At 38.2% G+C, this 144,179-nt stretch overlaps 1 protein-coding gene across 1 annotated transcript; it reads left to right on the top strand.

Annotated features, from left to right (window-relative positions):
• Positions 1-53,468: 53,468 nt before the first annotated feature.
• Positions 53,469-100,595, top strand: PLPPR4 (phospholipid phosphatase related 4). The gene is made up of 7 exons (XM_052637802.1): positions 53,469-53,674; positions 82,771-82,956; positions 88,978-89,107; positions 91,237-91,432; positions 93,204-93,261; positions 93,994-94,167; positions 99,267-100,595. The coding sequence occupies exons 1-7, from the start codon at positions 53,597-53,599 to the stop codon at positions 100,593-100,595; spliced, it is 2,151 nt and encodes a 716-aa protein (XP_052493762.1). The 5' UTR covers positions 53,469-53,596.
• Positions 100,596-144,179: the final 43,584 nt, after the last annotated feature.

Below are 144,179 nucleotides of genomic sequence, written 5' to 3'. Positions count from 1 at the left end.
ACCAGGCTCCTTCATCCATGGGATTTTCCAGGCAAGAGTACTGGATTGCCTTCTACTAGGGTTACCCCCATATAAATCACACACACACATACACACACACACACACACACACACACACTCGCACACCATTAACTTATTATTTAAAAATCTCTTTGAGCATAGCCAAACCTCAGCACTTGACACTATATAAGATTCAAACACGCCCTCTTGGAGAGGTATGAGCTGTCAAGGTGAAGGTGTGCTGACTCCTCTCACCCCAGGACCCAGCACTTCAGCGTGATTCTTCCCCATGGACACCTAGCACCCATCCCTTTCAGGCACATGGTCCTCCATAAACCTCAGGCTCAATATGTCCTCCCAACGCCACCCACCGCAGCCCCCCTGCCCCACACACACACTGAGGTTGCCTTGAGAGTTCCAAGCTATCAGCTCCAGTGAAAAAACAAATGCAAATTAAAAATAAGCGGCATCATGCTCCCCTTTGAAAATGGGGAAGAGAGTTCCATCCCTTCATTTTTCTTACAGCATTTACATTAAATTTTTTTCATTGTAAGTATCAATACTTTCTCATTCTTTTGAAATGAATAAAAATTCTTTTGAAGACTAGTTAGGTCTCCTGCCAGCTTTTTAACCCAGAATCATCTTTCTCAAGGATCTAGGAACCCTTTCTTTGAAATGTTAACATCAAGGGAGCTAGCACCCCTCTTTTCCAGTTCCTGTGAAATTGTTGGGATCTAACTTCAGGGGGTCCCTTGCTCGAAGCTGCAAAACGACCTACAGTCATAAAACCATGAGATTTGTTTTTCTTCTGGATAAAGCCAGTTAGCTAATAGCACCTGCAATTACTAGGACAATTTAGGATAAACTATACATGACAAACTGTGCTATTAAATCCTCTTACTTGAAGACTAGTTACTGTTTATCTTGAAAACATGTATGTGATGAATTGCATGTGGTTGTGTATAAAGGGGGCAAGATTTTTATCTTTGTCATCTTTTAGCAGGTGGTGCATATTACATTCTGGTTTAATGCTTATTCAATAATAAATGTGTTTTCTTTTTCAGATATCTTTGTGATGAGGATTTCTGGATTGAGAGGAGATTTGCTTTTGATTATATTTCCCTAAACACAGGTAGAGTCCAATCGACCACCTAGGGAAATGGAGTTTCAGCCGGGAGTCCTCAGCCTGGATGACAGAGCTGCTGTGCTTACTTACTCATCTGTTCTGAGTCCACCTTATCTTCCCTTCCTCAATTTTCTCCCTTCTCTTTATTTTTTAATTGTAGTTTAAAAGAGATATATATATATATATATATAATGAGATCTACTCACAACAATTTTTAAGTGTATAGTGCAATGTTGTTAACTACATGTGTATTGTTGTACGTCAGATCTCTAGAATATTTTCATTCTACATGACATGACCTCTATATCCAATAAGCAATAACCTCCCACCCTCCTCCCTCTCAACCTCTGGCCACTATTCTACTCTCTGCTTCTATAATATGACTACTTTAGTTCGATCATTTAAGTGTGAGAGTGAAAGTGTTAGTCGCTTAGTAGTATCCGACTCTTTAGCTCCTCTGCCCATGGAATTCTCTAGGCAAGAATAGTGGGGTGGGGAGACATTCCCTTCTCCAGCGGATCTTCCCTACCCAGGAATTGAACACGAGTTTCCTGCATAGTAGGTAACTGTGGATTCTTTACCATCTGAGCCACCCATATAAGCACAATCATGCAGCATTTGTCTTTTTGCTGTTGATTAGTTTCATTTAGCATAATGTCCTCAAGTTTCATCCATGTTGTAGCATAAGACAGATTTTCTACTTTGTTAACCATGAATAATGTTCCATTGTATTTATATGCCATATTTTCTTTATCCATTTATCCATAAATGGACATCTAAATTTTTTTCCACCTCTTGGCTATTGCAAATAAATGCTGCAATGACCCATGGGAGTGCAAATATCTCTTTGAGACCCTGTGTTCAAGTGAGATTGTTGGATCATTTTTTCAGTTTGTTGAGGAAACTCCATAATGCTTTCCATAGTGACTGCACATTTTACATTCCTAACAACTGTGCACAGGGGTTTCAATTTCTCTACATCTTTTCTAACACTTAATTTCTGTGATTTTGATAATGGTCATCCTAACAGGTGTGAGTTAATATCTGATTGTGCTCCTGATTTGTGTTTCCCTGATGATTGGTAAGGTTGCTTACCTTTTCATATACATGGTGGCAACTTGTATGTCTTCTTTGAGAAATGTTTATTCAAGTTTTGATCATTTTTTAAATTATTTGTGGTGGATTGATACTGAATTGTAGGAGTTCCTCACATTTTTTAAAATATTGACCCCTTACCAGATTGCCTTTTCACTCTGTTAATTTTCTTTTCCTTTATGCAGGAGACTTATAGGTTGCTGAAGTTTCACTTGCTTATTTTTGCTTTTGTTGCTTGGACTTTTTGTGTCATAACCAATAAATTATTACCAAGGCCAATGTCACAAAGGGTTTCCCTTATGTTTTCGGCTAATATTATAGTTTCAGGTCTTCCTGTTCAGTCTTTAATCCATTTTGAATTTATTTTTGTATATAGTGTAAGGGTCCAATTTAACTATTTTACACTGAATATTCCCAATATAATTTGTTGAAAAGATTATTCTGTCCCCATTTATCAAAGATCATTAGCTGTAAATGCATGGGTTTATATCTGGGGTCTCAATTCTATTTCATTGGTCTATATCTTTTTACTGATATCATACTGCCTTGGCTACTCTAGCTTTGAAATATGTTTTGCAGTTAGGAAGCATGAGATCTTCAGCTTTGTTCTGTTTTACAAGATTTCTTGGCTATTCAGGACCCTTTGTAGTTTCATGTCAATTTTACAAATGTTTTGTCTATTTCTGCAAATAATGCTGCTGGAATTCTTATAGAAACTGAATTTACTGTGTAGACTGTTTGGGGTAATATGGACATTTTAATAATCCTCAAACACTTTCTGAAAAACTGAAAAGGAGGAAACACTTTCAATCTCATTTTATGAGGACAGTATTACCCAAAGCCAGACAAAGACACTACAAGAAAAGATAACTATTGGCCAAAACTCCTGATGAAAATATATGTGAAAATCTTCAGTAAAATACTAACAAACTTAAGTTCAACAACACATTAAAAGGATCATATACCTGGTCTAATGAAATTTATCACTGGGATGCAAGGATGTTTCCACATATGCAAATCAATCCATGTCTTACATCACATTAACAGAATGAAGGGTAAAAATCACATGATCCTTTTAATAAACAGGAAAAGCATTTGATAAAATTTGACACTATTTCATGATAAAGAACACTCAGCAAACTTGGAATAGAGGAAATTACCTCAACATAGTTAAGAGTCATTTATGAAAAGCATACAGATAGTATGATACTAAACCATGAAAAACAAAGTTTTGCCTCTAAAATCAGGAACAAGTCAAGGATGCTGACTCGGACCACTTATATTCAACATAATATTGGAAGCCAAAGCTAAGGCAGCTATGCGAGAAAAAAAATAATAGCCACCTAAATCAGAAAAAAAGAATTAAAATGATCTCTGTTTGTAAATAGCATAATCTTACATGTGGAAAACTCTAAAGATTCCACCAAAAAAAAAATCATTAGAATTAAGAAATGAACTCAGCAAAATTCACATGATATAAAATCAACATACAAAAATCAGTTGTATTTATATTACACTAATAACAAGCCATCCTAAAGGCAAATTAAGAAAACAATCCATTTATAATAGCATCAAATAGAATAAAATATATAGGAATAAACTTAATCAAGGGAGAGAAAGACTTCTGCAATAAAAACTACAAAACATTGCTGAAGGAAATTAAAGAGGACACAAATAAGAGGACAGAAATGTTCTCCCTTTTGTGCGGTTCATGTTGGTACCCTATATGTTGGTTAATCCTTATATTCAAACAAGTGTTTGGCCCATCCAGCTCCCACAGTCATCTACATGTTAATGGAATCACTTTACAAAAGTCAGTGGGTGAAAATGCAACCTCGGAATTAGATGAAAGAAGTTAGGTGGGTGGCTTGATATGACACAGAGGACCTGAAGAGATACAGTGGAGAAAAATGATAAAGAAAGAACTGGAAAGGAAAGAATCTGGGGAAAGAACTGAAATTTAGGAAAAGAAAGAATTGATAAAGTTTATCTTGCTGAACCCAATGAAATACCTACAGAAAAGCAAAATTTTCAGAACATTCTAAACCAAGGATTTAAATTCAAAATAGCATTTAGAGATATCAAGTGTTGTGAGATTTATCTATTCCTCGAACCAAGTGTTACCACTGGAAGCAACTCAGTAAGGGTCCTGAGGAAGGGAAGGGGCAGTGACAGTTCTTACCTAACAGAGTAAAACCCTAGGAAAGAAAATCAGTCTTACATAGTAATATTAACTACAGTGATATTGTCAATATAAACTTTGCCTGCTTCCATATATTTTATGCACAAAGAATCTTTATTCAATTGTAAAGTAATTTCTGTACACTATACAATTAATTGAGATTGTGCTGATTCCCAAAAGTCATTGAAAAGGAAAATCCAGGCCCTGTTCTTGGGATCTGAAGAAGCAAAGTGTCCTTAGTCCCTTGAATGATGCTTTTAGAAGAGACTAGTAGAGAGTTGGAGGTTTTTTTTTTAAGTGTTTTCAGACACTTGACCCCATTATTTATTATGCCACATTTGTCTTCAGAATTTCCATCCTTTACAAAAAGGATTTTATTGTTCCCCATAAAACTGAGTATGTCAGGAAGAAAGTATGAAAGTCAACCTCTCCCTTGTGAAGTTTGATAAGGTGGGGACACTGTATGAGCAAAAGTAACATAAGGAATCTATAGCTGCAGTCAGCAACATTGTTTCTCCCCCTATCCCTTGCAGAACCTCTTAATAAGTAAACAAAACTGGTTTTGACTCTTCAAGGGCTCTTTCCAAAGACCTCAGAATGAGTTAGGGAGTGTGGGATTGATATGTACACAACGCTACATTTAAAAATGAATAACCAGAAGGACCTACTGTTAAGCACAGGGAACTTGACTCTAGATTCTGTAACACCCTAATTGTGAAAAGAATTTGAAAAAGAATAGATACATGTATGTCTGTATGTATGTATATACATATATATGTGTATATATATAAAACTGAACCATTTTGTTGTACAGCAGAAACTCACACAATATTATTAATCAACTGTACTGCAATATGAAATTAAAAGTAAAAAAAGAAAAGAAAGAACTGCTGGCATGCTTAGAGTCAGTGAGGATAATGGAGGCACTACTTACAAAAACAGTGGCAAATATTTGCTTCTCAAAATTGGAGGGTTAGTCTGACTTAGGAAAAATACCATATAATCAAACCAAATTTGTTGTTTATGTTTGTGGCAAATTGAAATCTATTCATGAAAGAACTTTCTAGCTGCTAAAAAAAAAAAAGCCCTCTGATATGGAATTGGATTTCTTGGATTTCTTATGACCTATGTTTGCTATAGATATTGTCTGGCTTCCCAATTTCTCATAAGAAAGGTCTTAGAGAAAACACAAACTGCCGTGCTCGAAACATTCCGACTGTGCTTTATGCATCCTTCTAGCTACCTTGCTATTTCCAAAGGTCCAATTACAATGATTTATGCTTTAAGGAGACAGCTTTTACAGTTAACAACTCTTTAAAAAGCATCAGTGATGCTGAGCCAACAGGTAACTTCTTTGGCTTGTGGGTTTTATGACTCTGATGGCATTTTCTATATCATCTCCATTGCTTCACAGAGAATTGACATTGAAGATTCAGCAGGTATCACTCAATCAAAGAGCATATAATGGTGATAACTGTTTCATTGATGCCCATGCCATGAATCTCTGTAGAAAGAACAACCTCATTTTTAGTCGTGAGGAAAAGATATTGATGCCCTTGAAGATGACATTTTAATAATGGTTGCATTATACAGTTGAAAAGCATCTTGTTCACCCAAATATTTTCCCACACTATCTCACTTAATTCTCAAACTAACATTTTAAGATAGAAGAGCAATTGTGACCTCAATTTTATAGATAAAAATAAGAGTGCTTTCACGGTCTTCCACAATTACATCTGAGGTAGGTAGAACTCTTGTTATTTTCTCAGGTTTGATGATGAAGACATCAGGGCTTAAAAGGTTGCTCATATAGCAAGTCCCCAAGTATTTGTCTCTGTCACTGCTCCTACAAGTGTACTATTATCTCCTCTAGGAATTCTTTGAAGGATGTGAGAATGTTTATCAACAATAGTTTGTGTGTGTGTGTGTGTGTGTCTGTGTGTGTGCTCAGTCATGTCTGACTCTTTGCAACCCCATGGTCTGTAGCCCCTCAGACTCCTCTGTCCATGGATTTTTCCAGGCAAGAATATTGGAGTAAGTTCCCATTTTCTCCTCTAGGGGATCTTCTTGGCCCAGGGATCGAACCCCGTCTCTTGCATCTCCTGCATTGGCAGGTGGACTTTTTACCACTAATGCCACCTGGAGAGCTCCATCACTGTCCCTACAGGTGTACTATTATTTCCTCTAGGAATTCTTTGAAGGATGAGAGAAATGTTTATCAACAATAGTTTAGGTAACTTCAACTGCATTTGTAATTCTTTACTTAACCACGTATCAGAAACTCCAAACAATGTTCCACTAACCCATGGTGAGATTGATTAATGGTGCCAAATGTGAATGCCAAATCTGTTAGATGTCAATCCTTAGGCAGAATTCCTCCTGGAAGCCAGCTATTGCTTCTCTAGACTCAATGCTTCATAAATACATAGACAGAACAGGAAAACTCTGCCTTTACAGCAATCTTCAGATAAAGGCTTATCAATAACAAGGTCCAAGGTTGGCTTGGGATCATAGTTTACATCTATTTAATGTAAAATATGTAATCTTAAATCTGTTCACTCTAGGTATGGAGATATTTTCTTCCTGTGGAAGTCTGTAGTAAAGTCAGCTGATGGTCAGGCCGTAGATGTATGTTCTAAATTCACAAGGCAGATGTTAACACCTGTCCCATCAATCTCTCAACCAACAAAAATTTGCTAAACTCCCGTATTTACTAGTTGCAGTACCAAGCATGTGAAAGATTTAAGCATGTATGAGACAGGGTCCTTTAATTGTTAAGAATACCAAAAGAGCATATATGTGGAAGTCATTTAGCATTCCAGGAATATTTATTCAGTTCAGTTCAGTCACTCAGTCATGTCCAACTCTTTGCGACCCCATGGGCTGCAGCACACCAAACCTCCCTGTCTATCACCAACTTCCAGAGTTTACTCAGACTCACATCCATTGAGTCAGTGATGCCATCCAACCATCTCATCCTCTGTTGTCCCCTTCTCCTCCCACCTTCAATCCTTCCCAGTATCAAGGTCTTTTCCAATGAGTCAGTTCTTCACATCAGGTGACCAAAGTATTAGAGTTTCAGCTTCAGCATCAGTACTTCAAATGATTATTCAGGACTGATTTCCTTTAGGATGGACTGGTTGGACCTCCTTGCAGTTCAAGGGACTCTCAAGAGTCTTCTCCAACACTACAGTTCAAAAGCATCAATTTTTTGGCGCTCAGCTTTCTCTATAGTCCAGCTCTCACATCCATAATGACTACTGGAAAAACCATAGCTTTGACAAGATGGACCTTTGTTGGCAAAGTAATGTCTCTGCTTGTTAATATGCTGTCTAATTTGGTCATAGGTTTTCTTCCAAGGAGCAAGCATCTTTTAATTTCATGGCTGCAGTCATCATCTGCAGTGATTTTGGAGCCCAAGAACATAATTCCTGCTCTCATAGAATTTAAAAGCCCTAAATAAGCAAAATGCTACTATTATAATTTTTAGCAATTCTTGTTATTACCATATTATCATTTACTGCTAATAGTGATATTTTGACAATAATCTGATTTATAAATTCATATTCAGATTAATATTTTTTATCAGTATTAAGCAACAGTAAGAACTAACTAGTTAATAACAATCCACAAGACTTAATTTGATCTTTTCGAAGTACTACCCTATGCCTTGAAACCACATTTAAAGGTACTAGCTTTGGGGGTTTTTTAATTCAAAAGGTGATATTTTGCTGTGAAGTCTTAGATTAAATTCAATCTTCTCATTATTATTTTCATAATGTATTGTGCTAGATATTAAAAATATATTTATTTAATCTCTTGGCTATTGTTTGGTAGCAAAAGCTTTATTTCTCTTGCTATGAACATGTATTTGCTTCATCAAACATGCAGATGAGGGCCTGAGTGAAGAATACTGGCCAGTGGAGGGGAGACTGGGTGAGATCCTAGAGTTCTACTTCAACCTTGGTTAGAAGATGTACCTGTGGACTTCCCTGGTGATCCAGTGGTTAAGACTCTGCCTGCCAATGCATAGAACATAGGTTTGATCCCTGGTCTTGGAAGATTCCACATAGTGAGAGGTAACTAAGGCCTTGTGCCCCAGCTACTGAGCCCCTATGCCCTAGAGCTTGTGCTCAGCAACAGGAGAACCTGACACACTAAGAAGATAGAAGCTGCAGCCAGAGAATAGCCCCACCTCACTGCAACTAGAGAAAGCCTTTGAGTAGCAACTGAAACACCAGTGCAGCCAAAAATAGATGTGCTTGTGCCTAAAAGTTGTTGTAAGAATTAAGTCTGAATGTAGAAGCGCAAGCCAGCAGGATACAAGTTTAAGGAGAACAGCTTGATGACAATGAGAAATATGGCAGCTGTATTTCCTCAGTACAGCAATCAGTCCCAGAAAACTAGAAACTTTCAATCCACTAATTATCGTGCTGTTTGGACTGTTTTTACCAATGAACTTTGCTCACCACTTGCCCCACAGACCTGGTATTTGAAGCAATCAGTCACATGGGTGTTGTGTCAAAGCTAAATCTGTGCACTGTCTCTGCATTTCTAGCTGAGTTGCTGGAGACAGATCAGTCTCCATGGGCAGAGGGCAGGGCAGGAGGGGACACAAAGGGGAAAAGAGGGACAGTGCTTCATTAGTCAACACTTTTAGACCAGGCCCATGTACTTTATGGTGCCCTTCTACCCACCGCCCCACTGCCCCACACCCACCAAATTATTTGCAAGCTTCTATCATTCTTGTCTTCATTTAGTGGAGGGAGAAAAAAAAAAAGAAATTGTGTTTTGATCACTCTCCACACCACATCAAAGCAGAGAAGCTAGGTCACTGTGCCTACAAGAGACTAAGAGCTGTCTAATAAGCCAGTGGTCATGTTTCCCTACAACACACACACACACACACACACACACACACACACACACACACACACACACAGAGGCACATACACACACACTTTGGCCTTAGTGGAGTAGAAGGCTCAGGATCTCCTCTCTCCCCCGGCTGCTGTGCCATGAATGACAGCTCAGACAAGCCCCTCCCCTAAGCACTTCAGCTCTCTGGGCTTTGCTGCTCCTGCCCTGCCCTGTCTCACTTCTGTCCTTCCCTTGTGGAACTGCACCCTGAACATGCATTTGACTCAATTTGATCTTGTTTGATGGGGCTTCCAAGGTGGTTCAATGGTAAAGAGTCTGCTTGCCAATGTAGGAGACATGGGTTCGATCCCTAGGTTGGAAGATCCCCTGGAGGAAGAAATGGCAACCCACTCCAGTATTCTTGTCTGGAAAATTTCATGGACAGAGGAGCCTGGTGGGCTACAGTCCATGGGGTCGCAAAACGTCAGATATGATGGAGCACACATGCGCACACGGCCTTGTTTGATATTTACGTAAATTTTGAGTTTCTGTCAGATGTCCTGAATTTCTTTAGACTTCTCTATTTTTACTACTAATAAATAACCACCTTTCTGCGAAATAGAAACACCATGAAATGGCACGCAGACACACACACATACACAGACCAAGATAAGTATCACATTGTCAAATCCCAAGCTTGTTCTTATGCCATTAATGTCCTCTGTGCCATCTTGATCTGAATGTGACCCATTTGAAGCGCTGGCCAATTTTACAGCTCCGTTGAGTCACATTTTAAGCCTCATTACTGGGCCTAAAATGATTTGCATCGCTTCCCACTCTGAAATATAAGCTTTTTAAAAATAAAGTCCCACTATAAATAGAACTGTTCTGAAATTACATGTGGCACATAATTAAGTGCTACGCATTTAAGCACTCAGCTGTTTCATAATTCTCTAGGACCTGATGATGCGGCATTGAAATCCAGAAAATACACTGCCCTTATTCTGGGCACCATCAAACCAGTGAGAAAGGCAGCCACAGATTTAGTTCATCAGGATGCGGTTGCATAAGCAACATTTAGAAGCAGGGGACCCTACACCAAATGTGTTTTCTTTCTCTACACAGAAGCATCACATCAGTACAGTACCTAGAATCTTGGCTGCCCCTCTTGATGGACAAGGCCTGACCTTTCTTGCTGCTGCCATAGTAGTCTGTGCATCTGCTGATAAGCATCAGAAAATTTTACAGCTCAGGAGAGAAGTAGAACTTCTCCCTGGGCAGCAAATCTACTGACAGGCACATGGGTTTTTTTACCCTTGGCAAACTTGCAGCACAAGGCTGGAAAAACAAGTAACAGAAGAAAAAGATGGCTAAAGTCTCTTACCTGCGATTGTACATACAGCTTCCCTTGCCTCTGCAGAGTGCCAACCACAGTTACATTAGCAGGCTGCTAGTGTGATATCATCAATATTTAAAGGGGGAAAGGGACAGGTAGAGAGAGGGAGGGAGGCTTGAGAAGTCAATTTCATTTCTGAAAGAGGCCAGAGAGTATCTTCTTTCCTTCTATCATGACTAGTTGCTTTTGAGCCTTGGGACTGAATGCCACAGCCTAAAGCAAGCCTTTCCTGGGCAAGAATAAGAATGCAAAAAGGAAAAGAATGGGACAAAGAACAAAGGAAAAAAATGAAAAAGAGAACACAGTGAGGAGAAAAAAAAAAGCAGCAGGAGAGATGGGCACATGGCAAGAAAAAGAATAAAGCAAGGGAAAGAACAAAGAAGATGATCAAATGGAAAAGCAGAACAGTAAGAAAACAGAACTGAGTTGATCTAAACATAATCAAGCACTTGTTCAGGAGTCTCAGAGGAAGACTTTCCCAAACAGGGGAAAAAACAGACATGAATGAGCATTGATCTCTGTGAACACTGCCAAGTGGTACATCATCATAGGAAGTACCTTGACCTGCTTTGACCAAGGGAAGAATTATCAGAACGTATTATTCAAGTGCTGAAAGGGAATTTTGTTGTTGTTGTTGTTTAGTTGCTAGTTCAGTTCAGTTCAGTTGCTCAGTTGTGTCCGACTCTTTGCGACCCCATGAATCGCAGCACGCCAGGCCTCCCTGTCCATCACCAACACCCAGAGTTCACTCAGATTCACATCCATTGAGTCAGTGATGCCATCCAGCCATCTCATCCTCTGTTGTCCCCTTCTTCTCCTGCCCCCAATCCCTCTCAGCATCAAAGTCTCTTCCAATGAGTCAACTCTTCGCATGACGTGGCCAAAGTACTGGAGTTTCAGCTTTAGCATCATTCCTTCCAAAGAAATCCCAGGGTTGATCTCCTTCAGAATAGACTGGTTGGATCTCCTTGCAATCCAAGGGACTCTCAACAGTCTTCTCCAACACTACAGTTCAAAAGCATCGATTGTTCAGTGCTCAGCCTTCTTCACAGTCCAACTCTCACATCCATACACGACCACAGGAAAAACCATAGCCTTGACTAGATGGACCTTAGTCGGCAAAGTAATGTCTCTGCTTTTGAATATGCTATCTAGATTGGTCATAATTTTTCTTCCAAGGAGTAAGCGTCTTTTAATTTCATGGCTGCAGTCACCATCTGCAGTGATTTTGGAGCCCAAAAATATAAATTCTGACACTGTTTCCACTGTTTCCCCATCTATTTCTCATGAAGTGATGGGACCAGATGCCATGATCTTCATTTTCTGAATGTTGAGCTTTCAGCCATCTTTTTCACTGTCCTCTTTCACTTTCATCAAGAGGCTTTTTAGCTCCTCTTCACTTTCTGCCATAAGGGTGGTGTTATCTGCATATCTGAAGTTATTGATATTTCTTCCAGCAATCTTGACTCCAGCTTGTGTTTCTTCCAGTCCAGCGTTTCTCATGATGTACTCTGCATATAAGTTAAATAAGCAGGGTGACAATATACAGCCTTGACGTACTCCTTTTCCTATTTGGAACCAGTCTGTTGCTAAAGTTGCGTCCAATTCTTCTGCGACCCCATGGACTGTATATAGCCCACCAGGCTCTTCTGTCCATGAGATTTCCCAGGCAAGAATGCTGGAGAGGGTTGCCATTTCTTCTCCAGGGGATATTCCCAACCCAGGGAACTTGTGTCTTTTGCATTGGCAGGCAGATTCTTTACCACTGAGTCACTAGAGAAGCCTGCAAGGGAATCTAGAGGGTATTTAATTCAATCTCCTATTCGATATAAGATTTCACTACAACTTTTCAGTTAGGTAGCTCTCCACCCTCTTCTGATAGATCATTTAAAGTGAGGAGTCAGTTTAACAAGTTGTTGTGTCCATTGTAGGTAATGCTCAGATTTAGAAAGATCTTCCATCATTTGAACAAAAATATTTTTCCAAAAATTTCCAAAAGTTTTTTCACTGCAAACTGTATCTCTTTGGCATGAAAATTAATTTAGGCTATTATTTTTAGGGAGCAGAAGGCTCAGGAAGTTTTTCTTGTTACCTCCTCCTTAAATGCCTAAAAGAATTTAGGTAAAGGACTTGTTGCAAGGACAGAGCTCTTACCAGAAATGCAAGTAAAGAATCTGGGCTTGGTTGCTAGGGAAATCCAGCAGAGTCTAGACATCAGAGTCCTCTCTCTGTCCCATTGTCTCTGCAGGGCCCAGCAAACATTTATTTACCAAACGTTTGTTTTTCCTTCTCAACATGAATTATCTTCTTCTCCTTTGAAATTCCAAACCACTACTGCTAACCTCCTCTGTAGCTGAAGATGATATTCAAGGTGGGGATTTCTGCTGTTTGGCAAGTTACTCAGTTTTCCTGGGTCTCTCCCATGTATATATGTTATTAAACATTTTTTCCCAAGATTTTTGTTTTTTGATGTGGCCCATTTTTAAAGTCTTTATCAGATTTGTTACAACATTGCTTCTGTTTTAGGTTTTGGCTCTTTTGGCCACGAGGCATGTGGGATCTTAGCTTACTGACCAGGGATCCACCAGCAACCCCTGCATTGGAAGGTGAAGTCTTCACTGGACCACCAGGGAACTCAACTTTTGTTTGATTTTTTTTCTGTTAATCTGCCTCATGTCAGTTTAATTCTCAGAGCAATGAGAAGAACTTAGAAGGGCAGAGGAAAAATGTCTTCCTCTTCAGTACTTCCAATGGTGTACTTATGTAGACACAAAGAAAGAAAATAGAAAAAAAAACACAAAATAAAGAAGAAAGTGAGAGAAAGTATAGTGGAAGATCACATGCTAACTAAAAAGAATGTATAAGGAAAAACGAAAAATATTTAAAAGAGGGAAATTTTGACTGAAGAAAAAGGAAAATTGAAAATAAAAGGAGGCTTTATGAAGGTATCTACCATTGAAGGAGGAGAGATAGAAACAGAGAAGAGTGTTTTGTCTTCTAATTAATTTTATTTTAATATTTCTCTGATGACTTTTATATCTTTCTCAAAATAGAACTTTATTGTTCTGGAGAATAATGGTAGCAGCTTAATTATCTTTTGTGTTATAATTCTGAAAGTGTTATTTTTCTATAACTTTCCAAACACAGCCGAAATCTCTACAATCTGGCTTTTGATTCAAGAATGAAAAAGCTAAATTTGTGATTCTTCTTTCTAACATGGTCATTACGTGGTTAGAGATACAGTAATTGCTTTTTTGTTTTTTAAGTGTTAGTGATTTTCTGTACTATAAATAACTGGATGCTCTCTAGTTGTTCGTAAACAACTTCCATCTGGGGTCCAAAATTATAATGGGCTTGGCTTGATACGTGTTTATGAATTGCCAGCATCTGAAATCTATTAAAAAGAGAGATTTCATCTACTGACCTGTTTCTAGTCACACATTCCTGAATTTCCAAATAACTTCAAAATGCCCTGTTCATTTGTATTTCTAGAGCAAATAAATGCATGTTTATAGAAACAATATTCATTTTAAATGTATTCCCTACACAATAATAAGGAAGCCATGAATACATATTGTTACTGTGGGGGGAATTTCTTTACATGCAGTACATTAGATAAAAGAATTGTGAACACAATGCTGCAATAAGGAGACTATTGTCCACTTGTGGGGTTTTAAAAAAGTTTGATTTTCCTATTTGTCAGAAATCTTTGAGTTAAAGAAACATTTGAGAGATCAGTACTGCTAATGAATGCTCTTGAGGTGTTATTCCAAATAAAATGCTTTGTTATGAAAGCCCTCCAACTTTTATATAAAATCCTCTCTAATCAGCTTGAGTAAACTCTTCAACATGGAAATTACACAGAAAAGTCCATGTGATCGCATCATCTGGACGGTAATTGAATGCAAAAATGTCACCTGTGGTCTGTTACACTCAAACATTTTTCATCTTTTGCTTTTTTAATTTTATAGCTCTTCATGAAAAATAGCAGCATATTGAGAAATCCAAAAAAGAAATATAGTCTTCTCCAGTGTTAGGAGGACAGATTTGAAATCCAGGAGAGGAAGAACATTTTTTTTTTTTTTTACCAAACTGAAATACAAAGCAATGAGATTTACTTGTTTCAAGAGATATAATTCACTCACATAAATGCTAACCGTACAGAAGTATTGTCATCAGATAAACAGCTCTTCATATGCTGTGATAACTTTTGAGACAGTGCCTAAGGTCTTATTAATGTTAGTTGCTGAAAATTTTCAGGATAAAGAGTAACTATACCACTGAAAGCTACCATCTTCAATAAAAGTCATATTCTCTGATTCCAGGATTCAATCTGTCCGCTTCTTTCTACATTTGTATTTCTGACACCCAAACTGGTGATCTTATTTATAAAGTGCATGATGGTTCGTATAGAAACTAGATTAATCCATATCAGCATGGACATTCTGGCAACTTTGCTGTTTTCCACATGTTGTTTTCTGTGAGAGCTGAGTTGTATTGAAGAAGAGACCTTCCTACCTTCATCTCTTTCAATTTTCTACCAATGACACTTTTTCCAAATTTTACAAAATACTTTCTACTGCTTTAGTTTTGTAGCCATTATCCCACTTAATCTGTGAATTTGCCCAGACATTCAGCCTTTCTGGCTTCTGTCTTCAAAAGAGACCTTGCTAGGATTACACATTAGCATAGAATCTTCACGAGCCTCTCCAGAGCTCTTGCCATGTTGTATCTTGAAGTCTGTTCTAGATCCATAATTACTCACTCATGTTTTCAAAGTCCAAAAATTACAAGTTTCAATCTGCAAAAACTTTCAGGGTGGAAGAAGACAGACATAAAGGATAACTAAATATTCTTTTAAGGAGATTAGGTTGATCTATACTCATAATGATTTCATTTTTACAAAGACTATGAAATGGTTATTTTTATTAAAGAATTCCGTGATGTTTATTTTCTTAAAACAGAATAATAGCTCTTTCTAGAAAGCAATATTGCAACATCAGGAATAATTTCTTTCTCTACTGAAAAATAATGAAAGGAAAAGCAATTTTTTTGATAGAAGTGCCCTGAAGTTGATATCTTGTTTTATGTGGAGAAAATAGATAGGCTGCAAACTTTTTAAGGAAAATAAATTATTTAACTCATTCCCAGGTGACCCAGGGCTTCCCTGGTAGTTCAGATGGTAAAGAATCTGCCTCCAGTGCAGGAGACCCAGGTTCGATCCCTGGGTTTGAAAGATCCCCTGGAGAAGGAAATGGCAACCCACTCCAGTATTCTTGCCTGGGAAATCCCATGGACAAAGGAGCCTGCTGGACTACAATCCATGGGGTCACAGAAGAGTTGGATATGACTTCGCAACTAAACAATAATAACAAATATTCTGGGTACTTTTCTAGGGTCAGATGAAATAATGCTGAATAAGACATAGTCTTAACTATGGCTTATTTGTATTAGTAGGGTCAGGAAGGAAGAAATTTTCCTTTACCCTTCTAGGTTCTTCTGGCTGGTCTAGAAATTAAACTGACATGAGACAGATTACAGAAGAAAAATTTAATGAAATATGTACATGGGAGGTGAAACCGTATAATTCAGATTGGGGCTTGAACCCACACCTGGCCTCAGCTCTTGAAGAACCTTAATTTCTTGATCAGTAAGAGACAAAGTGGTAGATAAGAACTGGATTTATTTAGAGACAGACAGAGTGTGGGCCATCTCAGGAGGAGATCGCAGCCTCAAAAATTGGCATGGTTAGTTTTTATACAAGTGGATGATTTCATAGGCTAATGAGTGGGAGGATTTATTCCACCTATTTTGGGGAAGGGGCAAAGATTTACAGGAATTGGGCCTCCGCCCACTTTTTGGTCTTTATGTTCTGCCTTGGAGCTATCATAGTGACTGTCAGTCAGTTCAGTTGCTCAGTCATGTCTGACTCTTTGCAACTCCATGGACTGCAGTACACCAGGCTTCCCTGTTCTCCACTATCTCCTGGAGTTTGCTCAAACTCATATCCATTGAGTCAGGGATGCCATCCAACCATCTCATCCTCCTCTGTCACCCCCTCTCATGCCCTCAATCTTCCCCAGCATCAGAGTCTTCTCCAGTGAGTTGGCGTTTCACATCATGTGGCCAAGGTATCACATTGCTTTGTGCAATTTGAAAGTCTGGGGATATTTCTATGCTCTTAAGCTTTGAGAATTCCTGTCTAGTAGATGAACAAGAGCTTCAAATTTTAACCTGCTTAGATGAAATGGGACAGATAATAGTGAAATGGCCTTAGATGTTAATTCCTACATTAAAAAAAAGAGTCAAAATGAAGTTGATTTTCTTAAGCCCTCAGCAGCAATAATGTACCTCCAGAAACTCTGTCTGAGGTCTTTTTCCAAATCTGTGACATTGCAAAACCTGTTTCCCACTCAGGTCTGATTTTAGGAAAAAAAACACAAACTCTGTGTTGGATTTGACAGATTTCAGAAAGAAACTTGAATCAAAAAATCTGCTGTCACAGCACTGGAAATTCAATTTTTTAAATGTCACCCTTTCATTTGTTGAAGCATAGTTCCACAAACATTTATTGATATCCTACTGTGAGCCAGGCACTTTAGTTGAAACAAGAAGTAAAAGATCTCATGGTACTAAGGAATGAAGTGGGAAGACCTGATAAAGACTGTGATTAAGCTGAGACTTAAAAAGTGTTTGGGTCAGATGATATATTTCATGTCTTACTCCTATAGGCATGAAACCATCAGACGGCCTGTGCCTAGTGGCCAGAGAGTCTGGAACAGCTAAATCACATTCAGAATTTGAGTCTGATGGAGGAAAGGAATAGTCACTAAAATTAGGATAAAAGCCTTGCAGTGAAAACTGCAGGTGCTGTCAGCTAGTTCAGAAACAGTCTTTTTTGAGAGAAAACCATTCCTAGTGGTGAACAGGAAATGAAAACAGAATACTCCACACAAACTCCTGCTGTATCAGATGGGAATGTCTTATTGCTATCTATTCCCAACTGCTGTTGGTTGATCCTTAATAGCCCTGACAAGAATAGAGCCCTAACCCACTAATTTTGTTACTGCTTCTGGGTACATTGAAATCTCCAGCAGCCCGTCTCAGGGAATAGCATTTGACAAGGGCTTTGCCCACATGCTGCCAATCAGTTAGCCAATGGACACAATGGAGAAGAAAACCCTCTTTGTGTGCATCAGGTGCCATGAGATATGATGTCATCAGACAGCTCTGAAGGAAAGCTCATGAAGTTAAATCTCTTTATTCTAATCCAAAGATGAAACAGTAGGATTGCACCCCACAAAGTAGCCCATGATTTTTTACAAACTGGATGAGTATCAGGATTATAACATCCAGTTATAAATAAAGTTAATTGTTAAACATATTTAATTTAAAACCTATACCTAAATGTTTATACTCATGGGAAAATGCTCCTGCTAGATTACTAAATGAACAGAGAACAGCCTAAAAAGGAAAATGTCAATAGCATTTTTTTTTTAATTGTGGAAGGACTCGTCAAAATGTTTAAAGTGGTAATCTTGTGACAATAGGAATAAAAGTATCTTTCCATCATGATTTTCTATTTTCAAGTGGTTTTTGTTGTTGCATTGAGGATTTTAACATCAGAATGCCATATACATAAACAATTTGATAGAATTAAATAATTCATTACTGGAATAGTGTACAGGAGAAGCATGTATCTGAATTTTGGCAATGGTATGGAAAAGTGGTCACCGGACACCTTTAGTGTCATAATTTCATTTGGAATTGGAAATTTCTTGTCATTAAAATGTAAAATGTATCTGGAAGCAATGTTTGCTTCATCAAGCGAGAGGGAAAGCATCTCTAAACTCTATTTCAGGCAAAATACAGTTATGGCCTATTCAGTCTGGTGTCCTTTGCTAACAGGTATTGTAATAAAACAGAAACATGGGCCTGCATTTTCTTCTGATATTTGCTTTTTCACATGTGCCATCAAGCGCATTTTGTAGACTTCTCTGGCTTTTCTTATTTCAGAACACCAGATGGATGTGGAAGCACACAGTGTGCTATGAAACATTTACTCCTCCTACTGAAGATTTGTTCCGACAGATTTTACTCCATAATTTCCCTTAAACTACATCATAGTCAAGACCATTATGGAATTAACCCATTGCCAGCAAATGTAATGGTTGGTAACTTTTATTACAACAGCAACAAATCTACTGACACTGAGCCAGGATTCTGAGAGCTAATTTGAATAAATCCGGACCCATCTTTTATTTTATATTTTTAAAAACCCAATGATTGATTATTATCATTTTGGGAAACTTTAGTTTGACATGAAAACAGGAAGAGCTTAATGGAATTCTTGCTACAGGTATGCTTGTTGACTCATTAGTTTATGCTCTTGGAATAAGAGCTCACACAGCACCATAGATTTTCTCCAAACTCGTACTTTTATGCAACTCTTTGGGACATTGTTAAAATGTTATTCTGCTTGTATGATACCTTCTCATATTTTTAATCTAAAGCCATCAATAAAACAGTAAGAATGTCTTTTAATCTAATTCATTTGTAAATAATGCATTGTTTTTTAAAACTAGGTTAGAAAGAAATCTAGTCTATATTATCTCTTCTTAGAGAAGGATACAATTTTAACCTCAGTATTAGTTCTCAGCTATGGTTGATGCAAAATACTTTAAGCATCTTTCCCTTCAGTATTAAAAACAGCAGCAGGAAATGCAGGAAATAATTTAAGCATGAAGCCGTTATTATATTTCTACTGTAAATTACTACCTGAGAGATTTCTGAGGCTTTTTATAAAGCATTTAAGCATATAAACACACTTTTTCATCCCAGAATTATCATTTTCATGTTTTCACACATCCTGTAATCCATAGGTCCTTTATATGCAGTGTGACTTGATCTGTGAGACATCAGGAAGATAGTTTATCACTAAGGCCAATCTCTGCAAAGCCCTTACTGACTCAGTCCTCGGGGTATTCTCTTGCAGAAGAGGAGTTTTGTAGCATCCCCCGATTGGTGTATCCTCAGATGTTTTTGCCCTGTGATAGAAAGAATAGGAAAAAAAAGTCAAGTCTAACTTTTCTGCAAAATATCTCCAGTAACCTGTAGAACAGAGTAGCATCATTACATTTTCATACAGAGCTAATGTTACTGAGAAGTCATCCAGAGAAGGACAATTAATTGCATTACAGCAGCTGTACAGACCAGTGCAAAGCACACTGCATTGCACTGGCCTCTCACTGGCACGAGAGGCCAGTAGTGGAGTCCCCTGAGTGTATACAAAATGACTTAAACTCTATTACAAGAAACTTCCTGTATGGGAGTCTTAGGACAAACCATGATATCAGTGAAATTCACTGTGGACAATCTTTTCAGAACTTCAACTTGAGGTCCTCAAAACCTAGGAGTCTAAAGTTACTCCCTAGGTTCAGATATAAGATTATTTCTTGACTGTACCACACTTCTTTTATATATATTATACCCATCTCATGGGTCTCAAATCTGTTTGCCATTTGCAACTTCCAAGTCTCTGATCAGTGATAACTAACAGAATAAACAAACTCGAGATGAGAATAAGAACCCTTCTTCTTTTAAAGATTCTATGTAACCACTTTCTGGGCATAGCTGTTTTACCACTGCAGCCAATAGAGAAAATTTTAGTAGAAAGAACTTTAGAGAAGCAAGAAGCAGAGAAGTAGGGAACAGATCTCTGGAGGGATACTATGAAAAAGGACTTTGTTTTCAGAGGATCTGCCTCAAATAATAACCCACAGATTGTGACACATTTATTTTGTTATGTGTGTGTGCATGCATGCTAAGTCACTTCAGTCATGTCCAACTCTTTGCGACCCTTTGGACTGTAGCCCACACATCTGTCCATGGGATTCTCCAGGCAAGATTACTGAAGAGGGTTGCCATGCCCTCCTCCAGGGGACTTTCCTGACCCAGAGACCCAACCCGTGTGTCTTATATCTTCTGCATTGGCAGTTGGGTTCTTCAACACTAGCACCACCTGGGAAGTGCTTATTTTGTTAGGCATGTTTTGTATTATAAAATATATTGTATTTTCCATATATAGAGAGACATCTCTCTCTATATGTATGTGTGTATATATATATATTATATATGGCTCCCTCAGTGGCTCAGCAGATAAAGTATCTGCCTGCAATGTAGGAGACACAGGAGACATGGGTTCAAACATCCCTGAGTCAGGAAGATCCCCTGGAGAAGAAAATGGCAACCCACACCTGTATTCTTGACTGAAAAATCCCATGGATAGAGGAGCCTGGCAGGCTACAGTCCATGGGGTCACAAAGAGTCAGACATGACTGAATGACTACGTGCACACATATTGTCATACATATATTGCAGTATGTTGTTTTTGTACATGTTATTATGCTGTAATATACAATGCAGTATATGTATAATGGAATAAATTGTCATAATTTGTGGATTATTATTTGAGACAAACCTTTTGAAAGGTGTTCCTTTCTTACAATCTCCCTCTGTGGATCTATTTTTACCTTCAGTTCAGTTCAGCTGCTCAGTCATGTCCGAGTCTTTGCGACCCCAAGTACTGCAGCATGCTAGGCCTCCCTGTGCATCACCAGCTCCCGGAGTTCACTCAGACTCATGTCCATCGAGTCGGTGATGCCATCCAACCATCTCATCCTCTGTTGTCCCCTTCTCCTCCTGCCTTCAATCATTCCCAGCATCAGGGTCTTTTCCAATGAGTCAGTTCTTTGCATCAGGTGGCCAAAGTATAGGAGTTTCAACTTCAGCATCAGTCCTTCCAATGAATATTTAGGACTGATCTCCTTTATGATGGACTGGTTGGATCTCCTCGCTGTCCAAGGGACTCTCAAGAGTCTTCTCCCACACCACAGTTCAAAAGCATCAATTCTTCTGCACTCAGCTTTCTTTATAGTCCAACTCTCACATCCATACATGACCACTGGAAAAACCATGGCTTTGACTAGACAGACCTTACACACACACACACACAAAGACATAGTCATGCACTGCCATGTAACCCTTTTGATCTTGCTACATAGTAAGGCTGAGTCCCTTCTTGTGAACCATTCCTTTCAGAGCAGGAAGGGATTCCTGGGGTCAATGCAATCCAACCCTCTTATTTTCAGATACAGAAACTGAGAACTTGAGAAGTTAAATATTTGCCACAGCAAACAATCAGTTAACAGCAGCATCTGGTCTAGATATCATCAAGATTGACTCCTAGACGGGGAGCTTGTAGGCAAGTTTGACCCTGCCTGAAAGTTAAACACTCTTGGATTACCGAGAAATCATTTTGTAAGTCATTAAGACTTTATTTCTGAGCATCTGAGAAGCAATTTCGTCAGTGGTGCCCTAACAGGACTTGACAGTTAGTGGAGCTTCTCAAAATGCCCCTTTTGGTCCTCAGGGAAGTTCACCAGCAAGAATAATCGAGTTCATTGTGTGCAAAGCAGCATAAAATACCATATATTTTGAAAATAAAAATATCATCATACAAATGAATGCTTCTGAAAGAAGCCCTAAAACACAAACAGGTGGTTTGTGTATCTTAGAAACACATAGAGTGATAGTTTTTTTCTTTGTGGAATTATTAAAAAACAATTCAACACTAACATCCTTTCTTCTCTAAAAATAAATTTGTTGATTAGGGAAATGTTGCAGGAATTATTAATATCTTTAGATGTCAGCAAAACATTGGACAGTCTTCTGTGATATAATAACATAGAAGAACAAAGGCAAATAATATTAGAGTTATGTTGACATATAATGGATTAATTATTATGGTAATTATTGGTAATAATAATAATTATTATCAAGGAAATAGATTTATGTCACCTAGGGAAATCATTCACATCCAGCAAGCTTCTGTTTGAAAATATAGACAAAATTTTTATCAGACACTATGATTATTATTATTCACTCATTTCAAAAAGATATCTGACATAGTTTGCAATGATAACCACACTAAAATATGAAAACATTGTTTAGAACAAGGAAAGAGAAGTAAGACAATGTAAGAAAATTGAAGCCTGAATGAGATTAATACTCCCAACATATGCTGCAAATGCCGTTCATTCTCCACAGAGCAGTGGAAATGTCACTTCATTTCTCAGGAATTCACAATTAAGAGAAAGAGGTTGTTTTTTTTTTGTTTTTTGGTTTTTTTTTTACTTTATTTTACTTTACAGTACTGTATTGGTTTTGCCATACATTGACATGAATCCGCCAAGGGTGTACATGAGTTCCCAATCCTGAGGTATTTAGGTTTAGTTGCTTCATCTATTAAAAAAGGAATATTAACAATACCTTTCTCATATGGTGAAATTGAAGATTGAATGAGATAATGCCTTTAAGCTCTTTAACACAGCTCTAGAATGTAGAGTACATAGTTCAATTAATATTTGTTGAATCAAAACCTCATGTATAACATTTATCAAATTATATTTATTTTAGCCCTAGAAACTGTGGGCTTGGACCCCTTGCTTCTTGGGGAGAACCTCGGCAGTTGTGATTTCCCTCCCATTTTTGTGTTGCCTACCCAGGTGTGGGTCTCCACCCGCTACCTGCTTTATTGTGATTTCTTCTTTATATCCTTTGATGTGGAAAATCTCTTCAACTAGTCTTCGTTTTGTTCTCATCCACAGTTGCTCTGTAAATAATTGTAATTTTGGTGTGCTCATGAGAGGAGGTAAGCTCAGGGTCTTTCTACTCTGCCATCGTGGCCACTTTCCCCTTAAAATTAGAATTTAAATCCAATCAAACTATAACTCAAATATGGGCAAAAAGCCATTGGAAGATTTTACATAGAAAGTTTACCTCTTCAACACACTTTCTGGGAAAAAAATTACTTAAGGATGGACTCTAACAAAATGGGAACTATTCTTTTTTGGAAAGCAGAATGTACACTACAAGAAACAGTAGGAATAACCTAAGAATGTGAGAAAAAGAAATCCCAGAAACAGCTCTGAGGCTAGACTAGAAGTCAGTTTAGATTATAACAGAAAGTCAGAAAATCTTCAGAAGAATGACATAGAGAAGGAAGTAGATTTGAATATGTAAACTGTATGTTCAATTAAGAATCTTAAATTTCTTAATGACAAGACAATAATATATTTTCTGTGGAATATATTAAATTCTATCTGCTAATAAAATATGAAATAAGAAATCCTGAAGGAAATGACAGTTCTAAATGTAACCATTGCTCAAAACCAAAATAAAGATTTTGGATACATTTCGAATAAATAATGGGGAATGAGAAAAAAAATAATCCATATGAAATGGCTCTGCGGAATATTTTCCTTTGGTTAGCAAATTTAAAGCAGTATAAAGTAATCTTTTCTTCTTTATAAGCACAATCACATTATTTAGTCTTCACTGAATAATTTATGTGTTTATAACATTGGACTGTCTGGTTCTTTTTTTCAATTTTTTCAATCAATATATAAACAAAAAACTGACATTTCAGTTTATATAGTGTTAAAAAAGAATGTGAATATGAATAGTGTAAACATTGACATTGCAAAAGCAATAATAATAGAACTGACAGAATGTGGAAGGGGAAGAGAGTTACAGAAGATTAAAGATGAAATCAGGATCATATGTCAATTTTATGCTGTCTATTCTTGATAGTTCAAGAAGTTGAGACTTAAGTGCATCATTTATAAATAAAACAACTAGATGATAAACCAAAAACCACCAGACCCTGATGCTGAGAAATATAGAAGGCAAAAGGAGAAGAGGACAGCAGAAGATTAGATGCTTGGATAGCATCACTGACTCGAAGGGCATGAATCTGAGCAAAGGCCGGGAGATAGTGGAGGACAGAGGGGCCTGGCAAGCTGCAGTCCATGGGGTCGCAAGGACTTGGTGACTGAAGAACAACAAAGTTGATAGTTCAAGAAATGGACGCATAAAACCGCTAGGTGAACTAGAAATGGACAGAAAACTAAAAAAATGAGAAAAGAGCAAGGGTCAGTAACGTTATTCAAAGTTGGTGAATCAAGAAGTAGATACATAGGTTATGTCAGTAACCTTCAAAAGGATTTTAAAACAACAGCTGAAATGGTTAACTCAGGAGCTGAAGTGGGGTGCAGGGTGGAGAGCTGCTGCTTTTCATCCTGAGTGCTTTTGAACTTTGAGGGCTTTGAGCATGTTGGTTAGCTTTAGCTCAGTCCCCCTCTCAGAATCAAATGAGAAATGAAATATTAGCTTTATTGCTGATGAAACTGAATCAGAAAATGCAGACATGTGGATATACTGGGTTTCCCATTTCTCCATTCTTCCTTCCCTTCCCTCATGCACAGTCATTACACAGGCAGGGAAACTGCATAACCGGGGATACAGTTTATTCTTGTGACTTTACAAGATCTGAAAGAGACAAAGAGAAAGAGAGAAAAATATGCACTCAGTATTTTCCTCTTTGTCTCATCAGAGGTATCACTTTTTCTCTCACTCAGAGTTAGAGAAATGTTTCAGAACTGAACTATTCCTCTGAAAATTAGATTTCATCAATGGAAATCAAAATGAAAGTGCTCGACATCATACATTTACTGAGGGCAGCTCAGTGTCCATCTTCATAAATCCACTCCTTAAATGCAAAAATTCTATGTCCTTCTGAGAAAACAACATATTTCAGAAATTCTTATTGGGCAAAAAATTATTAAAATTAACTCCAAATCATGCTACAATTACACTGAAAATTCATTCAACATTTTTTTCCCACATAAAATTTTTCTCAGCCGTGTTTTCCAATAAAAAGAGGCAATTCTTCAATCACTTTTATTATTGATTCTACACCCTCTAATAATTTCCTGTATTTCCAATAATTTCCTCCAATAATAATCTGGCTCTTCTTGAAGGTCATTTACTCTTTGAAATGTTGACTTTTTCTCCTTAAGTTAGGCCATACTTGGTTCTAGCCATCCTTTCCAATTTATTAATGAACACAATTTGCCATTTATTGAAGTCTCATCTTTGAGAACTATTAGATTTGAATTCATCTTCCTTTGCCTTTTGACTGTGTAGCTTTGTCAGTCCTAAGCTTCTAAACTTGTCACTAAGATTTTAACCTTTTAGGAAGGAAACTATTTTCCTTTTATTCTTCCATTTCTGTCCTTGCTCTAATTTCAAAATTTACTTTGAAATTTCCTTTAGGAAATCCAAGCAAACTGGATTCTTACTGACGCTGTCCAAACTATAGTCCGTTTATATTCCTTAACAGTTTATCAGTGATTATAATAATTGCATTGACTTAATTCTACCCGCTGGCCCAAAAGATGATATCTTTCTAGCTCTCACTCTCTCTCTCTCTTTTTTTTTTTATTGTTGGTAAACCCTTTGTGGTGAACCCAAATGCTTTAGACTGAAACATTTATATGTTGACTCCAAAATTTATATGCTGAAGCCTAAACCCCCATTGTGACTATATTTGGAATAAGGAAATAATAATTAAATGACGTCATAAGGGAAGGGCCCTGATCCTCTAGGGTTTGTATTCTTATAAGAAGAGATATCAGAGAATCCTCTTCCCCCTCCTTGTCATGTAAGAACACACAAAAAGGTGAATTGTCTGTAAGCTAGGAGGAGGACCCTCACCAGAACTGCATCCGCTAGACTTTGATCCTGGACTTTTAACCTCTCAAACCATGAGAAGACAAATTTTAGTTGTTCAAGTTGGCCAGTCTATGGTATTTCATTATGGCAGTCCAAGATGACTAATACACAAAACTCTGGGTCTCTGGAGTATAAAACACAACTAGACCTTATGAAATTAAAAATCAACATGAACCCAATGAGTGATGAGTTTAACAGATTCTGAACAAGAGCTTAAGAGGTCAGCCCTGCGATAGTCCATTCTTGACCCTGGGTAAGGTTCAAGACAGGATAATATAAAACAGAAAATCTGACCCACATCTAAGTGCCAACTCCATATGCCTGGTCCTCCACATTTAAGTTAGAATCTCACGCACCTGGGCCCTGAGGCCATATGAATCTTATCTGCCTTTGCAGTATAGTTTTGGACTGAAGTTCACAGTAAAAATCAAAATAAAGAGAGCGAAACTGATTCCATCCACCAGTGCCTAGAAGATAAATTTCAAAACCTGCATGATGATATGCTTCATTTTCTAATATTCTAACCCTGACTCAGCTGGACTTCCTTCCTGTAGAAGCTGTAGCTTGCTGTTCCCATTAAGTCATTTTTGCTATATCAACATGGATGGGATATGCTAACTAAGATCCACAGGACCTTGGCTTATTAAAAACACTGTTGACTTATGACTCCAGTCAACAGTGACTTCAGAAGGCTTGGTATCTTCATATAGTATTTGTTCACCAAATCTTGCACCACATCAAACTTTCCAAGAACCATGCACTGGGTTTTCAATGTACCAAATAATCAAACACCTCTCTTTTCCTAGCAGTTAATTCTAAGAAAGAAATAATCAGAGTTATAGAATTTTTATGAGAATACAAATTTGTTAACAACTCCAATATCCAATAAAATATAAAAAGTATACACACTAATATGTTAATCATTATCACAGTGTAGTGGATTTTGTGTTTGTTTTCCTGGATTTGCTCAACTTTATGCATCAAAATTTATTAATTTAACATTTGTTTTGTGAATAAAGAATCTAAGATGCCTAGAAAAAGAATCATTACAATTTGGGGTGAATTTTTCTTTATCACATCTCTCTTATTGCCAAAACTCAGTTAAAATACTCTGCCTCCAAAGGTCTGACAAACAGCTTGAAAAGCTCTTTATTTGGACTTAGGAAAACAATGGACTATCTGTGTCTGGCCAGATGTATGGTTATGATTACAATGCCATCTTCTTTCAAAAGAATGGCTACTTAACTCAGATGAAAGGCCATTCACAAGCATGCCCTAAATAAGTGGACAAACTGTTTTGAAGCTGTTTTGGCTATTAATGCTAAATTATATTCTCTTGCATGTTTTAGACTCAGAAATATTTGAGGAAAATAACACACAGACAAAAATGGGAATACAAGCGTAACAAGTTTCTGTATTTTTTAATTTCCTGAATCATTTATCTAGCAATTATTCATATTAGACTGATGAGGCAAAGCTGACCCATATGTTTGTATGTCCTCAAGTAATCTACCAGCTAATGAGAAGTACCAATATGCATATAAATAAAAACAATGAAATAGATGCTGGAGTAAACCATGAAATAAATACCAATGCAATGGGAAGAGTAGGGGGACAGTGACAAACCATAAACTTAAGACAAATTGTCCATGGATTCTTCTTTCTTTCTTTGTGTAGATAATGCTGCAATGGGCAGAAAGTAGTCAACTGTACACTTCTAATCAGGATATAGAATATTCTATGAAGAGTGTCCTCTGCAGCTATGCATCACGGCAGCCCTAGAAAAGAAACCATCCTGTACAAACACCTCCATGTGGTGGCTTAGAATCCACCACTTCTTAGGCCTGTCAATAGTGCTTTGGGTTGCAAAAGCTTAGTGTATGATTATGAAAGACATCATTATCTCAAAATACAAAAACTGATATTAGATGCTCTTTCTCCTTGAGAAGTCTTTTGGCAGCTCTCTGATTCTTTGTTGTTGTGGATAATCTGTTCTTTCTTTCAGAATACTGAAGAAGGTGAAGGAGAAACAATGCAAGTAACTTAAGGAAGGGCATGCCAGCTGCAGATGCTCAGACTTCCTCTCAGCACACAAGCCAACATGGGCTGCTTGGTGTCTTCCTACAGACCACCTTTTCAAACTGACTTTATCAAATAGCCTTCCCTGACCTCATGTGTGTAACAGTGAGCACGCCTCACACAGCCTTGCGTATACCGCTTAACTTTCTTTATTTTTCATTCATTAAGTTCCCTTTTGTTTGTTGTTGTTTAATTGCTAAGTCGTGCCTGATTCTCTTGCGACCCCATGGATGGGGTCCTCTGTCCATGGGGTTTCCTAGGTAAGAATACTGGAGTGGGTTGCCATTTTCTCCTTCAGGGGATCTTCCTGACCCAGGGATTGAACCTGTGTCTCTGGGTCTCCTGCATTGCAGGTGGATTCTTTCCTCCTGAGCCACAGACGTATTGAATTTCTTTGATCCCTTCTGTTAGAACGCAGTCCCTTAAGGGCAGGGACTTGGTTTTTTTTTATTTACTGCTCTCTTCTTCGCGCCTAGACTGTTCCAGTGTAAGTTGCTGAGCGAGTGAATGAAGGCAGAGGCGGTACAGGGACACGGCTACCCCGTCATTTTCAATGCATGTGTACAAGGTATGCGTTTTGTGCAGTTCTGCTGTCCTGAAGTGGGACTTCTTGAACTCCCGCTATCTGATTCTTAATACAGTAATGGAATCTAGGAAAAACTGCAGTGCTTGGCTTGCACTCTTACAAGGCTTTTTAGACATCATCTGCTTCAGCTCAAACATTTTACTTTGGGGAATTAACTTCCCAGCATGCAGTGTACCACTGCAAGTCTCTCCTTGCTGGTTTTTGGGAGTTATAGTCTCTGAATGAAGTAGGAATATGGGGAGAGTTTTAGAAAAAACAGAAATTTCAAAGAAAAGGAATATGCACTGTTTCCTGGCTTGTAGAAAACTATTGCTTGAGCCAAGGGCCGTTTGAATGAAGAGGAATTTAACTTTTTCCTATCTTCTTTCAGGTTAGAAGAATTATTTGATTTCCTGAGACAAAGCATAAGGCGTTGATTACATTTTTTCATTAATTGAAATTCATCCCTGGTTGTAATGAAAGATTCACTGTTAAAATTTTCAATGTTTAATGTTTTTATTACTCCATAATTCATTTTTCTTTTTTTCACAGGTGTGTTTTCCGGAAAATATGCTATGTTGTAATCCATTAACCTTAAGATTTCCTAACCCTGAAGTCAAAAATGATCAGATAGAGGGTAGTAAACATCTGCTAGTGATGTTAAAGAAAAAATAATCCTTAGATTGATTTAGGTAAAACTTAAATATTCTTCCAACTTTTATATTTCATTGACAGTAAACACCTCTGAAACTGATTCAAAAAAAAAGATGTTTTACAAATATAAAATATTGCCTTACATTTCTATCTACATCATCTATCTCTAAGTCTGTGTATATATCATCAGTCTTTATGTCTATGTTGATGTTTAGAGCTATATCTAATCTCTATCAGTATATTATTGGTATCCATGCTACTTTTTAAACTCACCTTTCTTAAAGCTCACTTGGTCCTCTCATAAGTTGTTCTCTTTTTCCAAGACAGTGGATTCTTACTCTAGAGTTGGTGGGGTGCCAAGGCTAGTAGAATAGACAGGGAAAATGATAAACATTTTTTTTTTCATTTTAAGTTTTTTTCTTATACCAAGAGCTACCTTTTTGGTTCACTGCAATATATTTCATCTATTCTCCAAGTAGTTAAGATGTAATATATATTGGCTATTTTGAGTAAAAGAAAATATTATAAACTGATATAAATTACTGGCAGTGCAACAAAAATGCATTAGAATATCAAATTCTATCTCATTGCAAGTGTATCTGTCAGAGTTCTCAGTTGCAAGCAACAGAAACTGTCTCTAGCTGATTTAAGCAGAAAAGGAACTTATTTTAAAAAGAATCTCAGCATCACCAGATAAGCTGAAAACCAGGCTTGGGACAGAAAAAAGCAAGGTTTTGCAGCCTGAAACTGAGGCAAAATCATTCCAATTGAAATAGCTTTTGCTTGTGATAAATCATTCCAAAATTTTAGTGGGAACCATGTGTTTAGCTTACAGCTTTGCAGTTTGACAATTAGACTGGGTTCCTTTGTGGGTCTGTTATCAGTTGCCAATGAGCTAAATGGCTCTGCTTCTGATGGTTGTCTGATGGATGGAGGACACAATAGGGCTGTGTGATTCCCATCAACCCGCAGACTAGCCTAGGTTCATCTATATACTTGCCACACATTGTTTCAAGGCAATGAGAATGTGACATTCTTTTGACTTCACAAAAGACAGATATAATTCTCACCCACCATGACTCTTATTGTAGTGTAGCAGATCCTGAAAATGCAATATTGGATTTAATATGTTGAATTTAAGCAGCTCAATTCAATTAATAAATATCAATTAATCCTCTGCAAATGCAAATGTGCTGGCCCAATTCATAATTGTAGATGTAATAATTATTAACCACAAATATGTCAATCAATTTATGTGTAATAATCCTTTTGTCTACCTCTCTGTTCATTTGTTTTGTATTTTATACTTTGAGTGATACTTGAAATAGATTTGGCACAAATATACGCTTTTACTTGAAGTTAAAGGCAAATTCCAAAAACAAACAATTTCTGATTTTATAGGGTTTTTTTTTTAACTTCCTATATCATATAAATTTCACTTGATAAACAGAGTGCTTCTAAGTGAATGATCATTTGTTATGTCTTGGAACTATATTTTCATGTCCTTGTAATAAATTGAGAAAACAAATGATTATAATGCCTAGTTAACAAATTATTTTTCAAGACAAGCAAAATCTTTCCATATGAATTTTATAATCAGATTGTCAAGTTCCTTTTAAAACTATTTTGGATTTTTTATTGGGACTGTTTGAATTTATGGGTCTTCAGAGAGAATTAACAATTTTGTATTGTGTCTCACTCCACAAACATGGTATAATTCTCCATTTATTTAAGCCTCTAATTTCTACCATTAAATTTTTTTAACTTTTACTGTAGACGTCTTAAAAAGCCTTTGATTAATTCCTGTAGCAACTTGATAACTTTTTATTACATTATAAATTAATAGAGCTACATCAGTTTCTTCTGGTTGTTTTTATATGGTGTAATATTTCCTTTCTTTATACTTTAATTTTCAAAATATTCTGTAAATATGATATAATTAATTTTTAAATTTGTGTGCTAGTTCTCATATTTTAGCTAACTTAATCAATTTGAAGTCATGTAATTACATATATAATTATGTATTTTACGTTGTTATTGTCTAATCACTTAGGTTGTGTCTGACTCTTTGCAGTCCCATGAATTGTACCCCTACAGGTTCCTCTGTCCATGGGATTTTCCAGGCAAGAATACTGGAGTGGGTTGCCATTTCCTTTTCCAGAGGATCTTCCCTATCCAGGGATCAAACCCATGTCTCCTGCATTGCAGGTGGATTCCTTACCACTGAGTCACTGGGAAGCCCATGTATTTTACGCTACACATTATGAATTATATACTTATATCTTCCATTCTCCTATGTGCTTTTCTATCTGGAAATTTTTTCTTCACCTGATATGTCTTTATTTCCTCTTTTTCTCCTCCTGTAATACAAATTAAAGGTTTAAAATACTATAGATTTGATCCTCTCTTGATCATGTTTATTTTCCATCTTTACACTTTAATAAGGATCTAATCTCCTATTAAATCTATCTATATAATTTTGAATTACATAATTTTTAGATAGTTCCTCTTCAAATCTTCAAAACTGCATTCCATTAAAATTTTGAGTTTCAATTTTATCTCCATGAAAAGAATGTATCTGTTTTGTTCCCATATATGTCTGATAAGTCCAGTATTTGAAGTTCTTTTGAGTTGGTTTCTGTCTACTGCTGCTCATTCTGATTCTTGTAAACTCATGTGCTTTGTAATTTTAAATGATTTGCTGGCCAATTTTATTTGAAAATAAATTAGTGATAAAATTGATCACTTATGCTATTATCTTCTGCAAAAAGAATTTTATTTCCTGTTCCCAGTTACCCATGGACACTTGCAGCTACAGAATCGAGGTATGAGGTTTCTCTTGAGTTATCCAGGTTGTCTCCATGAAGTATTTGCCCATAACAGGAGTGAGTTATATTAGGCTGCTGCCTTTGGCAGTCACTGAGCTTAAGGTCAGTCCCCTCACCTCCAAATATCAGCCCCAAAGCTGTCTATGGGGAATTCCCTCCTAGTTGCGCTAGTTCCTTACTTAACTAAGCATGAGTTGCCTCCTCTCCATGGACAAATGTCCCCAAGGTCAACATCTCCAGTTCACCTCTTTGTGGTGTTCACTCTCACTGGCCTAAGATTGGTTATTCTTCATTGATTTGTTGGGTATCTGATGCTGTTATGAGGATATATTCTGTATATTGTCTATTGTATTTACCAAGAGTGTTAGTCTCAACCACCTAAATCACCATTACAGGAAGCATTTCTTTTTCATTTATATCATTAGTGAATGAAAAGAAAAGAAAGAAAGTGAAGTCACTCAGTCTTGTCCGATTCTTTGCGACCCCATGGACTATAGCCTACCAGGATCCTCCATCCATGGGACTTTCCAGATAAGAGTAGTGGAGTGGGTTGCCATTTCCTTTTCCAGGGGATCTTTCCAACCTAGGGGTCAAACCCGAGTCTCCCACATTATAGGCAGATGCTTTACTGTCAGCCACCAGTGAATGAACTGCTGCTGCTGCTAAGTTGCTTCAGTCATGTCCGACTCTGTGTGACCCCATAGATGGCAGCCCACCAGGCTCCCCCATCCCTGGGAGTCTCCAGGCAAGAACACTGGAGTGGCTTGCCATTTCCTTCTCCAGTGCATGGAAGTTAAAAGTGAAAGGGAAATCGCTCAGTCATGTCCGACTCTTCGCGACCCCATGGACTGCAGCCCACCAGGCTCCTCTGTCCATGGGACTTTCCAGGCAAGAGTACTGGAGTGGGTTGCCATTGCCTTCTCCCCCAGTGAATGAAGGTAGGTATCAAATCACAATGGCATTTAGGTTCCATGGGATACATGTTCTAAAATGATATAACAGATTTATCCAATATTGTCAATGTTTACAACATACTAAAATTATACCTTTGGCAATCATTTAAACATATGTTAAAATTGATACTAACACAAATTGAACAAAGGAAAGCATTTTTTTGTATTATTTTAAGGGGTAGATGAGAAAAAATTTAGAAAACTGGTGTCTGTTTTCTGAGCATTTGATTTTGCATAACTTTCCTTAGCCTAGTATGAACTTGGTGAGAACACAAATGTGCTCATTTATCTCTGTACCTTAAATAAAGTTGTTCTTAATAAGCATTTATTGAATTATTAAATTTTGATTTGATTAATTATAGAGAGGCAGATACATGCCAGCAGTAGCTACTTCTCCTGCACATTCACTATCTATGTAGTCAATATATATACTTTAAAAAATTGTATTATGTATGATGACAATGAGTAACTGGAATATAATGGGTCAATGGAATGTAATATCATTTCCATTAAATCTAGTCATATTCCTTTCTAGTCAATACAACTATTGGTTTCAGTGTTTAAATGACAGTAAAACCAAGTCCCATCTATTTTTCCTGAAAAATTGGTGAATTTACTCTAATTTGCAAGCCATATTAAATACCTCTGAAAGAATTCAGCACAGATTGAACAAACTTGATTTGGCCTTTGCCATTTTATGACATTTAAGGCTTAACATTTTCTCTGAATAATATCTGCAAAGGCAAATGGATGTCTGAAATTTAAATATATTATTAAGACTAGTACTTGACTATATTTTGTGACATATTAGGAAATATTTTTAATTTCCCTTAAAGCTTTAAATTCAAATTTGTGTTTAAATTTTTCTGCGTGTTTGAAGTCATGTCAGAAGTTCACTGTGCTCAGTGATTTCATGTCCCTAGAATGTGACATTGAAGAATCAAACACTTTGATATTTTAGTGGAGGAGGATGTCGTTTGGGCTTCCCAGATCGCACTAGTGGTAAGAACTAGCCTGCCAATGCAGGAGACTCGAGAGATGTGGGTTGGACTCCTGAGTCGGGAAAATCCCCTGGAGGTGGGCATGACAAAGCACTCCAGCATTCTTGCCTGGAGAATCTCATGGACAGAAATGCCTGGTGGGCAAATGTCCAGAGGGTTGCAGTGAATCGGACAAAACTGAAGCACCTGCATGCACACACAGGGTGTTGTTTAAGAACTCAGCCGTGAGCGAGATGGGTGAAAATGGTATGTAAAGAAAAAGTCATGGTTCATTCTGAAGATGGTAAGAGCAAACATGTGCGCTCAGAGTAAACTCAGAGACAAAAATTGGGAATAAGAATAGGTGAGGTAAAGCAAAATTGTTAAAGTTGTTAAATATCAGGAGTAGGCAATGGTTTCTGTAAAGGACCTAGGAATAAATATTTCAGGTTTTGTGAGGGATATAATCTATGTCACAAGTCCTCAACTCTGCCACAGGAGCACCAAAGCAGTAGCAGACAATACAGAAAGGAATGGGGGCAGTTGTGTCCTAATGACGTTAGAAAAGAAGGCTAGATTTGGTCTGTGAGCTTGTCATTGACCAGCCCTGCTCTGGAGAGACCAAGGACCACAGGGGGCTGATTAGTTGCTCAAAAGCCTGAGTCCACTGCCAACTCCAGAAGAGAGAATCACAAATCTTACTCTTCCTCTGACATTTTCCTCCATTTGCTGCCATATCCTCATCATCCACAGTTCAACTCAGCTTAGTCTAAGGCTTCTCAGATTCCCTCAGTGACTCAGAATCTCACAGCTAGTTCAGTTCAGTTGCTCAGTCATGTCTGACTCTTTGTGACCCCATGGACTGCAGCACGCCAGGCCTCCCCATCCATCACTAACTCTGAGAGTTTACTCAAACTCATGTCCATTGATTCGGTGATTCCATCCAACCATCTCATCCTCTGTTGTTCCCATCTCCTCCCGCCCTCAATCTTTCCCAGCATCAGGGTCCCTTCAAATGAGTCAGTTCTTCACATCAGGTAACCAAAGTATTGGAGTTTCAACTTCAGCATCAGTCCTTCCTATGAATATTCAGGACTGATTTCCTTTAGGATTGACTGGTTGGATCTCCATGCTGTCTAAGGGACTCTCAAGAGTCTTCTCCCACATCACAGTTCAAAAGCATCAATTCTTTGGTGCTTAGCTTTCTTTATAGTCCAACTTTCACATCCATACATGACTACTGGAAAAACCATAACTTTGACAAGATGGACCTTTGTTGGCAAAGTAACAAAGTAAAAGTTGTCTGCTTTTTAATAAGCTGTCTAGGTTGGTCATAACTTTTCTCCCAAGAAGCAAATGCCTTTTAATTTCATGACTGCAGTCTCCATCTTCAGTGATTTTGGAGCCCAGAAAAATAAAGTCAGTCACTGTTTCCATTGTTTACCCATCTATTTGCCGTGAAGTGATGGGACCAAATGCCATGATCTTAGTTTTCTGAATGTTGAGCTTTAAGCCAACTTTTTCACTCTCCTTTTTCACTTTCATCAAGAGGCTTTTTAGTTCCTCTTCACTTTCTGCCATAAGGGTGGTGTCATCTCACACAGGCTGTAACAATACAGTGGTTAGAACTGTCTTGTTTTGCAAATGCTCATCATTGTTCCTCTAAATACCACACCATGTCAGAGTCAAGTCCAGAGGGACTTCCCACCTTAGTTACATATCCCTCCAAAAGGGAGCTGTTCCTTGAGGTTGCTTGGGCCCTATATTTTGGACCAGGGTCAATGAATCAGAAATTCTTTCCTTCCATCATGTTCCTCTTCTGTCTCTATGTCTCCATCTACCAGGAGACCACTTCTTTAGGGCTACCCTAGGTTACCTGTAGTCTGTACCCAGTTAAATAGATGTCAGAGTCAGGGTCTCTTTCTTCAATGAAACTTTTTATAAAATAGGTTCACCTCTTGGCATACTAAAGAAAACAGAAAAGCAGCATCCTTGGTTACAGAAGCTGTGTGATAACCTTCTCTGAGAATGTTTCCTATTCAGTTTACATTAGTTCTTGATTACCCTTTAAGAAATGGAGTAGCCATCATGGTCAACAAAAGAGTCTGAAATACAGTACTTGGATGCAATCTCAAAAACGACAGAATGATATCTGTTCGTTTCAAAGGTAGACCATTCAATATCACAGTAATCCAAGTCTATGCCACAACCAATAATGCTAAAGAAGCTGAAGTCAAATGGTTCTATGAAGACCTACAAGACCTTTTAGAACTAACACCCAGAAAAGATGTCCTTTTCATTATAGGGGACTGGAATGCAAAAGTAGGAAGTCAAGAAACACCTGGAGTAACAGGCAAATTTGGCCTTGGAATACAGAATGAAGCAGGGCAAAGACTAATAGAGTTTTGCCAAGATAATGCACTGGTCATAGCAAACACCCTCTTCCAACAACACAAGAGAAGACTCTACACGTGGACATCACCAGATGGTCAACACTGAAATAAGATCAATTATATTCTTTGCAGCCAAAGATGGAGAAGCTCTATACAGTCAGCAAAAACAAGACCAGGAGCTGACTGTGGCTCAGATCATGAACTCCTTATTACCAAATTCAGACTTAAATTGAAGAAAGTAGGGAAAGCCACTAGACCATTCAGGTATGAACTAAATCAAATCCCTTATGATTATACAGTGGAAGTGAGAAATAGATTTAAGGGCCTAGATCTGATAGACAGAGTGCCTGATGAACTATGGACTGAGGTTCGTGACATTGTACAGGAGACAGGGATCAAGACCATCCCCATTGAAAAGAAATGCAAAAAAAGCAAAATGGCTGTCTGGGGAGGCCTTACAAATAGCTGTGAAAAGAAGAGAAGCAAAAAGCAAAGAAGAAAAGGAAAGATATAAGCATCTGAATGCAGAGTTCCAAAGAATAGCAAGAAAAGATAAGAAGCCTTCCTCAGCGATCAATGCAAAGAAATAGAGGAAAACAACAGAATGGGAAAAACTAGAGATCTCTTCAAGAAAATTCAGTGCATGATACTGGATGCTTGGGGCTGGTGCACTAAGACGACCCAGAGGGATGATACTGGGAGGGAGGGGGGAGGGGGGTTCAGGATGGGGAACATATGTATACCTGTGGTGGATACATGTTGATGTATGGCAAACCAATACAATATTGTAAAGTAATTAACCTCCAATTTAAATAAATAAATTTATATTTAAAAAAAGAAATTTAGAGATACCAAGGGAACATTTCATGCAAAGATGGGCTCAATAAAAGACAGAAATGGTATGGACCTAACAGAAGCAGAAGATATTAGGAAGAGGTGGCAAGAATACACAGAAGAACTGTACAAAAAGATCTTCATGATCCAGATAATCATGATGGTGTGATCACTCACCTAGAGCCAGACATCCTTGAATGTGACATTAAGTGGGCCTTAGAAAGAATCACTACAAACAAAGCTAGTGGAGGTGATGGAATTCCAGTTGAGCTGTTTCAAATCCTGAAAGATGATGCTGTGAAAGTGCTGCACTCAATATGCCAGCAAATCTAGAAAACTCAGCAGTGGCCACAGGATTGGAAAAGGTCAGTTTTCATTCCAATCCCAAAGAAAGGCAATGCCAAAGAATGTTCAAACTACCGCACACTTGCACTCATCTCACATGATAGTAAAGTAATGCTCAAAATTCTCCAAGCCAGGCTTCAGCAATACGTGAACTGGGAACTTCCTGATGTTCAAGCTGGATTTAGAAAAGGCAGAGGAACCAGAGATCAAATTGCCAACATCCGCTGGATCATTGAAAAAGCAAGAGAGTTCCAGAAAAATATCTATTTCTGCTTTATTGACTATGCCAAAGCCTTTGACTGTGTGGATCACAATAAACTGTGGAAAATTCTGAAAGAAATGGGAATACCAGACCACCTGACCTGCCTCTTGAGAAACCTACATGCAGGTCAGGAAGCAACAGTTAGAACTGGACATGGAACAACAGACTGGTTCCAAATAGGAAAAGGAGTATGTCAAGGCTGTATATTGTCACCCTTCTTATTTAACTTATATACAAAGTACATCATGAGAAACCCTGGGCTGGAAAAAGCACAAGCTGGAATCAAGATTGCTGGGAGAAATATCAATAACCTCAGATATGCAGATGATACCATCCTTATGGCAGAAAGTGAAGAGGAACTAAAAAGCCTCTTGATGAAAGTGAAAGAGGAGAGTAAAAAAGTTTGCTTAAAGTTCAACATTCAGAAAACGAAGATCATGGCATCTGGTCCCATCACTTCATGGGAAATAGATGGGGAAACAGTGGAAACAGTGTCAGACTTTATTTTTTTGGACTCCAACATCACTGCAGATGGTGATTGCAGCCATGAAATTAAAAGATGCTTACTCCTTGGAAGGAAAGTTACGACCAACCTAGATAGCATATTTAAAAGCAGAGATATTACTTTGCCAACAAAGGTCCGTCTACTCAAGGCTATGGTTTTTCCAGTAGTCATGAATGAATGCGAGAGTTGGACTGTGAAGAAAGCTGAGTGCCGAAGAATTGATGCTTTTGAACTGTGGTGTTGGAGAAGACTCTTGAGAGTCCCTTGGACTGCAAGGAGATCCAACCAGTCCATTCTAAAGGAGATCAGCTCTGGGATTTCTTTGGAGGGAATGATGCTAAAGCTGAAACTCCAATATTTTGGCCACCTCATGTGAAGAGTTGACTCAGTGGGAAAGACTCTGATGCTGGGAGGGATTGGGGGCAGGAGAAGAAAGGGATGACAGAGGATGAGATGGCTGGATGGACGTGAGTCTGAGTGGACTCTGGGAGTTGGTGATGGACAGGAAGGCCTGGCGTGCTGCAATTCATGGGGTCACAAAGAGTTGGACAGAACTGAGCAACTGAACTGAACTGAACTACCCTTTCAAAGCAAAGATCTGCTCCAAGGAGACTTTTCTCTTTGCCTATAGAATAAACTAGCAGTTTGTCATCATAAAAAGAAAGTTTATCCCTATTTAAAAGAAGCTCTTATTTCAGTGTGAGGCCATTTTCCTAGGTCATTCTTTCTGGAAGGACTAGTTTTTCTAAATTGAATAAAAATTAATTATCCAAAATGCAAATTCAAGAACACTGCATATTTTAGTTCTTTTAAATTGCCGGTACTCTGCTTATCTTTATTCTGGCATCACCTGACACATGCTGGTCCATTGTACAACTTGCACAATTCTACAATCAAAATTTGCCAACTTAAGTTAATCCCAGTGAGTTATATACATGGGCAAGCTATGTGTGCCCACAAGTAACGAAGCACCAGAATCACTTCCTGTGATGGTTCACTGACATCCTTAACATCATCCCTTCCAACAAGTTCTACAATGATGAATAACTTGTGTTGAGGTTTACTTTGTAGTCTGTTGTGATACATTGCAGCATGACAGCACGGTAAGATTGTAGCTTGACATCATTTAGACACTGATTGCGAACACCTCATACTTTCTTACCACAGAAGAACTCTTAAAATATCATTAGTGGTAGTATTCTTGTAGACTGTGTATTACACAGAGATTTTTGGTTACAAATGACTGGAATTCGAAGGAAAGTAATTCAGGCACAGGTGGTTGGGGAATAGGCCAATTATTGACTCATGTAGTTGAATCTCTCAGATTTTTCTGCAACTGATCTTGTGGGTAATTAAATTCAAGGAATCAAAACTCCCAGGAATCTCTCTATGTCTTTGATATTTTATTCTCTCTTTATTCAGTCTTATTCTCTTCTACTACTATGAGCCTTTCTTCATTTAGCTTTATTTTAGCATATAAAAAATAAAAATTGGGTGAGAAAATATTTCATTAGATTACAAATCAATGACATACAAGTTCATGTAAAACTTGAGTCAATGAATCTGAGAATTCCAGAGTTTGAACGAGCATGAGGAAACATGACTTCAGGTAGTTTGGGATTTAACACTTGTTTAGCCTCATCACCAAAAAGGGAAGGCATTATCCTCCTGGGAGAATGTTCTGATAGGCTTCCCTTGGTTTCATGACCATCTCTGGATAAATCTCCAGGACCAGAGGGTGAGTGAGTGAGTGAGTGAAGTCGCTCAGTCGTGTCCGACTCTTTGCGACCCCATGGACTGTAGCCTACCAGGCTCCTCCGTCCATGGGATTCTCCAGGCAAGAGTACTGGAGTGGGGTGCCATTTCCTTCTCCAGGGGATCTTCCCAACCCAGGGATCGAACCCAGGTCTCCAGCACTCCAGGCAGATGCTTTAACCTCTGAGCCACCAGGGAAGCAAAGGGTAGGGTGTCACATATGGTAGGCTTCACTTCAGGTGTGTGCTCCCTCCGTGACCAATGTGGTGAATTCTGTGACAGTAAATGCCCTCATGCTTCAGAAGAATTTGTATATAGAGAAGGTGTCCTACCTCAGAAGAAGGAGTGATTTTAAACCAAGCAGCACATGTTTCCTATGCCTGGAACCTATAAAAAATAAAAATTGGGTGAGAAAATATTTCACTAGATTACAAATCAATGACATACAAGTTCATGTAAAACTTGAGTCAATGAATCTGAGAATTCCAGAGTTTGAGCGAGCAACATCTATACATCTGCAAAGACAGAAGAGATCCTCTCCCATTTGTGATCCCATACTTACGTAAAATCTAATTTGTATTAATTTAGCACATCAAAATAAAGTTCAACATGAATATGATTATTTTTCAAATATCAGTGAACAAACATTTACCAAATGTATAACTAAAGGAGTAAAGTTTGTTTTAAACATGTAATTTTCATGTAGTTTGTATATTACTAAGAAATTAAACTATAATTCTATTTTATTTTAAAGCCATGAGATATCTTAATTTTAAGAGCTGCCTTGCTTTTGATCCTTCCATAAGTGCTTTGAGCATATACTGTGACAATAAAAGTGGTGTGAGTGGTGTCAAAGGTTCAGAGCCTCTTCTCTACATCATTCTACAGTGCCCTCCATAGCTGGGAAGATGTTTCCTTTCAATAAATCCTTCTAAAATCATCTGGACTCCTGCTCTAATTTTTCTTATAGTTGGTTATGAAACATAGCATGGTGACCATAGTTAACAGTGTTGAATGGTATATTTGAAATATTGCATATTTGAAAGTTGCTAAGAGAGTAGATAATAAAACGCTCATTATAAGAAAAAACGTATAACTATGTCTGGGTACAAACATGAACTAGACTTATTGTGGTGATCATTTTACAATGTATACAAATGCCAAATCTTTATGTTATACATCTATAACCAATGTAATGTTACATGTTAATTATACCTCCATAAAAATAAAACATAATATTTATCATTATGACAGTCAAATTAGGACAGCGTAAAGAGAAATGTAGTCTAGCACGACAAACACAACAGAAGTCTTGGCCCACAGAGGAGTTCAACAGCAATGGAGACCAGAATAGGCCAGAGGATCTACACAAGAGCCACATAACTGAACAGGTGCTCAGAGAAAGAAGACAGCTAGCATATGGATGATGGAACATGCTTGGATCTGTTAGAGCCCAAAGACCAGCCTAAAGTAACTTCCTAAGGGACTTGTTTCTCTAGGAGAATTTGATCTATAATATTTAAGAGAGATCACTGTTGGTTGGCTAGACACTGGGCAGTGAAGAGGATGAAAATCTGGTGACTGGAGCATACTTTTTAGCAGCTCCAGACAGATGCTCAACATCCTCGTGTTGCATTAATCATTAGACAGACTCTGTGCAATCAGTGAATAATTATTGAAGGATTGAGAGGACAGGAGTCACTCTGGACTAATTAAAACAAGTTTTCATTTGTGTGTGTCAGAGTCCTTTTGCACTTCTTGTGAGAATTGTCAGTATTTAGAGAATGTTTATTCCTACAGAATCACAGCTCATAAAACCCTAAATTAATTAATAAGTATGTACTCAGAACCTCTGCATTGTTCTACAGCTGTGCTAGCTACTGCAAGAGAGAGTAGAAATGATGGAATTCATTCGTTCAATAAATATTTACTGAACTTTTTATGTGTACTATGCTGAAGGTTCAAAGGAAGAAGAAAAGAATGATGAGTTAGATATGACCCATACTTACAAGAAGCAAAATATCTTTGAGGAAAAATAAGACAATTGATGCAGAAAATAACATGATCTACAAACAGTGTCCAAAGAAAGTCTTAAAAGACTTTTAGACTTGGAAAAGATTGAGTAAGATTCATCAGGAAGTTGTTTTCTGTCTATAAATTTTGAGGGTGGAAAAGGAAGCAAACATAAAAAGCTTCATTGCAGAAGAGTATAGTTTCTGCAATACCATGTAGTTTGGGGTATCGAGTGTAGGCTCTGCATAGGGGAGAATAAGGGGTGAGACAGATTGGTGGAGGCCAGACCAAGGAAGCCCTTAAATAAACATCAGGATAAAGACTGGAAAACTATGGAGCATCTTGAGCAGATAAGTGGTATAATCAAAATTGTGCTTAGGAGAATTATCCTGGTACAAAATTAAAGAACTGATCAGAAAACAAAGAGATGAATCCGGGGAAACTGGCCTGGAGCCTATTCTAATGTCATAGAACCAATGAAGAGCTGAACAAAATGGGGAGAGCAGGAGTGGAAGAGAGGGAGATGGACAGAAGGAAAAAGGCAAGTGTCTCTCCCCCAATTCACTTCTACAGTTGGGAGGACAAGATTCAGTTCAAAGATTAGAATGTATCAAAGAAAACAGTTCCTAATTAAGAGCTAGAATGTACAGTGCAAAATAAGGACCCCTGGTGTTCAGAGAGAGGTCACCGAACGTTGGAGCAGCATGAATACAATTCAGAAAGGAGCGATGGTAATGCATTTCAAGGGAGGGGAACACACATGAGGAGGTACAGGGACAGAACAAAGAACACGGTCCAAGTATGGGTCAAACGAGCTCATCAGAGGAGAGGACACAGTCTGCAGAGCAGGAAACAAGGCTGTTTAGCTGAGACAAGGAAAGTGGAGTGGCATATTTATCCAGAGGGGTGTTGTGTGGCAGAAAAACTTGAGTTCTTTTTCCTGATAGTCATCACTGAAGAGAAACTGTACACGTAGCTAATAAAAATCTAAAATCATTGCTTTGTAATCATTGAAAACACAGCAACCCTTGAAATTACATTGGAAAAATCCAAGAACTCTGCCTTCATTGATAAAAGTAACCTTTACATTTCTGTGATAACTTGGATGTTTTTAAATCCAATTATATATTTTTATGTCAAATGTTTCCAAACAAAAACGATGCTCTTATTTGCAGAAAGTGTATGTATTTGGGGGCAGTTGCTACATAGTGGGCTGGACACCCCATAAAAAACATGGACAGACTTAACAGATCGAAGAGGGATATCAGTTATACCCATGAGGAGACTTCTGGATCTGTCCATCCTCTCATTACCCCCAACACGCCACACCTGAGGCTGTGACAGTAACATGTTCTGCAGCTGACTGTCCAGATGTACGTTCAGTGATTCCAGGCTCTGCTCAGTGGGTTTCCAGGTGGTGGGGTTCCTTCCTGGCTCTGTTCAGTGCACTGGGATGGAACAGCAAGTTCTGATATGATTCCTCTGTTTTTCTTGCTAGCAGCCCTCAGGGCATGCTAGCCCAGGATACTCCACCTCCCAACCAGGATGCTCACAACCAGAAGCAACCTGAAGAGACAAATATTTTGTGGGACAGATGTAATCCATTCCCAACACACTAATATGCCAATGCACACCCACAGCAAAGCTCTGTAATGCAAATTTTGTTCTGTTCTTTGAATCATTGCTATGAGATTTGGGCTTCCCTTGTGGCTCAGTCAGTAACGAATCTGCCTGCAATGCAGGAGACCTGGGTCCGATCCCTGCGTTGGGAAGATCCCCTGGAGAAGGAAAAGGCTACCCACTCTAGTATTCTGGCCTGGAAAATTTCACGGACTGTATAGTCTGTGGGGTTGCAAAGAGTTGGACCCGACTGAACCACTTTCACTTTCACTTTCTCGGGGTAGCCCCTACCCTCAGAGGAAAGGCATATTCTGGGGAATGACATTCACTAGAATTGTGCAGATCACCTTCTACCATGCCCTGATAGGGAATCATAGGAAACTATGGTGGGCCAAAGCCATTGATAGTAAATACAAAATTTGGTTTAAAATTATCTCCTATGTCTCTTGCCAGAGGATACTGTTAGGTGTTAAGGGTTTTTCTGTTTGTTTTATTTGTTTGCCTTTTTTTTTTTTTTTTTTTAAGATTTTAAGTTAATCATTTAGCAAATTAATGTCTTGTGATTCTTTGTAATAGTTAGGTGTCTGGGGTCACAGAAGTGGTCTCTGGCTAAATTAATGGAAAAATGAGAGATGAGGGGAGGAAGAGAGAGATAGAGACAGAGAGAATTTATTTGAAAGAATATGGGATGTACCAAAAGGAAAAAAGCCAGACTTCTGAAGGAAATGGATCAAGGGCCATTCTGAAAATTGAAAGGCCAACATTAATCACTGTTCTCTCTGCTTTTGCCATGAATCGATACCAAGGATTTTCTGTCTTGGAATCACACCCCTCAAGATTCAAGTTCCTGAAAGCATAACCCAGTTGTTTACCTTGGCTCACCATCCGCTTCCCAACTCCAGAGAGGACTGAGCGCCTTCATTCCAGGCCCAGTCCTGACCAGCAGGACAGTCCATCAGGAAAATTCAAGAAACAAGCTCAAGAAGAATGAACGACAGATCTTGGACAAACAGAAACAACAGATGTTCAATATAAGTCTACTCCATTTTTTAGGTGAGGAAACTTGAGTCGCTGAGGTAAAATGTTCTTCTCCACAGCCTCACTGTTAGTCAGTGATGAGGCCAGGACCAGAAAATCCCTTTACCATCTTCCAGGATGTTCCTCATTTCAGTACTTTTCCTCCTTTACAACTGAACATCTGCATGTTCAGTTCTTTTAAACCTCTGTCTCTTAGAAAAATGAAATAAAATCTTACAGTGTCTCCTCAAAATACTGTGAAGTGAGCTGATTTCTGGGAAATACATTACTAAATGAAACACACCTTTTTATGGTCTTAAAGATAATGTCAGACAAATATTCTGAGGATGAATAGTTGCCAGGAAGCTGAAGAAGGGTTTGTATTTGGCTGTGGGCAACCAAAAAGGATATATAGAAGAGCTGCTTCTTTCTTATCTCTGGAATCTGACAGTGTTAATGATGATGTCAAATGCATTTTCAGGCATATTTTTCCAAGTTATTTGTGCTGGGAAGTACACTGTCTTGTGAAATGTCAGAGTGCAGCTTTTTCAGTGGGAGCCATTTTTCATTTGAACGCACTGAAACAGGATTTTCATGGAAAATATTCAAGTTCTGTGAGGCACCTTAAATTATTTCTAATGCCACTGTAATTATGAGGACCTGCAGCTGGCATACCTGAAGCGATATTCAACATATGAGTTCTATCCTTGACCTAAAGGTGAATTTACATGGTTTGAAGGTGTGATGGAGCATATTTTTCAGTTCAGGACCATCCTGTAGTAACCTCAATACTATAAGCAGGCTTGAATGTCAGCTCCTCCTAAGGTCTTCCTTGGCCATCATACTGAAGTTTCTCATGGCAATTATGACTGCATTCTAATGTTTCTTCAGTAGTGTATAGCGCAAGATCTAATTCTATGTTTGCGAAGAGATGCAGTATGTGTAGCCCTTACGATCCCAGAACTGAAGCAACCCACTGAGTTCAAAATCTCAGCTTCACTAATTACAGTAATTATACTCATTGCACTTGCCTAACCATAACTAACCTCTCCAACTCTCAATTTCTTTTACTGAAAAAATGTGGGAGGGTGGTACCCATTCTTAAGGAAGTGGTGAGAATTAAATGAGGTAACATGTGCCAAGCACTTTTAACAGTGCCTCATCTGTGGTGAGCATCATGTAAGTGTTTTCTTATTGCTGTGATTAATATATTATCTGTGTCTCTCTCCTCTCCACCTGCGTTAGACTGTGAGCTCTGTGAGGGCAAGAACCATATCTCTTCTCTCCAGCAGATATTCAGATGGAAAAATACCTCTCACACAGTGGAGGGTCAATCAATATTTGTAGGTTGAAAGGATAACTGTATGAGTGGATGGGCCAATTTGATCATCTACCAATTGCATTCACACACATTTGAGCTGGAGAATGGTGCTGTCAGTGGTACCAAATAGTTTTCTCGCTTTACAAGTTAGTAAACTGAAGCTTCAGTTCAGTTCAGTTCAGTCGTTCAGTTGTGTCCAACTCTTTGCGACCCCATGAATCTCAGCACACCAGGCCTCCCTGTCCATCACCAACTCCCAGAGTTCACTCAGACTCACGACCATCGTGTTGGTGATGCCATCCAACCATCTCATCCTCTGTCATCCCTTTCTCCTCCTGCCCCCAATCTGTCCCAGCATCAGAGCCTTTTCCAATGAGTCAGCTCTTCACATGAGGTGGCCAAAGTACTGGAGTTTCAGCTTTAGCATCAGTCCTTCCAAAGAAATCCCAGGGCTGATCTCCTTCAGAATGGACTGGTTGGATCTCCTTGCAACCCAAGGGACTCTCAAGAGTCTTCTCCAACACCACAGTTCAAAAGCATCAATTCTTCAGCTCTCAGCTTTCTTCACAGTCCAACTCTCACATCCATACATGACCACTGGAAAAACCATAGCCTTGACTAGATGGAACTTTGTTGACAAAGTAATGTCTCTGCTTTTGAATATGCTATCTAGGTTGGTCATAACTTTCCTTCCAAGGAGTAAGTGTCTTCTAATTTCATGGCTTAGAGTTATTAAATGACTTTCTCAAGAGCAGATTTCAAATGTAACAAGTCCTGGGCTTGAACTCAGTTCTTCTGAATCCAAATCTCTTTCTCTGCTGAATCAACCTTTTATTCATTTATTTATTTATTTTTCTTCTCTGAATCTTGTCTTCAAGACTTTTCCAAAAAATAGGGGGAAAATTGCCCTGCTTATTGCTTTGTTTGAGCATCAAAAGTTTAAGTAGGTAAAATGCATTAAACTATTACCCTAATATAGGCATTATTACTCTGTTTAGTATTTAAGGGATTGCATGAGTAGCTTGATTGCTTAGTGAAATGATTTTACACAGGAAAGAGTATTTTAAAAGGAGGGGGAGAGAAAGAAAGAGAAACTGGGTAAGAGAGTGAGAAAGAATTTGAAATAGGAATGGGCTTTGAATTCTGAAATATTTCTTGATCCCTGACCAAGTGATGAGGTCAAGTTGGTCAAATAACCTAGTGAGGAAAGGAGAGTACATTTCCGATTTCTCAATATATTCCTTAAATTATTGAGGTGCGGTCAGGATGTGTCTCTAGTATTCTGACACATATTTTAGCTTCTGGCCAATGACATTAGGGAGCTATAGTTTTAGCTTTGTGTTTTATTTACCTTTATATATAAACGCTGAGTTTCCAGGATGATAAATTCAGGGAAGTTCTAACTTACTTTTCAATATCTACCAAGAATTGTAAATTCTGTCTAGATATAGAGAAAGTTGAAAAGAGAATACTCACACACACGAAGTAGCTTTGGTAGTAGTGAGAAACACATCTGGTTAATAACATGATAATTAATAATGGAATCAATTAACATTATTGAACATTTAGTAGGTGGGAGAAGCTGCTACATGATTTTATGTGCATCACTTAACAGACTCATCCATGTTTTTAAACAAATATTTACTGAAGATCTATTATTTTCCAGAAACAGTTCCACTAGCTAGACACATAATGATTTTTTTTTAAGTGCTCAATATTATAGAGCTTACATTCTAGTGGGAGAGAAGGCAATGAAAAAGCTGGGCAATCAATACTTCATAAGCTATCAGATAATTATAAGTTCTGTGAAGAAAAAGAAAATAATGTGTAAGAATAAAGAATAATGGAGGCCTGGGATGATTAATTGGAGAAGGAAATGGCAACCCACCCCAGTATTCTTGCCTGGAAAACTCCATGGACAGAAGAGCCTAACAGGCTACCATCCCTGAGGTTGCAAAGAGTTCAAGTCCCTGAGATAGTACAAATAGTCCTTGAGATAGTACAAAGCTAGATTGGGATCGCCAAACCAATAAGGCACAAAGCACTATGAATGAGGTCCATGAGTCAGGCAGGGTACCTGGGCTTTGAAAAAGAGGTTTGGATTTTCTCCTGAATGTGATGGAAAGCTCTTGCAGGGTTTGGGAAGAATGACAAAATTAGATTTACTTGTCAAAAGATCTTTCTGGTTGCTGCATAGGGACTTATTTAGGTTATAAGGGTAGCAAGGGAAGAAGCTGGTAGAACACTTGGAGGCTATGGAGCCAGTCCAGGAAGGAGACAGTGGTGCCTGTGAAGGATGGAGGTTGGAGGGAAGTAGTCAGGTTTGGAAGAAGGCAGAATTCTCTCCTGATTAATTTCATTCTCTGATTAAAATTCAACTTCAGCTTCTTTGGCATTAGTGGTTCGGGCATACACTAGGATACTGTGATATTGAATGGTTTGCCTTGAGAGCAAACAGAGACCGTTCTGCAAAAGTAGGAAGTCAAGAGATACTTGTAGTAATAGGCAAGTTTTGCCTTGGAGTACAAAATGAAGCAAAGCAAAGGCTAACAGAGCTTTGCCATGAGAATGCCCTGGTAATAGCAAACATGCTCTTCCAACAACACAAGAGATGGCTTTACACATGGACATCACCAGATGGTCAACACCCAAATCAGATTGATATATTCTTTGCACCCGAAGAAGGAGAAGCTCTATACAGTCAGCAAAAACAAGAGCAGGAGCTGATTCTGACTCAGATCATGAATTGCTTATTGCCAAATTCAGACTTAAATTGAAGAAAGTAGGGGAAATCACTAGGCCATTCAGGTATGACCTAAATCAAATTCCTTATGATTATATAGTGGAAGTGACAAATAGATTCAAGGGATTAGATCTGATAGAGTGTCTGAAGAATGATGAACTGAGGCTCAGGATATAGCACAGGAGGCAGTAATCAAAATCATACCCGAGAAAAAGAAAGGCCAAAAGGAAAAATGGCCATCTGAGGAGGGCTGACAAATAGCTGAGAAAAGAAGAGAAGCAAAACACAAGGGAGAAAAGGAAAGACATACCCATCTGAATGCAGAGTTCCAAAGAATAGCAAGGAGAGATAAGAAAGCATTCCTAAGTGAACAATGCAAAGAAATAGAGAAAAACAATAGAATGGGAAAGACTAGAAACCTCTTCAAGAAAATTAGAGATACTAAGGAAATATTTCATGCAAAGATGGGCACAGTAAAGGACAGAAATGGTATGGACCTAAGAGAAGCAGAAGATATTAAGAAGAGGTGGCAAGAATACACAGAAAAACTATACAAAAAAGATTTTCATGACCCAGATAACCATGATGGTGTGATCACTCACCTAGAGCTAGACATCCTGGAGTGTAAAGTCAAGTGGGCCTTAGGAAGCATCACTATGAACAAAGCTAGTGGAGGTGATGGAATTCCAGCTGAGATATTTCAAATCTTTAAAGATGATGCTGTTAAAGTGCTGCATTCAATATGTCAGCAAACTTGGAAAACTCAGCAGTGGCCACAGGACTGGAAAAGGTCAGTTTTCATTCTAATCTCAAAGAAGGGCAGTGCCAAAGAATGTTCAAATTGTAGCACAATTGTAGTCACTTCATATGCTAGCAAAGTAATACACAAAATTCTCCAAGAGAGACTACAACAGTATGTGAACTGAGAACTTCCAGATGTTCAAGCTGGATTTAGAAAAGGCAGAGGAATCAGAGATCAAATTGCCAACATCTGTTGGATCATAGAGAAAACAAGAGCATTCCAGGAAAACATCTACTTTTGCTTCATTGACTATGCTAAAGCCTTAGATTGTGTGGATCACAACAAACTGTGGGAAATTCTTCAAGTGCTGGAAATACTAGACCACCTTACCTGCCTCCTGAGAAATCTGGATGCAGGTCTAAAAGCAACAGTTAGAACTGGATATAGAAAAACAGACTGGTTCAAAATTGGGAAAGTAGAACATCAAAGCTGTATATTGTCAACCTGCTTATTTAACTTATATGCATAGTACATCATGCAAAATGCCTGGCTAGATGAAGCATAACCTGGAATCAAGATTGAGAGGAGAAATATCAATAACCTCAGATATGCAGATGACACCACCCTTATGGAAGAAAGCGAAGAGGAACTAAAGAACCTGTTGATGAAAGTGAAAGAGGAGAGTGAAAAAGCTGGTTTAAAACTCAACATTCAGAAAACTAAGATCATGGCATCCTGTCCCATCACTTCAAGGCAAATAGATGGGGAAACAATGGAAACAGTGAGAGACTTTATTTTCTTGGGTTCGAAAATCACTGCAGATGGTGACTGCAGCCATGAAATTAAAAGTCACTTGCTCCTTGGAAGAAAAGCCATGACAAAACTTGACCGTGTATTAAAAAGGAGAGACATTACTTTGCCAAGAAAGATCCACCTAGTCAAAGCTATGTGTTTCCAGTAGTCATGTATATATGTGAGAGATGGACCATAAAGAAGGCTAAACACTGAAGAATTGATGCTGTTGAACTGTGGATTTGAAGAAGACTCTTGTGAGTCCCTTACACTGCAAGTCCAGGGACCAAACCAGTCAATCCTAAAGGAAATCAGTCCTAAATATTCACTGGAAGGACTGATATTGAAGGTGAAGCTCCAATACTTTGGTCACCTGATGAGAAGAACTGACTCATTTGAAAAGACCCTGATGCTGAGAAAGATTGATGGTGGGAGGAGAAGGCAACGACAAAGGATGAGATGGATGGCACCACTGACTCAATGGACATGCAAGCTCCAGGAGATGGTGAGGGACAGGGAAGCCTGGTATGCTGCAGTCCATGGGGTCTCAAAGAGTCAGGCGCGACTGAGCAACTGAACAACAAAGAAGTGAATGAAAGCAAGTTAAAGCCATTAGCTGAAAATGTCAAGGTTTGAAGAGACTAGAGGAGGTATGAGTTTGTCCTCAGAGAATAAGAAAGTGAACAGACTAAGACTATGTGAGAAGTAGTAGGGACTATTTGAAGTTTGTAGTCCTGAGTCTGATCTGGCACAAAACCACATAGTTGTGAGTTCTCCATCCACCTTCTGGTAAAGGCAGAAAATTGGGTTTAACTGTGCTGGGGTTTTGCCAGGTGAGTGTGGTGAACAAGAAGTAGGAACTGAGAGGTTATACTTTTGAATTCTGGAACCTAAACCAGTAGGAGAAAGTGGCAGTGGCAGTGGTAGTTCAGAAATATGGACATTGGTAGATCAGACTGTCCTGATGCTGCCAAAGATCGCCTGGAGTATGTGATGGACTGAGTATTTGTGGCTCCTCAAAATTCATATACTGAAACCTAACCCCCAAGATGACAGCATTTGGAGGTGTGATCTTTGAGGGGCAATCAGATTTAGATGAGGTGATGAGGATGGTTTTTCTAGTAGTCATGTATGGATATGAGAGTTGGACCATAAAAAAGGCTGAGCACCGAAGAATTGATGCTTTCGAACTGTGGTGTTGGAGAAGACTCTTGAGAGTTCCTTGGGCTGCAAGGAGATCCAACCTGTCAATCCTAAAGGAAATCAACCCTTAATAGTCATTGGAAGGACTGATGTTGAAGCTGAAGCTCTGATACCTAGGCCACCTGATGCAAAGAGCTGACTCATTCGAAAAGACCCTGATGCTGGGAAAGACTGAGGCAGGAAGAGAAGGGGGTGACAGAGGATGAGATGGTTGGATGGCATCACCGACTCAATGGACATGAGTTTGAGAAAGCTCCAGGAAGATGGTGAAGGGCAGGGAAGCTTGGTGTGCCGCATCCAGGGGGTGAGAGAGAGTCTGACAGGACTGAACAACTGAAAAATAACAACAAAGGAGGGCGCTGCCCTCATGATGGATTAGTGCCCTCATAAGGAGAGACCAGAAAAGTAGCTCTCTTTTTCCTCTCGGTAAGCATACAGCCAAAAAGAGAATCCTCACCACAACCTGATCTTGCTGGCAGCCTGAACTGGCACTTCTAGCTTTCAGAATGGTGAGAAACTGTTGTTTAAACTACCCAGTCTATGTGTTTGCTTGTTTGTTTTATAGAAGCCCAAACTAAGACAGGCTAGCAATTGGAGTGAGTTGAAAAGTACGGTGGGAATTGGCTCTCAGATGCTTAATGTGGAGACTTTGAAATGACCAGGGCCATGTAATCCTGGAAGTGGGTTATCTTACTTAGCATAACACAGTATTTTATATTTTTGAGTTTTTTCTCCTCTATATCATTTGACACCTCTGGGTTGCCAAAATAATCTTAAAGATGAGACAAGCCAAGAACATCACCAATAAAGTGAAGGACTTAATTTAGATTGTCAATGGCTGAGAAGTGTCTCCTTTTACGGTGATGACTGTAACATTGACGTGGTTCCGGGGGTGCGATGATGAGGTAAGAGCATAATATCGTGGCTTTGGGGCTATATGAGGATGCCCACACATCCGCCTCCACCAGTGCCTCACCATTCCCAGACAGGCAATAGTGAAAGTTTATCAGCAGGTTAAGTCTGTGTCCTAGGGAGCCAGGGAGTCTCCTAGGCAGAGAATCCTCAGTCGGGGAAGTCATTCCTGGATGGCAGCCAGCTCCCAGTGAGTTCCCACCACGGCCTACTTTTCAGTATGGGATCTAAGTTTTAATCTCGCGCAGGTGGAGGTCGGTTTTCGTCCTGCGGGTCAGTGCGCAGAAGCTGAGCTTCCGCTCTCCAGCAATCCTGAAGTTAGAGTTCCTGGAGGGATCCAGGAGGCTTCCCGGGGGGCCGTGGGTGCCTGGTCTCCTGAGCCTCTCTGCTGCAGCATCCAGGGGTGCGTCCCCCTTTGCCGATTCTTGACGTCAAGCCCCGACCGCCACGAAGCCTCGCCAGGGCTGTGGAGAGCAGAGGGAGGGTGGCGGGGAGGGGAAGCCATTGCAGCAACAGCTTGGAGGAAGGAGCTGGACGTCTCCGCCGAGAAAAACCGGGGGTGGCAGCCAGAGTAGAGGAGGCGGAGGACCTGCTCGCTCTGGGAGCCGCTGGGTTGCTGCAAAGAGGGGCGGGGAGAGGCGGGGGCGCTGCCTGCACCGCGCTGGCTCCAGCGGTGCCCGCGGGGAATGTGACATCAGCGGCGCCGGGCTGGAGGAGGCATCTCGCCTTGGCTGCGCTGTGCACACCTCGCCCCGGGGAGGACGCATCCCGGGCAGGCGGCAGGGATGTCGGCGAAGGAGAGGCCAAAGGGCAAAGTGATCAAGGACAGCGTGACCCTCCTGCCCTGCTTTTATTTCGTGGAGGTGAGTTGGCCCAGCGCCTTGGCGTAATGCAGATCCTCCGGGGGGCTCCGGAGCCAGTTCGGGTCCCGGGAGGTGTTGGAGGCGCAGAGACCGTGCTGGGTGCGCGCTGCTGCCCCTAAATGCCCCCACGCTCCCCGTTCCCCCTAGGTTTCTCGGGATCTTCCCGGAGTGTGCCTGTGAGTGCCCGCCAGCCAGGGCTGGTTGCCAGTAGCCTTGTCACTGCTAGGTGGCCTGCAGACGGGGAGATACCTGTGTGAGTGAGTGTGGGGCTAGTTCCCTGGCCCTCCTGGACTGCCTGTGTGCACAGCGTCGTCCCTGGCCCAGAAGGGCCATGATGCTGATATTTTGGGATTTGTGTCCTCAGTCTACGAATACCTGTCTAGAACTCTGTGAGCTTTCTCAGGGAGTTCAAATACACAGTCATGCCCTGGGTGTCTGAGGGCTGGGGATGTTTATATAGGATCAGGAATATCGATTGCTTTATTACACAAAAACAAAAACAAAAAGCCCCTCCCCTATTAAAATTACTATGGTGTTCACATCTGCTTCTAAAATTGGGCCCACATCTCTAGGTATCAATCTATTGGCTTTTTTCCATGGTTAACAAAAATTATATGCATATATACATGTATATGTATATTTATACATATGTATACGTATGTATAATATTTTTAAAATAAATGACATCATCTGATTTTACATGTTTGTTCATGTGCATTTATTCTGTGCTGAGCAGTATCACAGATAAGCAGTTAGCATGCAGATATATTCATAATGAGCGTCTAAGTTACCAAAATGCGGTATTTAAGGGAGGAACAATTTATGGGAGGGTTATAAAGATTGACAGGTCCAGTGATTCCATGCACTGTGGTCCATTGCATTAGGAAGACATTTTTAAGCAAAAGGTCTATTAAATCATAGGTAGAGAAGAGATGTGTTGGATATGTTTAGTGAAATCATATGTTTTTTAAGCATAAAACTATATTCTGTGTAATTAGAGCCTGGATTGCAGAGACAAGTATAAGACCATTGCTGAATTATAAATATCCTTCTTTGGCTGTCTTTTCAGCCAAATATGGAGGTTTAGCACTTACAAGTACAGATAGTAGATTCTGTATCTGATGATTGTGAGGCTTATCTGTGTTGAGGTATAGTCACTGTTTTGAAACTTGGGAGAAGTGACATTGTCAGATTGTTTTTATAGATAACAGTATACCTGCAAGTTTCTGTTAGGTTTTGCAAATTTTTTTAAAAATGGTTTCAGGATTAAGAAAGATGTACATGATTTGCATAAGTCTCAGAGAAATGATGGGTGATTCCTTCATCCATGACCCATAGAAAAGAAGGGAAAAAATTGACCTGTTTATTTAAAATAATTAATTGATTCATTTATTTTTGTCCTTTCTCTTTTCACAAGGGATTTTGAGGCCACGGTTTAGATAATTTTGTTGAAAGCTTATGAAGAGTTTTCCCGAGGAAAAAAATGTGGGCACAGAAGATTCCATGATGAACAGGGTAAAGGGATACAGAGATGAGATCCCTGCCTTCAAGTTAAATCCTCTCAGGCCACTTGTCGCATTGCTAATCCACTGTGGTTTTGTGCAAAAGCACGTTCATTCCCTTCTGGATCTATTACATCTGTCCAGGAGAAATCAGTTAATTGCTGGCTTCTGCCTCCAGGACAGAGCACACCTGAGGTCAGCTAGAATCTGACCACATTTAGATTGCAGCTGTATGGCTTTGAGGAAAACACTTTCATGAAAGAGGATGCAAACCAGAGAAATAAGGATGTACCTTAAAAGAATCTATGTGTACACTTTTGAGGTGCCTTTAATAGGAGTACACTATCATTTAATTTAAAATTTTAGAAGTAAAAATGCCTCAAAAGACATTTGAAATATGTACTCTAGGAACAAACATCTCACAAATGTTTGTTCTTTTCCATGAATGGAAACAGCCCAAAATCATTACCTTCACTTTGACCCATTCAGATACCCTCTATGGATTCCCTAGTAGGGCAAGGTATAGAACAATTGCTTGAAAACAATTCATGGAGCCTGGATGTGCACTTATGACATTATGTCTTGAGAGTAACAGATTTCAAAGGAGGAGCCACAGAACTGGATTGCAAATGATCTCTCCGAAATTCATATTCATGATGAACCACTAAAGAGCCTCTCAAAATTGGGAGGAGACATTAGTACACTGATTATTTAAAGAGTAATGGCACTTTGCTTTCCAGCATAGTTTCCCCAGACCTTAGTAATTACAATGGAAGAACAAAATTGAGTGAGTCTTTCACCACATATCAACCCAAAGCACATATTCAAGTCTTTTCTGTTACGTCAGACAATAATGTCAGGAATAAAAAGGTAAAAAAGACCAGAAGTTGAGGAGAAAATGGGACCTAAGAATTAAGTTAGGTTCCTACCATATCCCATACAAAAATAAATTCCAGATAGACCAATAATTTAAATTTTAAGAAATGGCTAAAAACTAAACAGTAACAATAGCATAACCATATATTTTTTTAGATTTTACAGTGTGAAAGACCTTTCTTAACATATAACTAAAGTCAGAAATAATATAGGAAAAGACTAACACATTTTCCTACCATCCCAAATAAAGTTTCTCTATAACAGAAGATAAATTTTAGAGAAAAAGTCTCTGGGTCTCAAATCAGTGATACCATGGACAATTTAAACTTTGTCTTTCTTCTTGGAGTTCAGGCTGTTTTAAATTGCTATTCATGATAGGCATTAAATATGAAAAAACTAGGTCTTCCTTGGTAGCTCAGTTGGTAACGAATACACCTGCAATGCAGGAGACCCGGGTTCAATTCCTGGGTCAGGAAAGTCCCCTGGAGAAATGAAAAGCTACACACTCCAGTATTCTCAGGCTTCCCTGGTGGCTCACTTGATAAAGAATCTGCCTGAAATGCAGGAGACCTTGGTTCGATCCCTAGGCTGGAAAGATGCCCTGGAGGAGGGCATGACAACCCACTCCAGTATTTTTGCCTGGAGCATCCCCATGGACAGAGCAGCCTGGGTCCCTGGGGTCACGAAGAGTCAGACACGGCTGAGCCATTAAGCACAGCACAGCACATGAAGAAACTAACTAGGGAAGTGAAGAACAACATTCATTCCAACCAGAAGGGGCTGAAATCAGGCTAAACTGAACTATGGCCAGAAAGCCTGGTCTGATAGACAGGCTGACCTGGTTCATATACCACCTGTTCTACATACTACTTGGATAATTCTGGCCAAGGTACTTCTCTCATCCTCAATTTCTACATATGTGATAAAAATTACATGATATGACATAAATATGTTTATTCATATGTACTAGAAATTATAATATCCATGTATCTTAGAAAATATTATACAGTTAAAGCATGAAATATACCAGCTATCATACCTGAGCTAGAATATGCACTCAGGATGTATCAGGTGCTTTTGCATGGTGACAGGGTATAGAAATTATATCCTGTATACAGGCTGAGGTACTCAGTCAGTAAAATCAAGTAATCATGTCTCAGGTGATGTCCAAACTTGATGGTAAGCAAATGGTAAATTAATGGATATAATTCATTTTTTCTTACATTTTTGGTTTATGCTGCCAATTGTTTATGCTGATAAAGGGGTTTATGGTTGACAGTAATTAAATATACCAATATTACATGTTAATTTGAAAAACGGAAATGCTTTCCAACATGGTACCTCACTTTATGAACATGTTTGACAATTCAATTTTGCACTGTTTAATTTGGGAAGAGAAAAGTCAAGTTATGAAAGGAACTTTAAAACATGCATACCCTAGGCCTTATCAGGTTAAACAGAAAAGCAGGTGAAAAGGAACATTCCACTGAAGAAAAGGTTTCTCTTGCCTTTAAAGTTCCAAAGCCCTCTCCAAGTGATGGTTGTATCACTTACAGTGCAATTGCAGCCAGCAGCACACCTCAAATTAATAAAAGGTGTTGTAGCTTAGGAACCCAATATTATACATGAGAAGGCTGGTTGTGTGCCTAATTCATTCCCTTTATGCAGTGCTTAATAATGGTTCCACCTGTGCTCAGACTCACAATTTTGTTCTCGTTAGTCATCCTTTTCCAAGATATGAGTTCACATTGACTCAGTATCTACTAGAAACAAATGACAAATTAACCTTGAAACCAAAAGTTGCAAGTTCTTAATAAATAAATGGGGGAAAGATTCTCTATCCTTTGAATGTGAAATACCTACCTGAAGCCAATTCAAAATATTTTAAACATGACAGGCTTGAAATCATATAGAAAATTTTCACTAATTGAATATTGTACTTAATGGATATGTTTCAGTATTTAGTTAATGCAGGTTAGTTACTATAGTTTAAATCAATATCTAGACATTGTGTTCAGGAGTAAAAGCCATCATTTCTCTGTTACTGTCCTGCCTGAAGAAGTTCAAAAGGCCTTTGTTTAAGCAAGCAAAGATACCCTGGTTAGTTCAGTCTGAACATCATGCCTAGACATTATTGTGTCTTGACAGAACCTTCATGTTTTTATGTTTTTCCTCACTGGAAAGTGTCCACTGTATCTTAATTGTAGCAAACATTAATTCATAAGATTTCTGTTTAGCTCAAGATCTATGTGAAAATTTTATAACTCACACGATCTTCCTGGGAAATATAGCTAGCTGATTTCCTTTTACATAAACTCTAGCATCAGCAGGAAGTACAAAATGACATTTCTGCATTGCACATACCAAAATAGTAGTTGTAGGATTTTTCCCTTTTCAGCGTGGCATAGGTGGTCCACTCAAAGAAGTAGAAACCCTACCAAGAGAGACAAGCTGACAAATCTTTCTTCCTTTTTTAAAGTTACAGTGCAGAGTCCTTTGGTGAAAAACGAAAAGGAAATAGAGACAATAATAGAGTCCTGGGTTTTAGAGACACTAAATGAGGACATTTCCACAAATACTGAAACCAGGTCTGAACATAGAACCAACTGTTAGGGAATCCTATACTATTCCTAGGTTGCTCCACTTTATGGTCAAGTCACTCATAGTAATCCCTGTCCTAGTAGGGAAAAAAATGGGTACCTTCTACCAACCTTGAAGGGATGTTAATAATAATGATAATAATAATAAGGAATAGTCGATTTCAAGCCTCCTTTAGATTACAGACTCTATGTATACATTATCTTTAATCCTGAGAACTACTTTAAATGATAGTATGATTTGTAGGTAGTATCAAGAAGGGACTTCCCGGTAGCTCAGCTGGTAAAGGATCTGCCTGCAATGCAGGAAACCCCAGTTCGATTCCTGGGTCAGGAAGATTCCCTGGAGAAGGGATAGGCTGCCCACTCCAGGGTTCATGGGCTTCCCTGGTGGCTCAGACAGTAAAGAATCTGCCTGCAATGCAGGAGACCTGGGTTTGATCCCTCGGTTGGGAAGATCCCCTAGAGCAGGGCATGACAACCCACTCCAGTATTCTTGCCTGGAGAATCCCCATGGATAGAGGAGCCTGGCAGGCTACAGTCTGTGGGGTCACAGAGGGTCGGACACGACTGAGCGATGAAGCACAGCACAGCAAGAAGGCATTATTATCCGTATTTTTTAAATCAATATATTGTAACTCAAAGAGCTAAATGTCTTTCTGGGAACACAGCAATTAAGTGAAGAGCCATGATTTGGGTGCTTGTCCATCTTCCTCTTGCATTACCATCACCCCCAGTCTACCTCACAATGACTCTAATAATGCTAACCTTAATGAGGGAGTGGGTTGGGGAGACCTCTCCTGTGACTTGGCTAGCTTTGTGATCTTGGAAGTCATGTGTGTGGATGATGTCTTGTGGGGGTTCTACTCTGTGGAACAGAGTTTTCTCTTCATTTAGCTACTGAACTTGGCTTTGATAGTGTTATCTTCTGCAGAGAGCAACTGGTTTAATTCTAACACAGATGTGTAGATGGCACAGGGGCTGTCTACCCAAAAAGATGCTTCCTTTGGGAAAGCACAGGTGGTACCCTTGAGACTCCTGTGAAGGAAGAGTGAACATGGAGCTTTGGGTAGACTGAGAGGGCAGAGTCGGAATTTTTTTTAAAATTTAGAAAAATAGATTGTGTATGTCTATGAGAATAAAATCCCATGGATGGAGGAGCCTGGTAGGCTGCAGTCCATGGGGTCGCTAAGAGACTGAACGACTTCACTTTTACTTTTCACTTTCATGCATTGGAGAAGGAAATGGCAACCCACTCCAGTATTCTTGCCTGGAGAATCCCAGGGACAGAGGAGCCTAGTGGGCTGCCATCTATGGGGTCGCACAGAGTCGGACACGACTGAAGTGACTTAGCAGCTTAGCAGCATGAGAATGATAAAGCACAGTGGAAAGAATTCCTCATAGAAGAGAAATGGAGGGAGGTTAGACCAAGGAGGATTAGGAGAAAAGGCATGTGAAGGCAATGGACATTGAATCTGTGAGCAAGCCACGGGGATTCCTTTAGGGGATTGAGTTGTCTAAATTGGCTTGTTAAATAAAAAGCATTAAGGGTGCAATTTTTAGTGTTTACTTTGGGAATCTGTTACAAATATTATCACAAAGATTTCTTCCCTTCATGTGTATACATCACAGGCTATTTCTCATGCAACGTATTAACAACAAAATGTGAGGAAATGTCTCATTGCTGAATTAGGTCTAATAAAGTCATGTACTCCCAGAACACTTGGTTTGAGTCTCCTATCACAAATGAGAAAACTGTGGCTTGAAAAGGTTAACTGAGTTACCCAAAAACACTATGGTTAATATCAGACAAGAATACAGCCTGTCTCCCTGCTGCTGTTCTAGTGCTCCTCTCTGATTATACTATTTCTAGAATTCCTTACATTACAGGGTTTCCCTCTGGATTATAACACAATATAGGTCATTATAATTCTACACATGAACAAATTGTGTTCACTTTTTGAACTTTATGTCTAAATACCTTTACATATTTCATATCACATTGCATTAGCAAGTTAAAGCAATTATGAATGGATCTTCTGCTTTTCCAAATTGTTAGGCTTGTTGAAAAGCATGTTTACAGCTAAAAATCATAAAATTGTAAGTGATGCTTTTATTTCTCATTGCCTAATTGTCTACTTATCATTTCACAATGACTTCTCTGGACATGATGAGGTCTCTGACAGACAGGAAAGGAAAGTGGAAACATTGAAAGGAGTGAGGATATAATTTACAATATCAGTGACAAAATAACTGAATTTTCTTTACAGTTTGTTGTTTTTTAGTCTCTAAGATATGTCAGACTCTTTGCAACCCCATGGACTGCAGCAAGCCAGGCTTCCCTGTCTATCACCAACTCCCGAAACATACTCAAATTCATTTCCATTGAGTAGTGTTGCCATCCAACCATCTCATCCTCTGTCACCCCCTTCTCCTCCCACCTTCAATCTTTCCCAGCATCAGGGTCTTTTCAAATGAGTCAGTTCTTATCAAGTGTACAAAGTATTTGAGTTTCACCTTCAGCATGAGTCCTTCCAATGAATATTCAGGACTGATTTCTTTTAGGATTAAATGGTTTGGTCCTTGGACTTGCAATCCAAAGAACTCTCAAGAGTGTTCTCCAACACTATAGTTCAAAAGCATCAACTCTTCAGTGTTCAGCTTTCTTTATAGTCCAACTCTCACATCCAACCATAGCTTTGACTAGACAGACCTTTGTTGGCAAAGTAATGCCTGCTTTTTAATATGCTGTCTAGTTTGGTAATAGCTTTTCTTCCAAGGAGCAAGCGTCTTTTAATTCCATGGCTGCAGTCACCATCTGCAGTGATTTTGGAGCCCAAGAAAATAAAGTCTCTCATGGTTTCATTGTTTCCCCATCTGTTTGCTTTGCAGTGACGGGACCAGATGCCATGATCTTGGTTTTCAGAATGTTGAGTTTTAAGCCAACTTTTTCACTTTCCTCTTTCACTTTCATCAAGGGACTCTTTATGTCTTCTTCGCTTTCTGCCATAAGGGTGGTGTCGTCTGCATATCTGAAGTTATTGATATTTCTCCCAGCAATCTTGATTCCAACTGGTGCTTCATCTGGCGTGGCATTTCGTATGATGTACTCTGCATGTAAGTTAAATAAGCAGGGTGACAATATACAGCCTTGATGTTCTCCTTTCCATTTGGAACCAGTCTATTGTTCCATGTCCAGTTCGAACTGTTGCTTCCTGACCTGCATCCAGATTTCTCAGGAGGCAGGTAAGGTTGTCTGGTATTCCTACAGCTTTAAGTTTTCCACAGTTTGTTGTGATCCACAGTCAAAGGCTTTGACATAGTCAATAAAGCAGATGTTTTTCTGGAACTCTCTTGCTTTTTGATGATCCAGTGGATGTTGGCAATTTGATCTCTGGTTCCTCTGACTTTTCTAAATCCAACTTGAACATCTGGAAGTTCTCGATTCACATACTCTTGAAGCCTGCCTTGGAGAATTTTGAGCATTACTTTGGTAGCATGTGAGATGAGTGCAATTGTGTGGTAGTTTAAGCATTCTTTGGCATTGCCTTTCTTTGGGATTGGAATGAAAACTGACCTTTTCCACTTCTGTGGCCACTGCTGAGTTTTCCAAGTGTGCTGGCATATTGAATGCAGCACTTTCACAGCATCATGATTTAGGATTTGAAACAGCTCAACTGGAATTTCATCACCTCCACTAGTTTTGTTCATAATGATGCTTTCTAAAGCCCACTTGACTTCACATTTCAGGATAGCTGGCTCTAGGTGAGTGATCACACCATCATGGTTATCTCAGTCATGAAGATCTTCTTTGTATAGTTCATCTGTATATTCTTGCCACCTCATCTTAATATCTTCTGCTTCTGTTAGGTCCATGCCATTTCTGTCTTTTATTGTGCCCATATTTGCATGAAATAGTCCCTTGGTATCTCTAACTTTCTTCACGAGATCTCTAGTCTTTCCCATTCTATTGTTTTCCTGTTTCTTTGCATTGATCACTGAGAAAGGTTTTCTTATCTCTCCTTGCTAGTATTTGGAACTCTGCATTCAGGTGGGTATATCTTTCCTTTTCTCCTTTGCCTTTTGCTTCCCTTCTTTTCACAGCTATTTGTAAGGCCTCCTCAGACAACCACTTTGCCTTTTTGCATTTCTTTTTCTTGGGATGGTCTTGATCACTGCCTGCTGTACAGTGGTGTCATGAACCTCCATCCATAGTTCTTCAGGTGCTCTGTCTATCAGATCTAGTCCCTTAAATCTATTTGTCACTTCCACTGTATAATTGTAAGGGATATGATTAGGTCATACCTGTATGGTCTAGTGGTTTTCCCTGCTTTCTTCAATTTAAGGCTGAATTTGGCAAGGAGTTCATGATCTGAGCCACAGTCAGCTCCAAGTCTTATTTTTGCTGACAGTGTAGAGCTTCTCCATCTTTCACTGCAAAGAATATAATCAATCTGATTTCTGTGTTGGCCGTCTGGTGATGTCCATGTGTAGAGTCTTCTCTTGTGTTTTTGGAAGAGGGTGTTTACTATGACCAGTGCATTCTCTTGACAAAACTCTGTTAGCCTTTGCCCTGCTTCATTTTGTACTCCAAGGCCAAATTGGCCTGTTACTGCAGGTATCTCTTGACATCCTACTTTTGCATTCCAGTCCCCTATAATGAAAAGGACATCTTTTTTGGGTGTTAGTTCTAGAAGGTCTTGTAGGTCTTCATAGAACTGTTCAAGTTCAGCTTCTTCACCATTACTGGTTCCAGACATAGACTTGGCTTACTGAGATATTGAATGGTTTGCCTTGGAAATGAACAGAGATCATTCTGTCATTTTGGAGATTGTATCCAAGTACTGCATTTCAGACTCCTTTGTTTACTATGATGGCTACTCCATTTTTTCTAAGGGATTCTTGCCCACAGTAGTAGATATAATGGTCATCTGAGTTAAATTCACCCATTCCAGTCCATTTTAGTTCACTGATTCCTAAAATGTTCATATTCAGTCTTGCCACCTCCTGTTTGGCCACTTCCAATTTGCTTTGATTCATGGATCTAACATTCTAGGTTCCTAAGCAATACTGCTCTTTACAGCATCAGACTCTGTTTCCATCACCAGTCATGTCCATAACTGGGTTTTGTTTTTGCTTTGGCTCCATCTCTTCATTCTTTCTGGAGTTATTTCTCCACTTATCTCCTGTAGCATACTGCGCACCTACTGAACTGGGGAGTTCATCTTTCAGTATCCTATCTTTTTGCCTTCTCATGCTATTCATGAGGTTCTCAAGGCAAGAATACTGAAGTGGTTTGTCATTCCTTTCTCCAGTGGACCTCGTTCTGTCAGAACTCTACACCAAGACCTGTCCATCTTGGATGACCCTACACTTCATAGCTCATAGTTTCATTGAGTTAGACAAGGCTGTGGTCCATGTGATCAGTTTGGTTAGTTTTCTGTGATTGTGGTTCATTCTGTCTGCCCTCTGATGGAGGAGGGTAAGAGGCTTGTGGAAGCTTCCTGATGAGAGAGACTGACTGAGGGGGAAACTGGGTCTTGTTCTGATGGTCAGGGCCATGCTCAGTAAATCTTTAATCCAATTTTCTATTGATGGGTGGGGCTGTGTTTCCTCCCTGTTGTTTGACCTGAGGCCAAACTATGGTGGAGGTAATGAAAATAATAGGACCTCCTTGAAGAGGTCCCATGCAGGCATGTCACACTCAGTACCCCTGATTCTGCAGCAGACCACTGTTGACCCATGCCTCCACTGGAGACTCGTGGACAATCACGGGCAAGTCTGGGTCAATCTCTTGTGAGATCATTGCTTCTTTTTCCTGGGTCCTGGTGCACCCAAGTTTCTAGTGTGCCCTCCAAGAGTCTGTTTCCCCGTCCTGTATAAGTTCTGGCAGCTCTATGGTGTGTTTAACGGTGACCTCCTCCAAGAGGCCTTATACCATGCCCAGGTCAGCTGCAGCCAGAGCCCCTGCCCCTGTGGTGGGCCACCACTGACCTATACCTTCTCAGGAGACACTCAAACACAGTTCTGGTCAGTCTCTGTGGGGTCTCTGGGTTCTTGTGCTCACAAGGGTTGTTTGAGCCCTCTGAGCATCTCTAGTGGGTAAGGGATTTGATTCTAAATTCGATTTTACCCCTCCTATCGTCTTGCTGTAGCTACTTCTTTGCCCTTGGACATGGAGGTTTTTTTTTTTTTTTTTTTTTTTTTGATGGGATCTAACATTCTCCATTTGATGGTTGTTCAGTAGCGAGTTGTAGTTTTGGAGTTCTCGCAGAAGAGCACAATTCCTTTGTGCAATTCCGTCTACTTTGCCATCTTATGCCACAAAAAAACTGAATGCCAAGAAGGAACCCTTCCTGCTCACACCTCCCAGGGACACCTTGGGCCTGGTTTTGAAATCAAGATGGCTTCTGTACATTCTGCTAAAACTGACATTAGGCCATTTAGGTACAAATTAAAGAGAAGAGGAAATAAAGGTAATAAAAATCAATGTATTTTCAGGAAAAGGTGAACAAGTTATCAGTACATTTAATGGACAGTTGTTTGTGAGTAATAACCATGGAAATATGTGTGGATGTATGGTCTGCAATTTAATGTCCTCACCAAAGCCTGTGCTCTAGGAATGCTTTGGTGGTAAAAATCATCATTTAATTAAGTTCTATTCATGCCTCAGAAACTGGGCCTTCATGGATGGTCTAAAAGAGACCATTCTTATATTAAAGATACTCCAAAATGGGTGCCAAAGTAAAATAGCAGAGTGTATTCTGTTTGTACTTTTATGAAAATTCATTTATTCATTTAATAAATACTTATTGATTGTTTATTATATGCTTTTTGGTTAAATTAATGGAAATAATATGGAATCACTACTGGCATACCTTCTAATCTATAGTAGAATTTCAATAAAGTTCTATTGAATGGATGGAGTAAAATAAGACTGATAGTTATGAACATAATTGTTTTTCTTAACTTTCTTTTCTCAGCCAGTGGTGACATTTGTATATGAAAAAGTTGTGATGAAGGTTAAGATTGAATCAATCTCTAAGATCTCTAAGTCCTCATTCTTAATTATATTTTTGCTCATTTATGATCTGGAGCATACCTACAGATTATTTGAGATTTGCAACTTCAAAGAGAGGCATATTTAAACAAAGAACTTGTAGTTTTAATTTTCATAGAAAATTATTTGATATAAAGTGCACATGCCAGCAAAGGCATTTTTTTTATTGTTGCTTTGGGAGAATAAATTATTAGAATTGTTAGTAATAAAAATGTGTTTCTTTGTGAGATATACTTTTATCCCATATTAGATTTTATTTCTTTTATATATTTTGTTCATAATTTGACTTTTTGGTGCATCTCACAATGAAACACATAACAATCATACTTAATTTAATCATACCCTTAGGATGTTAGAAAATTAAAGTTATTAATGTCCCACATTAACAGCCCCCTTCGATATCTCTTATTCATCAACCCCTTTTATAGACATATTTAAGTAAATAAGGTCTTAAGCAGCCTTGGAAAGATTTTAATCCTGAAGGTTGGCCTATAATGTGCATTTAAATATGATCTAAGAGTCAGACATGACTTAGCAACTGAGCAACAATTATATAGGAGACAAATTTGAAAAGACAGTGGCTAATGATATATTGCTGAATTATCATCTCCCAGAGTAGATTAGATCCCTTCTTTGGATAACTTATGGATTGAATGAAATATATCAGGCACATGGTATACACTCAATAACCATTTGCTAGATAAACTAATTAGTTACTACATAATATAAAACATAAACTTTTATAGTCCTTAAATAAAATGGTTTATTTGTAACAGCGTGGATGTACCTAGACATTATCATTTTAAGTGAAGTAAGTAACAAAAGAAAGATAAATACCATATGACATCACTCATTTGTGGAGTCTAAAAAAAAATGTACAAATGAACTAATTTACAAAACAGAAATAGACTCATAGACCACAAACTTATGGTTACCAAAGGGGATAGCTGAGTGAAGGGAGATAAACTAGGAGTTCGGGATTATTAGATGCACACTGCTATATATATAATCAACAACAAAGACCCACTCTATACCACAGGGGACTGTATTCAGTACCTTGTAATAACCTACAATGGAAAATAATCTGGAAAAGAACACACACACACACATATAATTGAGTCGCTTTGCTGTACACCTGAAACTAGCACCATATTATAAACTACCTATACTTCAATTTTAAAAATGGTTAAAGAAAGTGGTGGAAACTACATTTTGAATAAACTTTGAAGTTAGTATGACATGCAATGTTTTAAGGACAAATTTGATACTTAACTTAGTAAACAACTCAAAAGAAGTAGTTTACAAATATTGATGTCTCAAAGTCAATAATTTATGTGTATATAACTTAAGATTGTCACATTAAATATCAAAATCAGAAATTTGTTTCTCTTATTCCATATCTCAAATACAGAGCTTTTAGTTAATTTTATTACTCTGACATCATTGAATATTTTTTCCACTTTTTCATTACCTCCTATTTCATTTGATATCAAGACATATGTGTTGGATCCCAAAATACTATGTGTTCTTTTATTAAACTATTCAGGTCCAAATATATATGTTTTTTCTATATGAATAAAATAATTACACTAATAGTTAAAATATTATTTGAAAGAGAAGGTGAAGTCAGTCAGTTGTGTCTGACTCTTCATGACCCCATGGACTATATAGCCTGCCAGGCTCCTCCGTCCATGAGGTTTCCCAGGCAAGAACTGGAGTGGGTTGCCATTTCTTTCTCCAGGGGATCTTCCTGACCCAGGGATTGAACACAGGTCTTCCGCATTGCAGACAGACTCTTTACCGTGTGAGCCACCAGGGAATCAAAAAATACTATTTAATCAAAAATTACTATTTAATCTGAGTTTATGAAGATCTCACTTTTTTTAGGAGTACCACTCACAGCAGAAATTGTATGATGACATTCATAGTATACAAAGAAAAAATGTGCATTATATTAATTTATTTTCTGCTATTTCTCAATTTCTGCTGGAGAGTAAGGTCAGTGGTAAAAATTTTTAGCAAGAGGGAGTTGGCATACAAACATGAACTCAAATACTAGATTTCTTCATTTTATAATCTAGTTAACAAACTGTATAATGTTGTATAAACCATGTGATACTTCTGTGTTTCAGTTACCTCATCTGTAAGATGGGGATAGTAATAGTACCTTCATCAGATGGGTGTTTTGAAGATCAGATGAATTCAGAAATGTAAAAGTATGAACTTTAAATGATACTTGTCAAATATTAGTAGCACTAAGTTGTGATTTATACTCATGTTTTTAAAAGACAGGTATATGTTCTATGGGCAAGGAAATTATAGCTGTCAAGGCTATGGTTTTTCCAGTGGTCATGTATGGATGTGAGAGTTGGACTATAAAGAAAGCTGAGTACCGAAGAATTGATGCTTTTGAACTGTGGTGTGGGAGAAGACTCTTGAGAGTCTATTGGACTGCAAGGAGATCCAACCAGTCCATCCTAAAGGAGATCAATCCTGGGTGTTGACTGGAAGGACTGATGTTGAAGCTGAACTCCAACACTTTGGCCAGCTGATGCAAAGAGCTGACTCACTGGAAAAGACCCTGATGCTGGGAAAGACTGAGGGCAGGAGGAGAAGGGGACGACAGAGGATAAGATGGTTGGATGGCATCACCAACTCTGTGGACATGGGCTGGGTAAACTCCGGGAGTTGGTGATGGACAAGGAGGCCTGGTGTGCTGCGGTTCATGGGGTCACAAGGAGTCAGACATGACTGAATGACTGAACTGAACTGAAGAAAATATTTCAAAGCAGTTACTTTTAAGAAATGAAAGACAGGTTTCCAGCCTCAGGTCTTAGTCTCAAATTAGCTTTAAAGAACAAAATGCTTTCCAAGACAGTACATATACTTGTGTAATTATGTAACAGGAGCAAATCAGAACCTGAGGTTAAAGCTGGTGACTACAAACTTAGTTCAGTTCAGTTCAGTTCAGTTCAGTCGCTCAGTCATGTCCGACTCTTTGCGACCCCATGAATCACAGCATGCCAGGCCTCCCTGTCCATCACCAACTCCCAGAGTTCACTCAGACTCACGTCCATCGAGTCCATGATGCCATCCAGCCATCTCATCCTCTGTCGTCCCCTTCTCCTCCTGCCCCCAATCCCTCCCAGCATCAGAGTCTTTTCCAATGAGTCATCACTTCGCATGAGGTGGCCAAAGTATTGGAGTTTCAGCTTTAGCATCATTCCTTCCAAAGAAATCCCTGGGCTGATCTCCTTCAGAATGGACTGGTTGGATCTCCTTGCAGTCCAAGGGACTCTCAAGAGTCTTCTCCAACACCACACTTCAAAAGCATCAATTCTTTGGTGCTCAGCCTTCCTCACAGTCCAACTCTCACATCCATACATGACTGCTAGAAAAACCATAGCCTTGACTAGACGGACCTTAGTCGGCAAAGTAATGTCTCTGCTTTTGAATATGCTATCTAGGTTGGTCATAACTTTCCTTCCAAGGAGTAAGCGTCTTTTAATTTCATGGCTGCAGTCACCATCTGCAGTGATTTTGAAGCCCAAAAAAATAAAATCTGACGCTGTTTCCACTGTTTCCCCATCTATTTCCCATGAAGTGATGGGACCGGATGCCATAATCTTCGTTTTCTGAATGTTGAGCTTTAAGCCAACTTTTTCACACTTCTCTTTGACTTTCATCAAGAGGCTTTTTAGTTCCTCTTCACTTTCTGCCATAAGGGTGGTGTCATCTGCGTATCTGAGTACTCCAATCTTCATGCTAGATCAATATTCAGGTGATAAAACAACCTGCATAATAAAAGAATCCTGCTTTGCAGGCTTGTTCTTTACCAGCTGAGCCACAAGGGAAGCCCAAGAACACTGGAGTGGGTAGCCTATCCCTTCTGCAGTGGATCTTTCTGACCCAGGAATCGAACCAGGTCTCCTGCATTGCAGGCAGATTCTTTACCAACTGAGCTATCAGGGAACCCCAATAAAACAAGCACATGCCATTTTTTAAACTTTACTGTTAGATCACAGTGATTTTAACTAGTCTTTTTAGATCTGTAAAGATATAATTTATATTTGGGCATGAAGATATAACGGGTCTTCCCTGGTGGCTGAGTGGTAAAGAATCCACCCGCCAAGCAGGAGACCCAGGTTCAATCACTGTCAGGAAGAACCCCTGGAGAAGGAAATGGCAACCCACTCCAGTACTCTTGCCTGGAGAATCCCATGGACAGAGGAGCCTGGCGGGCTACAGTCCACTGGATTGCAAACAGTCAGACACAACTTAGTGACAGACTTCACTTTTCATAAAGACATACAATACATTTTCCTCCTTAAACCTAACATATATATTGGATTTGTTCTCTCTTTCCTATCAATTACCATTATTATTTGAAGCACTCAATTTGAGTTTCTTGTGTTCTGAATTGTTGAAAAGAAATTATTAGAATTCTAGAAATTCACAGTAGGAGCATTTTCTACAGTAGAAGTAACAAGGGTCTTTTAACTCGGGGTTTTTTCTTTAGTCAAGTTAACTACACTTAAAAGAACCATGTAAACATTGACATCTCTATTTAAATCATCCACATATGCATTAATTTGGTACATCAAGTTTACCCAGTATGGCAGGTCCTCCCATAATACTAGGCCCTTTGGATAGAGAAGTGAATGGGATCATTTCCCTGCTCTCAGGATCTCTTATTGAGTAAGAGAGAAAAGTAAAGGAACAACTGCCATCCCAAATGACGATTGCTATGTCAGAGGCATTCACTGGGCCATCTCTGTGCAGTTAGAGAAAGTGATCCAAAGGAAACACGATAGGAAAGCATCTGGGGAGCTTGAAATGTGCCAATTCCTGGTATCTTGTATTTGAGTCATTTGCTATGGAAAATAGAAGTGAAGATGAAAGTCGACAATGTCCAAGATATAATTAAAGTTCTTAAGATATTAAAAAAAAAATTAGAGAAAACTGAACAGGAAAAAAAATAATCAAGACCTTAGAATACCGTATAATTAAGAGCATGATTCAAAAGTGCCTGGCACCCCTTTGCTCTGGGTGTCATTAAACCTCTTGTACACATGGCCATCTTGAACTTCTGTCCTCTGATCTGGCATTTCCACTGAAGCCTGAGGCTATTCTTTCCTGAAAAGCACCAGAATAGTGCCAGATGGCCGTGGTGACATGTACCAAAGTGGCAGCAGGGTGTAATGGGACTCATGCTTCCAGGAATTTAACAGATTGGGTTCCTACAATTGGCCTGTACTTAGAATCCAGGCATGCTGTTCACCTTATCTTGAGCAGGGTCTTCATCTTAAAGTTTATCTTAAATTCCCAGAAAACTTATGGGAAAATGTTTAAATAAAAAGTCAATATATTCTTTTTATTTTTATTTTTTTAAGAAGAAATGCTCAGTATATTTTTTTCTGAAACAAAATGAAGAGAGCTCTAGTAAAGATAGATACCAGATTTGCTCAAAAGAAGCAGTTTTCATGTTTGAGTGATAAAAAATCGGCAGAGAAACTGTTAAGAGTATTTAAGCATTAAGAGCAAGGGGGAGCGTTTTCATACTGCACATTTCCTCTGCAACACCCTCTTCCCATTTGGGAATTTCAGCCATTGTAGCAATGTCGAGAAGGAAAGCAGTTTGAAACCCAGGAACAAAGCAGTTTAGAGCGTTTTTCCTACGCTTAGGCACTTAGGCAGGAATCTGGGTGATCCCCTTTACCTGCTTTGTGACCATTGGCCAATTTAGGTGACCTCTCTCAGTTTTCTCATCTGTAAATTGGGGATACCAATAGATGGTATATAGGGTTGCAGAACTGAATCCGGCAGTCTATTATAGAACTAGCCTAGTATCTTTCACCTAGGGCCTCAACACATTCTATGTACTACTAAGAAGCTGTCCATGTTTTCTGTTTATTTAATAGTAATATCCTGATTTCTTTCAATTCAATTCGGCAAGCATTTTATTGGACACCCAAAATTTTCAAAGCACTGTGTGAATTACAAAGGTCTTACTTTGTAGTACCAGATCTTAAGACGAAGGCTGATAATAAATAACTGTAATCCAAGACAGACTAACAGGTCCCACAATAAAGATATACATAAGCGCATGAGGCAAAATCTTCAGTTCTGAATGGAGACCATGAGGGAGGTTTCAGGGAGAAAAAAGTTATGTGATCTCAGTTTCTACGAGGATAGTTTTTATGTGAAGCAAATGTGAAAATGTAAATCAGAGGCTTGAACATGTCTGTCTGGGACATAAGTGTAAGGGGATCATAAGTGTCTGTGGTTGAGTAGGTGAAGAGTAGGTACAGAGCACAATTAAACAAGAAAGGCAGATGGAAGTTGTAATATGAAAGATCATGTATAATACAAAAGGTTATTCTGGGAAATTTGCATTTTATTTTGTAATTAGTATGGAATCATGAAAGGCATGATTAGAGGTGAATTCCAGAAAAATTAGACTTGAAGTATTATGGAGGATGAAACAAATTATAGAGAATAGAGGTAAGAAAAAATCTAACACATTATTATGTGGTAGTAAGAGTATAAAAGAAGTGTGAGGGATGATTTTTACATCATCACAGCACATAGAGAATTTTAGATCTAGATGACAATATTAGAAGCCCCCCATTTCAGTGATGACAGATAAGGCCTAGAAAGTTTAAGTGACCTGCTCCAAATCCCAGAAGCTGTGTATGTGCTCAGTTCCTCGGTTGTGTCTGACTCTTTGGGACCCCATGGACTGTAGCCCACCAGACTCCTCTGTTCATGGGATTGTCCCAACAGGAATACTGGAGTGGGTGCCATTTCCTTCCCCAGGGGATCGTCCCAACCCAGGGACCAAAACTTCATCTCCTGCACTGCAGGTGGGTTCTTTACCACTGAGCCACCAGGGAAGTCCAAAAGCTAGTGGAATAATTGAGGGAAGAAACTGAATTTTTCTGGTCCTGAGGTCAGCATTGATTTCCCTCAGTCACACTGTCCTGTTTTAATTTGTATCGATGCATGTCATTGATATAAGCCACATCCATTCTATTTGTGAAAACTTGTTTAGATTTCTAGACCTTGAATACGTTATAGACACATTCTGACCTACTCTTAATGACGTTACAAGTGTTAGTATGCTTTTCATGATCTATATTCTTGAGGTTCATTATAGTTAACCTAAATATGCTACAATTATGTTGAAGATAAACCATAAAGCCCTATACTATATTACTAGATATTATTATTTTCAGTATTTAAAGGAAATATTTATCTCTATTAACTATAAGGCAAAAATGCTAAGGAATATCATTAAAGGTTGCACTATAGGAAGTGGAAAAGTCTATCACTGTGTGTTGACCTATGACCACATTCTTATTGGCCACCAGTTTTAATAAAATTACTTTCATCTGCTAATATTTCTTCCATTTTGAATTCCATTTGAATAGAATGTGTGTTTTAAGTTTCATATTTTGTATGACTGGGGGATACTTGAATTGATTCAGAGTCTGACCTTTAAAATTTGTTATTAAATAAAAATGTTCTTTTTCTCTTAAATTATCTCTTGCATATAAGTGGTGTGAATATACTCAATTGTATTCTTTGATTCTTGTGACATTATTTGTATCAAAACCAAGTTAATTTAAGTTTGAAGTTTCCTGTGCAAGTGGTGCTTTTCAAAACTAAAGGTAATGGTGTTCAAATCATCCTGTATCAATGACATGCAGCTTTCTCCCTGCAACTTTGGACTCTCTTTAGACCCAGATTGGCATCTTACTCTTTTCTTGGTATTTTGATAACTGAGAGGCATCTCAGTTTGAATATTTCCAAAACAAAGCCTTAGGTTCCTCCTAGTTAAGCTTCTCCCAGCCTTCCTTATCCTAGTAAATGACACCCCCTAGCCCAATCACTCAAGCCTCCAATCCTTAAAATCAACCTTTATTGTTTTCTTTTCAATAATCAGCTCATCAACAAGCCCTGTCATTTTTGTCTCTAGGGTCATATCCAGAATCTGCCAGCATCTCTTTGTCTCAGTGTTGTGTGCTATGTCTTATGCTAAGTCGCTTCGGTGGTGTCCACCTCTGTGCGACTCTATGGACTGTAGCTTGCCAGGCTCTGCTGTCCCTGGGATTTCCCAGGCAAGAATACTGGAGCAGGTTGCCATTTCCTCCTCCAGGGGATCTCCCCGAACCAGCGATAGAACCCATATCTCCTGCATTTGCAGGTGGATTCTTTACCACTAGTGCTGCCTGGAAAGCCCTAGCACATGCTAGGCACTCAATAAGTATTTGTTGGGTTTTGAAGAGCCTTCTAATTTTCACCCTGCTTTTACCTTTGACCCATCACAATCATTCTCAACTCAACTGCCAGAGTGATCTTCCTAAAATATATTTTGAGTCTTACTACATCTCTGCTTAAACACTCCAAAGTTATTTCCAAATGTACGTTGAATGAATAAAATACGAACGCCTGCCATGGACTTCAATGCTCTGCAAAGTCTGGTCCCAAATCCACCTCTCTGACTTTAGCTTTCCATTTGGCTATACCTTTTATCTGGTTTTTATATGGTTAGTTCATTCTTGCTCACTCGAGTCTCTGTTTTAAAGATACTTACCTAAGTAGGTCTTCCTTGATCTAAAATAGCAATATAGGCAATTACCACGCCCCCCCGTCTTGTCTTCTTTATAATATGTGTTTTTGCTGATATTGTAATTTTTATTTTTTATCTGCATTTTTCAGAAAGAATGAAATCTTCATCAGATAAGGACTTTGTCTTTTACCACAGTTGTATTCCCGGGATGTAGAACAATGCCTTGAACTAGTAGGCTTCAAAAGATATTTGTTGAATGAATAAATAAATGAGGCATGGATACAATGTATATAACTGACCTTCTGTTACCATGATCCCACCAGTTTATGAATATCTCAGTGGACTCCAAATTTACCATGTCTGTGTAAAAGGAAAAGAATGGAATTGATAGGTCTCTAGGCTGAGAGCAAGTGAATTCCCTGAATGAGAAGTTTGTTATTATCAAGATGCTAAAAACAAGTAAGCTATCTGATCTAGATAGAATGTCATGATAGATTCCATAAAATGTTTCACTAACATTGATGTACACCTTGTATCTGTCTTTTTCAAGTTGGCATTAGAAAAATCAATATTATCTAGTAAATGCCATCTTTTGAAATACATTTCTTTTGTTTGCTCTGTTCTCTAAACTATTATAATTTTTTCTCTAAAAATTGCCCTATTATTTTTCTCACAAGTCTCGTATCAGAGGATAATTATAAAAATCAATCTTTTCCTTTTGAAAACCACTTTCCCAGTCTTCAGATAATTTCCCTTCTCTGTATTGCTGCATAAAAATAGTGTGGTTTACACTTTTTCCTTTGCTCTGACATAACTAGAAAATAAAATTCTTAATACTTAACTATATAAGACTTTAAAAATCTCTTTTTAAATCTCATCTTAAATGCAATCAAAAGCTGTCTGTGTGATTTTATGTATATATATCATTTTATGTATATATATCAATTCTATATCTATGCCAAAGTTAGCACATACTGTCTGTTAAATTTCTTACATTTGAAAGAAGGTTATTGTTGTATACTTCAAGAGGTAAAAATAATCTTTGAAGATAAGTATGTTAGAAACAAACATTGCCATTTAACCCATTGCACTGTCCAGTAGTAAAATACAGTATAGGAAAATAAGGTCTAAAATTACTTTTACCCCAAATATTTTAATAAGTATTTTGTTTAAAACTCTTTCGTAAAAACCAAAATTGATATAAAAGGCAAAGAGTAAAAGATACCTTTTTAAAAAAGTCAGAGAAACAAATATCAAAAGGGAATGAAAATATGATTCTTATTTTGAAGACAGATGAAAATCTTGAAACAGGCTTCAATAGAACCATATAAAAGATATTAACATATGGATAGAAAGATATACAGATTAGAAAAACTGGAAAAATTAGCCGTTTCAAGAAGGCTAATGTCTTAAAAGGCTAAACTGCATAGTATTAATAATGAAGGAAATTATTTTCACACATATTTGTTTATAATATATATGCATATATATTTGAAAGACACTATGATATTATATCATTAGTTTAAATATTACAGTGAATAAGCTTAGGCCCCATCTTAAGGATATTTTCATTGGAGAAGCAGAAGAAAGGCTATAAATAATCTATACCAGATCACTGTAATAAAGAACAGTGTGTAGAAATTTCCAAAGACAAAGTAGTGGGAAATTAAGAAAGAGGAAATTACTCTCAAAAAGGATTACCAAGTAAGGTAAGTGGGAAAGGTTACATTTGAAAAGTGTATTATTATTAATATGTATAACAGCAACAACCGTCTCAAACATGACTCCTGTTTAAAACATATATGTAGAAGGTCTAAAATATGAACTCCTGGCATCAAGGGGAGAATGTAGATCATCAAATCTGGTTAAATATTTGACATTCAAAATAATGGAGGGATTTTTTTTTTAATTTATTGAAACCACATTTCTAAGATTATGTTTATGCTAAGTGAAAGTGAAGGTGAAGTCTCTCAGTCGTGTCCGACTGTTTGCGACTCCATGGACAGTAGCCTACCGGCTCCCCCGTCCATGGGATTTTCTGAGCAAAGGCACTGGAGTGAGTTGCCATTCCCTTCTCCAGAGGACCTTCCTGACCCAGGGATCAAACCCAGGTCTACCTGCATTGCAGGCAAACGCTTTACCCTCTGAGCCACTAGGGAAGCTAGTGAAACTTACTGTTAACTACAGATTTGCAAATATAAACTCTTATTTAAACAGAACTGCAGGTTAAACAATACCCCCATTCATTGATGCTAACTGTATTTCAGAATACCAGACCACCTGACCTGCCTCTTGAGAAGTCTGTATGCAGGTCAGGAAGCAACAGAACTAGACATGGAACAGTTGACTGGCTCCAAATAGGAAAAGGATTATGTCAAGGCTGTATAAGGTCACCCTGCTTATTTAACTTATATGCAGAGTACATCATGAGAAACGCTGGGCTGAAATACAAGCTGGAATCAAGATTGCTAAGAGAAATATCAATAACTTCAGATATGCAGATGACACCACCCTTATGGTAGAAAGCAAAGAAGAACTAAAGAACCTCTTGATGAAAGTGAAAGAGGAGAGTGAAAAAGTTGGCTTAAAGCTCAACATTCAGAAAACGAAGATCATGGCATTTGGTCCCATCACTTCATGGCAAATAGTGGGGAAACAGTGGAAACAGTGTCAGACTTTATTTTGGGGGACTCCAAAATCACTTCAGATGGCAACTGCAGCCATGAAATTGAAAGACGCTTCCTCCTTGGAAGAAAAGCAATGACCAACCGAGACAGCATATTAAAAAGCAGATATGTTGTTTTTTCCAATCCAAAAGAAAGGAAATGCCAAAAAATGCTCATCTCACATGCTAGTAGAGTAATGCTCAAAATTCTCCAAGCCAGGCTTCAGCAATACATGAACCGTGAAATTCCAGATGTTCAAGCTGGTTTTATTAAAGGCAGAGGAACCAGTGATCAAATTGCCAACATCCACTGGATCATCAAAAAAGCAAGAGAGTTCCAGAAAAACATCTATTTCTGCTTTATTGACTATGTCAAAGCCTTTGACTGTGTGGATCACAATAAACTGTGGAAAATTCTGAAAGAAATGGGAATAGCAGACCACCTGACCTGCCTCTTGAGAAACCTATATGCAGGTCAGGAAACAACAGTTAGGGACATGGAACAACAGACTGGTTCCAAATAGGTAAAGGAGTCAAGGCTGTATATTGTCATCTTGCTTGTTTAACTTATATGCTGAGTACATTATGAGAAACGCTGGGCTGGAAGAAGCACAAGCTAGAATCAAGATTGCCAGGAGAAATATCAATAACCTCAGATGTGCAGATGACACCATGCTTATGGCAGAAAGTGAAGAAGAACTAAAGAGCCTCTTGATGAAAGTAAAAGAGTAAAGTGAAAAAGTTGGCTTAAAGCTCAACATTCAGAAAACTAAGATCATGGCAATTGGTCCCATCACTTCATGGCAAATAGATGGAGAAACAGTGGAAACAGTAGCTGACTTTATTTTTCTGGGCTCCAAAATCATTGCAGATGGTGACTGCAGCCATGAAATTAAAAGATGCTTACTGCTTGGAAGGAAAGTTATGACCAACCTAGACAGCATATTCAAAAGCAGAGACATTACTTTGTCAACAAAGTTCCATCTAGTCAAGGCTATAGTTTTTCCAGTAGTCATGTATGGATGTGAGAGTTGGACTATAAAGAAATCTGAGAGCTGAAGAATTGATGCTTTTGAAGTGTGGTGTTGGAGAAGACTCTTGAGAATCCCTTGGACTGCAAGGAGATCCAACCAGTCAATCCTAAAGGAAATCAGTCCTGAATATTTATTGGAAGGACTGATGTTGAAACTGAAACTCCAATACTTTGGACACCTGATGCAAAGAACTGATTCATTTAAAAAGACCCTGATGCTGGGAAAGATTGAAAGCGGGAGGAGAAGGGGACAACAGAGGGTGAGATTGTTGGATGGCATCATCGATTCAATGGACATGAGTTTTCGTAAATTGAGTTAACTCTGGGTGTCAGTGATGGACAGAGAGGCCTGGTGTGCACGGGGTCGCAAAGAGTTGGACAGGACTGAATGACTGAACTGAACTAAACTGATCCTAAAACTCTATTCCCATTTTTGGAAATGAAGCGCAGAACTATGCTTAAGAAATAAGACCTTGTGGCTACAATTCGTGGATTCAAAATCCAACCACTTCTACTTGCTAGAAGATACTGAGCTTATCTATCTGAAAAGTATAAATAATTGTTTAGCATAAGTACCTCCCAAATAGTTAGCACTTCTGTTATAATTGAAAGTTTTTAATTAGATGAATTAAAATTAATAAAGTTAATTAAAATTTCAAAAACAGAAAATTATCTGTCATATTGAGTGCTATTTAAAGTATTTGTTGAATTTAAGATAGAATATATTTAACTTGATTTAAATGGAAAAATCTTAATTGTGCACAAAAACCATAAAGTGTTGATTTATTGGTCGAGTCTGGAAGCTACTACTTCTTACAGGAGAGGGAAATGGTGAGGAGGAATGACCAGATATTTAGAGTGGTCAAATGGTCATGGATTTTAATAAGAAAAATGTAAGTGTTTTTACAGGCTTTTGTTCTCTCTATTGAAAAACACCCAGGTGAAAAACAGAAAGACAATGCCAGATTAGTTTCATACGTTCTTAATTTTTCCAATAAACTTAATTCTCACCTCATTACAAAAACTATATTGGGAATAGAAGACATAATACTGTCTTGTAAATTTATTTATTTTTAAACCAGATGACTGAAATTATGGATGGTCAATAATATTTTTTTAATAAAACTTGATCTGCTTTGTTAAATAAATATTGTATCCTCCACTAGTAAGTCAGCCTTAAGATAGAAAATTTTTTCAGTGTTGTAGAAATCTGTGTCTTCAGATTCTGAAAGACCTGGCATTGGACATTATATTTGAAGTAGCTTTCTCTAGCTGAGAACAGGTGTCTAAGTAAGCTTATGATCTTTAATCACCAAGCCCATGTCTTGCTTGCCATATCACAGTAAGGACCCACATAGTACCTGACACATTGTAGGTTGAACAAATGAATAATTCAATCTATGACACAAAGTCCAGAAAGTAAATTGTGCCTAGTTTAGATTTAATAGACAAACTGGAGGACATCCAGTGAAATTAGAATTTCAGATAAACAATTTTTAACGTATCTCCCAAATATTACATGGGGACCACTCTAAAAGTGATTTATTGCTTATCTGAAATTCTAATTTCACTGAGTGATGTATTTTCATTTGCTAAATCTGGTAACTCTAGTCTAGTTGTTGTAATGAATTAATATTTGCTTGTTTATTCAATTAGTCATTTATCAACAGGCATTTATTGTTTTATTAAATTATGAAATGATATATTGCATTCCTACCATGTGCCAGGAATAATTCTATACCTTGTGGACTCAGCAATAAATAACACTGGCAGACTCTCACTTCATGGAGCATGTATTTCAGTGGGAGATGAGGGGAGAAGAAAAATAAATAAGTGAAGTATTAAATCAACAAGACAATTTCAGTTAATGATAAACATCATGAAGAAATGAGATGATAAGGGCAGAGGGAAAGAAGGATCAATGACTAATGATGATACAGAAGTCATCATTAAATAAGGAAAAGCCATTCAGACAAAGAGCTGGGGGAGAGCACAAGAGAAAGAAGAAACAGCACATGCAAAAACCCTAGGCAGAAATGAATTTGACTGCTACAGGGTAAGAGTGAAGACCATAGGACTACATCAAACTAAAAAGCTTCTACATAGCAAAGGAAACCATCAAAAAATGAAAAGATAGCCAATCAGATGTAGTGAAAGTGAAAGTCGCTCAGTCGTGTCTGACTCTTGACGACCCCATGAACTGTATAGTCTATGGAATTCTCCAGGCCAGAATACTGGAGTGGGTAGCCTTTCCTTTCTCCAGGGGATCTTCCCAACCCAGAGATCGAACCCAGGTCTCCACATTGCAGTCAGATTCTTAACCGACTGAGCTATGAGGGAAGCCCAATCAGATGTAAAAAAGTATTTATAAATCATTTACCTATTATAATGGCATCACCAACTCAGTGGACATGAACTTGGGCAAAGTCCAGGAGATAGTGAGGGACAGGGAGGCCTGGTGTGCTGCAGTCCATGGGGTTGCAAAGGGTCAGAAATGACTTAGCGACTGAACAACAAAATCTATTATAATTAGGGCCAATGTCCAAAGTACATACAAGGGACTCATACTACCTAATAGGGCCTTCTCCAGTGACTCAGTGGTAAAGGATCCACCTGCAATACAGGATACGTGTGTTTGATCTTTGGGTTGGGAAGATCCCCTGGAGAAGGAAATGGCAACCAACTTTAGTATTCTAGCCTAGAAAATCCCATGGTCAGAAGCTAGCATGTTGGGCTATGGTCCATGGGATTGTAAAGAGTCAGGGACAATTTAGCAACTAAACAACAACAACTTAATAGCAAAAAAAAAAAAAAAAAAAAACCTCCCACAAAACAAGAAAACCCAAGCAATTTGATTATAAAATGAGCAGAGGATCTGAATAGACAGTTTTCCAAAGAAGATATACAATGGGCAATAGATATAGGAAAAGATGCTCAATATCACTAATTATGAAGGAAATGTAAATCAAAACCACGTGAGGTACCACCTCACACCTTAGAATGGTTATCCTCAAAAAGACAAGAAATAACAAGTATTGACGTGGATGTGGTGGAAAGGGAACCATTGTGCACTGTTTGTGTATGGAAATTCGTGCATCCACTATGGAAAACAGTAGTTTTCTAAAAAATTAAAAATAAGAGTGTCATATGATCCTGTGGTTCCACTTCCAGGTATTTATCTAAAGAAAACTAAAACACCAACTGGAAAAGATATATGCCCCACTGTGTTCATTGCAGCAGAGTTTGCAGTAATCAAGACATGGATTCAACCTAAGTGTCCAATGATGGATGAAGAAGTAAAGAAAATGTGGTACATATATAGTATGGAATATTATTCAGCCTTCAAAAAGAAGGAAATACTGACATTTGAGACAACATGGATGGATTTTTAAGGCATTATGCCAAGTGAAATAGGTCAGCCAGAGAAAGATAAATATCATATGATTTCATTTATATGTAGAATCAAAGAAACAACAGCAATAAAAAATCAAATTCATAGAAAAAGAGAACAGATTGGTGGTTGCCAGAGGTGGGGAATGACAGTGGGCAAGATGGGTAAAGGGGGTCAAAAGTCACAGATGTTTAGTTATAAGATAAATAAATCCTGGGGATGTAATGTTCATATAGAGACTATAGGTAATAATACTGTATTGTATGTTTAAACATTGCTAAGAGAGTTGATTTTAAAAGTATTAATCATAAAAAGGAAATTGTTAAGTATGTGTAGTGATGGATGTTGACTAAATTGATTGTGGTGATCATTTTGTAATATGTATAGAAATAATAAATCCTATGTTGCACACCTGAAAATATAATGTTATATGTTGATATATGTCAATTATTTCCCAATTAAAAGGGAAGACCCACTGGCTTATAGTGGTTAGGGGGCTGGTTGCTACTGCTGCTGTTTAGTCGGACACTAAGTTGTGTCTGACTCTTTGCTACCCCATGGTCTGTAGCCCTTCAGTCTCCTCTGTCCATGGGGTTCTCCAGGCAAAAATGCTGGAATGAGTTGCCATTTGCTTCTCCAGGGGATCTTCCTGACCCAGGGATGGAACCCACCTCTCCTGCTTGACAGGCACAGATCTTACCACAGATCCACCTGTAAAGTCCAAGGGGACTGGTAGTGGTAGTTTAGTCACTAAGTCGTGTCCAACTCTTGCAACCCCGTGGACTGTAGCCAGCCAGGCTCCTCTGTCCATGGGATTCTCAAGGCAAGATTACTGGAGTGGGTTGCCATTTCTTTCTCCAGGGGATCTTTCTGACCCAGGAATCAAACCCAGGTCTCCTGCACTGTAGGCAGATTCTACAGTGAGGGGCTGGGGAATAGTATAAATATGGTATAAAAAGATGTAAGAAACTGAAGCAAGAGCCAGATCATGCATTCAATGGTGTGAAATTTGAATTTTATTCAAGCAAAATGGGACCCATTGGAGTAGCTAAAATCAGGATCAATATGACCTAAAATAAAATATTTTCAGAATATTTAGGATGCTGGGTAGAAATTGGATAGGTGGGATGGGGAGGCTAAGTGTGAAAGTGGAGCAGCATTTAGAAGTAATCCAAAAGCAAAGGTGAGGCATGCCATGGGTTCAGAGAAGGCTGGTGAAATTGGAGTTTATTTTGAAGGCAGAAGCAATAGTAAGTATGAATGATTTTAATTCTGAGATCAGAGAGGAGTGGTAAGAGAAAATGGAAAACACTTGTGTTTCTAATTTCAAGATGTACTGACTCTATGTATGACCTGTGTAGAAAAATAAATTGATCTTCTCTGTCCTTCATTCTCAGTTGCCTATATTGGCATCATCGGTGGTTAGCCTGTATTTCCTTGAACTCACGGATGTCTTCAAACCCGTGCACTCTGGATTCAGCTGCTATGACCGGAGTCTTAGCATGCCATACATTGAACCCACCCAGGAGGCAATTCCTTTCCTCATGTTGCTTAGCTTGGCTTTTGCTGGACCTGCAATCACGGTAAGAATTGCCTTCAAATTGTGTTTGTCAGCCCCAGAAGACTAAGAATGACCACATTTATGTAATAAATGAGGTGTCCCTGGTGGCTCAGATGGTGAAAAATCTGTCTACAATGCAGGAGACCCAGGTTTGATCCCTGGGTTGGGAAGATCCCCTGGAGTCGGGAATGGCAACCCACTCCAGTACTCTTACCGGGAAAGTCCCATGGACAAGGAGCCTGGTAGGCTACAGTCTATGGAGTCACAAAGTCAGACATGACTGACTTCACTTTCACTATTGTACAGAGTAACAGTATTTTCTGGTCATTTCTCTAATGACTTACCAAAAAATCCATTATCATCCAGTTATTTGACAAAAGCAAAAAGTATACATGTTTTAAATCTAGTAGACCAGAAAGCATTTCTCCTAATTGGAATATAATGCAGAAATTTATTGTAATTAATATATTTGAAGTACAATTGTAAAATACAAATGCTTGTGACTCTACTGAAGAGACTATGATGATATTTCATCAATTACATAATTTCTTTTTTATATACCCAGAAGTCTTTCTTCCCTGAGTCTTAGACTAAGTGGCTAGAACACATCTGATTGTGGCTTTTCCTGCCAGCATCATTTATTTCACACTGATCCCTTTACTGACAGTTACAGGTCCTGGGGCCAATGACTTTGGCCTCATCATTGTGTTCCCGCTTTTCTGACTCCCTCATTTCCAGTAATTCTCAATATGCAATTAAGGATGCTTTCTGGGGGATTCTGAGTCAACACTTTCTTTCTTGAGCCTTGAGAAGTGAAAGAACAAGTTTGCTATGACTACCTCTACCAAGTTGACCTGGGGAACCCAGTGCCAACTCCTTCAGCAAAAACTGCCTGAATTCCCAGGTTGCCCCTGGGCCTCCATAAGCTGTTGCATGCCTCTTTATGGGAGGAGAGGCAAACTAGGGAAATATTTACACTGCTGGGTCCCTGATCTTCCCCTTATCATTCAGGATATTCCAAGATGTCAGTGATTCTTTTCTTCCACACTTCCTTCATGGATTTTGAGTGAACAACTTGATGGTAAAAAGTCAAATCTTGACTTTATGGACATCAAATAACTGTCTTTTACACCTTACTCACTAAACATACATCTTCTCTAAACTTCTAATTTCATTTTCCCTTGTTTTAAAGGCTTTTCCCAAAACATTGGTTCTATAGTGTCTGTGTGTCACTATAGCCCTAGAATAGGGGTCACCAACCCCAGGGCCATGGACCAGTACCAGTCCATGGCCCATTAGGAACCAAGCGAAGCTTCATCTGCATTTACAGCTACTCCCCATCACTCTCATTACCCCCGAGCTTCACCTCCTGTCAGATCATTGGCAACATTAGGTTCTCATAGAAGTATGAACCCTACTGTGAACTGTGCATGTGAGGGATCTAGGTTGCTCACTTCTTATAAGAATCTAATGCCTGATGATCTGAGGTGGAGCTGAGGTGGTGAGGCAAGCTGGGTGGGAGTGGCTGCCACTGTCTCTCATCACCCCCAAACCTAGTTGCAGGAAAACAAGCTCAGGGCCCCCACTGATTCTACAGTATGTTGAGGTATATAGTTATTTCATTATATACCACAATGTAACAATAATAGAAATAAAGTGCACAATAAATGTGCTTGAATCATCTTGGAACCATCCCCCCACCCCCATCTGTGGAAAAATTGTCTTCCACAAAACCAGTCTGTGGTGCCAAAAAGGTTGGGGACTGCTATGCCAGAACCATGATCCTGTCTCTAAACTTTCTACATATGTTACTGCTCCAACTTCTTTCCCTACTCTTCCTGAAAGTGAAAATAACAGACTCTAATTCCCGACTTTCAAGGTTGCCATTTTCTTTTTTTCTTTTTGGCAGTATTAATCTGTTCCAAAATGGAATGGTGGGGGAGGCAGAGAGGCAGGATGAATGCTTCCTTTGAAAATCACTTTCATAGTCCATTTGCGTAAGGAGAGATGCTTCTTATTCTCACCCATTCATGTGAAGAGAAGGCAAAGCAAAACAAAAGACCACACATGGGTAGTATTCTTTAAAAGGAAGTTTCTAATTCTTTACAAAAGGAAGATCAACTGATTTTTTTATACAGGCATTTACATATAAATCATTTGATGTTTGCTTCTCAGGTTTAAAAAATTTTTTTTTACTTATTTAGTTATTTTTGGCTGTGCTTGGTCTTTGTTGCTATGTTCTGGCTTTCTTTAGTTGGAGCAAGCAAGCGGGGGCTACTCTTCATTGTGGTATGCGGGCTTCTCCTTGTGGTGGCTTCTCTTATTGCAGAGCACAGGCTCTGGAGTACACGAGCTTCAGTAGTTGTGGTACATGGGCTCAGTTGCTTCATGGCATATGGGATCTTCCCAGACCAGGGATCAAACCAGAGTCCCCTGAATTGCAAGGTGGACTCATAAGCACTGGACCAACAAGGAAGCCCCTCAGACATTTTTTTTTGATGCTGTGAAAGATATTTTAAAAATTACCAAATACAAAAAATACTTTGTATTGTTACACAAGAAATTGTAAAACTTCTTTTGTGTCTGTGAAATATATATTCTTATTTTTTGAAACTGTCTTTAAATTTTCATCTTTAGCATTAAGTTTTAACTTACTTTTAAGTGATAATGAAACAAGCATTTTGTTTAGTCCTTTGGAGATTCTCAGGGAAAATAGCACAGAATATTGAGGCTTATCATAAACCTTTCCAAAATCTGTCTGAATAGAAAACATGTGTATGTTCTCTTCCCTGGAAGTAAAGGGATTAAAGGGTAAGCACAGCCAGTTTTATAGAAGAATTGTATTGAAATTTATTATTGTTTCTGGGAGGTAACCTTAGCTTTAGGAGAGTATATACTCTCCTTTAAGTGGCTTTTCCAAGGGCAGTGTCCATATAATAATAAGCAATGTATTTCCTCTCTGCATCTCCTCTGAAACAGTCACTTTAGAATCTCTTTCAAAAACCTGTCCATGATACTGACATGCACAAAATGGTATTGTTTCTTTTCAGGATTGTGTACGGCATAAACAGAATATTGTGGGAAGATACTTGTCATATACTGTTTTCTATTTCCAAATGACAACAGCAACAAATAATTTTGTTGTCAACACCTAATCCTTTAAACCATATTGCATCACAACAGCATGTCATTCAGAATGGGGAGACAAGCAGGCATATTTGAAAATACATCAGGAAACATCTATCCTTTCCCTGAGGAGAATTCTATCTTTAAAGCAAATTAAATCATTTTGAAAATGCATACAGTGACATGTAGGTCAAGGTTAAATGAATAGTAGTGTGAAGAGAAAATTAATGTGCTCCTTTGAGAGTGGGAGAGTTGGATGATGTCAAAATACTGACAAGAAACCTCCATCCATAATCAAACCAGGGTGTGAAAGCACTCTCCTAACATATGAGTTTTGAGCTTATTAAGCAAAAAATGAAAACTCTTGAAATTTCAAGGTCACTTGAGATAATGACTGCTGTGTTATATGACAAGAAGCATTTCCCTAATGACACTAAACAAATAAATTCTTACATGCTTTAGCATTCAAGGATAATATGTGAATCACTATTTACATGTATAATTAAAAAGAAACAAAATTATTCACAGAATTATTATTAAAGAAATGGAAATGAAATGAGTCTCTCAATGCATTTCAGGACACATTTCAGAAATGAGTGGTTAATTTTCTTGAAATGATGAATTTGGGATAACCATGACATTATTCTACTTGCATGGTGCAGCATGTCACATCTGTCTGTGCAGAATATTATAGAATCTTTCGTCTTTCTATGTCTAACTTGAGGTGATGATGTATTATGGTATTTTTCAAAAGGTATAATTAACTTAGTATTCAATGATCTGAAAAAAAATTCCTTCTGATTATTTATATAATTATCCATACAGGAGTTTATCAGTGTATGCCACAAGATTTTCACACTTGTAAGGTTATTGGTAGAATTTTATTAAGAAAATTGTTTTTATACAAGTAAAGGTTCTTTATAATTGTACACACACCATATGGAACTAAATATATCAGACAGAACATTTGAAGCATAAGGTCATAGACTTAGTCATGAGTTTTAAAAATCATAAATTTAAGAACTTTATAAAATAAATGTTAAATAGGTGTTGAGAACTGGGAACTTTCCCTTGGAAAGTATATTTCAGTTCCCAGTCACTGTGATAATCTTTAAAGTGACATGATCACTTATATCTAATGGACTGCCTGTTCCCAGTTTTTCAGTTCCACATTTTTAGCCATACTGATTCTAATTTCATAATAATCTCTGAGGCACAGTAACCCCAAATATTTGATTTTCTGCATTTAAAAAAAACCACATTATTTCAAGTCTTACTTTTCTTAATAACTACCAGCCCAAATGCCCAAGGTAATGAGCCAATCAGAATCCTACAGTGAAGGTAACAAAAGCAAACCCACAATGCAGGGCACTGTGCTAGACTGAATAAAAGGTAAAACAAAAAAGATGGTTTCCCCACAGAGGGTCACAGTCAAGTGAGAAATAATCAAGCTATGCTAGAGAGAAGGACAAGATACCAAGGGAGCCACATAGAAGAGGGCATAATTCAATTTAGGATATAGTAAGAGATTTCAAGGGAAAGTTCTTGAAGGAAATGATGCCTAAATGTATTGAGTTTTTCACTGATGTCCTGTGCCTTAGAATCCAACAGGAAGTGTGCTGTTCCTTATTATAAGTACGGTCCTCTGTTTACTGAAAACACATTTGCTAAATATTTCATTCTTAAGACGTATTACTCACTGGTAGTGGTGGTGGTATAGTTGCTAAGTTGTGTCTGATTCTTGGACCCCATGGATTATAGCCCACCAGACTTCTTTGTCCATGGGATTTCCCAGGCAACTGGAGTGGGTTGCCATTTCCTTCTCTACCTTCCCTACCCAGGGATTGAACCCATGTCTCCTACATTGTAGGCAGTCTCCTGCATTGCAGGAGGATTCTTTACCGCCGAACCACCATCACTCAGCATTACTCAGTATGAATGGATAACTCTTCAGAAATTAACCACATCAAATTCTGTTTCAGTTGTCCTGAAGCATTTTCATCCAAATGTTACTGCTTACCTAGATAGATTCTCTTATAATCTACATTCTCCAATAAGATAGTTACTAGCCACATGCGGCTATTTCATTTTAAATCTGATTAATTTACATTTTAAATTGCAGTAGCAAAAAAATTTCAAGTGCTCAATAGCCAACAGTGCTATTTCAAGTGCTCAATGGTGGCTGCCATATTGGACAAAGCAGAAAATATGTCCATCATCACAGAAAATTTTAGCAGATAGCTCTGCTTTGGACTGAACCTTTCTACTTTCACGTCTGCTTTACATGGGTGATCCTTCTGCCCAATCCCAAATTTTATTGGAATAATATGCTAATAAAATATTCCTGATTCTAACTCTGGTACTTATTTTATTCTCTCCTCGGGCATCTTGTTTTCATGGTTTTAAGGATAAAATGACAAGACTCTAAGCGTCAGAGCAGAATCAGTCACCATGTGATTAATCAGCTAAGTAACACTGGGTATTGTTGGGCATAGGGCCAAAGCCTGGGTGCTGCAACCACATTGCAATGCCAGGATGCTATCACAATTTTGACCAGTATGTAGGAGCACAGAAGATCCAACAATGCCAGTTACAATGCCCTGATTACTTCTCAGTGCTTCTGCAAATACTCAGGAGAAATCCTCCCATCTCTAAAGTGCCTACAAAAGGTACATCTTTACTTAATTTAATTGATGGCATGTTAAGAGATAACTTCCCCTGTAGGAGGAAATGGCAACTCACTCCAGTATTCTTGCCTGGAAAATCCCATGAACAGAGGAGCCTAGCAGGCTACAGTACATGGGGTCTCAAAGGAGTCAGACATGACTAAGCAACTGAGCATACATATGTAAGCGATAACTTATATAATTCATGTGCACCCGTTGAATCCATTTTGAATACCCTCTTGTCTTCACAGATTATGGTAGGGGAAGGAATCCTCTACTGTTGCCTGTCCAAAAGAAGGAATGGGGTTGGCCTGGAGCCCAACATTAACGCTGGAGGCTGCAACTTCAACTCGTTCCTTAGAAGAGCCGTCAGATTCGTTGGTGGGTGTGGGAAGCCACAAAGAGAGAAAATGTTTTTCAAATAGAAATGTTATATTTAATTACAGATATTGTCTTTAAAGCTGTAATTTAGATGTATAATGTCAGGTACATGATGAATTTTACATTATACAAAAAAAAAAAAAAAAAAAACCTGTTAAAACACCCTAATTTAAGTTTTGTATCCACAATGTGTTATTTATAGTTATAGTCCTTGTTTTGAGAGCCAGTATGCCATGCATTTCAGTTTATTTTTGTCTTAGCTCTGGTAGAATCATGAATTTACTTTAAAATGGTTTCTTGGGTCTGGGTTCATTTTTTAAAATGGAGAATAAATATCAGCAGACCAATATAAATGGATAACCCTTCAGAAATTACTTTAGCCACATCAGCGATTCCATTTCAATTGTCCCACGGTGTTTTCATCCAGAAGTTGCTGTCCATGGAAATGTCACCATGCAGCACAGCATCAAGGCTATTTTTCCTTGGTTATATCATCTGACTCTACCTCCGATTTTTATTGGACCTACAGAGTATCCATAGGCCTGTATCAGAGTCAAATGAGCATCTAAACCCTCATTAGCATGTGACTATCTTAATATTATTTGAGTCACAGACCTTTCTTTTTAACTGAATTGAAAAGTCAAGCCACAGTATATCACACCACTGTGAATGTTTTAATTCATTCCCAGTAAATCAGTAAAAAGTTATTTTCACCTGTAACCTCTCAGTTCAAAGGAATAGGTAGCTTCATTTAATACCGAATAGAAACTTAAGTACCATCGTCTCTTCCACTGGGAAAAAAATCTGGTCTAAATCATGCCCTAGACTCTGCCCCACTAAGAAAGGCACATTTTTGCTCCACAAAGACTGTACAGCAAGAATAATCCCCCTACCAGGATCATGGACTAAGACCAAGAAGTACAACTTTAGGACATCTAGCTGATCTCAGAGGAAGTTTTCCTAATGTAACACAATGCTGTGGCAAAGGGGCATATGACCTCTCTGAAAACCTCATGACTGTGAGGATGCTCCATCTTATCCTGGAGAACCCAGTCCCAGAGTCAACCACGCCCATGCCCTGGGGACCTAGAGATGGGTAGGTTTCCTCACTTACTCATACCCCTCCCCAAGATCTTACATGCTGCTAGAAATTAGAATATAGAAATAAAGGTCCAGGGTCACAAATCTGAGGTGAGTAGGTGGAGAAAGAACTGGGAGAGCGGTTGTTAGGTGACAACAAGCAGAGAAGGAAAATGCAAAAGGGGCCAGGCCGGAAGGAGAACACTGTCGGGGTACCTGGCTGCCTGTCACAGTGATTCCTATGAGCAAATCTTGAATCAGAATCCAGAATCTCAAGTCAGAATGACTCCGGGGTGTAGAGGGAGCAGGCAGGCTAGATTCCCAAGGATAAGACCAGGCAAGGAACTCGAAGCAAGAATGGAGTTTGAATGTACAAGCCTGCATCAGGGTTTGTCAGTTTATGGTTTCAAACTGGTCCCAGAAGAGAAAAGAAATAACTTTATCAAGAGGTTTAAGAATGTCATTTCTGTATTCCAAAACGAAGGAAGCCTCCCATAGCCTGGTACTTGTATGATTATTGTTTTCACCATAGGGCTGGCTTGCTGTCTTCTCTGTTTTAATTAGCATTCCTGGTATGCTAGTCATCTGTACGTAGTCATACCAGGAACCAATCCGTAGGGTTTGCCTACTGTGGCTGGGGAGAGGAACTACTGGGGAGAGAGCCCTGGAAGCACAATTCTGCTAAACAGTTTATAGTGATTTTGAATTTTGCTTCATTCCCCATATTGAATCCTTTTCGAATCACACAGTTGTCACCTTAACATGTTCCAGGTATCTGTCAAGTGACCTACAGTTGATAATATTAAGAATTGGCCTGATATAACCAAACAGACAAAAATCCTTCAAATGATGACTTTGGAGATATTCATTGCCTTCAGCATCTGTTTGGAAGTTTAGAAATTTTCTTTACTATCTTCCTGAAATAAACTCAGAGAAAATGATCACAGTAGATGTCAAGGTTGTCGTGTTAGTGTGTAATACGCAAGATTGATGATGGCACCACATTGGCATCAAGTGCTCACTTGGTAACAGTTTCCTTTTCCTTACAGGTGTTCATGTCTTTGGACTCTGCTCTACAGCTCTTATCACAGACATCATCCAGCTCTCCACAGGCTACCAGGCACCGTACTTTCTGACTGTGTGCAAGCCAAACTATACCTCTCTGAATGTGTCTTGCAAAGAGAACTCCTACATTGTAGAAGACATTTGCTCAGGATCTGACCTTACAGTTATCAACAGCGGCAGGTTAGAAATGGAGATTATAAAAACTTCCATGTTGGTGTTTTTATTGTTCATTAATAGCTTGGGGTATCATCATAGGCATACCCTTTTCAATCACAATGACTTGGATTTTATTTTTCTTTTCAATTCAGTGATCTCTTTAGGGATGATACCATAGAAACCCATTGGTGGCTCATTCCAACTCCTCCTCTCTCTCCAAATTTCAGCCCCATATTCATTCCGCTCATCTTCATATCACCAAACTCCAGTCATGTTCTATGATCTCCTCTATACTAATTATGGGTTTAGAAAGAAAGAAAGTGAAGTCACTCAGTTGTGTCCGGCTCTTTGAGACCCCATGGACTGTAGCCCACCAGGCTCCTCCATCCATGGAATTTTCTAGGCAAGAGTACTGGAGTGGTTCCCATTTCCTTCTCCAGGGGCTCTTCCCAACCCAGGGATGGAATTATGGGTTTAGGTTATCAAAAATTGGTTTATTTTAGATGTTTATAGTTAGTCACGGCTTATCATCAGTATGTGTCATGTAGTGACTTAAGTAGAAGACTTAATGATATTTCCAGCTCCATTACATATTTTATTAAAAAAGGAATCATATGCATTTTCCTTTTGGTAGAGTTTTAAAAGAAATAGCATCTAGGATTGCATGTGTCTCCTCTGAATAAACCCAGAAAGTCTGTACATACAGCTCCTGACCTTGCATTTCAGAAAATAAAAACCGAAAAGCTCAAGAAACTACCAAAGCATTAAACTGTTTTCAATCAATAAAAAAAAAGAAAGAAAGAAACTTAGATGGCAAGAGAAGTTCAAAATAAATAAATTACAGAAGGGTGAAGGCAGCAAAAGACTGATATAAGAATTTTATTTTTCATTCAGTCAGTTCCCAAAGATTGGTTTAAGAGTCAAAAATAATTTAAATACACTTGAAGAATCAGAACCTGATATTACATAATTATATACATATGGTCCATTCAATTCAATTAATTTTGAACTTACATTTAAGACCTATATTCTATATTCTTTCTCAGTTTTTCTACATTATCTTGTCTGTGTTGAATAGTAGTCCTTTTTATCGGGTACCGAATAATTAGGAGGTCATTAATAAAACTGAATTTTTTCCCAATTTTTAATCATTAAAAGATCTCTGTTCTCCTTCTATGTTTCACAGTCCTCTGTTCTACCTCTCCCACCTTGCTTCTTATTTAACAAAACAATATACTTTGTGATTCTTGAGATGATAGTCATTTTAAAGTGGGATAGAGAAACATTTTGCTAAAATTAGACTCTTTTCCCATGCTTTCTAAAGTGTAAAAAACACTTCTAGACCCACTACTGCGAGAATGTAATTATTCTTTTAAATATTTATGTAAATGAAACCATATATTTAGGAGCATGAAGAAAGTTTAAAAGCATTAAAATCAGGTTTTATAGGCTTTTACTTTAACCTGACGTAATTATAACACCAATAAACAGTTATAATGCTTTCCACCCCATTTCTACTTTCAACCAGCGTTCCAATGGTATAAAGAAGTGATCCCTTAGAAAGCTAACACTTTATATTGGAAAGTATATCACTATTCTTCTTTAATACTAGTGATGATTAACAGTGTTTATTTTATCACTCAGATCTTTCTCCAGAAAACCAAACAGAAATTAAAGTTATTGCTTATTACCTTGCAGCTTTTTAGTTGAACATTTTAACCACTCAGTGTTCTTGAGATAATTGTTAGCAGTGTATCAGAAATAGAAGGCATAATTTGACTTCTTCCTTTGGCAGAAAATCATTCCCTTCTCAACATGCGACCCTTGCTGCCTTTGCAGCTGTGTACGTTTCGGTAAGTAACTGGGTCTTTTTCATCAAACTGTGTCCTAGAGAAAATCAGAGAAATGAGTGTTGTCTCCAAACACTAATTAGATTATATTACAGCTGGGTAATAAGAGTATAATGGCATAAAAAATAGAATTTAGATGCTACTGTAAACAACATAATAGTAAGATAATTTTTGACACAGTCATAGTATTCATTTAGCCTCGTATCTCTTTAATGTGATATTATACTTCATGAGAGAGTACTGTGAACTACATGAATGTTAAAAACTGTAAAACTGAAAGAATAGTGTTAAGTATATACATACACAGCACACACTTTCATTTCAATCATTATGTAACAGCAAATGCTAAGTGAGTGCAAGTTGATAAATGCTCTGCAATGAATTGTCACTATATCTTATTAATATAATAGTTTATTAGATTTTATGTGAAAAAAAATGGATTGAAATTAAATGACAAGTAACATGGAGACTAACCAGTTATCTGGCTAATTCTACTGCTTTAATTTTTTTCCAAACTTTTCTGTAATCACATAAGTGGCCTGTTATTTATTTGATGAATTTTGTCAGGCATTCCTTTTTTTTCAGGTACAGAAGTTAGCCATAGCAGGGGGAAAGGAATAGTAAAATTGACATCAAGTGTATCATAGATTTGAGTTTACCTTTTTGTTTGATTGTAATTGAATGGAAAAAATGACCTTTTAAACATACTTACCCCAGTTCTTTCATTTTTTAAAGATGTACTTCAATTCCACACTAACGGATTCCTCTAAGCTTCTGAAACCTCTCTTGGTCTTCACCTTTATCATCTGTGGAATCATCTGTGGGCTAACACGGATAACTCAGTATAAGAATCACCCAGTTGATGTCTACTGTGGCTTTTTAATAGGAGGAGGAATTGCTCTGTACTTGGTAAATAATTTACTATTATTCAACAAAGCACAGTTTAAAAAGGAAAATATGCACAAAATGTATTGCACTGTAATAATTTACTTCCCATATAGTTTATATCTATGAGAAAATCGCTGACTCCTTCTCCATTCTAAGCCAAAACATATATTCTACTTTCAGTAAAATAATTTATTAAACTCATACATTGGGCCAGAAAAGGTGATTTTAGAAAGATTATCACATTTTCCCTTATCACTCTCCCACCAAAAAAAAAGTCAAGGACTACTATTACTAGTATAATTTTATAGATGAGGAAAGTAAGTTAAAGAGAGTAGAAGTGTAATGGAAAAATTATATACTTTGCCCAATAACACAAATGTGGCACCTGGATATAACTATAATCCAGCTAATATTTAATTCTTTGTGTATGTTTATGCTCAGTCACGTCTGACTCTTTGCGACCCTGTGAACTATAGCCTGCTAGGCTCCTCTGTCCATGGGATTTCCTAGGCAAGAATACTGGCTTGAGTTGCCATTTCCTTCTCCAGGGTATCTTCCCAACCCAGGAATTGAACCCATGTCTCTTGCCACCTGCATTGGCAGGTGGATTCTTTACCACTGTGCCACCTGAGAAGTCCCATTGAATTCTTTAGCAACCTTCATTTCCAAACCTGATCTTCCTTTAAGGGAAATATCTTCAGCATAAAGGAACTGAAATTGTCCGTTTAATTCACGCATTCATTACCTTTACATTTATTCAGAATCTGATCTGTGCCAGATACTATACTGAGCATCACGGCACTGATAAATAGATACATCATTTATGAGTTTACAGTGCAAAGATTAAGAGAAGTATAAATGGTTAAAATATGTTAAATGACAAAGTAGGGTATAAACAAAGTACTTTGAGGATAGCAAACTGCCTAAGGAAGCTAAGGAAGGCTTCACAGAGTTATACTCATGTTTTTAAAACATGAGAGTTTCTTAGGGTAAAGAAAGGAGGGCATTCGAGCTGAAGAAACTATATATGCAAAAAGATGGACTTATGAATGATCAAGTCTTTGTGGAGGGTGAAGGAACAAAACGAATGAGAGATAATGGCCAGGTTTCTAGTTTGGAAGACCAGCAAATGGTGACTTCATTAGCTGACTGATGGATGTGTACAAGCTCAATTTAAAGATCAATACTCAGTTGAATAGTTGGGTCTGGAGCTTAAAGAAGCAGTGACTGGTGGAAGATAGATTTGGAAATCACGGACATTATAGGTGGAAATACCATTATAGTTATGGGAATATATAAAATTGCCAGGTCCTAAGAATAAAAGGAGCCAGGAAATCACCAATATGCAAGCAGCATGCAGAGGAAAAGGCAATAATGAAAGAAACTAAGAGGATCTACAGAGAAATGAAAATTAACTGTCTGTTGGAGCAGTTCTAAATCTTGTGATCTTAGGAATACTTGTGAAAAGCATTAATAAAAATGCGTACAAAACCAGGAAATGTACGAAAGTGAGCAATGATTTATTTTTTTCATTTTTATATACTAGTGGCATAGTCAAGATGGTCACTTAAGATCTCATACTTCCTACTCACACTTTCTTCATTGAAGGAGAAAGCCATCGAAGAAAATGCGTGCCAGGAAATGTGCACTAGCCTGGGTTGTCCTGGGAGTGTTCATCGGCAGCAAGTGCTACAGAATAAGACAGAACTGTCACTCTCCAGTTCATGCATTGCTTTTGTACCTGTCTAATTTTCATGGTGTCTTGGAGTCCCAAGGGTTTGGGCTCGAATCTCAGTTCTTCTGCTATTTGGCCAATTTTGCAGCCATATAGAAGCCTGATTCTTCATCTATAAAATGAAGATAATAACTATTTGCCTTATATCATACCAAGGAATCAAACAACTGTATTTATTATGCCAAGTTCTGGGCACTGAATTTTGAACAATGTAGGTAGAGGTTATAGCTGTGAAAAGAAGAGAAGTGAAAAGCAAAGGAGAAAAGGAAAGATATACCCATCTGAATGCAGAGTTCCAAAGAACAGCAAGGAGAGATAAGAAAGCCTATCTCAGTGCAAAGAAATAGAGGAAAACAACAGAATGGGAAAGACTAGAGATCTCTTCAAGAAAGTTAGAGATATCAAGGGAACATTTCATGCAAAGATGGGCTCGATAAAGGATAGAAATGGTATGGACCTAAGAGAAGCAGAACATATTAAGATGAGGAGGCAAGAATATACAGACGAACTATACAAAAAAGATCTCGACGACCCAGATAATCATGATAGTGTGATCACTCACCTAGAGCCAGACGTCCTGGAATGTGAAGTCAAGTGGGCTTTAGGAAGCATCACTATGAACAAAGCTAGTGGAGGTGATGGAATTCCAGTTGAGCTATTTCAGTTCCTAAAAGATGATGCTGTGAAAGTGCTGCACTCAATATGCCAGCAAATTTGGAAAACTCAGCAGTGGCCACAGGACTGGAAAAGGTCAGTTTTCATTCCAATCCCAAGAAAGGCAATGCCAAAGAATGCTCAAACTACCACACAGTTGCACTCATCTCACACACTAGGAAAGTAATGCTCAAAATTCAACAAGCCAGGCTTCAGCAATACATGAACCATGAATTTCCAGATGTTCAAGCTGGTTTTAGAAAAGGCAGAGGAACCAGAGATCAAATCCAACATCCCCTGGATCATGGAAAAAGCAAGAGATTTATAGAAAAACATCTATTTCTGCTTTATTGACTATGCCAAAGCCTTTGACTGTATGGAACACAATAAACTGTGGAAAATTCTGAAAGAGATGGGAATACCAGACCACTGGACCTGCCTTTTGAGAAATCTGTATGCAAGTCAGGAAGCAACAGTTAGAACTAGATATGGAACAACAGACTGGTTCCAAATAGGAAAAGGAGTACATCAAGGCTGTATATTGTCACCCTGCTTATTTAACCTAAATGCAGAGTACATCATGTGACATGCTGGGCTGGAAGAAACACAAGCTGGAATCAAGATTGCTGGGAGGAATATCAATAACCTCAGATATGCAGATGACACCACCCTTATGGCAGAAGTGAAGAGGAACTAAAAAGCCTCCTGATAAAAGTGAAAGAGGAGAGTAAAAAAGTTGGCTTAAAACTCAACATTCAGAAAACGAAGATCATGCCATCTGGTCCCATCACTTCATGGCAAATAGATGGGGAAACAGTGTCAGATTTTATTTTGGGGGGCTCCAAAATCACTGCAGATGGTGACTGCAGCCATGATTGCATATTAAAAGGCAGAGACATTATTTGCCAGCAAAGGTCCATCTAGTCAAGGCTATGGTTTTTCCAGTAGTCATGTATGAATGTGAGAGTTTGACTATAAAGAAAGCTGAGTACTGAAGAATTGATGCTTTTGAAGTGTGGTGTTGGAGAAGACTCTTGAGAGTCCCTTGGACAGCAAGGAGATACAACCAGTTCATCCTGAAGGAAATCAGTCCTGAGTATTCATTAGAAGGACTGATGTTGACTGAAACTCTAGTACTTTAGTCACCTGATGCAAGGAACTGACTCATTGGAAAAGACCCTGATGCTGGGAAAGATTGAAGGCAGGAGGAGAAGGGGACAACAGAGGATGACATGGTTGAATGGCATCACTGACTCATTGGACATGAGTTTGAGTAAACTCTGGGAGTTGGTGATGGACAGGGAGGCCTGGCATGCTGCCATCCATGGGGTCACAAAGAGTTGGACATGACTGAGTGACAGAACTGAACTGAACTGATGTGCAGTCTGGTGGCAGATGGTCCTAGCCTTATGAATTTAAATACAATTATTAATGTAACATGAGGTAGAGACTGTTTACTCTGAAAACTTTTGTAGTGAGAGCATAGATAGGTATTATTTAGAAGAAGGTTTTAGACAGGAATTAAAATACTTGGAGAGGGAGAAGCCTGACTTTATTCTGCTCCTGTTTACACTCTGCCCTGAAATTATTAGTTTATCCATTCTAAGCTAATGCCCTTGTTCACTGTTAGGCACTCTACAAAATATCACATCAGTGGAATTCCTTTGGCTTGACTAAAAATTAGACAGTGGGTCCCTTCTGTTGAGATTAACACTCAAATAGTTATCTGCTTCTGGCTCTTATCTCTAAACTGAGCATCTCAAAAACTGAAAATTCAGTAGGGTTAAGACCTTCTACATTTAAAAAGTTAAAAAATTCTGAATCTGATCTTTAACCTTTATCAGATTTTTACCCCCATATCTAAAAAAAAAAAAAAAAATTGATCACCTGAGTATGAAGACAAGATTAAATAAAAATAAGCTCAAGTTTAGTGTAATAATACTGAGTTGATCAAATATTACCTTCAAAATTTAAGATAAGGTTTTAGTTGGAAAAGAACTTAGAACCCAATATAGGGACAGTTTCTACCCTCTTTTCCCAGAACAGTCTATAAAATGCTGCACACATAGGGCTGAGCTCCATGTCAGCTGTGAAGATGTGTGTCTCTGACCTCAATACAAAACCTATGTCATATTTTATGAATGATTTGTTGTTCTGCATTTCCACATGCAGGTATGATTGAATGGTGTGATTTCAATCACACCATCATGAGGTATGATTGAAAATGGAAGGTAAAATACATCAGTTAAGCCATCTGAGGTGTCATTCAACAAGCAGTTCATAAATCCAGAAAAATGAATTGCTTTGAAAAAAACAGAAGATGGTTGATTCACGTTGTTGCATGGCAGACACCAACACAACATTGTAAAGCAATTTCCATCTAATTGAAAAATAAAATTTAAAAAGAAAAACAGAGGAATGCCCTTATTTCTCTCATTGTCTGACTTCTCTTCTCAAAACAGAGGATAAGATTGTCCAAAACATCGGGTGGGATGGAGAAAGGAGAGAAAATCCAACTAATAATGAAAAATAATGGACTTTATAGTTCTGAAGAGTTAGTTATATAACTTACAACTATTTCCTGAGTAATTGCACTTTTAGTTTTGGTTATTTGTGTTAGTCAGTGGTGTACAGTGAACACATCTTTATGTGCCTCACTACATCCTCCAGTGCAAACTCTCAGTAACCATGTCTCCTAGTTCCTGATGTTTATTGTTTCTCCCAACACTAGGGTCTGTATGCTGTGGGGAATTTTCTGCCTAGTGAAGAGAGTGTGTTTCAGCACAGAGAAGCCCTCAGGTCTCTGGCAGACCTCAATCAAGACCCCAGCCGAGTTTTATCTGCTAAAAACGGTAGCAGCACTGACGGAATTGCTCACACTGAAGGCATCCTTAACCGAAACCATAGAGATGCTAGCTCCTTGACCAACCTCAAAAGGGCAAATGCAGACGTAGAAATCATCACTCCGCGGAGCCCCATGGGGAAGGAGAACATGGTTACCTTCAGCAATACCTTGCCTAGAGCCAACACCCCATCCGTGGAAGACCCTGTGAGAAGAAACGCCACCATTCATGCCTCGATGGATTCTGCTAGATCCAAGCAGCTCCTCACCCAATGGAAGAATAAGAATGAAAGCCGGAAGCTGTCTCTGCAGGTTATAGAGACCGAGCCGGGACAGTCACCACCCAGATCCATTGAAATGAGATCAAGCTCGGAGCCGTCCAGGGTGGGGGTCAATGGAGACCACCACGCTCCCAGCAGCAATCAGTACCTCAAGATCCAGCCTAGCACCGTCCCTGGGTGTAACAATAGCATGCCTGGGGGACCAAGAGTGTCCATTCAATCCCGCCCCGGGTCCTCACAGTTAGTACACATCCCTGAAGAGACGCAGGAAAACATAAGCACCTCCCCCAAAAGCAGCTCTGCTCGGGCCAAGTGGCTGAAAGCCGCGGAGAAGACCGTGGCTTGTAACAGAAGCAACAGCCAGCCGCGCATCATGCAAGTCATAGCCATGTCCAAGCAGCAGGGTGTCCTCCAAAGCAGCCCCAAGAACACTGAAGGCAGCACGGTCTCCTGCACCGGCTCCATCCGCTACAAAACGCTGACAGACCACGAACCCAGTGGGATCGTGAGGGTTGAGGCCCACCCGGAGAACAACAGGCCCATCATACAGATCCCGTCCACCGAAGGCGAAGGCAGTGGCTCCTGGAAATGGAAAGCCCCTGAAAAGGGCAGCCTTCGCCAAACGTACGAGCTCAACGATCTCAACAGGGACTCAGAAAGCTGTGAGTCTCTGAAAGACAGTTTTGGTTCTGGCGATAGAAAGAGAAGCAACATTGACAACAGTGAGCATCACCACCACGGAATCACCACCATCCGCGTCACCCCGGTAGAGGGCAGCGAAATCGGTTCGGAGACTCTGTCCGTTTCTTCCTCCCGCGACTCAACCCTGCGGAGAAAGGGCAACATCATTTTAATCCCTGAAAGAAGCAACAGCCCCGAAAACACGAGGAATATCTTCTACAAGGGAACCTCCCCCACACGGGCTTATAAGGATTGAGTGATAGTCATTCAAATCACTTGAGTCACCCCAAGAGACAACGTGTTGATTCTACCAGTGCTCTGTTCCAGCAAATCGGGAACCTTCTCACCAAACTAGATTATCCACCATCAGCCCGCGACTCACTAACTCTCGAGAACTATTCCACCCAAGCTTGTAGACTTCACATCAAGGGAAGGGAAAAGCACAATGCAAGAACCTAACTCATGTGATAATGTGAAGACTCTTCCTAAGACCTACCTTCAAACGCAAAACGTTTGCAGAGGGCAATATCAAAAGAAAGCGGTTTCCTTCAGTGTATACTATTGTACTTCCTGAATGTGCCAACTTTAGGGTTCTTTCTTTATAATTAGCTGTGGGAATCCAGAACACACGTTTTCCCTGCAGCAGAGGCCATGCAGTATTATATTTTCTTTTTGCAGAATCTGCACCAAAAGCTCAATATGGGTGGTGCTGATTATTATAGTACATATATGGTGTAAACTCTCAATTTCTATTTAGCTGTGAAATAGTGGTGTGCAATTCCTTGTCAAAGAAATGCTACTGTTATTAAGAAGATGTTGGCTTCTTTGTGTTAGAATAGGACACCCTGCAGCTTCTCTGTAGTGGCTCTGTCACAGTCAAAAAATGAAAGGATTTTGTGCATTTCTTCAAAATTTTGCTTTCTTCAACAACAAACATTTATAAGGATATTTTCAGTGAAAGGGAATAGCCAGTACTTTTCTGCATAGCTTTTTGCTGCTTACTTTTTATTTCAAGTTACTGCTAATGAAAAATCTGTTTTTAGTGAGTAAATTTGCATAATTAAAAACATTATTTTAGAGTTTTTGAAATTGATGTTGATCATATTTTACATTTTATGGTTTCTCCTTTATTTATTGATTTAAATTTTTATGTTATAGATATGTTCTATTTTTAATGAAGAAATAACAGTTGATATTCCTTCAGCAAAATATAATGCTGTGAATTTATAAACAAGAAATATGAACCAAAACTTAACATTGTGGGTTACACTGCCAGCAGTGTTGATCATATGTTAACCTTAGATGTTTCCAGCCAGCTGGCTTAAATTTCTAATTTAAGTAATCCAAAATTTTCATTTTGTTCCAGATTATTAACATTTTTTGATATCCTGATAACCAGTTAGAGTCACAGTGGTTGGGTTTTACCATCTTCTCTAAAATACTTTGTTATTTGTATACTAACAGGATGAATCTGGAAAAAAAATGAAAATTGATAAGTAAAAATATCTCACAGTGTACATTAAGAATGTATTTCTTCAAAATAGATAGGCACAGTTTTTGTGCTCAACATACAAATAACAGTTTTTACTACCTATCCTGAATGAAGCCTTCAACTTAAATCAGTGGAAACCAATATTGCCAATAAGAAGAAAGTAAAAGCGAAATATTTTGAGGTGTTTTTCCAACTTAAAATTTTAAGTATGAAGAAATATTTGGTTCTTGTAATTTCACATTTAACCTTTTTGCACCATTTCTTAAGAATTCTGATGTACATCTCATGATTGCCACGGGGACAAAAGGTAACAACAATGCTGGTTAATCTGATCTCAGTTCAATTTTCACTGAGAACAGAAATAGTTGTTTAGAGATGAGTAGTACCACATTCTTAATCAACTTCTACTGGAAAAGGGCAGAGCTTTCTAGAATAACCAACCTCCTACGGCATTAGGGATTTAGCTGAAACCATCAGAATTGAAAACTCTGGCAATAAAATACAGATTCAACTATATCCCTTCTGGCAATTTCCTTCTCAGAGAGGGGAGTGGGAGTAAAATGTTGCCTTCCCCACTTCTCACCACCACCACCATTATGACACTCCTACTGGCTTTTGCCAATTTATAGAGAGAAAGGTGGATTGGTTTTCGTGCTCTGAAGAAAAAAAAAAGCTGCAGCATTTCAGGTGCAGTATGATATTTCCTAATCTTTCCTATTTCTTAACAAAAGATTTTAAAGTACTTCTCTAGTCATTGAAGTTTTTTTTCTTTACATGAATATTGATATATTCTTTTTCTACTCAAAGTGCCAAAGGCTACAGTTTTTAATGACTTAAATTGTACCACATTGTTAAGGAAATATATAATGATAGTCGCTAGAACTCAGACCTCTGCATGTGTATTTGATAACACATCTTTTGTAAACAAAAGATTACAAAGAATTATTTGTTTACATTCCACTGGTACCTTAATTTAAAACAAATGAGACTAACAGGTGGTATCTCTTCTTAGTGTTCTATTTATCTTATTTGCTAATGAGAGCACTTCTTCCTTTGTTAGGCTGTGCTTTATTGATAAAACCAAGTATTGAATAAAGAGAGTTAATTATCTTTTTAAAGTAAATAAAATTATGAAGATATATATGATATATATAAAGTATTGTGTTTAATAAAATGTTATGCAATGTTTTCCAAACTGATAAAGTTTGTAAAGTGCTATAATGTATTTTGTTAAGTACAGATCAGAGCTATTGTGTGAGTATATTGTGCTAACATCATAGAAATAAAGATTAGATTTCTTCATCAAAATTGGAGCATTTTGGTCTTTCACGTCAGACAGAGTATGAACTGATAATACTTTATAGGAACACAGCTGAAAAAATTAGAATGACTCAGAACTGATTATAGTTAGAAGAAAGAGTATTGCACTAAGAAAGAAAAGCTTCTCAAACTATGATATAATGTTTCCTTATTGTTTAGAATTTTGGTTTTATGCTTATTAAAGTTCTTTTAAGTTTATTTAGAGCTAGATTTTTCACATATCAATGTTACAGAGTGTTGAAAAAGAAAATATGAAAGAATCATTTGTGTAAGTACCCCTTATACTATGATTGGATAAGTAACCCTGATCCTAATATATTTCTCATGAGGTATCAGGTGAGTGGTTTCTGGGTTATACACATAAGAAGTTATCATTAGAGCCATATCATTTATGCCTTTTACAGGTCAAGTCTTTACTTGATATCTATGGGTTACTTCATATTCAAATTCAAATGGAATATGGAAATTCATTATTCAGAAAGCAATTTAATTAAAATAATTGAAGGAAATCAAAAGGAAATGGTTTAATCTAAAAGGGAAATGTGGCCTGGAAAATGGGTAATGGTTTGTTTGTGACTGAGTGTTTCATTTTCTCTGCTTATTAAATGTCTCCTGTCTTTATTCTGTAGAAAGTTTCTACTATGCTCTAAGAACAAATGCTACAGTTTGAAGAAAATGTAGATTTCAGTCGTAGTATATGATATTATAGGCTTCCCTGGTGACTCAGATGGTAAAGAATTTGCCTGCAGTGTGGGAGACCTGGGTTTGATCCCTGCATTGGGAAGATACCCTGGAGGAAGGCATGGCAACTCACTCCAGTATTCTTACCTGGAAAATCCCCATGGACAGAGGAACCTGGTGGGCTACAGTCCATGGGGTCTCAAAGAGCTGGACATGACTGAGCAACTTCACTTTCACTTTTCACTTTCGTGCATTGGAGAAGGAAATGGCAACCCACTCTAGTGTTCTTGCCTGGAGAATCCCAGGGACGGAGGAGGCTGGTGGGCTGCTGTCTATGGGGTTGCACAGAGTCAGACACGACTGAAGCGACTTAGCAGCAGCAGCAGCAGAGTGACTAAGCACAGCACATATGATAATACAAATGAGACCCAATAATGGGAGATTCCCAGTGACAATGCTTCCTAATAGTTAAAAAAAAAAAGAAAGAAACAGAAGAAAACAAAATGTCTAGATGGGTCCTCTGATACAGAAATGACTCTCATTTCACTGGCCATACAATTATCAATAAAATTCCCTAACTGCTAGTATTTATTCACTATCATCAATGAGAAGGAGGGGCAAACTGAGCAAAGCTATAGTTCTGCCACCAATTCTATTTAACAAACTTATTGAGTGTTCATTTTGTCTCCTTTACTCCTTCTTCATTAAGAGTTTCAGTCATAGCCTAAGAGAAAAACATATCTAAACTCTAGGGTTAGATTTTAAAAGTAATACAGTTGACAAGTAGGTGGATGAGTTTAAAGAAGAAAAAACTATGAAATCATATTCATGTATAATCTCGTTTTCTCTCAATCACCTCCTGACACTTTACACCTGGCTACTACTGGTTCTATTCCTGGGTTGGGGGTTGGGAAGATCCCCTGGAGAAGGAAATGGCAACCCATTCAGTATTCTTGCCTGGAGAATTCCATGGACAGAGGAGCCTGGAGGGCTACAGTCCATGTGTTGGCAAAGAGTTGAACATGACTGAGTGACTAACACACACACACAAACACACACATTAACTTATAGAAAGAAAGCTAGACATTCTCTATAAGAGGAATTTTCCCCCCACAAACTCCCCTGTTGTAGTTTGTACCTTCTAGCCTGTGATATCCTCCTGAAGAAAGATATGTAGTTTTGAGTATTAGGTAAACCTATTTCACTCCATCTCTAGCCCAGTCTTTCCCATTTTGCATCTAAATTAAATAATCACAGATATTTCTGGAGGTATGTGTGTTTGTGTTAGTCATTCAGTTGTGTCTGACTCTCTGTGACCCCATAGACTGTAGCCCAATAGGCTCTTCTGTCAATGGGACTTACCAGGCAAGAATACTGGAATGCGTTGCCATTTCCTTCTCCAGGGGATCTTCCCAACCCAAGAATTGAACCCCCTTATCCTGCATTACAGGTAGATTCTTTACTATCTGAGCCACCAAAGCATAAAAAGAGGCATTAAAAAAAAAATCAAAATAAGTCAAAAACTTAAATGTAAAATGTAAAACTAAAACATATAGGAGAAAATATTTAGGATATAGAACAAAGACTAGCTGCTAGTCCTTGGTTAGATATGTGTTTGCAAATTTTTTTTTCAGTCTGTAGTTTATCCATCATCCTTTGAATAAAGTCTTTCAAAGAGCAAAGTTATTATTTTTGATGAGGTTCAATTTATCTTTTCTCTTTATGAGTTATTTTTTAAAAGTCAGATCTAGACTATATAAAAAATCCTCAAAACTCAACAGTAAAAACTTCAATAACAGTAAAAACTTCAATAACAGTAAACAGAAGAGACTAAAAGAGAAAAACAGTAAAATAAAAATGGACAAAGACATGAACAGACATTTCAAAGAGGATATATAGATAACAAGCATGTGAATAGATGTTCAAAACTATTAGTCATTTCAGAAATACAAATTAAAATCACAATGAAATATTACTACAAACCTATAAGGATGAAATTTTAAAAATGTTAATACCAAACACTAACAAGAATGTGGACAAACTACATCACTGACACATTGCTGGTGGGAATATAAAATAGTATAATCTCTTTTTAAAACAGTTTGGCAATTTCTTTAAAAAAAAAACTAAACTTACATTTATATTTCCTAGGATTTGTACTCTTGGGTATTTATCCACAGAAATAAAAATTTATGTCCACAAGAAAAATGGTACCCATGTATTCATCTCAGTTTTATTAATAATAACCCCAAACTGAAAAAAATCCTGATGTCCTTCCTTGAGTGAGTTGTTAAACAAACTGTTATATAACCATATCGTAGACTACTATTCAGCAATAAAAAGAAATGAACTATGATACATGCAACTGAATGAATCTCCAGAGTGCTATGCTGAATGAAAAAGCTAAAAGGTTACACCTGTATGATTCCATCTCACAAAACACAGATAGGAGCAGTCCATGGCTAGAGAAGTTGTTATATCATCTTTAATATATGGCTTCCAAAGTTGCTCTAGTTGACATGATTTCCCAGAATGATTGGGGTTGGGAAGGAGGAAGTCAAGGATAAGCAGCTTTGTCTTGAATAAAATGACACTGAAGTTGTATCTGTCATGTATAATCCACCCAATGGGAGCAAACTGGATTATCCTGTGGCAAAAGATGCCAGAGAATGTAGTCTCTTGGTCAGAGAACTTATTACCACTAAAAGTTTGTGTCTTCTCTAACCAGATGGCAAAGAATCAGAATGGTTTCTAAATGAGAACAATCAGTGTCTGTCATACAGCTTCAAGACTCTTCATAGTACAACCTATAGACCCTTATAAGCCACTACTTTTCCATACAAGCCTATTATGCAACAGGCTTCACTTCTACATTTGTGAGTGTATTTGGCTGTATGCCTGTGCTTTATTTTTAACTCTCCTTCCAGAAAGTCTTTGCATTCATTTTTAAATCTCTTTTGCCCTTCAAGACTAAATTTCAATTTTTCCCTATGCAACTTTAGAACTAGAAGGGATTTCAGATATCTCACATCCTTTTAGGTATAATAGCCTAATTATCCATGTCTCAAGAAAAGTAAAACACATGAGAAGTGACTTACTCAGAGTCACACAACTGGTAGGTTCCAGGAGGGTATTGAGAGCAGGAAACAACTACCTTCTGTTCATTTTGTAATTCCTACTGTTTAGCACATCACCTACCACATAGGTTAGACACTAAGAAAACATTCACAATGAATGAATGTTTGAACGAATGAATGAAATATTATGACACCAGAGTTGGTACCTTTTTCAAAGAGGTCAAGTGATCTCTCTCTTTTGAGAATGTTTGTAGAGCTGTGTTTTTCATGACCAATCTATTCACACTTATATAATTTGTACAATTAATCACCAATTAATAAGACATTGAATATTTACTACACACTAGACTGTAAGCTCCTTATATGCAGCACCTAACACAATAAATGATCAACAAATATAAGAATATTTGAAAGAGTACAGTATGTTCTACCTACTATGTGTGAAAAATTCATGAAAATAAGTAAATAGAATTTATTATATAAAGGAGAAAATGCGAAGGGTCTTGGAACAGAAAGAAAGAGTTGTTCATTTGATTGCTCTCAGAAGTTCCACAGTTCTCAGAAATCCCTTCACGATTTTGAAGCCAAATTTATTTATATTTTTCTCTTTTTTCTTATTTGAAGCATCTTTTAAAAATGTTGACATGGTGTAAGCCAGATTTCTTGGAACAAGCTGTCTTCTCACAATAGATGTGATTTTGCAACAGTTGTTTGTTCAAATGTTCCCACCTCCACAGCAATTTCTGTAGAGGCAAGTGCCAATGAAGAATACTTATTATACTTAAGCTATCACTAAAATGTGAAAGTTGTTCAGTCCTTTCTGACTCTTGGTGACCCCATGGACTAGTTTTCCAAGCCAGAATACTGGAGTGGGTAGCTTTTTCCCTTCTCCAGTGTATCTTCCCAACCCAGGAATCCAACCAGGGTCTCCTGCATTGCAGGTAGATTCTTCACCACCTGAGGTATCAGGGAAGCCCCGTGTGTTTTTCATGGCCAATGTAGTCACACTTATATAATTTGTACAATTAATCACCAATTAATAAGACATTAAATATTTACTACACACTAAATTGTAAACTCTTTATATGCACCAGGACCCAGAGACCCAGCAAAGACTGAGCCAGAACTGTGTTTAAGTATCTCCTGCAGAGGTATGAGTCAGTAGTGGCCTGCTGCGGGGGCAGGGGCTCTGGGTGCAGCAGACCGAGGTATGGCAAAAGCCTTCTTGGAGGAGGTCACCATTAACCTCACCATAGAGTCCCAGAACTTACATAGGACTGGGGAAACAGACTCCTGGAGAGCACAAACAAAACCTTGTATGCACCAGGACCCAGGAGAAAGGAGCAGTGACCTCACAAAAGACTGACCCAGATTGCCCATGGGTGTCCAGGAGTCTCCAGCGGAGGCATGGGTTGGTGGTAGCCTGCTACAGGGTCAGGGGAACTGAGTGTGGGAGTGTCTGCATGGGACCTTTTGAAGGAGGTCTCCATTATCTTCATTACCTCCACCATAGTTTGGCCTCAGGTCAAACAACAGGGAGGGAACACACCCCCGCCCATCAACAGAAAATTGGATTAAGGACTTACAGAGCATGGTCTCACCCATCCCATCACAACAAGACCCAGTTTCCCCCTCAGTCAGTCTCTCCCATCAGGAGGCTTCCATAAGCCTCTTGTTCTTATCCTTCAGAGGGCAGACAGAAGAAAAACCACAAACACAGAAAACTAACCAAACTGATCACATGGACTGCAGCCTTGTCTAACTCAATGAAACTATGAGCATGCTGTGTGAAAGTGAAGTCGCTCAGTCGTGTCCGACTCTTGGCGACCCCATGGACTGTAGCCTACCAGGCTCCTCTGTCCATGGGATTTTCCCAGCAATAGTGCTGGAGCGGATTGCCATTTCCTTCTCCAGGGGATCTTCCCAACCCAGGGATCGAACCCGGGTCTCCCACATTGTAGACAGACGCTTTACTGTCTGAGCCACCAGGGAAGTCCAAACACAGAGCATGCTGTGTATGGCCACCCAAATGGATGGGTCATGGTGGAGAGTTCTGACAAAATGTGGTCCACCAGAGAAAAGAATGGCTAACCACTTCACTATTCTTCCTTTGAGAACCCATGAACAGTATGAAAAGGCAAAAAGATAGGACACTAAAAAATAAATTCCCCAGGTCAGTAGGTGCCCAATATACTACTGGAAATAGGTGGAGAAATAACTCCAGAAAGAATGAAGAGATGGAGCCAAAGCCAAAACAACACCCAGCTGTGGATGTGACTGGTGGTGATGGAAATAAAGTCCAATACTATTAAGAGCAATATTGCATAGGAACCTGGAATGTTAGATCCATGAATCAAGGCAAATAGGAAGTGCTCAAACAGGAGATGACAGGAGTAAACATTGACATTTTAGGAATCAACAAACTAAAATGGACTGCACTGGGTAAATTTAACTCAGATGACCATTATATCTACTACTGTGGGCAAGAATCCCTTAGAAAAAAATGGAGTAGCCATCACAGTAAACAAAAGACTCTGAAATGCAGTACTTGGATGCAATCTCAACAACAACAGAATGATCTCTGTTCATTTACAAGGCATGTCATTCAATGTCACAGTAATCCAAGTCTATGCCTTGACTAGTAAGGCTGAAGAAGCTGAAATTGAATGGTTCTGTGAAGACCTACGAGACCTTCTAGAACTAACACCCAAAAAAGATGTCCTTTTCATTATAGGGGACTGGAATGCAAAAGTAGGAAGTCAGGAGATACCTGGAGTAATAGGCAAATTTGGCCTTGGGGAACAAAACAAAGCAGGGCAAAGGCTAACATAGTTTTGCCAAGAGAATGCACTGGTCATAGCAAACACCCTCTTCCAACAACACAAGAGAAGACTCTACAGAGGGACATCACTAGATGGTCAACACCAAAATCAGACTGATTATATTCTCTGCAGCCAAAGATGGAAAAGCTCTATACAGTCAGCAAAAACGAGACTGGGAGCTGACTGGCTCAGATCATAAACTCCTTATTGCCAAATTCAGCCTTAAATTGAAGAAAGTAGGGAAAACCACTAGACCATACACATATGACCTAAAATTATCCCTTACAGTGGAAGCGACAAATAGATTCAAGGGATTAGATCTGATAGACAGAGTGCCTGAAGAACTATGGACGGAAGTTCATGACATTGTACAGAAGGCAGTGACCAATCCCCACTCGAAGAAAAAGAAATTCAAAAAGGCAAAATGGTTGTCTGAGGAGGCCTTACAAATAGCTGAGAAAAGAAGAGAAGTGAAAGTCAAAGGAGAAAAGAAAAGATATACCTACTTGAATGCAGAGTTCCAAAGAATAGCAAGGAGAGATAAGAAAGCCTTCTTCAGTGACTGATGCAAAGAAATAGAGGAAAACAATAGAATGGGAAAGACTAGAGATCTTTTCAAGAAAATTAGAGATACAAAGGGAACATTTCATGCAAAGATGGGCTCAATAAAGGACAGAAATAGTATGGACCTAACAGAAGCAGAAGATATTAAGAAAAGGTGGCAAGAATACACAGAACTGTACAAAAGAGATTTTCATGACCCAGATAATCACGATGGTGTGATCACTCACCTAGAGCCAGACATCCTGGAATGCGAAGCCAAGTGAGCCTTAGGAAACATCACTATGAACAAAGCTAGTGGAGGTGATGGAATTCGAGTTGAGATATTTCAAATCCTGAAAGATGAAGCTGTGAAAGGGCTGCACTCAATATGCCAGCAAATTTGGAAAACTCAGCAGTGGCCACAGAACTGGAAAAGGTCAGTTTTCATTCCAATCCCAAAGAAAGGCAATGCCAAAGAATGCTCAAATTACTGCACAATTGCACTCATCTCATATGCTAGCAAAGTAATGCTCAAAATTCTCCAAGGCAGGCTTCAACAGTATGTGAACTGAGAACTTCCATATGTTCAAGCTGGTTTTAGAAAAGGCAGAGGAACCAGAGATCAAATTGCCAACATTTGCTGGAGCATCAACAAAGCAAGAGAGTTCCAGAAAAACATCTACTTCTGCATTATTCACTATGCCAAAGCCTTTGGCTGTGTGCATCGCAACAAACTCTGGAGAACTCTTCAAGGGATGAGAATACCAGATCACCTGTCCTGCCTCCTGAGAAACCTGTATGCAGGTCAAGAAGCAACAGTTAGAATTGGACATGGAACAACAGACCAGTTCCAAATTGGGAAAGGTGTATGTCAAGCCTGTATATTGTCACTTTGCTTTTTTTAACTAATATGCAGAGTACAACATGAAAAATGCCAGGCTGCATGAAGCAGAGCTGGAATCAAGATGTCCAGGAGAAATATCAATAACCTCAGATATGCAGATGACACCACCCTTATGGCAGAAAGCAAAAAAGAACTAAAGAGCCTCTTGATGAAAGTCAAAGAGGAGAGTGAAAAAGCTGGCTTAAAACTCAACATGCAGAAAGCTAGTCCATGACATCTGGTCCCATCACTTCATGGGAAATAGATGTGGAAACAATGGAAACGGTGATAGACCTAATTTTTGTAGGCTATAAAATCATTGCCGATGGTGACTGAAGCCATGAAATTAAAAGACGCTTGTTCCTTGGAAGGAAAGTTATGACCAACCTAGACAGCTTATTCAAAAGCAGAGACATTACTTTGCCAACAAAGGTCCACCTAGTCAAAGCTCTGGTTTTTCCAGTAGTCATATATGGATGTGAGAGTTGGACTAAAGAAAGCTGAACACCAAAAATTGATCCTTTTGAACTGTGGTGCTGGAGAAATCTCTTGAAAACTCCTTGGACTCCAAGGAGGTCCAACTGGTCTACCCTAAAGGAAATCAGTCCTGGGTGTTCATTGGAAGGACAGATGCTGAAGCTTCAACTCCAATACCTTGGCCACCTGATGCGAAAAACTGACTCACTGGAAAAGACCCTGATGTTGGGAAAGATTGAAGGCAGGAGAAGGGGATGACAAAGATGGTTGGATGACATCACTGACTTTATAGACATGAGTTTGAGTAAGCTCCAGGTGTTGGTGATGGACAGGGAAGCCTGGTGTGCTGCAGTCCTTGGCGTCCAAAAGTTGGACACAACTGAGAGACCGAACTGAAATGATCACTAAAAAAATAGCAAGCACCGCATAGTCAGCATTCAAGTTTATTTTATTTTTCAAATTCAAAATTAGTTATTAGAGTCCATGAATTATAGCAATTTATTTAGTCCACTAATCTCATATTCTCACCCCATCTGCTGCTAGGATATCACAATTATTTTTAGAATTATGGGGTAGCAAAAGAGTCTTTGGGATCAGGCTGACAAGTATTCAAATTCTAAATCAGCCTACTGTGTTCCCATTTCCTATATAATAGGGATAATAATTTAGAGTTGTTACGGTGATTAAATAAATAAATATATGTAAATCGTTTAAAATACTCTGTGGCAGTGGCAATATATTTGTTCTTAATCTTGAGCATTGTTTTCTGATTTCTTTATCTCTAGTCCTCATCTCTCCTGCTGCTGCTGCTACTGCTACTAAGTCGCTTCAGTCGTGTCCGACTCTGTGTGACCCCATAGACAGTTTGTTCAAAATAATAATAGCAATGATGTGTTTAATGATCATAACTTATAAATAAGTGCAATAAATGCCAGCAATGGGGTAAAGAACAGGAGAGAGAAATTAAGATACTCTTTTTTTAAGTTGCCTATCAGTTTAGTTCAGTCGCTCAGTCGTGTCCGACACTTTGCGACCCCTTGAATTGCAGCACGCCAGGCCTCCCTGTCCATCACACCTCCTGGAGTTCACTCAAACTCACGTGCATTGAATCAGTGATGTCATTCAGCTATCTCATCCTCGGTCGTCCCCTTCTCCTCCTGCCCCCAATCCCTCCCAGCATCAGAGTCTTTTCCAATGAGTCAACTCTTTGCAAGAGGCGGCCAAAGTACTGGAGCTTCAGCTTTAGCATCATTTCTTCCAAAGAAATCTCAGGGTTGATCTCCTTCAGAATGGACTGGTTGGATCTCCTTGCAGTCCAAGGGACTCTCAAGAGTCTTCTCCAACTCCACAGTTCAAAAGCATCAATTCTTCGGCACTCAGCCTTCTTCACAGTTCAACTCTCACATCCATATACAACCACAGGAAAAACCATACCCTTGACTAGACGGACCTCCGTTGGCAAAGTAATGTCTCTGCTTTTGAATATGCTATCTAGGTTGGTCATAACTTTTCTTCCAAGGAGTAAGCGTCTTTTAATTTCATGGCTGCAGTCACCATCTGCAGTGATTTTGCAGCCCCAAAAAATAAAGTTTGGCACTGTTTCCCCTGTTTCTCCATCTATTTCCCATGGAGTGATGGGACTGGATGCCATGATCTTCGTTTTCTGAATGTTGAGCTTTAAGCCATCTTTTTCGCTCTCCTCTTTCACTTTCATCAAGAGGCTTTTTAGCTCCTCTTCACTTTCTGCCGTAAGGGTGGTGTCATCTGCATATCTGAGGTTATTGATATTTCTCCCGGCAATCTTGATTCCAGCTTGTGTTTCTTCAGTCCAGCATGTCTCATGATGTACTCTGCATATAAGTTAAATAATCAGGGTGACAATATACAGCCTTGACGTACTCCTTTTCCTATTTGGAACCAGTCTGTTGTGCCATGTCCAGTTCTAACTGTTGCTTCCTGACCTGCATACAGATTTCTCAAGAGGCAGATCAGGTGGTCTGGTATTCCCATCTCTTTCAGAGATTTCCACAGTTTCTTGTGATCCACACAGTCAAAGACTTTGGCATCGTCAATAAAGCAGAAATAGATATTTTTCTGGAACTCTTTTGCTTTTGCAATGATCCAGAGGATGTTGGCAATTTGATCTTTGGTTCCTCTGCCTTTTCTAAAACCAGCTTGAACATCAGGGAGCTCACGGTTCACGTATTGCTGAAGACTGGCTTGGAGAATTTTGAAAATTACTTTACTAGCATGTGAGATGAGTGCAATTGTACATTAGTTTGAGCATTCTTTGGCATTGCCTTTCTTTGGGATTGGAATGAAAACTGACCTTTTCCAGTCTTGTGGCCACTGCTGAGTGTTCCAAATTTGCTGGCATATTGAGTGCAGCACTTTCATAGCATCATCTTTCAGGATTTGAAACAGCTCAACTGGAATTTCATCACCTCCACTAGCTTTGTCCATAGTGATGCTTTCTAAGGCCCACTTGACTTCACATTCCAAGATGTCTGGCTCTAGATTAGTGATCACATAATCATGATTATCTGGGTCATGAAGATGGTGGAGAGTTCTGACAAAATGTGGTCCACTGCAGAAGGGAATGGCAAACCACTTCAGTATTCTTGCCTTGAGAACCCCATGAACAGTATGAAAAGACAAAATGATAGGATACTGAATGAGGAACTCCCCAGGTCATTAGGTGCCCAATATGCTACTGGAGATCAGTGGAAAAATAACTCCAGAAAGAATGAAGGGATGGAGCCAAAGTAAAAACAATACCCAGTTGTGGATGTGACTGGTGATAGAAGCAAGATCAGATGCTGTAAAGAGCAATATTGCATAGGAACCTGGAATGTCAGGTCTATGAATCAAGGCAAATTGGAAGTCATCAAACAAGAGATGGCAAGGGTGAACATCGACATTCTAGGAATCAGTGAACTAAAATGGACTGGAATGGGTGAATTTAACTCAGGTGACCATTATATCTACTACTGCGGGCAGGAATCCCTCAGAAGAAATGGAGTAGCCATCATGGTCAACAAAAGAGTCCTAAATGCAGTACTTGGATGCAATCTCAAAAACAACAGAATGATCTCTGTTCATCTCCAAGGCAAACCATTCAATATCACAGTGATCCAAGTCTATGCCCCAACCAGTAATGGTGAAGAAACTGAAGTTGAACGGTTTTATGAAGACCTACAAGACCTTCTAGAACTAACACCCAAAAAAGATGTCCTTTTACTTGTAGGGGACTAGAATGCAAAAGTAGGAAGTCAAGAGATACCTGGAGTAACAGGGAAATTTGGCCTTGGAATGCGGAATGAAGCAGGGCAAAGACTAATAGAGTTTTGCCAAGAGAATGCACTGGTCATAGCAAACACCCTCTTCCAACAACACAAGAGAAGACTCTACACGTGGACATCACCAGATGGTCAACACCAAAATCAGATTGATTATATTCTTTGCAGCCAAAGATGGAGAAGCTCTATACAGTCAACAAAAATAAGACCAAGAGCTGACTGTGGCTCAGATCATGAACTCCTTATTGCCAAATTCAGACTTAAAGAAAGTAGGGAAAACCGCTAGACCATTCAGGTATGACCTAAAGCAAATCCCTTATGATTATACAGTGGAAGTGAGAAATAGATTTAAGGGTCTAGATCTGATAGATAGAGTGCCTGATGAACTATGGAATGAGGTTCATGACATTGTACAGGAGATAGGGATCAAGACCATCCCCATGGGAAAGAAATGCAAAAAAGCAAAATGGCTGTCTGGGGAGGCCTTACAAATAGCTGTGAAAAGAAGAGAGGCGAAAAGCAAAGGAGAAAAGGAAAGATATAAGCATCTGAATGCAGAGTTCCAAAGAATAGAAAGAAGAGATAAGAAAGCCTTCTTCAGCAATCAATGCAAAGAAATAGAGGAAAACAACAGAACTGGAAAGACTAGAGATCTCTTCAAGAAAATTAGAGATACCAAGGGAACATTTCATGCAAAGATGGGCTCAGTAAAGGACAGAAATGGTCGGGACCTAACAGAAACAGAAGATATTAAGAAGAGATGGCAAGAATACACAGAAGAACTGTACAAAAAGGATCTTCACGACCCAGATAATCACGATGGTGTGATTACTCATCTAGAATCAGACATCTTGGAAGGTGAAGTCAAGTGGGCCTTAGAAATCATCACTACGAACAAAGCTAGTGGAGGTGATATAATTCCAGTGGAGTTATTTCAAATCCTAAAAGATGAAGCTGTGAAAGTGCTGCACTCAATATGCCAGCAAATTGGGAAAACTCAGCAGTGGCCCCAGGACTGGAAAAGGTCAGTTTTCATTCCAATCCCAAAGAAAGGCAATGCCAAAGAATGCTCAAACTACGTATCTATAATTGTCTCAAATTTAACATTTTCAGAATACATTTTCTGATTTATATTTCCAAATTTATTTCTCCATCTTAGTAGTAGCAAACTGTGTTTCTCCCACTACAACTACTAAAGCAAAGCAAAAAAACATAAGCTAAGCTATATTTTGGTAAAAGCTATATATATATATTTTTTAATCTAAGCTATGTATTTCATTCCTTTTTCTTTTCAGTTATTATGGCATTTCCACAAGTGGTGAAAAGTAAACACAACTTGTGAAAAATGGACAACACTGAGTACAACCCTGGCTCAATTACTCACCAATTCTGTGATCCTGAGCAACTCTTCTACCCTTTCTGAGAACTCTGCTTTTATTTTGTTAAATATAAATATATAAAAAGAATGGTTTGTTGGACACATTAAAAAGATCATACACCATGACCAAGTGGGCTTTATCCCAGGGATGCAAGGATTCTTCAATATCCGCAAATCAATCAATGTAATACACCATATTAACAAATTGAAAAATAAAAGCCATATGATCTTCTAAATAGATGCAGAGAACGCCTTTGACAAAATCCAACATCCATTTATGATAAAAAAAACTCTCCAGAAAGCAGGAATAGAAAGAACATACCTCAACATAATAAAAGCTATATATGACAAACCCCTAGGAAACATTATCCTCAATAGTGAAAAATTGAAAGCATTTCCCCTAAAGTCAGGAATAAGACAAGGGTGCCCACTTTCACTACTACTATTCAACATAGTTTTGGAAGTTTTGGCCACAGCAATCAGAGCAGAAAAAGAAATAAAAGGAATCCAAATTGGAAAAGAAGAAGCAAAACACTCACTGTTTGCAGATGACATGATCCTCTACATAGAAAACCCTAAAGACTCCACCAGAAAATTACTAGAGCTAATCAATGAATATAGTAAAGTTGCAGGATATAAAATCAACACCCAGAAGTCCCTTGCATTCCTATACACTTATAATGAGAAAATAGAAAGAGAAATTAAGGAAACAACTCAATTCACCGTTGCAACGAAAAGAATAAAATACTTAGGAATATATCTACCTAAAAAGAAACTAAAGACCTATATATAGAAAACTATAAAACACTGGTGAAAGAAATCAAAGAGGACACTAATAGATGGGGAAATATACTGTGTTCATGATTGGAAGAAGCAAGATAGTGAAAATTAGTATACTACCCAAAGCAATCTATAGACTCAATGCAATACCTGTCAAGCTACCAACGGTATTTTTCACAGAATTAGAACAAATAATTTCACAATTTGTATGGAAATACAAAAAATCTCGAATAGCCAAAGCAATCTTGAGAAAGAAGAATGGAACTGGAGGAATCAACCTGCCTGACTTTAGGCTCTACTACAAAGCCACAGTCATCAAGACAGTATGGAACTGGCACAAAGACAGAAATCTAGATCAATGGAACAAAATAGAAAGCCCAGAGATAAATCCACGCACCTATGGACACCTTATGTTTGACAAAGGAGGCAAGAATATACAATGGAGAAAAGACAATCTCTTTAACAAGTTATGCTGGGAAAACTGGTCAACTACTTGTAAAAGAATGAAACTTGAACACTTTCTAACATCATACACAGTAATAAACTCAAAATGGATTAAAGATCTAAACATAAGGCCAGAAACTATAAAACTCCTAGAGGAGAACATAGGCAAAACACTCTCCAGCATACATCACAGCAGGATCCTCTATGACCCACCTCCCAGAATATTGGAAATAAAAGCAAAAATAAATAAATGGGACCTAATGAAAATTAAAAGCTTCTGCACAACAAAGGAAACTATAAGCAAGGTGAAAAGACAGGCTTCAGAATGGGAGAAAATAATAGCAAATTAAGCAACTGACAAACAACTAATCTCAAAAATATACATGCAACCCCTGCAACTCAATTCCAGAAAAATAAACGACCCAATCAAAAAATGGGCCAAAGAACTAAATAGACATTTCTCCAAAGAAGACATACAGATGGCTAACAAACACATGAAAAGATGCTCAACATCACTCATCAGAGAAATGCAAATCAAAACCACAATGAGGTCCCATTCACACCAGTCAGAATGGCTGTGATCCAAAAGTCTACAAGCGATAAATGCTGGAGAGGGTGTGGAAAAAAGGGAACCCTCTTACACGGTTGGTGGGAATGCAAACTAGTATAGCCACTATGGAGAACAGTGTGAAGATTCCTTTAAAAACTGGAACTAGAACTGCCTTATGACCCAGCAATCCCACTGCTGGGCATACACACCAAGGAAACCAGAATTGAAAGAGACATGTGTACCCCAATGTTCATCGCAGCACTGTTTATAATAGCCAGGACATGGAAGCAACCTAGATGTCCATCAGCAGATGAATGGATAAGAAAGCTGTGGTACATATACACAATGGAGTATTACTCAGCCATTAAAAAGAATACATTTGAATCTGTTCTAATGAGGTGGATGAAACTGGAGCCTATTATACAGACTGAAGTAAGCCAGAAAGAAAAACAGCAATACAGTATACTAACGCATACATATGGAATTTAGAAAGATGGTAATGATAACCCTGTATGCAAGACAGCAAAAGAGACGCAGATGTATAGAACAGTCTTTTGGACTCTGTGGGAGAGGGAGAGGGTGGGATGATTTGGGAGAATGGCATTGAAACATGTATAATATTATATATGAAATGAATCGTCAGTCCAGGTTCGATGCAGGATACAGGATGCTTGGGGCTGGTGCACTGGGATGACCCAGAGGAATGGTATGGGGAGTGGGGTGGGAGGGGGGTTCAGGATGGAGAACATGTGTACACCTGTTGAGGATTCATGTTGATGTATGGCAAAACCAATATAATATTGTAAATTAATTAGCCTCCAATTAAAATAAATAAATATATATTTTTAAAAAAAGAATGGATTGTTGGGAGAATTAAATAAGATTATAAATCATATCCCAGCTGTCACTTTTGTGATCATTTTTAAGCATCATGTGGTAGTATTTTTAGGAAATAAAGGCAGATTGTTATCTCAGTTCTTGTCTTTGTGTGTGTGTGTATTTTAATTAATTTATTTTTTATTGAAGAATAATTGCTTTACACAATTTTGCTGTTTTCTGTCAAACCTCAACATGAATCAGCCATAGTTTTTAAAATAATTTTTGTTGGAATATAGTTCTCTCAGGTCATATCTTGAGTTATCCACCCACCAGTTGCTTCTCAGCCTATTGTGCTGATGTAAACTTACATCTCTGCTTGTCACCATCAAGGATGATTAGACATGGTGGCTTAATACAACACTGTTCTTTTCACTTAGGTTTAATTGGAGGAAGAGTGAGGAGAGGCAGCTTGTTATGGCTCCATTCTTTTGTTCTCCACACCATCACATGAATTATATTGATATAACCAAGTAACCATAGGAACTTATAAACATGGAAGATAAAAATATTAAAGCTTTTGTGCTAAATATTAATTTCCTATAATTAAAGAAAGAAGAATCTAGGAAGTTAAATTCTTCATAAAGGTCCTTAATTCATTGCCTTAGTTTCTCACTTTGCTTTGATTTCTTTATTATTGAAACAGCTTTTCTTTTTTCTAATCTCCATTGACCAAATCTCTCATGTATTACTGACATGGGCCAGTTTTAGCTGATTCCACCTATCTTTTCTTAAGCTCTAAGTGTTAGAATAATGTCCTAGGAAGCAAGGTTCTGGGAGGGTGTGGAGAGGACTTTGGCTGCCCAAGTGCCACCAAGAAATTTAAATTTGGACCCTTTGAGATTTTCCCATCAAGTGAGTTGTAGATAGGACCATTGATTCTTTCACCAATTAACTACCGAATTCTCTGTCTATTTCTAATATGAATATTTCTGTTTCCTTCCTTTCTTACCTCAGCACTGCTATCTCAATTTTCATTCTCATATTTTCTTATAATTCTTTGAATTTTTATATCTCTTCTTCTTGGGAAGAATTTTTGTATTTCTTGGTATTTAAGAATAACTGTTCATTAGTTTTGTGATATTATTTTCCTTGGTTTAGTCTTCATGCTCAGTCATGTCTGACTCTTTGTGACCGCATGGACTATAGCCCACTAGGCTCCTCTGTCCATGGGAATCTTCAGGTAAGAATACTGGAGTGAGTTGTCAGTTACTACTCCAGGGGATCTTCCCAACCTAGGGATCGAACCCACGTCTCCTGCTTCTCCTGCATTGGCAAGTGGATTCTTTACCACTGTACCTGGGAAGCCTAATGAATAGGATATTTGATATTTATTAAAGTAATGATAAATTCACTGTTCAAATATTAAATACATGTATTTATATAGTAACAAAGAAAATGTCATTTAGAGCAGGACTTTAAGAAATATAAAATCCAGCCATAAGGCAATGTTGGTTTAATTGGACTAATGTTAATCACTGCATAAGTCAGCACTTAGGGGAGAACATAGTGCAGACTCCATTTTGCACCAGTAAGGAATTTCTTTCCCAGCCCCCTAGAGCCATTATCTTAATAATCTTAATTCTACATTTTAATAAGTACCCAGGTGATAATTATTCACCTAAACTTGGAAAACATTCCATTGGGCAGTATTCATCAGAACAGGAACTATGTTTTTCCATTGTATTTCCAGTGCCAACTAAAGTGCATTGGTGTTGAAGAAACTCAAAAGCATCCATATGAATTTATTAAATTCTCCTGACAATTTAGGTGTTATTGTTTCATTTGAAAAATGAGAGACAAAAACTTTAAGAAGTTAGAAGACTCTGTCAAACTCACTTCTTAGTGAGTTTGTTAATCTGACAGGCCAGATTTTGGGATTGCAACTATGTATGTGATGGTGTGCCACAAGAATCTGACTTTTTTTCCTTCTTGGTGAGTATCTGGCTCAAAAATGTCCAACTCATTCAGCCTGGAGGACACATTTAGATTTGGAGATAAGTGGAGCAAGAAATTTAATCCATCAAAATCCCATCAAGGGAAATTAGCTTGGAAAATTCCTTATCAATAACAAAAAAAAAAGTATTGCTTCATTCGATAATTGACCTTTGAACAGAGGCCTTGTTCTGAGTTCTGTTTCTCATTTATTATTATTATTTTTTGTTTTTGGTTAAAAAAAATACCACAGTTTGTTTAGAATCCTTTAGAAGCAGTCTTGAGGGAAAAACATAAGAGACTCTTTCAAAATCCAAGATGATCCAGATCAGGATTCCTATCTCTAAACTGAGTTTTTTTATCGATTTCTAACATTTTGTTAACTGACAGACACCAGGAGTACCACAGGAGCCTCCACATTCATGCTGTCTCAGAGCTGAGATGTTCCCAGTGAGTAATCATCACCTTTCAGCTCTGTTATCCATATCCTGACCACTTCCACACATGGCTTGCAAGGCTCTAGAGCATCATCAGTGGGTAGCCACAGTAACAAATCAGAGAAAATTTTCTAGTTCTTGTGGTCTAGATTGTTAAACATATATAAATCTATGGTATGTGGGTTTGTGCATGTCTGTACATAGCCTCTAAGAGAAAGCATATGGCTGTTAGTATGTTAGTGGAAGCTTCTAAGTAGTGATGGTATGAATATTTCATGTTTCCTCCTGTAACCTGTTCTGTAACCTGTTTCTAAAGGGATAAAAAGAGAGAGAAGAGGACAAAAGAGGTCAGTTTCCATAGGAACGAATATAACCATGGAAAAAAACCTGTTAAAGCTAGAGTATTGCCTGAAGTTAAACTGAACTCACACCACCAGAGTGTTATGAGCAACACATTTACCTAATTCACTTGCATTTTCAAAAGTCATATCTAAAACCTTCCATAGTGATAGACTACCATATAAAAATTAACTATCTGGTCTCTGAAAACAAAAATACTTTAAATCAGTATATTAACTATATTTTTAAAAATTTTAGTTGGTACTATTTGAATATGGAGGAAAAAGCCAGTTAAAGCACAAATATTCTAGGAGAAATTTAAAGTATTACAGAATAATAACTTTGTCTGAAATGTAGTACATCTAACGGTAAACACACTAAGAACTTAACAGAAAGCCTGAAGAATCAAAAAATAATAACAAAGTAATAAATAACTTTTAAAAGTTTTCTAAATTTACAAGCTGAATTAATAGCAAAAATATTCAATTTAAAAGAAAAATTGTTGACTTACAGACAACTCCCAATAATCAATATAAGAAAGCAAATCTGACCTATATTCATATTTTAAAGGTCCAGAGGAAAATTTTCATTTTAGAAAAATAATTCTCATGTGAACTCTTAAAATTTCTGCTTATAGCTTTTGAAGAGGAATTTTTAAAATACTGACAACGGATAAGTCCTGGATCTCAGAATTATCTTTGAATTCTTCTTCCCTCTCTCTCTATGCCCAATTCATCATAAAACCCTGTCTTCTGTCAATTCTCATCCATGATCCATGACTTCACTCTAGCCCTTCTTTACCCCAGTTGCTCTAGGTCCCCACTTTGCAAGATTCCAATGTTCCAAAATTCCTTTTTTGTACTTACTTGTCCACACTCCCAGTCCTAATGAGGTGGTTTACCATTTGTTTGTCTCACGGGCCTGGTTAAGTGATTTTGAAATATAATGTAAATGACTAATGAAGAGGTCTGTGTGTTATACTTCCTACCCAGGGCAATCTGAATTTAAAAGGGAGATTTATAATCTCCCAAAAATAATGTGTTGATTGAAATCATTTAGAAATGGGAGAAACATATTTTTATTTAAGTAAACAAATAAATATTCATAGGAAACTAAATATATGATGCTAGAGTTTCAGCAATAACACAGCTGTAGACTGCAATAGTCTCAATTTGCATACTTTTAGCAACTAACTCCTTCATATACAATCATCAGCTCTGCAACAAAACTTTGGAAACTTAGAAGCAACCTGATTTGTTCTTTACCACCTCTACTACATCCTAAATTTATAGCACCAGCTACCCTTAAAATGGAGACACAGTGAGGCTGAAAACAAGAAGCTGTTTAAGAATCAGCAAGAGTCATCAAATAATCTTCTTTACCATCCATTCCCAACCTCTGCAGAAGACTGAACATTTGTCTTTGAGATGGTGAGACAGAAGCTTATTTGAGAAGGTTAAAAAGTCTGTCCCTTGGAAGCACACACCACAGATGGGGGCAGAAATCCATATTAAAAGCTGAGTTAAGTCAAAGTCTATAGATCATATACTGAATTTTGAAAACCCAACTTTTTCCCTCATTGGGATCTCAGAAATGATGACAGATAGACTAATAATCTCCAGGTCAAAGACTGAAAAATTCATTTTGCAAAATCTGACTGGCACAAGAGAAGAGAACTAAAGGTACTGATAATCAGCCCAGCCAGATGAACCAAGCCAGAGATCAATGACTCAAGACTTAAAATTTAACAGGGCTAGAGGGAGAAATCAACAAATCCACATTCACAGGTAGTAATTTTAACATCTATTTCTTTGTAATTGATAGAACAAGCAAAAAAAAAAAAAAATCAGTAACATTGACGTTTTGAATTAACATTGCCAAACTTGACCTAACTAACGTTTACTCATTATACAAAACTGCAGAATGTGCTTTTTAAATGTACTGTGAAATGCTCACTAAGACAGACCACATGTTGGGCCATAAAACAAATCAGGATAAATCTTTAAAAACTGAAATTATGTGATTTCATATCACAGTTGCATTTAATTTAAAAAAAATCAGTAAGATATCTAGAACATCTATAAATATTTAGAAATTAACTTCTAAGTAACTGATGGAGCAAAGAATAAACCACAGGGAAATTAGAAAATATTTCCTATTAAATGCTAATAAAAACATAATAGACCAAAACTAGCAGGATGTAGCTAAAGTAGTGCTGATGCAGTACTTATAAAGAAATTTATGGTTTAGGATGTTCATATTTAACTGCAAAGCCAATTATCTAAAACAAGGCACTCTGCTAGATACCAGAATACAATGGTAACAAAAATACAGTCCCTGTCCTGATGGTGAATACAGATGGCAAACGTTGCCATATACTATCATGAATAACCACCATCAGGGGTATTCATGAAAATGTAGAGTCATTAATATGCACACCAAATTACAGATTTCCTTCTTGAAGCAAGTTCGTTGTTGCAGTATGCCCTTCACAACAAGGAGATCCATGTGGCTACAAACCGTATGCAGAAGCCTTCAATTTCATTACATATTAGGAAGGTGCTAATTAGAAACAATGAGAATTCATTACACACACCCAAAAAAATAGCTAGATGAAAAGGACAGAAAATGCCAAGTGTTTCAAAGACATGGAACAACCAGAACCTTCATCTACTGTTGGTGGGAATTTAAAGTGATTCAAGGCTGTATATTGTCACCCTGCTTATTTTACTTATATGCAGAGTGCATCATGAGAAACGCTGGACTGGAAGAAACACAAGCTGGAATCAAGATTGCTGGGAGAAACATCAATAACCTCAGATATGAAGATGACACCACCCTTACAGCAGAAAGTGAAGAGGAACTAAAAAGCCTCTAATGAAAGTGAAAGAGGAGAGCGAAAAAATTGGCTTAAAGCTCAACATTCAGAAAACGAAAATCATGCCATCCGGTCCCATCACTTAATGGGAAATAGATGGGGAAACAGTGGAAGCAGTGTCAGACTTTATTTTGGGGGGCTCCAAAATCACTGCAGATGGTGACTGCAGCCATGAAATTAAAAGACGCTTACTCCTTGGAAGAAAAGTTACGACCAACCTAGATAGTATATTCAAAAGCAGAGACATTACTTTGCCAACAAAGGTCTGTCTAGTCAAGGCTATGGTTTTTCCTGTGGTTGTGTATGGATGTGAGAGTTGGGCTGTGAAGAAGGCTGAGCACCGAAGAATTGATGCTTTTGAACTGTGGAGTTGGAGAAGACTCTTGAGAGTCCCTTGGACTGCAAGGAGATCCAACCAGTCCATTCTGAAAGAGATCAGCCCTGGGATTTCTTTGGAAGGAATGATGCTAAAGCTGAAGCTCCAGCACTTTGGCCACCTCATGCGAAGAGTTGACTCATTGGAAAAGACTCTGATGTTGGGAGGGATTGGGGGCAGGAGGAGAAGGGGACAACTGAGGATGAGATGGCTGGATGGCATCACGGACTCGATGGGTGTGAGTCTGAGTGAATTCCATGAGATGGTGATGGACAGATGTGCTGCGATTCATGGGGTCGCAAAGAGTGGGACACGACTGAGCGACTGAACTGAACTGAACTGAAGCACTTTGAAGAGCTGTTTGGCTCTTCAAAGTGATAGCTATAATTGAATACGCATGTAACCCAGGACTCAGCAGTTTACTTCCTTAGTGAATGATAAGTAGAAAGTTACCCTTGTGTAAGGAGAGGCAGACCCTTCAGCTAACCATCCAATCAATAGCTGCCTAATCCCACCAAGCATTTTACCAGCCCTGCTGCTAATATGCCCACAGTACTCCAAAAATAGTCAGGGGGCATAAAACCCCCCACCCACCAACTGGCAGAACTTTCCCTACTCTAGCACTTGCACACAGCTCACATTCTCTTGTACTGAAGTAACTTTTGGCGGCCATTGGACTCATTAACTCCTCTTATATATTCCATGAATGTGCTCAGTCCATGGGGTCACAAAGAGTTGGAGGCTACTTTAGTAAAGAAATGCTCAAAGTTCTCCAAGCCAGGCTTCAACAGTATGTGAACCACAAACTTCCAGATGTTCAAGCTGGTTTTAGAAAAGGCAGAGGAACCAGAGATCCAATTGCCAACATCTGTTGGATCATCAAAAAAGCAAGAGAGTTCCAGAAAAGCATCTACTTCTGTTTTATTCACTATGTCAAAGCCTTTGACTGTGTTGATCACAACAAACTGCGGAAAATTCTTCAAGAGATGGGAATACCAGATCACCTGACCTGCCTCTTGAGAAATCTGTATGCAGGCCAGGAAGCAACAGTTAGAACTGGACGTGGAACAACAGACTGGTTCCAAATCAGGAAAGGAGTACACCAAGGCTGTATACTGTCACTCTGCTTGTTTAAATTATATGCAGAGAACATCATGAGAAATGCTGGGTTGGATGAAGCACAAGCTGGAATCAAGATTGCTGGAAGAAATATCAATAACCTCAGATATGCAGATGACACTACCCTTATGGCAGAAAGTGAAGAAAAACTAAAGAGCCTCTTGATGAAAGTGAAAGAGGAAAATGAAGAAGTTGGTTTAAAACTCAACATTCAGAAAACTAAGATCATGACATCTGGTCCCGTCACTTCATGGCAAATAGATGGGGAAACAGCGGAAACAGTGAGGGACTTTATTTTGGGGGGGCTCCAAAATCGCTGCAGATGGTGACTGCAGCCATGAGATTAAAAGATACTCACTCCTTGGAAGAAAAGTTATGACCAACCTAGACAGCATATTCAAAAGCAGAGACATTACTTTGCCAACAAAGGTCCGTCTAGTCAAAGCTATGTTTTTTCCAGTAGTCATCTACGGTTGTGACAGTTGGACTAAAGAGAAAGCTGAGCACAGAAGAATTGATGCTTTTGAACTGTGGACTCTTTATAGAGTTCCTTGGACAGAAAGGAGATCCAACCAGTCCCTTCTAAAGGAAATCGGTCCTGAATATTCATTGGAAGGACTGATGCTGAACCTGAAACTCCAATACTTGGGCCACCTGATGTGAAGAAATGAGTCATTGGAAAAGACCCTGATGCTGACCAAGATTGAAGGCGGGAGGAGAAGGGGATGACAGAGGGTGAGAAGGTTGGATGTCATCACCAACTCAGTGGACATGAGTTTGAGTAAGCTCTGGGAGTTGGTGATGGACATGGGAAGCCTGGCGTGCTGCAGTTCATGGGGTCACAAAGAGTCGGATGTGACTGAGTGACTGAACTGAGCTGAACTGACCTAGTGACTAAAACAACAACAATGCTGTGTATCTATCCATCTGTCTTAGCTACCTACCTATCACATCTTCTTCATTCAGTCATCTCTTTATGGATACTTTGTTTCTACATTTTGATAACTGTAAATAATGTGTCTTTTAGCAGGGGAGAGCAGATATCTCTCCAGTAGCATATTCTCATTTCCACTGCATATATTCCCCGAGGCAGGGTTGCTGAATTGTACAATAGTACTATTTTCAATTTTTTGAGGAAACTTCATGCTGTTTTCCCTACTGGTTTCAATAATTTACATTCCTAAAACAGTGCACAAGTGTTCCCTTTCTCCACATCCTCACCAGTACTTCTTATCCCTTATCTTTTGGTGATGACCATTCCAACAGGTGTGAGGTACTATCTCATAGTGGTTTTGATTTGCATTTCCCTGATATCAGTGATGTTGAGCCTCTTTCCAAGTATCTGTCGGAATGTTGTTTAGTCGCTCAGTTATGTCTGATTTTTTGCAGCTCCGTGGACTATAGCCCACCAGGCTGGTCTGCCATGGACTTTTCCAGGCAAAAATATTGGAGTGGGGTGCCATTTCCTACTCCAGGGCCATCTTCCCAACCAAAGGCTTGAACCCACATCTATTGTATCTCCTGCACTGGCAGGCAGATTCTTTATCACTACCACCACCTCAAATCCATCAATACGTACATCTAGCTATAATAGGCTGAATTATGGGAAGAATATGCACAGTAAAGCATCTTGCTATATAACCTGCAGCTGTCAATCAAGTCTGTCAGTCAACAATTCCCTTGGATTATGCAACTGACTGGATTATGCAAATGACTGCCTTGAGTTTGTACCCTGGTCCTCTAGGGCCATTTGCCTCCCTTGACGTGGCCCACCTCTCTCTTGCGTTCTCTCTCTTTTCTTTGTGTGTGCTCAGTTGCCTCCAACTCTCTGCAACCTAGTCTTTCCTTAGGTAATAAATTTCTTGCAGTGGGTAAGACTTTAGATTCTTCTTTTCATCCTTACTGTAAACCAAGACTCACAGAAGGAAGGATCTCTAGACTCTCCTTCCACTAACAGTGAACACCCTCCAAAAATGTGTATTAATATGTTGATAAAAACTGTGTATGTACAATCATATTTGGAGTAGCTCTATTTGGAAAAAAAACAGATAAAAACCACCTGTCAACAGTAGAACAAATTTAAAAGAAAAAACTGACACAACCACACACTATACAGCAATGACTATGAAAAAATGCAAATGCATGTAAAAGTTGACTGAATATCATAAATGTAATGTTAAATAAAAGGAACCCCATAGATAAGGTGGTATCGACAGAGTGATCCTACTCCTATAAATTTCATATCAGATAAAGCTATTTCATAATAGTAAAAGTAAGAATAATGATTTGCCTTGGAAGTGATGGGTGGTGACTGCTAAGGGGTATAAAACTAGCTTTGGGATGCTGGCGATATACTGTTCCTCAACTTGTATAATGTTAACATTTGAGGGTTCACTTGGTGAAAGTTCTTTCATAGAATTTTGTTCACACATATTGTCTATCTGTAATATTCAAAGTAAACTCAAATAAAAACAGAAGAGATATTTTCCTTTATTTTTAATTTGATTCATAAAAGTCATCATATGACTGTCTTATTATTAGGGTTTCTTATGCTAAGAGTTGACAACCACTGTTCTTTTTCTCATTACACTTAGTTAAAATGACCTACACTTAGTTTGTTCTCAGATTTACCATGTACTAATTGGATGTTAAAATGAATGGGAGACCTTTAACATTTTCAAATAGCAAGTTTACTATTTCATTAAGAGAATTATTTTTGAAGTGAACTAACTCTGAAATCTCCCTGTCCTCCAATATAATCCTTTTTGAATTACAAAGGGAACCACAGATATAGAGATGATACCACTCTAATGCCAGAAAGTTGAGAGGGACTAAAGAGCGATGAGAGTGAAAAATCTGGCTTAAAACTCAACATCCAAAAAACTAAGATCGTGTCATTTGGTCCTATCACTTTAAGGCAAATAGATGGGGAATAAATGGAAAGAGTGGCAAATTTTATTTTCTTGGGCTCCAAAATCACTGTGGATGATGACTGAAGCCAATGAAAATAAAAGACACTTGCTCCTTGGAAGAAAAGCTATGCCATACCTAGACAGCATATTAAAATCAGACATCACTTTGCTGACAAAAGTCCATATAGTCAAAGCTGTGGTTTTTCCAGTGGTCATGTATGGATGTGAGAGCTGGACCATAAATAAGGCTGAGCTCCAAAGAACTGATGCTCTCAAATTATGGTTCATTAGTGCATCAAATAGGTCAGCTGAAAACACCTATGCAATAATTGCATTAATTTGAAAGCATCAGTTTTCCTAAGCTTCAGGATCAAACCCACGTCTCTTACATCTCCTACAATGACAAGCAGGTTGGTTTTTTGTTTTTTGTGTTTTTTTTTTTTTTTGCCACTGGTACCACCTGGGAAACCTTTGAGTCAAGATATTTCCCTGCCAAATCAAAATGATTTGGAAATTGCACTTGAAATATGTCTAATATTGGAAATTAAGAAAGCGGAATAATAGTCGTTTGTCTTAGTATATAGACCTCTCAAAGTACATTAGAGTTTTATATTTTCTGGTTTCTTAAAATAACTGATTTCTTGATGGCATCTTAAAATAAGAGTATGCCAACCTTCGTTACAGTTGCACAAATTTATACTGGTAGATAAACCATAATTGTTTTCCCTTTTATTAACATCCTTTGAAAAAAATTCTATTTTGCTTTTTTCTAATAATTATGAGGCATTTTATGTTTTAATACTTTCTATTCATAATACATCTTTACTTACACTTTTATTGTTTCTGAATTGATTACTGTTTTAGTTTCTATGGTAACTCTGCCAGTTGCCTACCTATAAATAGATATTTTGTAACAGCAGGCTTATGAAAGTTCATTTCTTGAGTACCCTCCTGCAAAAAGAATTGCTAGAAAAATAACATATGAAGCAAACGTTTACATGTCAGGGTGTAAAAATAGAAGACTAAAATTAAAAATTCATGTAGGTGTAGGTTGGCAAGTACACAGTGAGAAGAGAGAATACATGAGTATTTAAAAAGAAAAATGTACAGTTGGGATATATGTTTTATTTTAGCCCCACTAAAAATTTCATGATACTTAAAAAAATAATATTTATTAACCACATATGAACTATCTAGCTTGCATTTCTTTCACTGGCATCTTAATACTACTCTTTAATGTGACTTTGTGGAAACTCTTTTGTATGAATATTATTCTTCAGAACATAATGAAAGTTTGAAAGTTTAATCGCTCAGTCGTGTCTGACTCTTTGTGACCCCATGGATTGTAGACTACCAGCCACCTCCGTCCACTCTGGATTTTCTAGGCAAGAGTCCTGGAGTGGGTTGCCATTTCCTTCTCCATTTAGAACATATATATATATACACACACACAAAATCTCCCATTCTATTCTTTATCTTTTAACTTTATTTGTATTGTGGCTGTATTTGCCATACAGTTTTGTGTCTCACTTAGGAAGTCTTTCCTACTGCAATATTGTATTGATAAAAAACATCCCCATACATTTCTTTTCTTTTTTAAATAGTCTTTAAATGTATTATGCTTTTAATTGATCCAAAATTTCTTGTTTGTTTAGTGTGAGATAGTAATTTTTTTTATATAAAGGCAGTTGGATTTCAGCACTTATCCTTTCCCTGATAATTTTAAGTATTCTATTTATTATATATTAAATTTCAAAGGTATATAGATCTGTTTTTGGTCCCTGTACTATACCTCATTCATTTGTTTTTCTGTCCCCACAACGATAGTTCTTAAATAGCATGTTTTAATATAAATAAGTGTGTTTCAAATGTGTTAGTATTCTGTTTATTTGCTCTTTTATATGAGCCTAAAATCAGCTTGAAGTTCCATAAAATCCCCATTACTATTAGCATTTAGTCTATTATTTAATTAAGGAACAATTTACATCTATATAACCTTTTATTTTCCCATTCAGAGACAGAGCAAGTGTCTACAAACGTAGGCACTCTGCTTGGTTTTATGTTCAACAATACAGTGACATGTTATTCCCTGATCAGATAGAATTGTGTAGTTTTGTGCTATTGTACATAAACTACAACAATGTTAGCATGCTTATCTTGCATTTTATCATTCAACTATACTCTGTTTTTAGTTCTATTTGCTTTTTTGTTTTATATATAAATATTTAAAGGCATGTTAAGATATGCTTTCCTTTACTACCACATATCTTACAAAACTTGTAAACCAATTTTTATAGCTCTCAAGATTTTTGTATGCTTTTAAAAAATAAAGTACCATAATCTTGGAGAAAAACAAGATTGTACATATACATAAATGTACATGAGTCTGTACATAGTGTCCCAATTAATATGTATCTAGAGACAGTAAGAACTGTAATTCTGCAAAATAAGTAACATTTCACTCTTTCTTATAAAAAATATTAATTTCAATGTTTTCCTAGATTTAAAGTGCATTATAAATGTTCACATGATATAATCACCAATGAATTGTGAACTCCTCAAATTGTATGGATCCACCTAGCCATGTTAGTACCCCAGGCCCACCCAGTACACTCATTCCACATTGTTGGATAAACTGACCATTCCTTACTACCTAATTATTTTTGGTCATCAAAGAAAGTCACAGTTTGACTGAAGTCTATGCTTATGAAATTTTACTCCACTTTGAAAGAATTGTATTTTCTTTTGCTACATTTTGTCTTATTCCTAAATGCTTTTTACGTACCAGATTATTGTGCATTCAACTGAAAAAACAAAAAAGGTTTTCACTTTAATCAGAATCATCAAAGGGCTACCTGTAAGTGTCTCACATAAGGAAACAAAAATAACAAAAGTGGCTACACTAAAAATAATCTAATTTTCTAGAAAAAGTTTTTAAGCAAAACATTAATATCATTTGAATACTGCTCATTGTCCTTTTCTTCTGCATTTTGATTATAAACATCATTAGCATTATACTTTCTGGCTAGATTCATGATACAAATCAATAAATTGTATTTCCTGTGCTCTTTTAATATACAGAAAACATGTTAGCATAGACAAATATAAATTATTCCTAACAGTTAAGACTCACATTAATCACTTCCTTTGAGGTTTCTTCAGAGAATGATTGTAATAGCATGAAACAGTCGTAGTATAGTATTGATTTTATTACAAGCAGTACAATATTCTATTAATGGATGCATTTTTGCATTCGTTTCAGAGGAGACTGTGTATGTCAGATATTTAATGTCTGTTAGACATTTAAACTGCTCTCTATTTAAAAGGATAAGTTGACCTTATCAGATGCCTATTAAGTGAAGTAACTATCTTGTAATAATCAAAATATCTTCTATTATAACAGAAATGAGATTCAATTACATCATACAGGTATTATTTATGAGGTGGAGTAGATTATGATTAAATACATACTTCTGGTGCTAAGGAAACTCAGCAATTTCTTTAAATGGTTATATTTGGTATGCCTACAACAAACAATACATTTAAAACACATAATTGTTATAAGTATGGGAAGGAAAAAAATAGACTCAAAAGTCAAATATCAGCAAAGTTCCCATTTCCTGATATGTTCAAAGAAGTGGAATGTATCCAAAGCAGAACTTATTCCATCTATATCACTGTTAATGGTATTTGTTTGAATACGTTATCAGAAAAGCAATAATTTTAAAAATGGGTGGTGATGCTAAAAAACAGATCTTAGTATCTGAGAGGAAATGGCTAATTCTATAAACTAGGATTAAGATCATGGCATCTGGTCCCATAACTTCATGGCAAATAGAAGGGAAAATAGTGGATACAGTGACACATTTTATTTTCTTGGGCTCCAAAATCACTGCAAACATGAAATTTAAAAATGCTTTCTCTTTGGAAGGAAAGTTTTGACACACGTAGATAACATTAAAAAACAAAGACATCACTTTGCCAACAAAGGTCCACATAGTCAAAGCTATGGTTTTCCCAGTAGTCATGTACGGATTTCAGATTTAGACCATAAAGAAGGCTGAGCACCGAAGAATTGACGCTTTCAAATTGTGGTGCTAGAAAAATCACTTGAGAGTCCCTTGGACAGCAAAGCTTTTGTGTCTTGACTATCCTACAGTAGTATTCTTGTCTTAGAATCCCATGAACAGTATGAAAAGGCAAAAAGATAAGACACTTAAAGATGAACTCACCAGGTCAGTAGGTGCTCAATATGCTACGGGAGATCAGTGGAGAAATAACTCCAGAAAAATGAAGAGATGGAGCCAAGGCAAAAACAACACCCAGGTGTGGATGTGATTGGTGATGGAAGTAAAGTCCATTGTTGCAAAGAGCAATATTGCATAGAAACCTGGATGTTAGGTCCATGAATCAAGACAAATGGGAACTGCTCAAACAGGAGATGGCAAGAGTGAACATTGACATTTTAGAAATCAGCAAACTAAAATGGACTGGAATGGGTGAATTTAACTCAGGTGACCATTATATCTACTACTGTGGGCAAAAACCCCTTAGAAGTGAAGTAGCCATCATAGTATACAAAAGACTCTGAAATTCAGTACTTGGATGCAATCTCCAAAATGACAGAATGATCTCTGTTCATTTTCAAGACAAATCATTCAATATCACAGTAATCCAAATCTATGCCCCAACCAGTCATGCTGAAGAAGCTGAAATTGAGCAGTTCTGTGAAGACCTACAAGACCTTCTAGAACTAACACCCAAGAAAGATGTCCTTTTCATTATAGGGGACTGGAATGCAAAAGTAGGAAGTCAGGAGATACCTGGAGCTACATGTAAATTTGGCCTCGGAGTACAAAACATAGCAGGTCAAAGGCTAACATAGTTTTGCCAAGAGAACACACTGGTCATAGCAAACACCCTCTTCCAACAACACAAGAGAAGACTCTATACATGGACATCACCAGATGGTCAGTACTGAAATCAGATTGATTATACTCTTTGCAGCCAAAGATGGAGAAGCTCTATATAGTCAGCAAAAATGAGACTGGGAGCTGACTGTGGCTCAGATCATGAACTTCTTATTGCCAAATTCAGCCTTAAATTGAAGAAAGTAGGGAAAACTACTAGACCATACATGTATGACCTAAATCATATCCATTACAAGTATACAGTGGAAGTGATAAATAGATTCAAGGGATTAGATCTGATAGATAGAGTGCCTGTAGAACAATGGATGAAAGTTCCTATCATTGTACAGGAGGCAGTGATCAAGACCACCTCCAAGAAAAAGAAATGAAAAAAGGCAAAATGGTTGTCTGAGGAGGCCTTACAAATAGCTGAGAAAAGAAGAGAAGTGAAAGCCAAAGGAGAAAAGAAAGACATAACATAAAAAGGAAAGACAAAACTCTGCATTGGAATGCAGAGTTCCAAAGAATGGCAAGGAGCGATGACACCTTCCTCAGGGATCAGTGCAAAGAAATAGAGGAAAGCACTAGAATGGGAAAGACTAGAGATCTCTTCAAGAAAATTAGAGACACCAACGGAACATTTCAAGCAAAGATGGGCACAATAAAAGACAGAAATGGTATGGACCTAACCAAAGCAGAAAATATTAAGAAGAGGTAGCAAGAATACACAGAAGAGCTATACAAAAAAGATCTTCGTGATCCAGATAACCACCATGGTGTGATCCCTCACCTAGAGCCAGACATCCTGGAGAGCAAAGTTAAGTGGGCAAAGCTAGTGGAGGTGATGGAATTCCAGTTGAGCTATTTCAAAGCCTGAAAGATGATGCTGTGAAAGTGCTACACTTAATATGCCAGCAAATTGGGAAAACACAGCAGTGGCCACAGGACTGGAAAAGATCAGTTTTTATTCCAATCCCAAAGAAAGGCAATGCCAAAGAATGCTCAAACTGCCACATAATTGCACTCATCTCACATGCTAGTAAAGTAATGCTCAAAATTCTCCAAGCCAGGCTTCAGCAATACATGAACCGTGAACTTCCTGATGTTCAAGCTGGTTTTAGAAAAGGCAGAGGAACCAGAGATCAAATTGCCAACATCCACTGGATCATCGAAAAAGCAAGAGAGTTCCAGAAAAACATCTATTTCTGCTTTATTGACTATGCCAAAGCCTTTGACTGCGTGGATCACAATAAACTGTCGAAAATTCTGAAAGAGATGGGAAACCAGATCACCTGATCTCCCTCCTGAGAAATCTGTATGCAGGTTAAGGAGCAACACTTATAAATGGACATGGAACAACAGACTGGTTCCAAATCGGGAAAGGAGTACGTTAAGATTGTATATTGTCACCCTGCTTATTTAACTTATATGCAGAATACATCATGTGAAATGGCAGGCTGGATGAAGTGCAAGCTGGAATCAAGATTGCCGGAAGAAAATACTTCAGATACACAGATGACACCATCCTTATGGCAGAAAGTGAAGAACTAAAGAGCCTTTTGATAAAAGTGAAAGAGGAGAGTTAAAAATTAGGCTTAAAACTCAACATTCAGAAAACTAAGATCATGGCATCTGGTCCCATCACTACATGGCAAATAGATGGGGAAACGATGGAAACAGTGCCAGACTTGACTTTATTTTTTGAGGCTCCAAAATCACTGAAGATGGTGTCTGTAGCCATGAAGTTAAAAGATGCTTGCTCCTTGGAAGAAAAGCTATGATCAACCTAGACAGCATATTTAAAAGCAGGGAGATTATTTTGCCAACACAGGCCCACCTAGTCAAAGCTATGGTTTTTCCAGTAGTCATGTATGGATGTAAGAGTTAGGACTATAAGGAAAGCTGAGCACTGTAGAATTGATGTTTTTGAACTGTGGTGTTGGAGAAGACTCTTGAGAGTCCAAGAGATCCAATCAGTCAATTCTAAAGAAAATCAGTCCTGAATATTCATTGGAAGGAGTGATGCTGAAACTGAAACTCCAGTACTTTGGCCACCTGATGGGAAGAACTGACTCGTTTGAAAAGACCCTGATGCTGGGAAAGATTGAGGGCAGGAGGAGAGGGGGATGACAGAGGATGAGATGGTTGGATGGCATCACCGACTCAATGGAGATGAGTTTAAGTAAGCTCTAGGAGTTGGTGATGGACAGGGAAGCCTGGTGTGCTGCAGTCTATGGGACTGCAGAGTCGGCCCAACTGAGCCACTAAACTGAACTGAACTGATCCTACAAATATAGATGACTTTTGACCTTTGTGATCTCCAAGTAGGAAGTACAGAAGACAGGCTACAAGGTCAGACTTCACCCTTTAACCTTGATTAGTACAATGCGCCATAATGTTTCCTTCTGCTCTGCTTTATTTATTCCCATTACAATACTCATATGGTCTTTTCACTCACCCACTCTCTTTGAGTTAGGGTCCTCTGACTGTTCCCTTCTCTCAAGATGTTCCCAGCTTTCTCTAAAAGAGAGATCTTCTGACTCTGGTTGGGAAATGTGGTTTCTTCTTCTGCCAACATGTAGACTCCCTCAGCCAGCTTTGCTGAACACATCTTTCAGATTCCGAATTTCTCATGGAATACAGCATTGGTTACACCGTGTGAACTTTGACTCATTCTAAATTCTATTTTGGATCTCTTCACATGGCTCATACACCTCTGTTTTTAAGACTGGTTTCCAACCTGTGCATTACTTTTGTCTCTATGTTCTCCCACCCTCAACTGCCAAGGTCTTTCTCCATTCTTTCTATTCCCTTAAAATCAGCGAGGATTCACTGAGCAACTTAACTATGTACCGGAAATGTACTTAATACAAACACAAGGTCCTTGTCCAAAAAACAGACTTTTCAAAACTTATGCTTCCCTCAAAACATTCTGAAATTCGGTTTATGCATTTTGAAGGACTGGTAAAACAGAGAAAGAAATGGAGAGATGTTAATCTATAATTTTCTTTTTTTAACAGTATGTCTATCCAATACTCAAGGACTGGAATTTGAGACTGATAAATCATTCACGTTCATCCAGAAAAGATTTGGGGTGAATTATTTTTAGATTACTTGGAAGAAGGGGAACTTAAATGCAAATTGTTTATACATTAAATGCATAATCTAAAATTATATCTGATTTTACTTCATTTTGAGCTACTACTGTTGAATCTGAGTCTGCAGATTGTGTAAGCCTCTGGGACCACTGAGATTAATTACATATAAGGGAAAATCAGAAACTGCCTATGTCAGAAAGCTCCAGTAATGATAATAATCTGTAAATGTAACAGAAGAGTCTAAAAATAATACAGATTTTAGAAATGAAAACAATAAAATTAACATCCAAAGAAAAAATGGGAAACCTAACAGTAAGAGGTTCACAGAAAAGCAAACAAAATAAGGCAAATCTGTTTCTGACCCTCATCAGATAGAAGGTATGAGACAGTCTTAGATTACTGTGTAGCTCATATTGAGTATGAGTGTTCAAGGTATTTTCACCTGCGTAAATGAGAGAATTTGAAACAAAGAATATCTCTATATCTGAAGCACTTTTTAAAAGGAATTTCACATTTCTCATGACATCCTTACAAGAATTTAAAAAGGAGGTCCTATGTCTTAATGTTCATCTTATAGGATATGGAAAGAAAAATGAACTGGAAAATGGTTTGAGGGAGAATGGAAACAATCTTCTCTGACCTCACAATTGTAACTGCAGGATGCCTAGCTGTTATATAATTGCAGTAAAGCCTTTGGTAGGACCAAAGGCAAATGAAATATTGTTATAGATCAGAGGACCCTTTGAACTAAGTGTTCTACACGAACTCTATACACACTTGTTCATAAGGAGTGCCTAATATTTGCCTAACTAATATACATTTCTCTAGTTTACTGTGTGCTTTTATGCACAGACCTATTTGATCTCTCAACAGGTCTGTGAGGAGGGAGACATTTGCCACTTTTTCAGCAAAAGAAAACAGAACTCAGACAGGCTAGGTGTCTTAGTCAAAGCCACTCTAGTACCAAGTAGCAGGCAAATCCAGGGACCTGAACTTCAAATTCATGCATTTTACTACTTTGACAGGGACTGGAAGGAAAACACAGGAGATACTTTTTTAGGTATACAGCCCTGTGAACACATGATCTATTTAATTTTGTTTATTGGTGTCTAGTTGATTCACAATGTTGCATCAGTTTCAGGTGTACAGTAAAGGGAATTAGTTATACATATACATATTCCTTCTCTCTCTTTTTTTTTATATTATTTTTCCCATATTGACCATTAGAGACTTTGGAGTAGAGTCCCCTGTTCTAGAGATTGTCATACTAAGTGAAGTAGGACAGACAAAGACATATATCATATGTATCACTTATATGAGGCATCTTAAAAAAAGATGCAAATGAACTTATTTACAAAACAGAAGTAGAGTCACAGATGTAGAAAACAAGCTTATGGTTACCAGAGGGTAAAGTAGGAGGGATAAACTGGAAGGTTGAGACTGACTATACACACTATTATATATGAAATAGATAATAAGAGCCTGCTGTACAACATGACTTATTAATTATTTCTTAAGTCAAGTAGTCATGAGATTAATTTTCTTAGTATCACAATAATGAAATTAATTGAGTCTATAGTTTGAATTCTTCTTTTCTTGTGACTATATTGTTGTTTTGTTATTTAAGCAACAGTGCTAAAGCAAGGTTAAACAATATACTTAGAATTGACAAACTGAGAGTCCCTTGGACTGGAAGGAGATCCAACCAGTCCATCCTATAGGAAATCAGTCCTGAATATTCATTGGAAGGACTGATGCTAAGCTGAAACTCCAATATGACTAACAGTTATACCCTTGTCATATCCTACCTTTAATTAACATTTGAAAGGACCTGTTTATATGTGTTGGATATTAACCCCTTATCAGTCATATCATTTGCAAATATTTTCCGTCATTCAGTAGGTTGCCTTTTTGTTTTGTTGATAAAGCTTTTAAGTTTAATTAGGTCCCATTTGTTCATTTTTGCTTTAATTTCTTTTTCTTTAGGAAATCTGATTACAAACTTTAAAAAGTTTCAATAAGATCTAACAGCAGTGCTAAACCCTATGGGATTAAAATTATTTGAGTAGCAGTAGCATATATCAACATTATGCAAATAAACACTAAGATTTTCACCTTACTCCTAAACACTAAAGAGGATCATTTTAAAGTATGAACATATTTTGAAACAATTTGGTTTTCAAAAAGTAATTTTTACCGTAGGAACTACATTTTGATTAAATGTCTTCTCATTATTTTTTAAATATCCAACAATGGCTAGATGACAGCTTATAGAATATGAGTAAGAGTCAAGAAGGATCAAAGAAGATGTGGTTTCTCAATGCCATACAGACTCACACTTAGATTCCCAGGGGCTGCAAAGTGCTTTTCTTCTTAGGCCTGGCACATGATTAAAAATCAATAACCTAAAGGCTTTAGCAAAAGAAGGACCTTAGCACAGAATGAGCAAGATCTACTTTTCCTTTTTCCTCAAACTCAGCTTACAGTTTCCCCAGTCTTCATCAGCCTCCAGTAGACCACTCAAAGGTGCCATTCATATTCTACCTCCTATGGTCTATAATGTCTGATGAATTATAATGACCAATGATTTTTTAAATTTGTATCCATAGTTTCTGAAGATAAAAACATCAAATGCATTAAATTTACTCCATTAGCACAAACATGCAGAAAGAATAAGGGTCATAAATGCAAAAGAGTTCTGTGATGAATAATAAAAGGAAAAGTTTGTGGGAATGCAAGAAGGGACATGTTACCATGCATTAATTAGCTCATTTAAGCAGTAAGTTATTCTAATGTACATTTAGAACAGTTAAAAGTATATTGCTCTTTATTCTGACCTAAATCCAAATGACTTTGGAAAGTTATTATAGCTAATAAAAATAAAATTACTTCCCATCCAGCAATGAGAAATGACTTAACTGCCAAATAGGGTAATGGTCTCTAAGGGTATTTTATTTCATCCCTTATCCTCCTTAGTTTCTTTTTCTTTTTTTTAAACCATATTCAGGACTTCTTTTCACAACATTCTTATTAATTTCATTGACCCTTTTAGTGAAAGTTTCCAATTATTTTACTCTTGATTATTTCATGCTGTGTATTCTGCTACTTTGTTGATATTTACTTACATTTTAAAATCATCAATAAAACCTCTTGAAAGCAATGTTTGTGGAATACACTTTTCTCAGGTAGTTAACATGTTCAGATCCTGCTATTTTCTTCAAAGATACATAATAACAATCAAAAGGAAGAACTGCAGCTTCTTTAAATCCTTGACGGTAAGGGCTACTGGAGGTTCCAGCCCAATATATCTTTCGGTAAATACAACTATTTATAAGCAGAATATGGTGGCCTGCCAACTTCTCCCCTAGGTGGAGATTAATAAATCAGGTTTACTTGAATCCAAAATTTCTAAGATGGGAGGCTGAGAAAGAGAATAGAAAAGCCAAATTATCTTATTCTCAAGTGCATTAGTTTTTCAGTCTGCCAAAGGCAACTCAAAGTCTAAAGAAAAAAATTCAATAAACGTCAGTTAAACTCCTACTCTCTGCCAGGATCCTTTCTGGGAAACATGGTATTTAGTTTGCTAACATTAACACGCAAGTGGCAGGCAATGTAAAGTCAGAAGAATGCAGGAATTAAAACATCATGCTACGGATACAGGAAGAGACCAATGGATTACTGTAACAGAATACAGTCCAGAAATGGACCCACAGATGGATAAATGTTCAATAATTGATAATGGCAGTTAATATAACTCAGCAGGGAGAGGATAGACACATATGTAATTTTGTCTCAAATTGAGAGAAAAAAATTAAGTTGAATCTCTACTTTACAGCATTGGCAAAAAGCAATTCCACATGGATTAAAGCTATATAGGTAATAGTCAAATCTTCAAACACATTATAAGAAAAATTATATTCTGCATTATAGGAACATTATAGAAACCCATGCTTAAAACTTCAGATAGAAGAGGCTTTTAGAAACAATATAGAAACACAGAAGCTGTAAAGAAAACATTTGAAATTTTGACTACACCAAAATTTAAACTTCAAAAAGTAGAAAACAGCTATAGATTGGGTTTCCTCAACTTGATCAAGAATATCCATTAAAAGATTATAGTTAACATCATACTTAATGATGAGAAACTTGAAGCTTTCAGGCTAAGACCAGGAACAAAGCAAGGATCTCTCCTTTCACCATCTGTTTTTAACATTGTGCTGGAGATACTATTGCTGTTTAGTTGCTATGTCGTGTCCTACTCTTTTGCGACCCCATGGACTGTAGTCCACGTGGCTCCTCTGTCCATGGGATTCTCCAGGCAAGAACACTGAAGTGGGTTGCCATTTCCTTCTCCAGAAATACTAGCTAATGTAAAAGGATGAGAAAGCAATGCAAAAGGCAGATAGATAAGCACACAGAAAGATAGAACACTTTGTTACAGATGGCATGATGACCTATTAGAAAACATACAGGGATTGGAGTGAGTGCATTCTCAGTCACCAAGCTCCTCTATCCATGGAATTTTCCAGGCAAGAATACTGGAGTGGGTTGCCATTTCCTCCTCAAGGGGCTCTTCCTGACCCAGGGATTGAACCTACGTCTCTCATCTTGCCAAGCAGATTCTTTACCAACTGCGCAACTGCTTCCCTGGTGGCTCAGCGGTAAAGAATTCACGTGCCAATGGGTTTGATCTCTGCGTCAGGAAGATCCCCTGAAAAAGGAAATGGTAACCCACTCCAGTACTTTTGCCTGAAAATTCCCATGGACAGAGGAGCCTGGTGGGCTACATCCATGGACTCACAAAAGAGTCAGACATTACTTAGTGACTAAACAACAACATACAAGGATGAACGACAACAACAACAAAACCCTCCTGCAACTAATAAGGAAATATAGCAAGCTTTCAGAACGCAAGATTAATATAGAAAAGCCAAAGGCTTTCCTATATACCAGGAATAAGTAAATGGGATTTGAAATTTAAAAATATAATACTATTCCAACAGATACATGGAAAGATGCTCAACATTACGAATTATCAGGGACATGCAAATCAAAACCACCATGAGAGAGCACCTCACACCAGTTAGAATAATATTACCGAAAGACAAGTGATAAGAAGCTCTGATGAGGATATAGAGAAAAGGGAACATTCTTCACTGTTTGTAGGAATGTTAATTAGTGTAACCACTTAGTCACACATTATTTACAGCTGTCAAGATACAGAAACAACCAAAGTATCATTAACAGATGAATGGAAAAAAATAAAAGATGTGATAGGTAGGTAGTTATGTAGATACATCTATAGATGCATAGATAGATACACAGCATTCTTACTACTGTTTTAGTTGCTAAGTCATGTCCAACTCTTTTGCAACCCCAAGCACTGTAGCCTGCCAGCCTCCTCTGACCATGAGATTTTCTAAGCCAAAATACTAGAATGGGTTGCCATTTCTTTCTCGAGGGGTTTTCCTGACCCAGGGATCGAACCTGGATCTCCTGCACTGGCAGGCGGATTCTTTACAGCTGAGCCACCAGGTGAGCCCAGATGCACAGCATAGATAGATTTTTTAAAGCTATAGATTAGGCAAATGCACTGTCAACTTATAAAACAATGATAGTCACTGAGTCATGTCTGACTCTTGAGACCCCATGGACTGTAGCCCGCCAGACTCCTCTGTCCATGGGATTCTTCAGGCAAGAATACTGGAGGGGGTTGCCATTCTCTTCTTCAGGGGATTTTCCTGACCCAGGGATCAAACCCACATCTCCTGCTTTGCTGCTGCTGCTGCTGCTAAGTCTCTTCAGTCATGTCTGACTCTGTGCAACGACAGCAGCCCACCAGGCTCCTCCATCCCTGAGATTCTCCAGGCAATAACACTGGAGTGGGTTGCCATTTCCTTCTCCAATGCAGGAAAGTGAAAAGTGAAAGTGAAGTCACTCAGTCGTGTCCGACTCTTCACAACCCCATAGACTGCAGCCTACAAGATCCTCCACCCATGGGATTTTCCAGGCAAGAGAACTGGAGTGGGGTGCCATTGCCTTCTCCCTCCTGCTTTGCAGGCAGACTCTTTACCATCTGAGCCACCAGAGATGGCAACTGCAACAGAGAGAGATTAATATACAGAATAGATCAACTGAAAATGACAATAATAAATTTTTCAGTCTTTATAATGAGAAAAGAATTATTTACCACAACAGATACAGAGCTCATCAAATCAACTTAAAAATAATTGAAAATTAGAAAACACCTCAACATTTAATACTATATCACATGTTGAGTTTTGGGAGTATTAGCTATTCTCATACACTACTGGTAGGAGTGAAAATTGGCACAGTTCTTTCAGGCAATAATTTCTAAGTACTGTTAGAAGTCAAAATATACTTTTAACCATTCTATGCTGTCATTCAGCAATTGGACTCTTCAGCACCTTTTCTAAAGAAATACCTACCCACGTGTACAGGACATATACAATGACTTTCTTCATAACTTTGTGACACTGAAAATTGAAAACAATCTAAGTCCAATTAACAAAAGAATGATTATGTAAAATCATACAGTGTAGCTCTTGAAAAAAAATATGATATATCAGTATTTACACAGTGTGAAACAATCTCCAAGGTGTACTATAAAGCAGAATTGCAAGTTGTATATCAATGCATTTACAGTACCTTTTATTTTATAAACTAGTTACATAAAATTATAGACTCTTTATGTATATATATGCAATAAGCACATAGAAAAAATTAACAATGATAACTGAAACTATTATTTTATCTGACTTTTTAAAATAGTTATGATAATGCATTTATTTAATATTTCTATAATTCAAACATGCAATGTTTAAAATACTAAATGATTATAAACACAGGAATTTGAAAATGATATACTAATATGAAGTTGTCAGTGCCATCTTGAAAATTACACTAAAGGAAATAAAACTATTTCTATTCAAATGTGGCTTTTACTATGCCAATAACTAGAATTCGAAGATCTGTATACTCAAAGCTATGGTTTCTCCAGTAGTTATGTCAGGATGTAAGAGTTGGTCCATAAAGAAGGCTAAGTACCAAAGAATTGATGCTTTCTAACTGTGGTGCTGGATAAGATGTTTGAAAGTCCCTTGGAATGCAAGGAGATCAAACCAGTCAATCCTACAGGAAATCAATCCTGAATATTCATTGGAAAGACTGATGCTGAAGCTCCAATACTTTGG

The sequence above is a fragment of the Budorcas taxicolor genome, chromosome 3, assembly GCF_023091745.1.
Source record: "Budorcas taxicolor isolate Tak-1 chromosome 3, Takin1.1, whole genome shotgun sequence".
NCBI classification, from domain to species: domain Eukaryota; kingdom Metazoa; phylum Chordata; class Mammalia; order Artiodactyla; family Bovidae; genus Budorcas; species Budorcas taxicolor.
This window is presented reverse-complemented; position numbering and strand designations above follow the sequence as displayed.

What these genes read in the sequence shown, in the direction of transcription:
- PLPPR4 (XM_052637802.1), top strand. Translation starts at nt 53,597, where the DNA reads ATGTCGGCGAAGGAGAGGCCAAAGGGCAAAGTGATCAAGGACAGCGTG. An exon ending in TTGCTGGACCTGCAATCACG is followed by an intron (nt 82,957 to 88,977) that starts GTAAGAATTGCC and finishes TTGTCTTCACAG; the next exon opens with ATTATGGTAGGGGAAGGAAT. An exon ending in GAGGAATTGCTCTGTACTTG is followed by an intron (nt 94,168 to 99,266) that starts GTAAATAATTTA and finishes TCCCAACACTAG; the next exon opens with GGTCTGTATGCTGTGGGGAA.